The sequence below is a fragment of the Ailuropoda melanoleuca genome, chromosome 3, assembly GCF_002007445.2.
Source record: "Ailuropoda melanoleuca isolate Jingjing chromosome 3, ASM200744v2, whole genome shotgun sequence".
In the NCBI taxonomy this organism is placed as follows: domain Eukaryota; kingdom Metazoa; phylum Chordata; class Mammalia; order Carnivora; family Ursidae; genus Ailuropoda; species Ailuropoda melanoleuca.
In genome coordinates, this window is record NC_048220.1 from 85,641,927 (window position 1) to 85,786,105 (window position 144,179).

General features: G+C 42.1%; 1 protein-coding gene and 1 long non-coding RNA gene across 6 annotated transcripts; one reads left to right on the forward strand and one right to left on the reverse strand.

Moving 5' to 3' along the window:
- Window positions 1–15,523: 15,523 nt before the first annotated feature.
- Window positions 15,524–77,538, reverse strand: CPEB4 (cytoplasmic polyadenylation element binding protein 4). 4 transcript variants are annotated; one of them, XM_002916927.4, is made up of 10 exons: window positions 75,007–77,538; window positions 57,524–57,605; window positions 38,994–39,044; window positions 30,785–30,808; window positions 28,883–29,056; window positions 25,677–25,766; window positions 25,187–25,305; window positions 23,667–23,781; window positions 22,411–22,592; window positions 15,524–19,954 (listed from the first exon to the last, which is right to left on the reverse strand). In XM_002916927.4, the coding sequence occupies exons 1-10, from the start codon at window positions 76,129–76,131 to the stop codon at window positions 19,727–19,729; spliced, it is 2,190 nt and encodes a 729-aa protein (XP_002916973.1). In that variant the 5' UTR covers window positions 76,132–77,538; the 3' UTR covers window positions 15,524–19,726. The 4 variants fall into 4 exon arrangements, with proteins under 4 accessions (XP_002916973.1, XP_019652738.1, XP_011220229.1 ...); XM_019797179.2 differs by lacking the exon at window positions 38,994–39,044; XM_011221926.3 differs by lacking the exon at window positions 30,785–30,808 and having other exon boundaries at window positions 19,727–19,954; window positions 75,007–76,131.
- A 36,776-nt stretch (window positions 77,539–114,314) lies between these two features.
- Window positions 114,315–117,342, forward strand: LOC109489256. Of its 2 annotated transcripts, none has more exons than XR_002142199.2 (3): window positions 114,315–115,010; window positions 116,445–116,583; window positions 116,770–117,342. It is a non-coding gene; the product is annotated as an uncharacterized LOC109489256 (long non-coding RNA). The 2 variants fall into 2 exon arrangements; XR_002142198.2 differs by having other exon boundaries at window positions 116,786–117,342.
- The last annotated feature ends 26,837 nt before the right edge of the window (window positions 117,343–144,179 follow it).

Sequence of the window (144,179 nt, forward strand, 5' to 3'; positions counted from 1 at the left end):
TGCAGTTCAAGTCTGAAGACTGCTGGCAGAGTTCCGCCTTCTTCAAGAGAGGTCATTCTTTCTCTATTAAGTCCTTCAAGTGATTGGATGAGGTCCAACCATACTATGGAGGGTAATCTGCTGTATTCAGAGTCTACTCATCTAAATGTTAATGTCATCAAAAATACCTTCACAGAAACATCTACAGTAATGTTTGACCAAATATCTGGGTACTGTGGCCAAGGCAACTTGGCACATAAAATTAACCGACACAATGTGGTATTGCTTTCCTATAATTTGCATTTCCCTGATGACAGGAAGTTGGGGTCATTGGCTATTTGGATATCATCTTTTTGTTTAAATCTCTTGTCTGGGGCCACCTGGGTGGCTCAGTCCGTTAAGCATCTGCCTTTGGCTCAGGTCATGGTTCCGGGGTCCTGGGATTGAGCCCCCACATCCAGCTCCCTGCTCAGTGGGGAGTCTGCTTCTCCCTCTCCCTCTGCCCCTCTCCACCACTCTGTTCTCTCTCTTGCTTGCTCTGTCTCTCAAGTAAATAAATAAAATCTTTAAAAAATTAAAAAAATAAATCTCTTGTCTATTTCTATATGGGGTTTTCATTCTGTTCTCAATCATTGAGGAGTTTTTTATATATTCTGTGTATTAGCTATTTGTTAGTTGTATGTATTGCAAATTTTTTTCTCATCTGTGACTCACCTTTTCTTCTATGAACTCTTAAAAGTTTTCCAACTTTAAAGTAGTCCAATATATCAATATTTTTCTTTAGAATTATACATTATGCATTTGGTTTAATAAATCTTTTTGTATTCCAAGATATTCTCCTCTGTTATCTTCTAGAAGCCTTATTGTTTTATCTTTCTTTTTTTTTTTTTTAAGATTTTCTTTATTTGAGAGAGAGACAGCCAGTGAGAGAGGGAACACAAGCAGGGGGAGTGGGAGAGGAAGAAGCAGGCTCACAGCAGAGGAGCCTGATGCTGGGCTCCATCCCGTAATGCCGGGATCATGCCCTGAGCCGAAGGCAGACGCTTAATGACTGAGCCACCCAGGCACCCCTATTGTTTTATCTTTACATTTTATTTTTATTTTTTTTTTAAAATTTTATTTATTTTTTTGACGGAGATAGAGACAGCCAGCGAGAGAGGGAATACAAGCAGGGAGAGTGGGAGAGGAAGAAGCAGGCTCATATCAGAGGAGCCTGATGTGGGGCTCGATCCCATAATGCCGGGATCACGCCCTGGCCGAAGGCAGACGCATAACCGCCGTGCCACCCAGGCGCCCCTATCTTTACATTTTAAATATTCAATCCACCTGGAATTGATTTTTATGAATGGTATGATGTAGAGAGTCAAGATTAATTATTTGTTTATATGGATATCCAGTTCACTTTGGCAAAAACCTCCAATATAAGGTGAATACAAATGATGATAGTTAATATCGTTGCCTTATTTCTGATCTCAAAGGAAAATTTCAGTGTTTTATTATTAAGTATAATATTTGCTATAAATTTGGTTTTTTATCATAATATTTATCAGATTAAGGAAGTTCCCTTCTATTTTGAGTTTAGTTTGGTGTTAAAATTTTATCCAATACTTTGGCTATAATCTATTGAGATGATTATATAATTTTACTCCCTTATTCTGTAAATGTGGTGAATTGCATTGATCGAATTCTAATGTTAAACCAACCCTCTGTCTGGGATAAATCCTACTTACTTGTGACATATTATCATACTATATGATTGCTATACCTCTAAATTTGATTTTTTTTAATGTTTTCTTTAGACTTTTCACTTCTACATTCATGAGAAAGAATGGCTTACAACTTCTTATGTATTTGGTAGAATTTATTGATGAAAACATCTAGGCATCGAGTTTTCTTTCTGAGAAGGTCTTTAGTAGTTATAGGATTATTCAGATTTTCTATTTCTTTTTGGGTCAGTTTAGTAAACTGTGTTCTAGGATTTGTCCATTCCTTCTATCATTTAAAACTCAGTGGCAAAAATTGTTCAAATATTCCCTCATTATCTTCTTAATGACTCTAGGAGCACTGGGATATCCCCCTTTTTATTCATGATATTGATAATTTATGTACTCTTTTTATCTGATTTGTTCTCAACGGTGGGTTATCAATTTTATTAATCTGTTCAAAGAATCAACTTTTGACTTTGTCAGTTCCCACTATTGTTCCCTAATTCTTCTTATAGCATATTGAGATGGATATTTAAATCATTGACATTGAGACTTTTTTTCTAATGCAGGCTTGTAAAGCTACACGTTTTCCTCTGAGCATAGTTTTAGCTACATGCCACAAGTTTTGTATGTTACATTTTTCATTATTCAATTCAAGATATTTTAATTAAAATTTTTTAGGCATGTGGATTATGTATAAGTATATTGTTTCATTTCCAAACATTTGGGAGTTTTCAGTTTTGTTATTTGTTTTTAGCTTAATTCCTTAGTGGTCAATGACCATACTCTGAATGATTTCAGTCCTTTGAAATTTTCTGAGACTTGCATTAAAATGCAGCACGGGGTCTACTTTTGGGAACTAACTATGCATTTGAAAAGTATGTGTATTCCATAGTTGTTGGGTCTAGTGTTCTATATATAACAATTTGATCAAACTTGTGAAGTGTCTTATCTAGGTTTCTTAACCAATGTGTCCTGTTGATTTCTTTTAATCTATTTTGTACTATCAGCTGAATTAGGTCAGACTGTTCTATCAGCTACTGACAAAGGTGTGCTGAAAGTCATCCCCTATAGCTCTGAATTTTTTATTTGTTCTTTTAGTTCTATCAATATTTGCTTAGTATGTCTTGAACTGCTGTTAGGTGCCTACACATTTAGAATTGCTATATCTTCTGGTAATTTGACCCGTTTATTTTAATGAAGAGTTTCTCTTTACCTCTAATGATGCTTCTTGGCATATATTCTGGTAGTTAGTGTTTCATGTGTATCTTTTTCATTATTTTACTTTCAGCCTTTCTTCATTCTTGTGTTTATATTACCCGTTGTAAGCAGCATATAGATTATTTTGGTAATTCTACAATGTATTTTAAACATCGTGAGACATTAATATTATCACTGTTTTAAACAGTCAATATTCATTTTGATTTATTGATTTTTGATATATTTACCCTCTCCATTGTGTTTTTATTCGTTGCTACATTTCCATTTTTCCAAATGGGATTATCTTCCCTCTTCCTATAGGAAAACCTTTACATCTTGCATTAGTATGGTTGTATTGGTGATGAATTCACTTAGTATTTGTTTATCTCATATGTCTTTTTGTAATGATTTTTAAAGAATGTTTTTGCTGGGAATCAAATTCAAGGCTGTCAGCTATTTTCTTTCAGCACTTTGAAGAAATTCTATTGTTCTCCAATTTCTATTTCTTTTAAGAAGTCAGCTGTCAGTCATATTACTGCCCGTTTAAAAGTAACGCATCTTTTCCCTCTGCCTGTTTTTCAGGTTTTCCTTTTGTCTTTGCTTCTTAGCGGTTTTATCGGGAAATGACTCATTATTCTGGGCTTTTCATCTATCCTGCTTGGGCTGCATAGTTCTTCTTGAATGTGTGATTTGATACCATTTATCAGTTCTGGTCAGTTCTAGGCTGTTATTTCTTTGGCTCTTGCTTCTGCTTCATTCTTTCCCTTTTTCCCTGAGACCCCACTACACATGTTAAATCTTTTTACCCTGCTCTGTATATCTCTTTTGCTCTTTTCTGTGGTTTCTGTCCTTATTTCTCTGTGCTTCTGTCTGGTTCTTTTCTACTCATCTGTTGACTAGTCCACTAACCCTCTTTAGTACTGTCTAACCTGCTCTCCTCAGGTGTCCCAGCTTAAAGTCTAGGGCACCTACTAGGGCCTCCTTGGGTAGCCCTGAACACCAGGCTGCCACTCGTAAATCCGGTGGGGGAAAGCTCCGCTGTAGAGTCACCTTGGTGCTTTTCTTGTCCCTGGAATCTTGACCCCTTGAGGTCCTCTCACCTCAGCCCAAGCTCTCCAGTCCTTTTGAACAGATTCATTGTTCCTTTTTAATCCAGTGTTTGATGATTTTCTTGGCAGGAGGGACAATGGATCTGACACAAACTAGCGCCCTCTGGCCATAGCAAGAAAGGGGCAGATGCAGGGAACGGAGAAGACCAAGGCTACTCTACCTCGTGAGCGTATTTTGGCCTACCCACGTGGAACAAGCACAGATTTCACTCTCACAGCCCCTGTCCCCTGGGGCCCACCCAGTGCACCACTAGCAGTCAATGGGGACGTCCACTGACAGGACCACCAGTGGGATGTCAGGAGAGCCTGGCAGGGGAAAGGAATTCACAAAGCCAGAACCTGAGAAGGAGCCACCCTGGGTCCCTCTCTCCCTGTCCCCAGTCCCTTCCTCACACATTGTCTTCACCACATTTTTGAAAATATCTGATTTAATGACTTACTTCTTGATTGTCACTCCACAAACCCTACAACTGCTACATGAAAGCAAGGACCTTGACCCTTTTGTTCCCACAACATGTCCCCAAGCACTTAACACAGTACCTGACACACACAGGCATTCCAGACTCACAAGTTGTACCCATAAAGAAATCCGTACCACACACATTAGAAAGGCCAACAGAAAGAAGTTGCTCAGCTAACATCATCCACCAGGTGGCAGTCACAGCTCCCATATAAAAAAGAATCTCCCTTTTTCTCCCCACCCTTTAAAAGAGAAACAACTCAATTTTTATTTTTACCAAGAGTAAGTGGCCTGAATTCAAACCTCGGCTCTTTCATTTGAGCTTTTTTAAAATAACACTTGGAGAAAATGCATTTCCAATCCCTATGCCCCATGGGGTGAGTGGCCAGGGCTGCCGGTGCAGGGGGCCTGCTTGGGTAGTGCCCTGCATAGAGAGACCAGGAGCAATTGTATAAGATGGCATCGCAGCCCACAAAAGAGAGCATTTGCTCCTCCCTTCCTCACCCCTCATCAAACAGCTGCAGGAGCTGAGAGAAAAAACAAGGGCTGCATATTCCTAGTCATGAATTTCATTTGGCCAGCCGTAGGCATGGGGACATATGGTCCCCCCAGGAGACAGCCGCAGAGGACTGTCGGAAAAGGGCCTTCCCACCTCATCTGTGCCTGAAGTGCAGTTCCTTCACTCTCCCCTGGTTCTGACAAGTCCTTCCTGCAGCTTCCACCACGTTCCTGGGAGTAGAAAGGTGGGGGACCTGGCATGGTCCCTGCTGCTCAGCCAGCCCCAACTTTCAAAAAGCTAACCCCAGGACTTCTTGAGGAAGAAAGGGGCCCAGGTCAATTCCATCTCAGGGGGAAGGAAGCAAGAGAGAGGGAAGCTACAATGTTTAACATGAAGAAATTATGATTTATTTAAAACTGCTTACATTAAACAAACAAAGCTTTAACTCCCAAAATAGGACAGAACAGAATTATGTGTTTCTCAAGAAAAAAAAGGCGTTCCTTTTTAAGACTGGATTCTTTATGTGTTCAGGGCAGAGGACGGAGGACGTGATAATGGTACCCAAGCGTAAATATGTAAATACGTATGATGGTTCTATTCTCACACCTGTCAGCGGATCCCTATGGCCATTGTTTACCCTCGAGATAATGTCTACTGACTCCGTTTTATTGGCCCTTTGTGAATGAGAGAACCTTGGGCCCCAGGGCACCTAGCTCAACACCCAGTTTGTTCCAACCGAATGAATGGGAGGACCCTGCCCTGTGGGGAATGCGGAGAAACTTTGCTAGACCCGGTCACAGGGAAATTGAGCATTCCCTCCCTCCCCTGCCGCCTCACCACCACCCACTCAACACACGCTCTCACATGCACACATGCGTGCACACACACCTCAGCCCCTGGTTGTTAAGCCCATCTCTAAGATAAATTAAATTGTCTGTGTCGCCCATCATTTCATCTTCCTTCCACACAACCCCTCTGAATTAAAATAATGCTTAATCAGAATTAGAGCCTGCTCAAGGCGTCTAAGTGCCATTCATTACTTGTTAAAGCGGGATCTCTCCTGCCCTTTCAAACAAGCAAAGAATTTCAATGAGACCTCAGAGGACAGGGAGGGGAATGGGGTAAAAATTTCCCTTTGTAATCGATATCCTCCTTTTGAAGCTTCTGTGTGTCTAGGTAGGATTAGAACGGCCTTGTTTCCTTCTGGTTCCACGAAGGTTTTTCTTTTGCTGAAGTGTTCCAAGGGAGTGGGATTAGTACTGCATGGTAAATTGTGATTTCTCCAAAAATAGCACCGCATGTGGGATTTTGCCAAAACCCAAGCCATTCTCCCATATTTGTCACTGCAGCCTGTAGCCCTAACGTGCCCACCTCTCTCCGTTCTGCCATCAACCTGTCCCACACCACCCACATCTACCAACATCCACCGTCCTCCTCACTCAAGCACACGGCCATCCCTCCTAAGTCGTTCTTCTGCTCCCATTCTTGCTCCCCGACAAACTCTTCTCCACGCCATCACCAGTGTGATCCTAAATCAAGTCCCGTCCTCCCCCTGCAGCTACTCTTCAGCGGCTGTCCATCTAATTTAAAATAAAGCCCAAAGCCTCTACCGTGGCTCACAGGGCTCTGCCTTCTCTGGCCCTTTGTCCTCTCTGAGCTCATATCATGACCTCTTCCTCTTGTCCCTGTGTCCAGCCGCACTGCTCTTCCTTTCCCAAGCTTGGTCCTGCCTCAGGACTCCTGCATGGGCTCTTCCCTCTGCCCAAAGTACTTTTCCCTCACATTTCACTGTGGCTTGTTTTTCTCATTACTCAGGTCTGGGCTTAGATCTCACAGGTCAGAAATGCCTTCTCTAACCTCCCAATGAAAGCAGCCCCACTTCTTGTCTCCTCAAATTATCCAGTTTTATTTTCCTCATAACACTTGGAACATTTTCTTGTTTATTTATGTGTTTTCTTGTTGATTATCTGATTTCCCCTTCTGAATGTAAATGCCAACAGGACAGAGGCTTTGCTGGCTTTGCCCCCACAATATTCCCAGAGCCTGGAACAGTACAAACACTTGGATGAATGATTGAATGAACAAGGAAACCCCTCCATTTAATTCTCCTTTGCAGATTTCCACCTTTGGCTTACAGAGAGCAAGTTCACCATTCAGATGAGTGGTTCTGTGCATAATAATAATGCATTAGCTTTGTCAGGGGCTATCTCCTGAGAATCTCCCGGCAACTCCCTGTGTTGCGAACAGGCATCACATTTCATCAGGGCTCAAAAGCTGAAATGACTCACCCAAATCACACACGCACACACACACACACACACACACACACACACACACACACACACACTTGAGGTCTCAAATCCAGGTCTTTGTTTCCAGGATGTTAATGCCAAGAGGACAGAGACTTTACCTGTCCTGTCCCCACAGTACCGTCATGATAAGTAATGTGCAGGTGTTTGCTGGAGAAATGTGTGGATACATGATGAGCAAACTCCTGGATAGAAGTCTCGCCCTGGGACTAAGGCACATTCCAGCCTCTCACCCCATCTGGCTGGTCTGCTCTGTCCCCTCCTCGCCCCTGGGTCCTGGGTGCCAGCAGCTTCCAGCTAGGACGTGCAGCCAAAACCCAGTCCGGGTCTGCTGTCCCAGCCACTCCGCTCACCCTGTCCTTGGTACTCCAAGGTTTAAAAAAGCAAAGGTTTTCGCAAGGACCGAGTTCTTGCTCTTCCGCGTGGTCTCAGAAGCAGCAGGGTCAGGTTCGCCTGCGAGCTGGTTAGCAAGGCAGAGTCCCAGGCGCCCAGCCGAGCTGAATCAGAATCGGCACTGGAACAATATCCCCAGATGGACTTGGTGCCCATGAGCACTGCAGGGCTCTGAGCTACCTTTCTTTGGCATTCTGATTTCTATTTTACTTGTGAAATACCTGAGCCTTGGGGCCCCATTAGCTGTCAGCGGCCCGCTTCCCCCTTCTGAGGCACAGACCCTCTAGTGGCTGTTTTGAGAGCAGGTCTAGGAAAGAGAACTAATGTCCGGATCCTGTGAGTCACTGGTTCAGTAAACATTTATTAAGCACTTATGATGTACAAAGCACATGACTGGTCCTGAGGACACAAATATGCCGAAGACAATATTTATCTCCCCCACCCAGAAAAGCCAGGTAAACAAATTATATATAATGCTAATTACACACCGTAAGAAGTACTAGTCAGAAGGAGTGCTTCTGATAACAAAATGTGACGGCGGGGGGGTGGGCGGGGGGGGGGGGGCTTTAGAAAAAATGACCCAGGAAGTTCTTCTCAGAGGTGATGTCTAAGCTAAGTCCTGCAGGGCGAAAGGGGAGTTGAGCTGAAGCCCCAAGTTGGGGAGACGGGGCAGCAGGGCAGGCAGATAATTTCTCATTTAGGAAACAATGGGACAGGGGGCAGAGGGTGGGACGGGGAGAAGACCCTGCCGCAGGAGAGGGGCCTTGCTTCAGAGGAACAGAGAGAGGGCCACAGTGTGGCTGGAGTGCACAGTGGAGAGGGGGTGGGGATGGAGGCCGGGGCCAGATGCCACAGGGCCTGCGGGCTTGAGAAAACATGCAGATTTATCTCCAGGGCCGTTGGGATGGTGTTGGAGGGTTTGGCAAAGCCAGATTCATGTGCCAGTCCAGCTAAGGAGTGTTACTGTTCCAGGGCACGGTCCCTGGGAGTTTGTGCTCAGATCAGCAGCCCAGATTCCTGACCCTCTGCTGCAGCGTATGGCTTCCCACGTGGGAGGAATCCCGTTCCCAATCCCGTTCCCAGAGTGCAAAGGAGACAGCAAGAACAGGGTGCATCAACGGCAGGCACTTGGCCTGGAGCCTCCACACTTTCTCCGTCACCATGGCAACTCTGGCAGGCTGGATGGGGCAGAACCCAGAGAAGACGCAGAAGGGAAACGATGTGAGATGGGGCAGCAGAGGGCTCCTGCCTGCCACACGCAGTCACCCTGCCACCCACCCCTGCCTCCCACCCAGCACAGGGACTGGCACTTGGTAAATGTACAGATAATAATAGCAACAAGAATCATGAGGATGCTAATGGTAATAGTTAACATACCCAGGGCACTAACCGCTATCAGGAACAGATTAAGACATGCACAGACCCCACTTGTGAAGGTCACAGAGCTGCGCTCTCCATATCAACTCAAAGGGGAAAGTACTATAAAATAAGTATAATGAAAGCCAAGAAAGATCCCATTTTCTGCCACCGTGGGCGACTACTGCCATCATTGCAAAACGTCCTCATTCTGGGAGAAAGAGGAGATGGTGTGGAAGGCTGCGGCCCCAGATGCTGGCCTTGTGCGTGGAGAAGGTGCTGCTGACCTACGACACAACACTGTGTTTGATAACTGAGTTCCACTCCCCTTCTCCCCGTCCTTCCCATTCCCCTACTGCCCACCTTCACCCACCCTCGTTCCCCCGACCCTGGGACACCCCTCACGGAGGCCTGCTGATTCTGACGTGAGTAGGACACCTTAGGGGACCAAATCTGGGTCCCCATTTGTATCTCTTCCAATTTTAGAATGTTGTGTTTGGTCTTTGTTAGATTTGAATTCTTTGGATGGCAAAGAAAAAGGAAGTTGCTGACGACTGTATTTGGCTGTGGCCTTAATGTCTCCCTCAGAAGGGCCTTCTGCGGCAGACAAGGCTATGTTCAAACATTCTGCGTGGGTTCTTCTAGGCTCTGCGGAATCACGTCTGTTCAGGAAGAGCTGTTCAGGCTGCAGCAGTGATGGAAGCTCTGCAGGGCTCTAACAATGGCAAACACTACTCTTTCTCTTTTTAAACGTATATATAAAAAAATCAAATATATATAAATATATAATCTCTGCAGAAATCTATTTTAATGATTCTGACATCTCAGTCCAAAAGCAAAATATTCAAGTGCTCTTTTAAAATTCACCAGGAAAATTCATTAGTAAGAAAGCCTCTCCCTGCTTTTTTGGATTTCAGGACTATTTTTGCGAGATTACAGAGACTTTGCCGAATCTCAAAGAAAGATGCGTGAGGGAAGGCTTGATTTCTATATATAGAACGTGTTCAATTATAGTTCCACAGGAAGAAATAAAACCCTTTCTCTTGGGTGGGATTTTCCTTGAATCTAAAAAAAAAAAAAGATGTATAGATATATATAATATGTATGTAAATCTGTCCGTCTGCCTGCCTGCCTACCTACTTATCCACCCACCCATTCATCCATCCCTACACCCACCCATCCATCCATCCATCTAGCTAGTTAGATATCCTTTCTTGGCACCCATGTGATTTGGTTGGTTGCGCCACTCCTCAGTTCTCTCAATTTAGGAGATGACATAACTACCACAAAAAAATAGCTATCACAGTATTGTTAAAAACATCCTCGTCAGACAAAATAAAGGGAAATGATTTTTTGATGCATTTGTAAAATGGTAGCCTTTCAGTATAACTTCTTGGTGAAATCTTCACGAAATTCCTCTTTGGCTGGTTGGAAACTCAAAAGGGGCAAGGTGAAACAGGACCTGGAATCTGTGTGCCCAGGTCTGAATCCTGGCTTTGCGGATGAGTTAACCTTTCTGACCGTTAGCCTCCTGAAAGTGACCACACTAACAGTACCTATCGCATGCAGTTACGGGACGTCGAAAAGAGGAAACACCTCTAACGAGCAAGATGCCTGGCACTTGGTAAGCACGGCATCCATGCCATTGGTTGTTGTAATTACTGTTGACCTTCTCACTTCCAGAACTGCTTGTGGTTCTGGAATTTGGAGGTTCATAGTACTAGAGAAAACGGTCGTTTTTCTTTGTTTCCTGTCCCGGACTGATCTGAAAAGATCTGCATGAAGAAGTTCCTCAAAGTGAATAGAAATGACACTTCCACTCTTCCCCTACTCCTGGAATGAACGGTACACCAAGTCTGGCCGCCGAACCACAGACTCACACTTAAGGGAAGCCAGTAGGCAGGCAAGAACCATAGAGGTAGCCAGAGCCACCCAGGCTTGATGACGGAAGAAGGGCTTCCATCTGGCCTCCTCACCTGAGCTCCACTACCCAACTCCATGACCTTGAGTGAATCCCTCAAGCAAGAGTCAGTTCTTCGGGAGCAAGTAGCCTCATGTTAGAACTCACAATCAAAACTCCTGTTCTCTCCTGCAACTTTGGTTTCATCTTCTTGTCTCTATACTTTCAAACCTGATACCTAACACCCAGATTAGTTTTAAGAATGAAGCTTCTGTTTTAAAAGCAAATACCAGGGGCTCCTGGGTGGCTCAGTCAGTTAAGCATCTGCCTTCGGCTGAGGTCATGATCTCAGGATCCGGGGACTGAGCCCCACATCGGGCTCCCTGCTCAGTGGGGGAGTCCACTTCTCCCTCTGCCTCTGCTCCTCCCCCTGCTCGGGCATTTTTTCTGTCTCTCAAATAAATAAACTCTTAAAAAAAAAAAAAGGCATGGGGGCGCCTGGGTAGTGCAGTCGTTAAGCGTCTGCCTTCGGCTCAGGGCGTGATCCCGGCGTTCCGGGATCAAGTCCCACATCGGGCTCCTCGGCTGGGAGCCTTCTTCTTCCTCTCCCACTCTCCCTGTGTTCCCTCTCTCGCTGGCTGTCTCTATCTCTGTCAAATAAATAAATAAAATCTTAAAAAAAAAAAAAGCAAATACCTACTGAAAAAAAGCAAAAACAAAAAAAATTCCGTCCATTCCTATTCCCCTGGCAGAGAGGTTTATAGGGGAAAAGCGTGGGATTTGGTAGATGGGGATTGAATCCAGCCTTTACCACATACACACGGGCTGTGTAACCTTGCAAGTCACCAACTTTTCCTGGAGATAGTTCTGTGTTCTGTTCAGCACCTCACGTGGGTGCCAACTATGCTGAAGTATGTAAGTGCCTGACCTGCCGAGGTGCTCAGCAATTACTGGTCTCCTCTTCCAGAACCAAACCTCTCCACCATTGCTGAGTTAGCAGAGCGAAGAGTCACCTGACAGATGAGGCCATTCCACACCCCAGCCCCCACCCTCACCCCCCACCCCTGTGGCCAGTCTTTGGAATCAAATCCTCAGTGAGCAGTTAAACACACAAGGGGCTGCTTCACTTTTCCCTCCGTTCATTCAAATAAGGAGGCTCGGGTCTGTACTGGACCCTGCCCGAGACCTTGCATGCAGTGTCACAGATTCTTACGACCACCAGTTCTCATCCTGGGTAACTCACTTCAGAACAAATGTTAAATGCCCTGTGTCGCCCTCAGTGGGCTCTGCAGCAGGGCGGGCATGGAAGGGCCGTTCCTGGGGGTATGTTTGGTTCTTTCTCTCTCCTTTGGTGTTGGGGGGTGGTGAGAGAGGAGTTGAAAATAATCTCTTTAGAATGGTGACATTTGCTTCATCACGTTGACATTTTTATGGCATCCAAGCCCGGCTTACTGAAATAGAACTCCAATGAAAAGGATAAAGCAAGCTCAAGCTCGGCTTCTGGCATTTGTACCACTGATTCGCCAGCCTCCGCCCCCACCTACCCACCAGCATCTTCACTGACCCTTCACCACATTCTACCCAGGGGAAAACACTGGTGGCTTGTGCATGCACTCGGTTTGGACGCCACTGTTCATTTTTAACTTCCTTGAGACAAACTGTATTTTTCCACCTCTGGTCACCACACTGAATCACAATACGACACTTTATCCAGCCAGTCAACGATGACACCCAATTTGACTAGAAAAAGATTCGAACTTAAAATATCTCGGCAAGATTCAGCCATGTCAAAACAAAATGTTCTTTAATAAGAGAGACTGAATTGGTACTGCTGAGGAGTTCATAGAAGGGCACGAATGTTCATTTTCTGAATTCTTAGAGTTTATGCAAAGCCTGTGGTCCCTATTCTCAGAGCATCAGCAGGCGTGCAGGGGGACTTTACCAAGGGAAAATTTTCAAAGGAGGGAAATGATATAAATGGTCAGAAAGATAGCATGTCATGAAGGGCAGATGCAAGCAAGCTGCTTGTCTGAAGTAGCGCATGGGGCGGCCCTCATGAGAAATAAGGGCTGATCGGAGCCAGGGAGTGGCATAATCAAAATAGCTTTGCAAGGCAGGATGGTTCATTCTGCAAAGCAGTTTCTCTCTTCTGGAACTGGGAGTAGAGGGAGGGGAATTAAGGAGCTGAACCGGAAATGGTGCAGGGGTTAGAAGCAAGGCAACTGTGTGGAAACCCCATAAAGTCAAATGTGGGCAATGACAACAGCCCTGGGTATGACTAGCGAGGGACAGAGGGACAGGACCAAGAGCCCTTGCAGAACAAAAAAACAAAGTGAGATTCTTTGACTTCCTGATACCAGTAACCATACCAAAATGTAGAGCAATGTATCCCAAGTATGTCCCGTGGGATCCCATGTTATCTGTAATCAGAGACTGTGGGCAGAGAAATTGGGTGGGAGTGGGGGGAGACACTCTAAACAAAGAAAAATAGATTTCTTCACTGTACAACTTCTCAAAGCCTTAATAAGCTAGTTGCATATTTTGATTTTCTATGAAACAGGGTACCCTATTTTCTAAGTTTAATGACAGAACTTTAAATTTTTTTGTCTGTTTCTTGTAGAGAACTACCTGAGTGCTCTGAAGATCACAATTTGTGAAATAAATATTAAGAGTTTCTTATTTATCATCCCATCATTACATACTTCAGAAAAAGAATTACTCTTTCAGTGTTTTTATTTCATTGACATCTTCACAGTTCTTTAATTTTTAACATCAGAAATTTACTTTCCCCATGACTTTTGACCAGACCTTAAGGGACTATTTATCAAACTTAAAAAAAAAAATCCTAAAATAATTATTTTCCTTTTGAACTGAGTGTGGATACAGCCATTACCAAAAGAGGTTATGAAATAACTTAATTGTTAAGAATGGTTAAGAATGGGGTAGAGAACTTTCCTTTTTGGGCAAGTTCGGGTGAACTACCAGTGAGTAAGGAAACAGCCTAGATGGCCTCTCACACCCTTTTCAGATTCACCATTCTGTGACTCAAAACACCAAAGTACTGCACCTACACATTATTTCAAGATTCAGTTGTTACATCAAGATTATTTCAAGATTTAGTTGTTACATCACTTATAGTCAATAGACACTTGCCTAAAATAAATATTTCTAAAATAAAGAAACACAATCTACTCGTGTTTTTTTTTTTTCTCTTCAAGTGCCTAAACCAACCCAGAATGCCAAGGGATGTTGTAGAAGGTGGCAACCACATCTCCAGTGTCCCTGGGACTTCCTTAGGGGCCATTCAATGAACTCTGAACAGAAGTTTTGGCTACTGTCAGCCAAAGCTTCTGTGACCTGGTATCCCTGGGAGATCCCATGCACTGCTGGTTCACCCCCTCAGGTGCCCCCTACAATTCAGAGAGCCGCATATTGGGAAAAGACAAATTTAGATGCAAAAGACCTCTATAGTCCATTTGTCTCAGAACGAGAATCGCTTCTTCTAGGCTTAAGAATACTATACTCGGGGCGCCTGGGTGGCACAGCGGTTAAGCGTCTGCCTTCGGCTCAGGGCATGATCCCGGCGTTATGGGATCGAGCCCCACATCAGGCTCCTCCACTATGAGCCTGCTTCTTCCTCTCCCACTCCCCCTGCTTGTGTTCCCTCTCTCGCTGGCTGTCTCTATCTCTGTCAAATAAATAAATAAAATCTCTTTAAAAAAAAAAAAAGAATACTATACTCAAGGTGAGAAAGAACAGAAATCAAATTTGACAAAACAGAATATCCTCCATGTCATACTTTATGTCATAATAAATCGTTAGGTTAAAAGTCTGAAAACGCAGTTTAAAATGTAAATACTAATACATCACGCGATGCATGGACCAAATCAAAGATAGTACTTTCAATTCACATGCTATAGAAATTATTATCCCAGAGGTCATATCCTATGATGTTAGGATCTCAGGAGGAACTGAAGGTTCAAAGTCAAACCATGATCCTCTCGTACGGTGGCCAAAAATCAAGGCTCTTCGTTAGCAAAGACCACAAACTAAACCTCCTAGATAGTGACCTTCTCCATGAAGACACGTGTTCCCTTACTTTTGTTGGACATTTGGCCTTACGCAGGTCACTTGGCCTTAAGCTCGGATCCTGACTGAGGCCTCGCACACATACAGAAGGAAAAGAAAGACAAGAAAGACAAGAAAGAAGGAAGGAAGGAAGGAAGGAAGGAAGGAAGGAAGGAAGGAAGGAAGGAAGGAAGAAAGAAAAAAAGAAAGAAAGAAAGAAAGAAAGAAAGAAAGAAAGAAAGAAAGAGAGAGAGAAAGAGAGAAAGAAAAAGAAAGAAAGAGAAAGAAAGAAACAAACAAGGACTCTTCAGGGCAGTATGTGAAGGAATAGAGCAGATCAAAGACAGCAGCCCACCGATACTTACAAACTTACATAAGCAATGCACACTTGCCCCTAGTACTTATATGACCGGACATCTTTTCCTATCCAGTTTGTTCTGCCTTGGCCCAAGAGTATATACCTAATATTTTTTAAATGATACATTCCTAATCATGGAAGCATAATCTACTTATGTTGACAATAAATAAATATATTAAAAGAAAGCTGAGTTAAAAGTTTTATTCATTCAACATCTCACATTACAAATATTTAAAAATTATATGCATACTGGTATAAATAGTCATTTGCAAACTATTTAATAACATTAATTTTCCACTAGCACTTCAACAAATGAACTCTTTTAAAAAAGGAACTGTGTTATATAACTTAAGAGTAGAACATACAAAAATAGGAACTTAACGTGAAAATGACTTTAATAAAAAATGAATTACCCTTATTTAAAATGCTATAATAAATACTACAACCTCCCCATACACAGTAAAAACTATATGGAAATTCAGCCAAGTAGTACAATTAACTGACATACTTAAATAACTTTTCCTTCTGATAATATGAGCAATACACTGGAAAAAAAAAAACATTAGGGATTAGTAAAAACTAGACACCCACTTGCTAAAAGTTTCACTTCCAAAAAATATAACAAAAATCTGATGAAAATTATAAAAACTAATTATACTTTAAATTTTAAAAGTATAAAAAATAAAACAGTTGAATACAATATTGTCCCAATTCTTACAATGCTATCAATCACAGTAGCTTTAAAATAAGATAATAAAATAAAGCAAATGACCAAAACCTCTTTTATTCCATTTTTAAAAATAATCTCAAATTTACATTAGTAGAAAGATTGATTTCTGATTCTTTTCTTTAGAAACACCAGCAAGAAAGGATTACTCTTAACAGTAGAAAATGACATTTTTAAATGTCTGCAATTAAAAACAAAGAATTACACTGCAAAGATCTTTCAAAAGTTTGAAATAAGTATTGCACATAACTTGAAGTTAACTTGCCACAATTCATCACATTCAAGTTTTAAATCACCTTTTAACAGAAGATTCAACTCTTCAAAACAAAAGGGGTGAATTATCAAGTCTTTCCAACAGCACTCTCATAAAATGCTAAATTCATTCACTGCAAGTTTTATTTTGCATTCTGCAGAGGTCTGTGTATGGAGAAGTATATATATTATACCAAAGCGTGGGGACCAGAAAGGGAAGGGAGAGGGTTCCTTTACATAGAAAATAATCAGAAACACTTTATTTTACATTGCAAAAATAACCATGTAATTACTCTGTAACTACATTGTAAGTACACGGCTGGTGCCATGCTAGTGCGCTAGAACCACATGCTTGGTAAATTGAAGTGATACCCTAAAATCTGTAAACTAGTTACATGTTAATGATGTTTTGAGTTACATGGTAACTCCCAACTACAATCCCATGTAATCTGAAGGACATGTAATCAATAAAGTTCAGAGTAATAGATAATAATTGTTTATGCCCTGTAAATTGAAGTGTAACCAAATAATCTGTAAACACGCTTGTCACACAATCACAAGTAAATATTAGTAGAATAACAATTTCTTACATTAGTCATGCATACTAACATTACACACCTGTCCCACGGCAGGCTATTTTTTTTCTTTATATATAATTAAAAGAGCAGACATCTCTGAATCAAACACTTAACATCAATTTATTAATATTAAAAATGGCTAAACATTCACCAAGAATGTCTGCGTTATGAATAATTTTAAAAACTTAGTAAGAAGCTGTAGACAATTTTGTTATTTTAAATTTCTACCCTATGCTTATGCATTTAATTTTTTTTTCTTTTTTAGGAACTACAGTGTTATCTGTCATTTTCATGCGAATTTTTTTCATTAATTTGTGACTTTACATAAACTATTTCTTAAATTATAGGTACACCAATAGCTGGTGCTGGGGAAGGATGTTTAAGCAACATGCTTTCTCTTCTCTGCAGACTCTAAAATAGCATTGCCAGTGCACAACATTCATAATTTAAAATGTATGCAGAGCACTGAAATGTATAAAAAGCAGAATATAAGAAAATAAAATTTATTAAAATTATTTATATTAAAAAATGAAGTATATGAAGATCTCTCAGTAATAAAAGTACAAAAAGCTACTCTTTGCAATATGAAAAATTGAGGTATTGCATAAAGAGATATCCCGTCAGTGAAAAGTGTGCCTAAAAATGTTCACTGTTGGAAAAACAAGATATACAAAAGTAGTGCATAACAAATATACATTATGTGCATGACAAAATAAGTTAGCTACAAAAACACTGTACCGAAATTCAGCAGGTCATGTACAAAGGGAAAAATTATTATTCAAAGCTAGTTCTCAAACAGTGTTATTTCTTGTTAACTCATCACACCTGTTTACTGAGTAGGAACAGCACAAAAGCACACCCCAAGCCACCTACAAGCATTTAAAAGAATAAAAAGAGGCAAATGAACATTTCGATTAGAATTATGTAGTTCAGGAGAAAAGAAAAAAAAGTCCCTGACCAGCTGCAAGAGCACCCTCCGTTCGCATGACTGCTTTCAGTATTTGCAGGGAACTCTTTAAAGGCAGCTCCCTTTCTATGTCTGACCACTAGACAGCATATGCCTCCATTTTGACCTTTGGAACTTAACAGGTATATAGTTCATTAAAGCCTGTACTCAAAATAAAGGACTGCTTTTCCTAACGATAATCAGTAGGGGTCATCAGCCAGGTGGTTCCACCGTAGTGCTGGGGCAAGTCTTTGGTTTTGCAGGATCCAAGATGGTACTGTTAGGTAGCACAACTAGCAAGATTGCCATTAGATTTTTTTTTTTTTTTTTACGTTTTGCTCACTGGTAATAATCCTTTTAATGGTGGGTAGGGCATTTGATAAGAGAATGTCAATTAAAATAAAAGTTACTTCCATGACCAGGGCTTCAAGAGACTATTTTAAATTTACCCCTGAAGCATACTGTTCAACACATAATAGCGCCTTTCAAAACTAGAATTTTATTTATAATAAAGCATGCATTACTTGATGAAGTTGGCACTTCAAACACTGACTATGTCCCATGCTAAGTTCTGAAACGGTAATGTTATTTTATTTTATAGGAACAGTAAGATAAACATACGTACCTTTGCACAGATTTACACAGTTACTTAGTTCAACAGTGCAAAACACTTTGCAACTACTTAACTTTTTTTTTAACTTTTTTTTTCATTTTCTATGTTACAACTAAATTACAGGATACCCAAAGTAACTTTAAATCTAAAAGTAAGCCAATCAGCAGCCAATTTGTATATTGGTTTTGTCTTCCAGTTTTGGCTACAACTGTACTGTAACACAAGATCAAAATGACATCCTTGAGGTATCTCTAGATCCGGTCCGTTCTGTCTGGTTTTTAACGTCAAAATGGAGAGCAAAGGCTGACACCTGATGAGTGTTAGTAAATTAGGAAATAGAGTTTCTATATAACATCAAAAATAAAATGTATACATTTGTTCTTCAGGAGAGGAAATGCTAGTTTTCCCACCAGTTGTCGTTAATTCTAGCTTTGGTAGGTTTCCTGGGGCTGTGACCAGATAAGGAAGTTCAAAAATAAATAAGTGCACTCCCCTCAGTAGTAAATTTACCCAATTTTTACATTCTGAAGTTTTAACAATGGTTGAAAAGAAAGTAAACCTAGCTCTGCCGACTTTAGTATTTTTTTTTTTTTCTGATGTGGTAGTAACTCTGAGGCGTCATGAAATTCTATTCGGCCTCTAAACCCTTACGACTTGTTCTAATGCTGCTTCAATCTTGCTCATGCATTTGTGTTTGCTTTAGCATGCTCTTTCCTGTTAATAATTGTTAACTTCCTCCACTGCTGTTAAATGAACAAAAAAGGGGGGATGGAAAAAAGAGAGGCAAAAAAGAATGAAAGAAAGGAAAAGGCAAAAGCACTTCTCTGGGGGAAAAACTGTGTCAGGACAGACTGATAGTGTTATTGATGCATGGTTAATTTTAATAAAAGTATTCTTATATGTTATATTATTAACAATAATTTAATTAAAAACCCAAAATACTCTATTGTTTCATTTCTCTTTTAATATTTCTCTTTCTCCTCTAAGAAAATGTTGCAGGAAGTTGGGATCCTCTTGGTCTCCAGCAAAACAAGAGAACAAAACTTCCGTGCAACACGATGGTAATATGAAAAAGGAGTTCTTACATATTGTTTTCAGTGACACAAGAATCTACAAAACACCTATATTATAGGTCACTCTTTTCATTATACTATTGTTAAGTTACGGGCTGCTACAAAAGGACATGCCAGCGTGAAGAGGTTGAGGAAGGGGTCAGAATTAACAGAAGAGTGCACTTATTCTGAGGCCTGAAAATGAGCACTGTAGTTACCCTTTAGTTCCAGCGGAATGAAATATGTCGCGGACGGTCACCGCCTTCCTTCACCAGGGGCTTGTGGAATTCCCTGCCAGCACGAGAATGAATAGCAGCCCAGCAATATTCACAGTAATACTGCAGACAGGTAACATTAGCACAGAAAAATGGAGCAAATTTTCCCCCACAGCGGGCCCCCTGACATTCATCACACAGCTGATCATCCAAGACATATGGCTTAACTTCCACCTGCAATCAAAAATAAAAGAAACAAGTTTACATTTTTCAGTGAATGGCCCAGGCAACTCGGACTATGGTGTGTACATTCCTGTCCACTGTCTGAGTGAATCTATGCCAGGCTGCCCAGAAACAAGGGTCAATAATTCTTCTATTGAAATTAAGATAATCCATCTTCTAAGAACCTGGTAAGGCTTTTATATCCATCATTTTACATTTCTGTCTTATTAAATAGCCACTTTTCAAAAGAAAATGGGATTCTACCAGAAATAAAAAAGGGAAGCCAACTGTTTAGAATGTTATGAGATTAAACCCACAGGAGGGTATTTATAGACACAAACCATCACTTTAATTAGTGGACCTGGATTTTTGTCATATGTGGAGTTATAATTTAAACAAACCAACTAAGAGCTTCCCAGTTCCACAAAACAGCACTTCAATATTCACATCAGAGGGAAGATGCCTGGCTTCTGCGTCATAAGCTTCTAAGTTGTAATAAAGCCTGGGTCAGGGTTTCTATTTACAGTGTACACATCTGGGGTTATAATCACAAACTCAGAACTCTGAGAAAACAAGATGCGGCCATGGTACTCACAATCCAAAACCTTGCTTTGTTCTTTGTCAGTAAGAATGGTTGACTTCAGTCTAGAAGTCAGAGGTGAATTTATAAAACTGGGTCTGTTCCAGTGTTCAATAGGCCAACCTGTCATTTGAGTCTCTCAAGCATTAAAAATAACCTGGCTATTAATTCACCAGTGAGAAAAGAGTTGGTTATTTTTAGTCTTGGAGAGACTCACGGTTCAATTCCCTTATACCAAACTATCACTACCACTCGTGCCATCCAGTTCTGACAAGGAATTCTGACAAAGGTAGCAGTGAACAGAAGAAGACGAGTGACATGAAGACAGGAAGAGCAGACGAAACTACAGCATTAGGCTTCTGGCCCTGAGGCCATTCTACAACATCTACGGAGTGGCAAGAACACTGGTCAAAGATCTGATTGCAGAGAAATACAAATGAAGTCTGCATTCCCAATGACTAACCTTACACCTCCGACACCTTTGGTGGGATGACGCAGCAAGGCAGAAGACACTGCTTGCGGGGATGTAGATATTTTTTAGTGTGCATAAAATACAAGTGGGCTTATTAATGTATGCTCCAACTTGTCTTGCCCTCTTCCCCTGTGTTGATAATAGAATCTATATCTTTCTTTTTATAGATTCACAATATAGTATTGTGAATCTTGTATTTTATACTGACACTGAAGGAGCATACACATGGAATGAAACATAAGCAATAAGTATAAACCACTATTGACTTGATAGTTTCTACATAATGAATTGGGAACAGCACAATACAATCAATCAAGAAGGACCTTTCTGAGCACAATGCTCAGAGTGTTAATATCTAAGTCAGTCCTAATGAAAGTGCCAGTCTCCCATGAAATAAGGAGCTGACACCAGAATATAAATCAACGCACTGCTTCTCTCATCAAGAGGGTCTTTCTACAGGGAGGAAAAAACAAAAAACAAAAAAGTCAGCTGAACTAAACATATTGTTTACTAATGTAGCTAATTCACATTCTGGTGTAAATTCCTATCTCACCACAAGCTAGTAACCATCGACTGCCGGCAGTCGATACCCAGGCCACACTTTGAGTAGTTTCGGTATAAAATACAATTATATTTATCAGAACACAAACTCCTGAGGACAGGGACTTCTTGTCCTAGGGGCTAAAACATTTGTTGAATGCATGAAACATAAAGATAAGAAACAAATCTGTGAATGCAAAGAAGTAAGATGGATAACGGAACACAGACTTTCAAATACAGGATCTTAGAAAACAGAGGAGAACACTATCTCTGAGGTTTTCTCCAGCTTTTTAATTCAGAAGCTAAACCAACAAAGAGGAATTTAGAGTGCTGAAAATAATGCTAATTACTACACCTAATTTCAGGTGGTAGAATACACTACAAATAAAAAGATTATGATTTCTTCTACTTAATCTGTTATAATGAAATATTTCTAAGATACGCAGTCCTACAAGTGACTTTATTCAGTCATTTGTTACATAGTGCACTGGAAAAATAGGGCTTACTGAGGTATTCATGATTTAAAAAAAAAGGTCAGGGGATCTCAAGGGCATTGGTGTTTGTACTTGATAATAATGATATTTACTGAATGATTGACTAACTGAATAAATGAATGAATGGAGGCGATAGCTTAGGAGATTAAATTGCCCCAAGTAAATTGATACGGCATTCTGGTTAGGCTACTCAAAACACTAAGGGATAGGAAAACTCATAGGAATCCTTAGATGTATTACAAAGCATACACCTAATTGGTCCTAGAGGCATAACTGTCAGCTGCCAATTTTACTGTCATATAAAATCCCCCATTCCAATCTTGGTAATGACACACTGAGAGGGCCATTTCTAGAACTTTCCAGAATATAATCTAGGACTTACCCGTTTATCTATCTCTCCATGCTGCAGCTGAACAAAGCGGGCACTGATAGCAGCTATGTAACTCTGTTGATTAGAGAATGCAACTCGCCCAGCTCCTTTTGGGTACTTCAGCTCAGGGTCGGTATCAATCCCAGCATAGCATACACCTCCATAAAGACGATCCATTATCATGGCAAGCTCCACTAAATGAGAAAGAAACAAAGAGGGTATTTGAAATCAGGAAAAGCCATCTAGTTCACCAAAGATTCCATCTAAAGCAATTCATCTGTATTCTGAGCTCACGTCCTTATAATAATTACTAAATCAATCATTAATCTTTAATCTTTTAAGTAAGGGCAGGGGCTCTGCTGGGTGCTTCGCATATGTTCTCTCTTAATCTTCACAACGACCCTAGGAAGTGGGTAGTAATTTCCTGGGGAAATCAAGGCACAGACAGTTAAGTGATAGTGCTGGGCTTGGCACCCTGGTCTGTTGCTTTATACCATGTTGCCACCATATATTCATAGTTAATAATGTATTGCTTAATATAAACAATCATGTGAACACTAGAAAATTGATTGGCAGACTTTGTGTGGAGGTCCTTCTAGATTATCTCCATCAAATCCTTGTTACCGTTCCCTACAGTTTAGCTATTCACCGATTTTTTATAAAATAACCTGAAATAATGAATGTATCATGTTCTTCATGAAATATTACAATTTTAAAACTGCATTCTTATTCATTTTATGTTCTTTTTCTCACTTATATCAATAAACCTCCTTCTACTTGGAGTTGGGGATGAAATTTCTCCTGTAAATACTATTAAAAACATGATGCACTGTTGAGAACCCTACTATATTTCGGAGCTCAGTAAATAGCTGGTAAGCAAATGAAGGCATGGGAAACAAACCCCGAAATTCTTGACATATAATCTACTCTTGAAGGGTTTTTCCAGATGATGATGAGAGCGATGCTAACACCACACAAAGCACCTGGCACCACTTGTTCCCGTTTAATCCTCAGAACAACTCTACATGAAGCACATACACTCCATTTGACTGCTGCGGAAACTGAAAATTAGGGACAATAATTTGTCCAACATCACTCAACTATTAACTGAGAGCAGAGCACATGAATTCGAACCCCGATACTTTGATCCTAGAACTCTCGCTCTTGGACATTAATTCAAATGCTTGTGGAGAATTTTTCCTAAAAATCTTTATAAGGTATTTCTTATGCTAAAGCGTAAAGGGGTATTTCTGTTTGTTTCATCATACCAGCTCGTAATGGTCGAGGAACACCACCAACAAATATAGTTTTTCGTGGGTCAAGAGGCTGTGAACCATCCATCACAAAGTCACTGTCACTGAGATTCCAAGGCCGAATCTGTACCTAGGGAGCAGACAAACCAAAATGTTTCATTCTTAATGCAGACAATTTATGAGGAAATAAGTTTAAAATTATTGGAGTATTTTATTTTGAGAGCAACAATAATCCACATCATTATAAATCAATAAAACTGTAAAATAAGACTTACACAGCATAGCCCAACCCTTCATTTCATTTTTAAGAGAAACCAAGTGATTTTTTAAGTGAACCATTTTTAAGTGAATCAAAGTCAAAAGTTCAATTTTTATTGTCTTATAAGCTAAATCACTAACATGTCCTTCACTACTGGTAAGTTAATTAGCTGTTTTTCAAATTATTTGGGCTTCTATCCTACCCAGTCCCCCATATCCACATAACAGTAAATTAGCACAGTATTTGATGTTGATCAGAATATAGCGCTAAGTAAACAAGGATTATGTGCTCAATCCTACAAATGCAAACGACTCCTGATACTAACAAATCTGTTGCATTATTTCAAAAAGCATTTCAAAGAAAAAATACTGATATCTGCAGTAAACTTATGATAAAACACTTCAATGTATCCACTGCTTTAGTTAACCAAGAATCATGTACCTTATTTTAATTGTTTGCATTTATTAATTGTTACAAATGCCCATACCAAAGGCTATGGATGGGTTCATAGTAGGACATTCCCAAAATGCACATCAACAAAGTCCTAAGCCAGAGGTCCCAAATTCAAATACCTATGGGGACTGCAAGGGAACATAAACAAATCAAGTATAAAGAATCTATGCTATGGAAACTCTGGGAAAAGTGCTCTGACTTAGACAATCCCAAGACACCAAGAGGAGCTCCATTAATTATTGCTTGAGCTGAACCCATAGGCACCTCCATTCTGAACTAACTAGATCTGGCTGTGTGATAATAAATTGTTGATTTGCCAGATTTGTCGAAACAGGTCAGTTGCTACCATTCCTAAGGACTAAATTTTATGATAAAGAAAAACTTTTTCAAAAAGAAAAAACAGTATGCCCTATACATTTCTGTATATGCATAATTCATTTTACTTTGGGAGAATACCTTGTGCAAAAAGTTAAGGATTAGTATTGGGTAAAGTTTTGATCAAAGAGAGGAAGGAGACAGACAAATCTATTTGTGATTTTTGAGTTCTATTATTCAGAGGAAGTTCAGCTACTTTATCAAATGCATTATCAAGTTAAATCTTTTCATTAAAGACTTAACAATATTTTAATTGACCAAAAAATTCAATGTAAAAATAATATGTGTAAATAATATAGAATGTCAACATTAGGAGGTTGACAACAACAGCAGTTTATAAGTAGATTACAAACACGTCAATTAACAGATACATCAAGATGTCTGTGGATTTTCAAACAAAGCAGAGATAAAGGCAAAAACAAGAAGTTATTTTCATGTTAGCACTCACTGGCTTATCTTTGATAGTGGGACTTGACACACACAGGTAGAGTTTTCCATCTTCTTCAATACATGCATCAATCAGAGCCTGAACAGAGCTTTCATCTTGAAAGAGCAGGAATGCATAGCCTGATAAAAAGGAGAAAAAAGGCTTATTTGTTCCCTAATTTTTTTTTTTAATTCTTCAACAGAAAGGAAGTATAAGCTGAAACTAAGGAAGGGAAAAAGACTAAAAAAAAAAATTAAAAAAACTTGTATCTTCCTACCAGAAGTCTTGATAGTATCAACATTAAGTTCAGTTTGATATCCTGAAACATCTTTTAAAGTAAAACTAAATTTGAACTGAAAGTATGTATTAGGTATAAATTTTAAAGATGCATTTGGGAAAATGGAAGTTTAACAATGGAAAATCTTACAGCAAAGGTAAACATTTATGAAAAGTCTAAACATTAAACAATATATGGATACACTGTACATGTATAGTGAATCTTGAGAATTACCTTTAGGAGGAAAATAGGATTTGCTCTCTGCTTTGTGAGGCCAATCCACAATCAAAGGGCCAAAGCGACGAAAACTAGCTGTGATCTCATCTAATGAACAACAAAGTAAATAAAAAAAAAAAAAGTAAATTTAAATATTTTTATAATCATTTTGGGAAAGTAGTTTAGAAAAAAGTTTCACATCTACTATTTACAAGAACAATACAAAGAACTCCTGCATCCCCTTCACCTAGACTCCCCCAACTGTTACTATTTTACACATTTGCCTTCCCCTCTTCCTTCTTCCTTGCCCTTCTTTCTATCTCCATGTATGCATGATTCAACCTATCTACCTACCTACCTATCATTTTTTTTCTAATGTGATGCTCTATAATCCAGAAATATAACCACTGGCACCTGCTCAAAGCAAGGTGACTTCCTCATATACTACCATGGAACCCTCCCAATCAGGAACTCAATATTCACACATTACTCCCCAATTCACAGACTCTACCCAAATTTCAAACTAACCCAATAGTATCTCTTTTCCCCTTTCTGATCCAGAATCCTATCCAGGACACACGATACACTTAGATGTCCTGTCCCTAGGGTATCCATATTCTTCAGTTTTGGAACAGCGTACTAAAAGTATACAGGCCAATTCATTCTGTAGGATGACTCCCAGCCTGTACCATTTCCTCATGACCAGACTCATGAGTAGACTACAGGAAGATAAATTTCCAAAGAACTTCTGGAAAGAGTAGGTAAACATGTATAGATGAGACCTGGGAGGAGGGCAGGACAGAGGAAAAGAAGAGATGGGAGATGTGTTCAAACTCCAAGCTGGTAGAACTATTTTCCTCTCCTCCAGATTGTGAAACAGTACAGTTTGCTCTCCTCTGCTGCCCATTTCTGCAGTACCATTTAGCTCATGTAAGAGAGACTGGTAAACAGAGGAATAAAATCACTATAACCTGGCAGTTGTACTGGTTCATAAATGATTATTCCTGGGCAAAGTGAGCTAGCATAGTGGGAGTAGAATTATAACCTTCATCAGGAAAAGAAAGAGCCCCTAGCTTGTCTGATATGCAGGCAGGAGCCCTCCTACTCTCTTATAAGGAAATGAAAAAGGAGCACAGCAACCAGGGCTCTCTTGCTAGAGAGGCACACTCCCAAGCTTGCAGGGCTCTCATCTCCTGGGAGTGTGCACCTTCTCAGGTGCTCAGAGGTCCGATTACATCCGTACTGCCTCAAAGCCTGCAAGACCGCATTTCTGCTCTGTTGGTTTTGTGCATTTTCAGTATTCCTTGAGGTAGCCTCTAACCACACTGAGCTACTTGCCTAAATTGTCCAAGTTACTTCCAAGGTATTAATTCTGTTTTTGTTAGTGCTTCCAGTACAAAGCTCATTGGGTTCTGAATTATTTGGTACTATTTCCCCAGAAACCTTACCATCTCCTTTGCCAGACTAGTCATACTTACCTGTGCTCCTAAGGATTTTAGAAATTGCACATTTAAGATTGCTCAGTAATTTTCCAAAAAGATATAGATTATCTGGGCCAGAGAAGGAGTTTATTCCAGGCTAGGTCAGATAAAAGTCAGTCTTTTTTCTCTTTTTGTATGTAAGCATATAATTCATTCATTAAACACCATGTGGACTAAAGACTTGACTTTCAAGGGTCAAAAAACCAAAATCCACAGTACTAAGGAAAATGAGGATTCCAGGCAAAGAAAAGAGCAGGCCAGACCCAGGAGCTTATTAGAGAGGCCAATATTGTGACCACACGGTCAGCCCAGGATGAACACTTTGGAGAGCTAGGTCCTCTGAGAACAGGATGAAGACTGATTCAGTCTAGCCTGAAATCCCAACACAGACTCCACCCGAGATAATTTTTCATAGATTAAACAAAACAAAACTGTGTTTATTTCAATCTTTGGCTTTTTGAAAACTTTTTTGGTCTCAACCTTCCAAAAGTTTGACCATCTTAAGGAAAATGAAGTGACTCAATACATTTAATCTCAGTCTAAATTGGAAGTTATTAAACCTTATTATTAGACCTTATAGATTTTTAGAGAAAACTATTCTATTCTCCATAACATTAACTGGTTTATTGCCATTTCCATTTAGGAAACCAAGACAAAAGAGGTTAAGAAAATAACCACCACGACCACCACTAAGGATATATGGTTGCTCTATGGTCTCCTACTTGAATTTATTCTGAACTTGAACCAGGGTCACTTAGACCCACAGATGAAGAAAATATTACTGAACAACTAATCCTCTAAACCTTTGGCTGGCTCCTAATGCAGGTCTCAGCTCAAATATCACTTCCTAAAAGAGGATTTCCTTGGGGCGCCTGGGTGGCTCAGTCAGTTAGCCGTCCAAATCTTGATATCAGCTCAGGTCTTGATCTCAGGGTTATAAGTTCAAGCCCCACATTGGGCTCCACACTTGGCATGGAGCCTACTTAAAAATAAGAAGAAAGAAAGGAAGAAAAAAGGAAAAGAAAAAGAAAAAATGAGGCTTTCCTTAACCACCTAATCTAAGAAGATATCCTGTTATATCACAAACTAGTGCAATATCATGCTATTTTCTTTTCAATACTTACTCTCGGATATTTTCTTGCATGATTACACGCTTTGTATCTGCTTCCCCTACTAGAATTGAAATTCTATGCACACAAAGACTTTCTACCTTGGTTATACTGTAAACAAGTCTAAGAACAGTGCGTGACTTTTAAAAAGCCTGTAAATATTTGTTAAGTGAAAAAATATTCAGAAAATAAAACTCTTGAGATTTTCTTTCTTGTGGTACAACTTTAGGGTTTATTTTTCAAAAGTTCATCCTTAATCTAAGATTTCAAATTTTCAATTAACTACATTTCTGGAGCCGGTAGGAAAACATACTGCATTTGGCTAAGGCAGCACACACAGACAAAAACGCAGTAAGCACTATGTTTGCCCACAAGAGACCCCTTGAGACGGTTTCCCAATGACAGTTACTCTTTTCATTTAGTCCAATCACTTGCTTCAACTGGCTACCAAAGTCCTGTGCCCCTTCCTCTGTAAACTAATCTTATATGCCATGATTGAAAGAGGACAAGAGAACAATGCAATCAAAACTGAATACTTGAAGCCAGATAAGATTGTTATTTTAATAACAGCAACCACTATCTATGAGTTACCTACTATGTGCACTGTGCAATTAACGGTTCTTTGTAAATATACCTTCATCGATGTCAGGAGGTAATCCGCCCACAAACACCTTACGAGAATATCGTTCCACTCTTTCTCCATTCTGGTGAGTGAAGCAGTGAGGTGAACCCAGGCCACTATGAAGAGGTTGATCCCCACGGCCATCATCCAAGAATCCATCTTCCATTGGAAACAGTGAAGACTGACCTGGAATAGATAGCAGGAAAAAAAGCTAAGAGCAAAGGTTCCTTGCCAATGCTGATCTTACACAAGAAACAAGGAAAACGGCAGATTTAATAAAACGGCTTTTATTTTTCTCACTGAATAACAAATCACTTAGATATGCTTGAATTCCCATCACTTTAAAGTCTCACTGGAGTCAGAGAGAAAGTACATGGTTAAATAGAAGGCTGCTCAACTATCCCTCTGGGATCCAGAAACTTCAGTGAGGTGAAATGGAAGTACAGGATGAGGGAGCACTCTTTTGAAAGCAGCTGGCAGTAGACTGCATTACCTTGGCAGGGCCCCATGGCCACAGGCAGCCTAGACATGTACACTAAGTATTAAATTTGACTATCAGATGCTAGATCACTTAAATTTTTTTTAAAACACCAGATAATACAGCCTACACAATTTCCTCTAAGACTGTCCTTAAAATGAACAAGTCGATTTTTAAAGTGAGCACTCATCTTGGTTTACCTTAATGGGATATAACCAAAACCCATTTAACGCTGTTATCCAACTTCACTGTCTAGTCTTATAGAATTTAAGATTTTTAGGCAAGCTAAAGATGTATTTTCTTTTAGCTGACTAATTACCAGCTGCCACTGGTGCTATCTAATTCTAAAAACTAGTCATTAAGTTTGCTGTTTGAAAATCCTATCATACAGGATATATAAGCAAAAAAGACCAGAGATGCCAATGTGGTTAATATTATTCCCGTGTTTACCTGACAACAAAATATGAACTTTGGAAATCACAAGCAAAACACAGAGCTACAAATAACTAGAATCTCTCAAGCACTGTTTTGTCACTTTTCAGGCTGCCGATTTACTCTAGGTACTACAGGAGAGGTTTGTTAACGGATCCTGTAGAAGTGTAGCTTCCGGCTCTTCCGTTACTGAAACATTCCAATGCCCTTTGTTGCCACACTTGTCTTCCTTTCAACCTTCCTAACTAAACACAAGTAATAACAGTATATTTTTGTTATGAATTTACCCTACAAAACTACAGCTCAAGAGTTATATAATGAAGATAAAAATGACTATAAAATTGGAGGTAATTATTTCCTAAATAATGTTTAGAAGTCACTTATATTTGAAAGTTGAGCTATTTGACTATCTAATTTACTTGCTTTTAAAAAGGCAAAGCTATCACAGGAGGCAAAAATAAGGTTCCTTCAAGCACCTCTAGGAAATGATTCTTTAAAATTCTCTAAAATTTCTAGAGCTTTTTCCCCCCAATGTTTGAAATTTATAGGAATAGTCATTTATTTAGCTAATCTCATTTTAAATCATAAATGTATTTTGACTTAGCAAAAAAAAGTAGACATAAGGTTTTCAAGTATAATTGAGCTTCCAATATAATCAAGTCCTTTGAGACTAGTCACACATTATATTTTCCTTTTCAAAGATCTTTAATTTTTCTTCTCTCAAGAAATTCCTTTCAGAAAAGAAAAAGGAGAAATAAATCTTCAGATATAAATAAGTTCAATATAATTCAGGGACATTATTGATTCAAATCCAAATCCTACCATTCTGACTCCTTCAAATTAGAAAGTCTATAATCTTAACTATGACATATAAAGTATGTACGGATCAAAGCTACGTTGCATTTCCCCCTCCCCTCCTTTCCCACAAGGGTAAGAAATTGAACAAACTTGGGTCCTCTCCAAATACAACTGGTACAGTCAAAAGTTAGAAACAATAATGTTACCTCTCCTTCGCCCATATGTCCTTGCTGCATGTCAAATGAGAAAAAAAAAAACAAAAACAACCTTTCAAACATTGTCAAAAGAATCAACTGTGATTTCATCTACCAGCTTTTGAAACTGAAAAAAAATTGGCTATGTCCCTCATTTTCTAGTAAATGTCTCAAAAACAAGGAATTTGGATGGTGAGAGGTCAATTTAATGCACGCTTTTTTTTTTTTCCAAGTTCTTCAAGGACACTGTAAAGCCATACTGAATTTTACTTGTGGTAAGAGAAGTAGTTGGCTATAACTGTCACCCAGGATCCAGACTAGTAAGACACTAAGGTAATATGTAACATGATCTAAACCAATTCCTACCATACTGATCTTAAATGCTCTCAGGATTCCCTGCTAACTAGCAATTCAGTAAATATTTCAATATTTAATTCATGACTTTTTCACCACTACAGGATAAACAGCAATTTTATACCATGATTTTATGATTAATCCCTAATAAAGAAAATCATAACAAATGAAATCTTTAGGCAATTTATAAATTTCCTTTTAGGCAAAGGAAGTTTCTTGTCCCTTGTCAAATTTTCCACCATGTCCCAAATGCTGAAAAGTAAAAGGTTTGGCATTTTATTGCCAAGTAGGTTACAGCTAAGAAGAGAAGGATATAATATAATATATTTATATGTATTTCCCTGAATACTTGGGAAATGGCAGTACAAACTTCCAATCAAGAAACTTTTGAGAAAATGTCTTCCCTGAAACAAACTGGCACTTACAAGCCCAGCTTGTCCAATTACCTCAATCCTATTCAACAAACACTGCTGAAATGCCTGATCTTGCTAGGGACTATGGAGAAACAGCACAGGTCCTTGACTACACGGAACTAGCAACCTTAAATGCCAGACAGCCACATAAGCAAATAATGACAATGCAGCACACCTACTGCTACTGAAGTTACCTGTTAGGGGCAACAACAGAGGAGGAGAAGCAACTGGCTCTCATTAAAGAACAGAGCGGGGGGTGTGGCATTTGAGGAGGAGACAGGATGGCATTTGAGACCTTAAGGATGACTGGATTAAGAAGATGTGGTCCATATATACAATGGAATATTACTCAGCCATCGGAAGGAACAATTACACAACATTTGCAGCAACATGGACGGGACTGGAGGAGATTATGCTAATTGAAATAACTCAAGCAGAGAAAGACAATTATCATATGGTTTCACTCATTTATGGAACATAAGAAATAGGAAGATCAGTAGGAGAAGGAAAGGAAAAATGAAGGGGGGGTAAACAGAAGGGGGAATGACCCATGAGAGACTATGGACTCTGAGAAACAAACTGAGGGCTCCGGGGGTGGGGGGGGGAGATTGGGATAGGCTGGTGATGGGTATTAAGGAGGGCACATATTGCATGGTGCACTGGGTGTTATACACAAATTATGAATCAGGGAACATTACATCAAAAATGAAGGATGTACTGTATGGTGACTAACATAACATAATAAAAAATTATTATTAAAAAAAAGGAAAAAACAGAGAAAAAGCATTGCAGGCCTGGCAATGCAGCAAAGAAGGGTGTTGTAATGTTCAGGGAAAGATGCCTAGAACAGAAGCATATGGAACTAGTGAGGGTTTGGCTAGAGGGGAGTGTTCAAACAGGAAGCTGGGACAGATTGCGGAGTTAGAAAGTGTAGCACCTTTAAGAAGTCATTATACAGACTGGTCAGGGTTTTAATTCTTAGCCTGCTAGAGAAATGCTCAATATGTATACGTCAGTTATAACTGAGTTATAACTTAGAAGAACCATGTGCGTATCTTCCAAAATAGTCTCATACTAAAATATATTTTCTCCCATTACTAGATACATTGAATTTCACCAAAGTACTTGAACAAATGGATTAAAACCACATAAAATTTCCCTCAGCTAAGATTTCACTTTGCTAGAGGTCTTAAATTTGGGGTGGGGGGGGGAGGTATTTTCTCAGTCAACCTGACACAGGCTAAAAAGACAAAAGATACCGTAAAAAACAGATGCTTAAGAACGTTCTATTCCTATGACTGCTTCAATGATAAGGGAGTTTGGGAAAATGAATGATTTGAAAATCTTGGTTCTGTCAATTAAAAAGTTGGTTGATGCTGCTTAGATTTCCAAGAAAACAAGTATTTGAAAAGAATAGACTTTTAAAAGCTACAAAATTAACATAAAACTCTCACAGCTTCCATTTATCAAAAATAAATATAGTTTCAGGAATAGTAAGTGCTACAGATTAAAGGCAAAAATCAAATAAATCTCAAAATCTTTAAATGCGTACTTTCAAACTTTGATCTTGTACCACAAAATTAAGCTGGTTAATATAAAAGAATTCATGGTTAAATTCTGAAAACTACCTAGAAATGTGTTCCCACATTAAAAGAAAATAAGTTATAGGTGTAAAATGCTTACAACCATAAAGTCTGCCAAATCAGAAAGGGAAATTAATATAAATTAGCACCAAAAAAATAAAAACAATGATACTCTGGAACACACAAAATGAGAGTGTTTAATTTTTTAAAATTCTAATTATAATGCTGTTAATAACTATACATTATTTTTAATGTAAATTTTGACATGACATGTATACAGAAAAGTACACAGAGCGTTAAGTACAGAATTCAATGAATTTCTGATAACATAAACATACCTATGTAACCAGAACCCAGACAGTAACAAAATGGTAAATGGTGCCCCTTTATCCTACATGTGAAAGATATACTAAGCACCTTTTTCCCCAACTATTTCAGATTATACTTGGCTTAAGATTATTATGATGCCACACTTGTAACACAGATCTTTACCACTTTACTGAAGAAAGTAATCCTTTCCTACATGAGAAGACCTAATCATCTTTGTAAAGAAGATGAGGGATAAAATATTACTAGATTTTAGTAGGCAACAAAAGACTGATCATACTCAAGCTACTCTGGCCCACCTCAGGCCCTCCATCTACCTCTCATCGCCCCCAAATTGAGAAAGCAGATAGCAATTCTATTTGGAAAAAACAAGGGGAGAGGGCCCAGATTAAAAGATGTTATCAAATAACTGATTTTTTCCAGTAGGACTAAAAAAAAAAAAGTATATAGGGGAATTAGTCAAATTATACTTAAAAATATATACCTCAAATGCTGGAGGCTAAAAGAAATTAATCTGTTAACAAAAGAATAAAGATGATAAGAACCAAAAAGCAGACAATCATCATAAAGACCAGGGCATACAATCCAACAAAGATGCAAAGAATTATTTTAAATGATCTTACAAATCAATCCCTAATGTAATGGACTGACTCACTGTCACAAAATTATTTTAAATATATGCCTAGTGGTTGGAATTTCATATGTCACATTGGCTTGTGTTTATACTAACTTGTTGGTACAATATTCAAAGAATGTTGATAAGATACAATAAAGATGAGACAAAGATATTCTTTGTAAAGAGCTATCTTAGAAAAGGGCAGAGAATGGGACTCTAGTTTCTCTACATCCCTAATCCTCAGTTTTTTACAAAAATGGAGAGCTGATGAGAGAATAACAAAAGATACCCTATGTATACATGATGACCACACAGTCAGATGTTCAGTAAGTAGTAATTTTTTCCTTTCCGCAAAAGTAAACTCCTGTGTCTATATTCTGAGGTTGGTCTTCAGCAATTACTCTCAGCTTTTCATTACTATTCTAAGACTAACAATTGCAGAGCACTTTAGAATTTACAATATGTTTTCATATTTTCTTTTTCATGAAGGCATCTTTCAACATCCTCCTCATTGTAGCAACTAGAACCACATTATATACATTTTCAGTAAGTGACTATAATCTACATTTCTCGTGGGTACATTATACCCTCCCCCCTTTCATAGATTTCTGTGTACCACCCCCCCCAACCCTTAAGCAAACAATCAACCTCCTTTCATTCCAAAGAACTATAATTAAGAGTTGTTCTATGCTAACCTTTTTCTAAAGCATCTCTTAACTAATTTCCTCCTCTGGGACAAGCAAATATTTTAGTGGATGTTTCCAAGTGAAAGACATCCACAGAAAAAAGGAAACACATACATGATTCTGTTAAAACCTAATATATTTTGCTGTTATTCCATAACTTTCCCTGCCAGAAGTTTCATTTTTGAAGCAGTTAATCCTATGGGCTAACGCAATGGAATGGAAGGTTGGGGAAAAAAGCACTATGCATGAGCACTTTTATACAGAGGTGGTTGCAACTGCATGTTAGTTTTCTAAGGCAAAGTAAGTTTTCAAGATGGGTAAAGGGAAAATTAACCTTTCAATCTGATGTCTATCTCAAAGCTACACCAAGACATACCAAAGGAATCTGAGGTAAGTCTGGCCCAGGCTTAGCACTCCTTTCTGACTTGGCTGAGAAACTGAATCAGTTTCAGGCTTGCTTTTCATAATCATAAAATGGATGTTCTAACTATATTCCCATTACATAAAATTTACTAGGAAAAGGTATCTGTTCTGGGATGAATTGTTTTCCCTTCTCAAAACTCATATGCTGAAGTCCTAACCTCCAGAACCTCACAGTAGGACTGCATTTGGCAACAGGGTCTTTGAAAAGGTAATTAAGGTCAAATGAGGTCATTGAGGTAGGCCCTAATCCAATATGGCTGATGTCTTTAAAAGAAGAGTTCATGCAAAAAGGGAAAATCATGTGAACACAGGGAGAAGACAGCCATCTACAAACCAAGGAGAGAGGCCTCAGAAGAAATCAACCTTGCTGGCACTTTGATCTTAAACTTCTAACCTCCAGGACCAGAAGCTGAAATTTCTTTTTAAGCCATCAGTCTGTGGTACTTGCTAAGCCAGCTCTAGCAAACTAATACAGCATCCAAAAAGCAGCTATGAAGTTTGGGGTTTTTATATACTTAAAATCCAAGGATTTCCCCCAAGAATGTCCTCTAAAAATCTCTACAACTAATAACGGCAATGAATTGAATAATTTCCCCAGAATGTGCACCACAACATTCTTAACACAGTTATCAATTATTATTTGTTGAATTATACTGGCAGTGTCTTTCAAAAGTCAAGAGTGGTATATGAAGGTCACTGCATAGTATAAAAACTGATGACTGAGCATGGCCAAAGGGAAAAAAGTAATCTGATCCACTAGATGAGTAAGCTCTTCTTATCTTTGCACAGCAAATCCCAACATTACTCCAATATAAACTGCTGAAGCTGGTAGACTACTCTGAATCCTTCTTTCTTTTTATTTATTCAGGATTTAAACCCCACTTCTTTTCCAAAAAGCTTTGAGATTGCTCGAAATTTTCAAAACAAGTTATACAATGAAAATCATAGTCAAAATTCAGATGTTCATCTGAAGAAAGTAAACAGTTCTCACATATTTTTATCTAAACAAAAAAGAAATAGCTTTCAGCTAAACAGCAGCTTGGAAGAAAAAGCTCTGAAACTTACAGTAGAGACAAAGTAAAGTAGCTATATAAATAATCACCTTTCTAAAGCTTTTTAAGCCTGAATAGATTATTTATGGTGGACAAGGAAGAACAGCTCCTTATAGTTCCTTAAAGTTTTAAAACTGAATAATGAATGTAAAGCAACACAATGTACTACACTTTTATTTTCAGTTTTAAGAAAAGACCGCATGGATATGATATGAAGGGACCGCATTTAAAAATGAATATAGTAATTTTTATGTTATCTATTTTAATAATCAGCCAAAGACAGCATGTTCAACTATAGATGATTTTTACACTCATCTTAATTCCGTTTTGTTTTTCCTCATAAATTTTTACCACTAATATTCCTAACCAAAACATATGTGTGTGTATTAGCACTAATATCCCTAGCCACAAATATTCCTAACCATTCTAATTATTTTAACTATGTAGCAGCTCTACTGTAAGTGATTTACATGCATTTCATCTTCATCACAATTCTTTGAAATGGGTAGTATTTGTGAGTCCAAAGTTTACCTTCATTAAACACAAACAGTGCTTTACACTAGATTTATAAGATGGGTATCCCCAAAGCATGAACTAAATTGCCAGCAAAGTTACTAAAAAATTAATACACAAATGAGATTAATTTATCTATAGAAGCAGTCCACCATAAAAGAGGTTTCGTAAATTTGACTGAAGAGAATGGGCAATGCCTACACCCACACCAACATGACTAAAAATTGCCTCAACATCCCTCCACCCCCACCTTGCTTTAATTTCATGATTTTAAAGTAACCTGCTATAATCTGGACTTTGCTATTGGAGAAAGAATGATTCTGTCAGTCACCGCCAGCATCTGGTCTACCTAGGTTTATTCCTAATTAAAATTGTATGAATTGGCATCTGGTCCTAGTTGGTTGGTTATTAAGAACTAACATTTGATCAAATCTGGTAAAATCAAGTTCTAGGATCCTCTGAGATGAACACTGGATCTGAGACCATGGCAGTCATAACCCATCTGGGATTATGCTTAAGGAACCAGCAAGTTCTCCCTCTTTGACAACTCTTCGTTCTTTACCTTGTATTTCCATGTACGTGACAGCAAAAACCATCCAGTTCCTTTCTAGAGTCTATGGACTAGTAAAATCTCGAAACATAATTATTTGGTGGAAAAATTATCTTTATTTTACTTTGCCAAGTAAGGGTCACAAAAAATAATCCGATCATAAAAGAAAGGATATTAATGGCAGAGCAGAGAATGCAATCTCACAATAATAGACTCTAAAAAAAAATGAACTGCATTAGCTTTAAGGAAAACTCATTAGAAAGTCTCACCTCAACAAAGATGGACTCCAGGGGCAACTGATCTAATTTAGCAACTGCGTGAGGAAACTGAGACAAAGAGTGACCACTTTGCCTAAGAGCGCACATCAGCATCTCAAATCTTGGGTCCATTGCCATTTCCAGCACACAAACTTGGGAACTCGTTCCACAGGAAAAGCTAAAATCTTGCTATAATGGCAACCTTTATAGTATTTCCCCTTATCTTGATGCCATTATCACCACTGGGTTTGGTTTTCTGTCTACACACATTTATACTGAAATATTATATTTTGGCATTATTTCTGGTAGCTGTAGCATGAAAAGACCAAAGTCTGATGAATAAGTGAGGCTTTTATAAACTATATAGTCTTCAGAGGACCTGATGCACCCATGGCAACTCTCATAAATCAAATTTCCTTTTAACTTTTCCTGGCTCAACAATCCTATGTTCTACAGAACACTGATGTCAAATACTAACCAGAAGTAGATCCAGTCATAAAAATAATTTTTAATCCTCCATTTACAATATACCATCGACAAGGAGTACAAGGTTTGTTTTTCTGTTTTGTTTTTGGGGGTTATTTTGTTTTGTTTTGTTTTGTTTTCGGAATCATGAGAATATAGCTATTTAGCCAAAAACACTTCTTAGAGGTGGTGGGACTTACAATAAGCTTTGACAGATGGAAGGCATTGTGAACACACAAATTTAAAATCCATATTCAATAGTGAATGAGTAGAAGTAAATAGACTTCTGTATTTTACCCAATTGAACTATAGTAGTACAAAACAGATACTTTTTGATTCTTTAATTCCTTCTATGAGGAAATGCCCCTTCCTTGTGAAATTTAGTCTGCTGCAGCATACGCACATAAAAGAGAACTCAACAGCACATTGGTAATATTTAGAACCAGAAAGGAGAATTTACCAAAGGAACCGTAAAAGCCAATAAAACTTCATTTTTCTTGTTCTCATTAGACAGCAAATAGTGAATGACCTTGTCCTTTACAATGTCAAGCCCTGTGGTCTCAGACTGCTTTTTCTGGTTTCAGATCTCTGATTACCCTCCCTTTCTCCTGGAACATTTTTCTAACTACATGGAAATGGTTTTCATGTTGACATTTCAAAGGTCACTCTACAGAACCTAATGGTAGATTAAACCATTCTTCATGTATCATTATGGGATTCTAATTTATTCTGTCATCAATTTCAAGACAGAGACTAAGTTATAAGTTAGTTCTCAAAGTTCAAAGAAGTTACTGCTGCAATTTGGAGGAAAAATAATTATTCATTATACAGCTAATAAATTAAGAGCAACTTGCAATTATCATTACAGAACAAACTAATGTCATTTTTCTACTTGTCAAAGCATACCTACTATATTTTCTCATCTAGGACTAACTTGTTTCAGTTCTGTGAACTTCACTAGCGTAAATCAATTATCACTTACCATTAATAAGCAGAGAGCTATCGGATCCTGGATATGAATAGTTTAGACGACCTGAAGGTAAAAGAAGGCCGTTACTAAATTTATTTTTTCATAGATGGTTTAAATGTATTCAGTAACAAAGCTGAATTAATAGCTTTAATAGGTAAGGTATTTTTTAAAAAGCTTTATTATGGGATAAAACTTTGCTGTGCTAATGAACACAATGAGTCAGAGGACATAGCAATCAGCATGTTCACAAACATCCACAAAGGGCAAATTTGAAAGTGGGAAAATAAAATATCCCTTATATTTAAGTATTGGTCTCTAATTTCCAAATTCTCATACAAAGTAACTTTCTTTATAACATTATATTCTAATAGAAACTCATAATAATAGTTTTTTTTGTCCCATAAATGTGAAAATCTTTTCACGTGTGTAATTTTTTTGTTTTTTAAAAGTACATAATTAGCAGGAAGATTTCTCTATATAATTCATAACAAAAGTGCCAGACTTATGCCTACATGTACAGACACACTAATGGGTTTAAATTCTCACTTTGGAGGACAAGTGTAGAAAGTAAAGAAAAACACATCAGTGTACTTACATGCGACAGAAAATATCAAAGCACATGGCACAATGCCCAGAGCACAGCAGGTACTCAAAAAATGCTGGGTTAGTTTCCTTCTAATTTTGAAGTGGTTCAAAATCTAGTTCTGAACCTGAAATGGACACCCAAGATGTCCCATCAAAAGAATTTGTGACGGTACTAAAATTTTTGGAGGATGCAACATCTTTCCAAATTGGTAGCCACAAATAAAGAGGGGAAACAGCACTGGGATTTCTTGCTTTATCAGGAATTACATTTCTGTTTTGGGAGAGTTTCTACATACTGAGCTGAGGTATCCAGGCCATATACTGTATACCTACTTCTGAGTACCATACCATATGCCTAGTTCTATGCTGTGAGTTATAAAAATCATTAGGGCAACATTTTTAAGTCTCCATGTTCTACATCTATACCCACATTCATAAAAATGATGGAAAACCCTCTACAAGTCTTGCTCATCTAGAGAATGAATAGGAGAATGTGACTGTTAATTATCTACCACAGTCAGCACTCTGTAAATTGGGTAGTGTGAGAATTTAAAATTGATTCGTAATTACAGGCATTCCATTAGGAAACAGCAGCCTAAACTCTAATCCCACAGAATCACAGCAGACTCCCAAAGCTGTGGAAAAGGTAGGGAAGCAGAGGTTCTCCCATGCCTTAAGGCTGAGGCTAGCCTTCCAAAATGTCAGGAAGGCTCTATCTGGTTCCACTGAACACTATGGGAACCAGAGCTAATAAGTGGTCCTACCGATCCACCAGCCATATATTTACAATTCTTTAGAAAGGAATGTTAGGCCTCAACTATCCTTCAACTTCTCAAAATTCTCTTCTTTGAAATAGTCTCTAAAGAAATATAACTCACACCATCAAAAAAGAAAACCGTTTGCTATTGCTAATAGCTTTAATTAACCCATATCCAAAGCTTGGGGGTCTAGTATGAAACAAAATCTGAACTTAACAATTTTCCTACAATTTAAAACCAAATACAAGGGTTATTAAGTCATTAATTAGTTCATTTCAATTTCAGCTTGTTCCTATTTAGAGTGAAGGTAGGGATGGAGATGGGGAAGGAGATGGCAAAAAATAATTTTGATATTTCAATTTCTTCCTAAAAACCGGCTCAATTATTTAAGGCTAATACACAGAGCCAGATATCCAAATCTAGTGAATTCCGTCTGAACTGTTTTCAACTATAAACCTGGATCGTATGACCTGTCACAAGCACATTTTATTTTTTAAAAAGCACAGACTGGAGCTACTCAAAAAAGAACATGACCTTAACTGTTACAAAAGTTAGGAGGGGGTGAGTAGTGTTTCCAAATCAGTTAACTCAAAAGTAGCAGCTGATTTTCTGGAATGGAACACATGCATAAATTTTATAGTTGTAAAAACCCTCTAGTAAATAAACTAACAGAAGTATCACACATACCATTTTTATTTACCATAAAACATTTTTTTAAGTTGATGTAGGTCAATACACAAAAGTATTTAACTATATTAAACAAAGTTTAAAAGGACACTTTTTATTTCAAAGAAGATATTCTAATTTTTTTAATGCTAACATTTCAACTGAAACCAGAACTGTTCCATATGAACTAAAAGCTTCTCATCTGATGCCAAGAAGGGATAATCAACAATGAGAATCCAAAAGACAAATTACCAAACTGGCTCGCCCAGTTTAAAACAAATCAAGTTCCACCTTATCAAAAACTCACCTTTTGGGTACCTCTTTTAAGGAGAGAGAGATAAGAAGACTATTTCAACTTGACAGGCACAAAAATGTCCCTTAACTCAGTTCTCAGAGTTTGCCTCAATGCACAGCTCCTGAAGAAATCCACCCTCTACCGCCAAGCAGGTGACCTTTGATACTTTTTCTGCACTTCAGATTTCTGAATGCAGTAATTCCACCCTTCAGCGAAGACAATAGAGCGCTGAAGAATCATTGGCAAAGTTCATAGTTTAACTCTGAAAGTGATACTTGTTTTTAATTTTCTAACCTGGTCTTGTGATATGAGTCCTGTCAGGCTGGAATCAATTCTGGCCTCTGAGTAACAAATAAATACACCTGTGACATTTTGTTAACTGATCAGTAATGCTTTCTATTTCAGTTTTAAAAATAGAAGCAATGACATTTTTTTTAAATTCTTTTTTAACTTCATAATGCTTTTTTAACCTGCCTGTCCTATCTCCCTGTAAATTTTTCCTACAATTAAAATATCTAGAGTCATCCATTCACGACATCTATTATGGATAACCCATATCACTTCCTTTCTGGTAATCCGTAAACTCTCATTATAACCGCCGTGGGACTTTCAAGTCTTCCTTTCATTCTCCTTGTACACCTGTTCATTCTCCTTGTACACCCTTCATTTCTGCTCTAAGATCCTCTCTGTTCTATAGATACCAATTTATACAGGCATTTCTGCATTTTCTATCCCACAGCTAGATCACTGACAGTCCCCTCTCTTGTCTGAGACAGTGCCCTCCTTCCTTTGTTCTCAGCAGAGGGTCTCTGCTTTTTTCCCCTTAAGATTTACCTCTTTCAGGGCAACTTTCCCAAAAAGGCAATCCCCTTTTTAGATTAATTCACCAAATTTTCTTTCTAGCTATGTTGCAAAAGTCAACCTTCTTAGGTAATCATTTTAGCTACTAACTTTTTTCTCTCTTAACCATAATAGTCCCCTTTAAGAATAACAGCTTTTTTTTTTTTACCTAGGTACCTTGAGTTTCCTGTTTGAGTACCAGGTAAGCATTCAATGAGTTCATTCCACTGAACTTAAAACACCAGCATTTCACAAATGAATAAAGTGAAATAAAATAAAAATAAACAAGCTATCTGAAGCTGAATATAATCCAGTGTTGGTGGGTTTTGTTTGTTTTTGATAACTCATCTAACTATAAATATAACCCAGGTTTTAGCACATCTAGAATTGAATTTCTCAAGGAGAAGGAGGGCTTTGGGATTTCAGGCAAGTGAACCCTATCTGGTGGATAAAATTCAATCTTTGAAGGCTCTTGGTATTGATTGTGTTACAAATATAAAAAATACTGCCTGATTGGCAATCCTAATCTTATTACAGGACATTATGACAGGAAAGTAGTAGTCTCTGGAGGCCAGCTGTGGCATTTGGAGCCAGAAGCCTGGCATACATCATGCAGAAGGCATAGACTATATTTGGTGATATGACTCAACCTAGCCAAATATAGGCAACTGATACAGTGTGACTCTGGGGAACTATGCTACCAAATTCTACAGCCCAGAAAAGATCCGTACTTCAACTAGGCAATTCTATGCCAGGCATTTGCAAGTTGGAGAACCAATATTTACCAACCAGACTAAGAACTGCTTGGGTGAGTAAGTGCCCAAAAGAACACTATGTACTATCATATTCTTTTAAGACTAAAACTAAAGTAACCTGGTCAATGAGATGAAAGGAGGAAGGACTAGAAGGAAATATTCTAATACATCAGAGTATATAAATGCATGTATTCTTTTTAAAATTACAGAAAAAGTTATTTTCCAAAATGTAACCCAGATATTATTGCTACTGATGATTCAGCAGGAATTGATATAATAAATGCTATTTCAAATATACAAACACCGAAAAATATCAAATGTTCTACAGAACTATTAGATCTCATGCTGTGACCTTCTCTTTTTCAGTCATACTAGCATTGTTGGTGATTTGTGTCGGCTAAGGAATGGTAACATGGAATAACTGCAAGGTTATCCAAAATACAGCATACAGTCCTATAAAATAACAAGTAATGTGAAATTCTAAGTTAATTTTTTAATTGACTTACACTATAAAAACTTGGATACTCCAAAGAAAACGGAAGGGCTTTCAGTGGACACCATTAAAAACTTCTAACAGGAAAAGGTAAGTATGGGCTTAGGCCCATTTTTAAGGCAGAGCAAAGATTTACATGCACCACACACGCATACATACATAAACATACACATACATTTGTTGTTGTTTAGCTAGAAGAGTTCCTCCTGTTTCTGCTCCTGCTAGTTTTCCTTAGTTCACATTTAAGTAAGTCAAAGCTACACTGCCACAAATAACTGTTTAAAGGAGGTGCTGCTCCACCTGTCTTTCTGCATCTGTTTTTACCAACACTGCCTGAGACCTGCAGCAAGATGGCGCTGTGAGGACCTGGACAACGCAGAGCAAGGCTCAGGAAATGTGAATAAATTCAGTTTCTGAATAGCAAGCTTATACTTCTACAGATGCAGAACACATACCAATCAACTAATAAAATGTGTTCAATATATTCTATCACTTAATGATATAAAGATAATTATTTTTAATAATTTATTCTATTGACCTTAAAATAGCTCCCCAAATCAAAATCAGTACCTTATTCTACCTATCTGTGATATAACCAACTTCCAGTAAAGATGTTTCCATGCAAAATCACAAAGGAGGAGCTGGCTGGGACTGACATCAGCTGGAGAATCTTGTCCCTAACCCACTCAAAGAGCCATTTAAATCACACACACATATACATTTTAGGCTAAACAAAACCCCTCTCCGGTAAAGATGTGGCTTTCAGGTTTTTAAAAGCCAGGGCTTACTAAAAATTCTTGACTCCTCTTGCCTACCTCTCCAGGTTCATCTCTCCACACCACCATTTCCCTTCCCACATTAGGTACTCCAGACATTCAGAACTACCGGCCCATTACTTTTTACTTCTGGGTTCCTCCTTCTGTCTGGAATGGCCTCCTCTCTTTGTTCCCAATGTTTCACCACTCAAGCCACCACCCTTTTGCCCAGGTACCTTCTATCTCGGGCCTCACATCCTACGGAAAGTCCTCCCTGCCCCAAACCATCTGTTCTCTGGTTCAGATGACCCCATGTGCTCCATACAATATCCTTTACACTTACTACACTATATTTAAGTTACCTATTTCTAAACTCTCTCTAAGGCAACGAAATCTTTAAGGATAAATTTTGGTTTTTGCAACCCAAGGCTTGGAGCAAAAATGCTTAATAAAAAGCTGTTGAATGAATGAATGAAGCAAAGCCAGCAATTGGTGGTCTCTCTGCCATTGAACATGCAGTGGAAAGAGTAGAGTCAGACCAATCCCATCTTGTGAGCTAGGTCAAATTACTTAGCTTGTATGAACCTCAGTAAAATAAATATTTCCATTTACTTCACAAGACTGTTGAGAAATTCATGAGACCATTTTTGCAGAATGCTCAGGAAATTCCCCCAGTATAGAATAGGTGCTTTATTAATATTAAAGCTTTTCCCCTCTCAGAATATAAGCCAGAGATAACTAATGATTTTCCACTTGTGAAAGAAAGAGGAAGGATTCATTTTAGCCAAATAAAATCCAAACTGAGAACTTGGGAGAAAGGAGTGGCCATCTGGGGGATTTTTCAGCTTCAGAAAAATCAGAGTTTGCTAGTGTTCTTAGTTACAAATGGATGTAATTCTTTAGGGGAAGAAAGAGGGAAAAAAATCAAACTCCTTACTTTTATAATAGCCAAACTGGCAAAGTAGCCAAAGTATTTTAGGAAATGAAAACTGAAAATTCAACTGGAAAATGTTCCTTTTAAAAAAAACTAAGGAGGTCTTCCTTTTGTACCAATGGCTCAAATTTACTTTTTCAATTGTGATATGAGACTGTAATAATGGGGAAAAAATTATTCATAAGGTAAGGAAAGTCAGTGGGTAAGTGTCTATAGATTACAGAAGGTTTCATATAAAAGAAGGATGGCTTTGACTATAAGTCAGGGCAGGTACAAAGTTGCGAGATCTAAAAGCATCTAAGAATTTCAGGCAGAAGGGAATGTCTAGAGAGAAACTAGCGAAGAGCTGACCCAATTAAGGAATTCAAAAGATTTCCTACTGCCAGTAAACCAACAACAAGCCAGCAAGCAGGAAGGCTATTTTTATCCCTGCCAGAGGCCTTCTGACTCTGGATGCTACATTTAGAGGACAGAGCAACAAGATAACTTGCCTTAAGAGGATGTTATGATAACAATGATTAATGGCAATTTTTTAAGCTTAAAACACTAGGCATAGTTTTTGTCCAAATTTAAACTAACAAAAGCCAGTTTAAAAAAAAAAAGGATAATATAATGGAAAGGAAAGTGGAAAAACAGACAAACGGGTAGTAGAAAAGTTTTAAGTTATCTAGAAAAAAGTCAAGGCGGTAAGCTAAAATTCTCCTACCTTGCAAAAAAAGGTTGATTAAAACAGGCATGTGTTACAAGAGACACATTTGAAAAGAACCAGTGAATAAACATAAAGAGTTGCAGATCTGGCCCCAAGGTAAAAATGATTTTTGAGAAATGGCTCTCTGTACTGACATGAACATAAAAGATCAAGCCAAACTTACGAAATCTCTAGGGACCATGAGCCAAATGCTTGCAAAATATTGAGATCAACTTTAGAAAGAAGAGTGATAAACTGCTCTTAAAACTGGTTACTGAAGTCCAACCTCAAAAAGCAATCAGTAAAGTCATTAGTTGGCTTTCTGCATACATACCTATCATCAACTCTAATCACTTATTTAATACAAATTCTGATGACTTATTGAATCTTAATGAAGAATGTGCTTGAATTTCATACCTGTTACAATTTCACCTTTTGTTATTTCTCAGAAGGCCTAGTTTAGATTTTCTCCTATCTATATTCAAGGCACAGAGTCTTCCTCTTACTTATTAGCCTTCAAAACTAAATAATAAACAAGCCATTCAAAGATAATCTGCTAATTATTTGAAGGTTAAGGCGCACAAGGCCAGGAGTCTTTGTTTTTATTCCCTAATATATTCCAATAGCCTAAAATAGTGCCTGGCACGTGGTTGATTCTTGGTATGTATTTGCTGTATGAATGGCCTCCCATGGCTTTATATTAAAGTGGTTCACAAAGGGAGTGAAGATGGGGGTGGGGCAGGAGAGCAGTGTATTTGGATGACTTGGAGAACACACATGCTTAAGTCTCATGACAGACCTGGTGAATCAGAATCAGGGAAAAGAATAAGCCAGTTTGGAAAAGTTCCCTCAGTGATTCTATTTTGACTCCACCCCCAATATTGTACCCTTCAATAAGATATCAACAGATGTGAGTGAGATCTGAATCTTTTACAGACTATGATAAAGTACAGATCTTAAATTCTATACCGAGTCTCCTAAGTAGAAATTAAGAAACTTTAATGCCTATTCTGTCTAAAGCATACTTAAAAAAAAATTTAAGTTTTTTTTTTATGTTGTTTCCTTCTTAAATGCTACACAATAAATATCCAAGTGACTGAACCAGGAGTCAGAAGCTGTGTGTTCCTATCTTGATCCTCTAGGTACCAGTTAGTTGAGTGACTACAGAAGCTGTTGTGTCTCTCTGAACTTCAATTTCACCAGCTGTAAAATGGAGATCACAAAACTCACATAAAAGGTTATTGTAAGGATTTAAGTTATATAAATCTCAGAAAGGGTACAGAGTGAAAGTCAGAGAAATAGTATCAGAAGTAAATGCTCTTTCACTTGGAACTGGTTGTTAACACTGCTTCCTGTACAGAATGTCCAGGTCTAGCTCAAAAAAGAAAAATATAGACTGGCACCAAATGTGTCCTTTGATCTACTACTACCTGGTACCTAGAGTGTGCTCAAATATTTGTGGAACTGGAATACAAGCAGGAGCGAAAATACAAGATACTTCCAAACCATGTGACTTCAAGAAAGCTGTCTCCCCCTAACGCCCAACTCCAGGGTGCATTCCTCTTGTCATATGGCTCCCCCCTGCACCCCAGCATCGTGCCAGATGCAGCCTCAACAGCCCACACTCCTAGCCCTGCCTCATAGGGCAAAGAGATGGTTTTAGATGCCAGAGACAAAGTTCCAAAATGCTATTTGATGGAGATAATAATCTAGGATAGGGCAAGTGACCTCCTCCCTCTTCTGTCTTCAACCTCACCATTTCCTCTACTAAACTCCTTCTTACGCTATGTTCTTGTTGGTAATGGTGTACACTGTAATGGCGGTTTAAAGCAGAACAATTAGATAAGTTCTCTAGGGCAGTGTTTCATAAACTTCTGTAATTATTAAGACCTACTTTAATCAAAATACTTCAAAGAGCCTCCCCACCATGCTAAAACTGAGGTCCCCAACCCCCACTCCAGTGAATACTACAAGTAGAACAACAAACAACCTTAATACAAGGCCTGTGAATTTAGCAATACCTTTAAATGTATTTTAATTGCATTACATCAGCATTCACATGGTTTTGAAAGATAATCCTGCATATGTAAATGACATATCTATCACCTAACTGAATGCTTAGTCCTACCAGATTCACAGGCGCCATCAAATAATTCCCATGGATGAAGAGGCCCGTGGTCCACAGATAGAGAACAAGAACACTCCATGAGGCCAAGTTTAAACAACTGCTTCTTAAACATATTTTTAGGCCTATCTAAAAAGAAAAGATGCTCTCTAAAATCAAAGCCTTCATTCAACTGACTACATTTGACCGATTTCTGGTATACCCTTTCTGTAACTACTCAGTATTAAAAACTGCCACACCCAAACTCACATGAAATTCATACACTACTTTTAGTCATTAAACTACAAAAACCTTCAATTTTGTCACTCAGGAATACCATGTCAGAGAGACTGTATGGAATTGCTACTAGTAATTTAAAAGTCATTATGTTCAAACCTTCCATTCCCAGGTGAGGAAACCAAGATCTAGGGAGAAGTGATGGACGTAAGGCCATATAACTGCTAATGGCAGGGCCAGGTTCAAACACAATCCTAAATGCTTCTCTTTTTACCTCCTACAATTTGGGAAAGTCTCTTATAAGCTAACACCTACTGATCATTTACAACAAAGAGACTGAGTGGCTAATTTAAATATCTGTATTTAATTAACCATACCAGGCACTTCTTATTTGGAATATTAGAGCTAGTAGAAGTTAGATTTTTTTTTAAGTTCTTTATACTTCAATTAATCATGGCTGCTCTTCAGAATTAAGATTTGCACTTATTGTTGGTTTCTTGAGAATTAAAAAAGGGTCCTCTAATTGGTTGATTCCTCCTTCTCTTTCCCAATGTATAGCAACTGGCACCAGCCCAATTGGATTCCAAAGAGATTGTAGAACTGCTTTCCCTTCAGAGTTCCACTAATGTTCTTAATTGACTGGTTACCAGGTAATCCCCGGAATAAAACAAAGCCGTGCTTTTAGAACTGAGTGCACTGGCGTGGGACTGAATTCAGAATCAGTCAATTAGACAAAATAATGAAGCCCAAAGGCAGCCTGGCCATCTTAATACCTGACTGAAAAAAGTAGTAACTAGTTCAAAATTAGTTAAAAAGTATTCCTTTTGCATATTTTTACTGCTGAACAACAACAAATTCATGGAGTTTTTGCTCTTTTCCATCTTTTAATTTTAGTAGTGAGGACAGTGGCAACTGTGAGGAGAAAATTTTTCTGGGGTAGAGAAACTCACTGTATGAGGCATACATAGGTGATAAATGAATCAACTGCATACAATATTCAGGTAGAAATTCCATGCATATCAAGGAAGAAATAATTTTGTGGCACAATTGTGCAATGGTTCCGTCTTTCCTGTTACTAAACTGAATGCAAACAGAATCTTGGGTATTTTTATGACAGCTATGAATCAGGTGGCATTGCTTCCCTCCCTCAAAGTCAGCAAATAACATTCAACGATTATATAACAGGATCAAGGAAAGTCTTAAATCCTTCCCAGATAGCTCGTTATTGTATTACTCCACTATCAAGAGAGCGTTCTTTCATTATGCAGATATTAGTATACAGGGCTGGTTTAGTACCTGTCACAAAATGAGAGAGCAAGTCACTTCTCCATAGAATTTTATAATACAGAAGGGGAAAACAGAAAAATAATAAGTGACAGTACCAAAAGGTGCACATATACTATTATTAAATTGGATGCAGAGCAGAAACAAAATGGATCTCTATAAATATTCTGGACCTCCTTCTACGATTTTTATAGTATAGGGAGCTCCCTAATATTTAACACTGACAAACTGCTGACAAAGTCTGAAAACCTTACTATTGAAATGCCATTCTGATTTCATTTCTGAATGGAAAATAACATTAATTTCTGTCCATATTGAATACCTATACTTATTAAGTTGTACACAACACTGTGAAAGGGTGAAACATTACGGAAAAGCACCTATTAATTTGCTACCTGACTGCTGCTTGTTTTCTAAGTTATTATTTTCTTCTTAACACTTTCTAAGTGTTAACTATCATGTGTAGTTTATTCCTTCACCAGTGCCCATTCTGAATGTGTGTCCAACAAAATCAAGTCACAACAGCCCTAAAATATGTGAGCCTTAACAAAATTTGTAAAGGAAAAAAACAAGTTAATAAGTTAAAAGCCTCTTTTAAAGAAATGTTTAGGATCTTGAACCTTCTAGTATCATATAAAGTTCAGTCTCACTTACCCCCACCCCCAACTCCCTTTACCCTCACCTCTCACCCAAGTAAAATCAGAGTTTAACAATGTTTTAAGAGGACCACTCAATTTTCATGGATTCAAAATAAGATTCTTTGTGCTCCTTATTCAGGATTAAGAGGACTGCTTTAGTAATTATGGACCCACATCATGGATGACATAAGACAAACTCCCCCTTTGTGACAACTGCTTACATGGCTTTCAGAACAAATAAAAACAAGGGTCAATATTCTATCACAAATGTATGGAGGATAGAGGGCAAAGGATCACTACTTTCTACTTACCAGTACATGTAAAGTCAGTAACTTGGGCAGAGGAGGATCTGGACACCACACAAGGAGTGTTTAGTGTGAACGGAGCTGGTTTCAGTTCAGAGATTAGAGTGAAGAGGACTTCAATCCAATGCTATGAGCACATCAGTGTTCACAAACATCACATTTTATTCTCCTAGGCATTCCCTCCCCCACTTCAAACAAAACAAAACAAAACAACAAAACCAAAAACTACAGCAATCCCCAATCTGAAAAAGTGTAGTCACACTGTTCAAAATCCACACGTTTGTAAGCTCTCCCTATACAGTGCTGTGAGGAATCCAACAAATTCTGACCAGTAGGAAACCAGAAAGGAGACGGTGATTCAAAATTAAGAACACACCCTGCATCTGTAATACAAAGAAAATCATGCCCCACTACTTTGTCCTCTCCTTGCTCACAAAAGAATTACCTCAACACAGAAGCCCAGGTCCCATCCTGCGGCACAGCTAAGCCAAGCAGAAGAGAAAGACTGCTTAGGATGTTCCATTTCAGCAGTCATAAAAGGGAGAGCGCAAAAGGAGAAGGAACCACTTCACTTCTAAACAGCCACACACGAACTTCGTTGCAGCCGAGTTTAAGTTTGTCTTCTTTGCTATGTACCTTACTCCATTACTCATGAAGCTTCTAGAAGTAAGGCAAGATTCGGCTCTCCAGAGGCCTCGCCCACTCCCCTGCTATGCTGGTTTGAGTTACTTGGTATCATCCAAACAGAGCTAGAAGGAACCAGCCGAGTTCAGGAAGGCTCCAGCAGGGCTTTCAAAGCAGCTGCCTGGTGGACTCTTAATCTTCAAGAAGGGTAATATTTAAAGATCCCGGAATTCACCAGAAGACATCTGACATCAAGTAATGATAATTTACTTGGAAGGTGAAATTTAATTAAGAATCACAAGTAAAATTAGCTGGTTTGCATTATCCATTTCTTCTTTATGGTACTTTATATCCTGCTCCGTTATATCTCCCTTCAAGGAAAACGTCCATCTAGTCCTTTACAAAAGTGATGGAGGAGAAACTGGGGTGCAGAGTAGTGCATAGCAGTCTTTTCTCAAATTGCCAAAGGCAAACTGATTCAACTAGAAAAAGATTAAGTACTGTAAGAAATGATACCTCTCACCACCATTTGAAATAAATCATTTTAATATTACAGCAACAGAACTTAGTAAGAGCTCCTTTTGTTTTTATATTTTTATTTACTCCTCAAAATTCAAATCTATAACAATGATATTACATTTAGTCCTATTTTCAGCAACTCTCATAGAAAGTTTTTGGAGCTATCTCAGTCTACATAAAATCGGTATGCGATATATGTTCTAAAACATCTATATCAGTCTGCAACAACTGCTCTTTAAAATAGAGAACTATGTGGCTGCAATTTGGAATATAGAAATAGTTAAAAAAAATTGTTCCTCAAAGGAAAATTTAAGGTTTCCTGGTTGTTTTTTACGGTATCTTTTTTTAAGTAGCACTAACTTTTTCTTCCTCCTACTGTAAAGATAAAGAATTTAAATTATCCCAACGGTCATTCTCTTACAGTGACATAAAAAAATCTTACACAAAATAAATGAAACAGGCTTTGTGTACTAAACTTTCAACAGTTTCATGATTTTCTTCTAGAGAGATCATTATAAATTCTTTTGCTTAGCAACAAAGAAAAGAGGCACAGATGGAATCATGGCTTGCCTACTCATTTAAGCATTTGTTTCAAACAAATCCACAGCAATGAAAACTAGTGGGGGAAGGGTCCCCAAATTTAATGTGTAATAAAAAAGGAAAAACATATATCAAAAATATTTTGAAACACAAGGTCACAATACCTTTGGCAGTCAGGAATTAAATACATAGCATCTTTGGAGCAGATCCAGCTTTTAAAATAAATTCTGATTAAATGAATGCATGAAACAAATGTGGCAGTAATGTCTAACTGTGTAACATACTCCCACTACTTACTCTCCATATGCAATAGGTTTCTTGGGCACCATGGGATATGTAAAAGACTGGCACTTGAAACAACTTGCATTTCTGAATGCAATCATTATTGCTTACATTCAAATCAAGTATTTAAAATGCCTGAAACTCCAGGGGATTGGGTGGATATGTTGAGTTCCCTCTTCCAAAAAATGAAAGCAAGATACATTCTATAACAATATGAAGAGAAACCAATTTCACAATATTCTGAGAAAAATAAGATGTTATTCTGACTCATAATTTAGTTAATTAATATCTAAAGAACAATTACAATGTTTTGACAATTTATAAACTGCCTTCTTTCTCTCAGTAATTTTGCTGTCTCGTTTGACTTTCTAGTGAAATGAAGCAAAGTGGATACTAAATTATTTTCATATATAGGATTTAAAATACTCAGCCACTATTATGAAACTCTGGATTGTTCTACTCCATCTGACATCTGATAATTTTCAAGTACTTTTTTTTTTCCCTCTTTATTCCAGTGTGGTCTCCCTCTGCTTCCACTCCATAACTGCTACTTCTTGGTTTCTATCTATAGTCTTTTATTTCCTTCCCGCACAGAAAAGAAAAAAAAAAAAGGCTCCTTAATTTTCCAAGGTCTTTCCTACTATACACCGAATATAATACCATTTCATGAATCTTTATTTCACTGTGTCCAACCTATGCTTCAGAAGGCTGAAAACAGATGTAACTCGCATGTGGTTTTAATGTATTTCATGCTGCTCCATTTCTAAACAGTAAGTACCAATTTCACAGGCAAGCAAAGGCACAAATAAGATACAATATTCCCCAAATGATCAGCTGACTACCTATAATACTAAAAGATTATTCTGTCCAGGTGAAGAAAATACTTGATAAGCCTAATTAATAATTTTGCAGCAATGGGCAAGCTGCCACCTGGGATATCAAAATTCAAAATCTGTCTGTAGCTTAGGCTCTTAGCTTATGAGACTGGGTGTGCAGTAAAGAAAATGAAATCAGTCTCAGGGGAAGAGCTTCTGCAGACTGCTACCGGCATTGGTTATGGAGAAGGCAATATACAATTTCGTGGATAAAAATAACATACAGACATGCCAGCTGATCAGAGAAAGGACACGGAGATAAGGTAGGGAGAGGACACGTTTCCTCCCAAAGAGCTAATCCCCTGTATGGAGAAAATTATAGTAGCCTTACAATTCTTAGAGAAACTATTTAAACAGTAAGGAGCACTAATATAAATCATGAAATGAAACCCAGGTACTCCGTTTGCACATTTGTTAAAATGTTAAAAAAAAAAAAAAAAAAGAAAGGTTTTCAAGCAAGCCAGTTGGAATCAATAACACATTCATAAAGAAACTCAAAAGCTATATTTGAAGGTTCCTCGACATATTAAGCATTTTGTCATTGCAAAAATAAAATTTTAAACTGCACTACATTGAGGGAGATTTTTTTTTTGTCCAAAAGGAAAAGCAAAATTCTGTTTTCTGTTTGTATTTTAAATTTAAATGAATAATATAGCCATATTAATCCATTTGACTTGTAGCTCTTGTATCAACTCTAGGCTTTATTATTTGAACACATACAACAAATCATATTTCGATGAGGAACTGCAAATGTAGGATAAAAATAAATGAGGTCATTCGTAATATACTTTATGAAATTATTTTTAAGATAAAATAAACCCAAATATAAAATTTGCCTCCCTATGATGGGCTCGCTTTTAAAACAGTTTTCAAATTAATTCTTTTAATTGAAGTCTTATAATTTTTTTCTGAGAGGCATATTATATTCTACTAGTCTCACAGAATCAATGTCCACTTTCTGTTTTCTTCATTTCTAAGGTAGCAGAGCACATGGAAGGGTTTTATTTTCAAAATGGGTCGGCAGGTTTTATAGACTTATTTCAAAAGGACAACATGTTGTTTTTAAGACATTCAACTTTTGTTATCACCTTTAAACAAAATCTCACAATAGAATCACTGTTAAAATCAAGCATAGCTTTCTTAATAGCTATCTAAATCAAAGGAGAGTTTGAACAGAAATGAAGTGTTCCCTTGAGCCAAACTACATTTTGGTAGTGACAGATTACAGCGATATAAAGTTCATCATCTTGGTTTACAAAGAAATCAAGCATAACTATAATCTGGCATTTTAGGACCATGAACTACCTATGAATTCTTTACTTCTCTTTGAAGGAAAAAAAGGCACAAAGTTCATTTAATGTACTTAAGTCACTTTGGCACTTAAGCTTATGTCAAAACTGACTTTCTCATTTGATAAGCATGAAAACAGACTTACTATTTAGTAATAATCTATACCAGTTACTGAGTGTTTTCTATAAACTATGCAGTATGCTGCATTTCATAGATACATCATACCATGTGACCCTAAACAACCACCACAAACTATAGTGGCAGAATGGCAATGTAAATCCAGATCTACCTGACTCCGAAACCCATGGCCTTTCCACTCTGCTACACTTCCTTTTATAAATAACTATTTTACAAAACCTTTATGTTCCCAGACTAGGCCAATCAGATTTAATGTTTTCTGTCATTAGACTTAACTTTTCATTATCCCTACAGAGTCAGCTTAAAGAAACTTAATTTAAGTAAAATTTGATAGAAGAAATTAAAAAGGGAATATAGAATAAAAGCAGAACTTCACACAATGACTTAGCACAGTAGGAGAAGAAATAGAAATAAACCTGAGAGATGTCCTGGCTATATCTGATAAATCAAGGACATGCTACTGTTAATCTTATTAGAATAATGTGTGAAACTCTTATATCTAATCTAAGTACTAGTTAGAGGCTTGCTTCTTAGAAGCAATACATAATAAATGATTTATATCTGCTACTGTTTGTAAACTGTGTTTTCTCTGAAAGGCCCTTATCATGAAATAAAATAAATAAAATATCCTGAAATAAAAAGAAATGGGCACTTTTCATGAAAATGAGTTCTAATTAATTATCCCTAGTATCAGGTACATAAGAGGTTCAGGAAAGGAAAGGAAAGGAAAGGGAAAGGGAAAGGGAAAGGGAAAGAAAGGAAAGGAAAGGAAAGGAAAGGAAAGGAAAGGAAAGGAAAGGAAAGGAAAGGAAAGGAAAGAAGGAAAGGAAAGGAGGAAGGAAGGAAGGAAGGAAGGAAGGAAGGAAGGAAGGAAGGAAGGAAAAAGAAAGGAAAAGAAAAGAAGAGTTGCTGAAGGCATCTAATACATTAAGAATAAACAAATGTCCTTTACCTTTAACTACTTTTTCTATACTTAGCTTTTAATTTTGAAATAATTGCAGATTCACAGCAAGTTGCAAAAAACAGTACAGAGAAATCCTATATACCCCTTACCCAGTGTCTTCAAGTGGTGACATCTTACATAACTATAGTACAAACCAGGAAACTGACATTGGTACAATCAATCCACAGACCATATTCAAATTTCTCCTTTAGCTACTTTTTAAGAGTATGCAGTTTTTCTGGTGCTAGAAAGGGGCTTAGACTCTCCTCACTTTACTGATGAGAAAATAAAAAGAAGGGTCAAAGAGGCTGAAATACTACCCAAAGTCAGAGCACTAAGAAATGGCAAAAATAAAGCCGACTCTGAATGAGAGATCATCTTTCCTCAGAAACAGAGTGTGTATTCCAATTAGAGTAACCCATCAGAATTCCAGGAGGAATTCAGTAAAGATCTTCAAAATATTTTTATTTCCAAGTTATCTCAACAGCTGGATGCATACTTTTATCACATATTATTTTTCATCTCTCCAGACCTCAAACAGCTCCCCTCATTAAAAAATTTACCATTGTTGGTCTGTTGAAAAATACTTAAAAGTTCCACTACATTAGTAATGTAATAAACCAAACTCAAAGGAAAACCAGACCAGGCTGGTCACCACTTGAAGTACAGGCTGTTTTGCCACCTTTGACCCGAATGCAAAGCTATGTCTGGCACAAAGTAGGATCATAAACACCGAATGAATGAATGAATGAATGAATGAACAAATAAACAAGTGGGATAACCAAATATACCAAACATTCCAAATTTCTAAAAAAAACAAGCAAAGAAAAAAAAATCCCCCTTTTTAATTAAAAGATTTTTGTGCAGAGAAATATTTTATTTTGTGGGATAGTTTTCACAAAATCAGAGCCGGAAGGGCCCTTAGAGAATACCTCCTCTGGTAATTCTCAATCCTGGTTACCCATGAGCATCACATGAGACATTAAATACTAACATGCCAAGCCTTACCCCACACCTGGGATGGGGTCCAGGCATCTATATTTTATTTTTAAAGCTCTCCATTATAAGTCCTTTACTGCAACAGTGATTCTAAGTCCCTTATTATAAAGATTAGAAATTGAGGCCTTGGGGTCCTGGTTGGCTCAGTAGGTTAAGCGTCTGCCTTTGGCTCAGGTCCTGATCTCAGGGTCCTGGAATCTCAAGGTAGAGCCTGCTTCTCCCTCTCCCTCTGCCCCTCCCCACACTCGTGCTCATGCACACTCACTCTCACAAAATAAATAAGTAAAATCTTTTAAAAAGAAAGAAAGAAAGAAAGAAAGAAAGAAAGAAAGAAAGAGAGAGAGAGAGAAAGGAAGGAGAAAAGAAATTGAGGCTAGTCAAAATGAANAAGAAAGAAAGAGAGAAAGGAAGGAGAAAAGAAATTGAGGCTAGTCAAAATGAAATGTCTTATTCAAGATAACACAGCCAGTTAGTATTAGAATTGAGACCAGAATCCAAGTAGAAATAGCATTATTTTTTCTTAACATGATCCATAGAAAATATTTCATCAACACAACTTCATCTCAACTTTGAAACTATTGGCCATTCTTTAAAATGTGAAACTAGACCAAAAACTCTATCAACATTTGAACTCTTACTAGTGTATAGTCAGTTACTGTCATGGGTGGAGAGACATACAGGTTTGAGGCACTGAACTTTTTTTTGCCTCAGATATAAAAAAAGGAGGTATATGGTTCATGTCTTTCCAGTTAACTGGCCACCCTTAGGAATGAGTACTCTTGTAGTTCTCTTAATTGGTATTGTGATGGGCGTACAGTGGATGCCCATCAAATATGTCTGAGTTTTTAATAAGAGACGTACATGTCTAAAATTGATGGAACTGACTACATATAAAATATAAATCCATAATATTTGTCATACTGCTCATGAGATTATATACAAAATACAAAATTTTAACTATTCATTAAATCAAATAGTTAGATTTTTAAAATTACCTTTAATGGAATCATTTTCAGCTCTCATAATGTCAATGAGTGAACTCTCCAGTGAGTGCATATCAAATGTTCTGGGGCGATCCTGTAAACACAAACAGCCAGAAACCACTTTTAAAATAGCTTTTAATTATAAAAGGAGACAATAAGCTGCATTCAATGGGACATAGATCAAAAACTCCCTCTGTGTATAAGGTATGTTATTACTGCATTTTATTTTTAACACTTACAAAACATCAAAACTACAAAAGTAGCCAGGGTTCAGCAAAGAGTGATTTGATTTCTAATTATTTCAATAAAAGCATTATTTTTACTAATAAAGCAGAGGCAACTAAAACCAATTTCCATATAGTCAACAACATGAAACAAATGTAAAATAAAATTCACAATCCTTGTCTGCCATTTAAGATTGAAGTATCATGGGGGCGCCTGGGTGGCACAGCGGTTAAGCGTCTGCCTTCGGCTCAGGGCGTGATCCCGGCGTTATGGGATCGAGCCCCACATCAGGCTCCTCCACTATGAGCCTGCTTCTTCCTCTCCCACTCTCCCTGCTTGTGTTCCCTCTCTCACTGGCTGTCTCTATCTCTGTCGAATAAATAAATAAAATCTTTAAAAAAAGAATAGCTTTTAATTATAAAAGGAGACAATAAGCTGCATTCAATGGGACATAGATCAAAAACTCCCTCTGTGTATAAGGTATGTTATTACTGCATTTTATTTTTAACACTTACAAAACATCAAAACTACAAAAGTAGCCAGGGTTCAGCAAAGAGTGATTTGATTTCTAATTATTTCAATAAAAGCATTATTTTTACTAATAAAGCAGAGGCAACTAAAACCAATTTCCATATAGTCAACAACATGAAACAAATGTAAAATAAAATTCACAATCCTTGTCTGCCATTTAAGATTGAAGTATCATGGGGGCGCCTGGGTGGCACAGCGGTTAAGCGTCTGCCTTCGGCTCAGGGCGTGATCCCGGCGTTATGGGATGGAGCCCCACATCAGGCTCCTCTGCTGTGAGCCTGCTTCTTCCTCTCCCACTCCCCCTGCTTGTGTTCCCTCTCTCGCTGGCTGTCTCTATCTCTGTTAAATAAATAAAATCTTAAAAAAAAAAAAAAAGATTGAAGTATCATGGCAAAACTTTCCAAACTTGTTCCAGCAGTTATGTACTACGCTGGCATTCAGCAGATACTGCTACTGAATAGCAATATTCAGAAGAGTTATTCAGAATAGCTATATTTTCTTAAAAACCAAAGTGCGAAAATAGTTAACCAAGGTCGGTAAGACCACTAAGTGGCAAAGTAGTCTTGATTTTGTTGCCATTAAAATTAAAGGGAAGACAGGGTGTCAACACTGTTGGTCTAAACCCTGGCTTAACAAAATGCATTTCAAGAGTGGGTGAGGAATCTTAAAATATACAACGACCCAACTGCTCTGGCATTCTTCCGGAGGAAAAGTACTAGAAATAACTACAATTAAAGTGTAGCTTGATAAGTGAAAAGCAGGAGATGAAAACATTTTAACATTAAACTCTGAAAGGAAGCAGTAATACAGATTTCTGACCCACCTGAAGAATAAAACTGGTACACACGTGGACACAACTGCAAGAATATTAAAGAAAAAGGGGCTTCCACAAGAATTTGACAAGCAGAATTCTATAACCTTCTTTTCAGCTTTATTTTCTCTTATATTACTTTTTAACTCAAAGCTCTGGCTTTTTAAAAAAAAAAGTTCACCTGATTTTATCTCCCACCTCTTTTTTTAAACTTGTTGAATCTCACTTTCCCTCTTTCCTAGCTAACTTCTAGCATCTTAAGGCTGATAGAGCACATTCTCCACTGGAGAGCATTTTTTGATCAACCTGACATTTCTCCTCTGTCCTTCCATAACACTACTTATCTTACTTCCCTGAAATAGGAATCACTTCTCCTGACCCCACCCCACCATGCAGATAATCAGAATGTACATTGAATGAATTGTTTTACCATACCATTTTTTTTTCCACCCCTGCAAACTCAGGAGTCCAAAGACAGTTATATTTGGATATAAACCAATATTTAAAACAGAGAATATTACAGGATTTTTCCGGGGGTGGGGGGTGTGGAGAGGATGAAGATGGGGGTGGGGAGCAGGTGTCTTAACGTGCTATTCTTCTCTGAACTGGTATGACACCCTCCAGAACATCTTCCCCACTTTTCTTCTTGATTCTTTCCTCATCATCTTCATCTACTCAACATGATCAATAGAGAAGCAGGAGGACATATGGTCAGAATCAGAATTTCTAAAGGTTAGTGTTCACAAAAAAGAAAACACTGTTCTGTTTTGTTTTGTTTTTCCTTCTTCATCTTAAGCACTAAATTAAATCAAAACTTGTACTGCATATTCTTTTGGAAGCAAACTGGATTTGAGGCAAAATTTGTGAAAGAAATTAATATAAAATTCCACTATCTCATTCTACAGTTACTAGATTTGTCCTCTGTTCTGAAATCTATGAACCACACCACACCCATAACCAGGCCAGCCACTCTCTCTATTATCTCCAATACAAAACCAATCTTAGAGGCAATAATTCTCGGTGTCTAGTAACTTGCCTATGTCTTCAGTCAGCTTCCCAAGGGTAGGAAGTTATGTCTTACATCAAATGTTCCCAATGTATACAACTCCAAAGGGTGACAGCATGCCAAGATAATCATCTCCTGAGCCCACGGGACTGACAGATGTGGCGGGAACTCCCTAGCAGATGATTCCTGCTGCAATATTATGTTTTCTAGGTGTGCCATTAGGTGACACAGGTTGAGAAGCCTTGTCCTACATTTCTGTATCACTGTGCCTCACACAGGACCTGACAGGTAGAAGACACACTTGTTTGCTAAAGCAATGAATAAATGAATTCCTTCAAGTAATTTTTAAATGTTTAAAATACTTCTTTTCTTCTACTTCCTTAAGATTTGTCTTTACATTTTCCCTTTCCTGCTGTAGAGTTGTAGGTTTTCTTTTGCAAAATAACTGTAATGGGTAGTGGGGTGGGGGGTACTCAGTTATTGTTTTGTTTTTTTTAATGCAACTAAAGCAGTAAGCAACCTTGTGAATTTCCAGAACTTGCATTTTGCCAATCACTGAATCACAAGATCACTGAAGAGAAGCAGTTGATAAAGAATATTACATAGTGTGTTTTGGTTTATGACAGCTGTGTCCATTAAATAAAGAAGCTTCCTTTTTTCCTCTAAGTTTCTAAATGTGGTACTGGAATTTAAGCAAAGCCACTTCTCATTGCCCCCCTTCCCCCACATATTGCCTGAAACATAAGATTTTTGCTAAGAGAACCCCTGACTTCTAATTGGTGAAATACATTAAAATTAAAATCCTAAATGACATTTTTAAATTTTCAAGTAATGCTTTATGGGATTAAAAACAAACCCTCTATCCTTTTTACACTTTGTCATGATTTAATACAAGAGTGACGAATAAATACCAATATACAAACTCTGACCAACTGGTATCAACCCTCAGATGCAATGTGTCGGGAAGGATTTTCAGGTTCTGTATGGATTCAGAAGGGAACAGTGACTGGACAGATTGCTGATGATTTAAGTGCAAGGTAAGGGATCCTATGGCACAGTTACCACATTCTTGCCAACCCTTGCCTAATATGTATTCTTCCCCACAGTCCAACCTTATTATAATTATTATAAATGACTACATCTGTATAACATTTTATTTCTTACGATGCTTTGGCAATTGAAAGAGTTCAAAAGCCACATATTTTGTCAAGTAAACATTCTGTTCTCAGGGAGGGTCTAAAGTTTATCCCTTTTGATTTACTCCCTCTCACTGATCTTTTCCATCCATTTTCAACCTCGAACTAAAAACAAAAACAAAACAAATCAAATGTAAGTGTGCCACTAGGAAGTAGGTAGGTGAGTAGACACAAATAGTTAAACCCAAGGAATAAGAACAGCAGCACAAATAATGCTGGTTTTCATACCCGATAAACAGTGCCAAATCAAGAGGGCTTTGATTTCCGTATTTCATTCTCTGATTTTACCCTTTTTGATTGCTAATTGGGCCAAATATCATAATCACTTATCTGTTTTCTTGGATCCATTTCCCAGAAAGTAAACTAACTACAAAATAGAAACCTTGCTAAGTGACAACTCTCTGGCTGAATGTGAGCTGATAACCAAAATATGAACATCAGCATAAATTGGAAAAATGAGCATTAGACACTAGGAAGCCCCAACTCCAGCACTGTCATGTGAGCTTGGGCCCTTTCACAGTCTAGACCTCTTTGCTGATCTGAAAAAGAGTTTGATTAGATCTCTAATGTCCTTTTCCTAACTCCAAAATATATTTGTATTCTAGCTTTCCGATATCCTTAGCTTGTGCTCTCCCAAGGCTTAGTTTAAATTATAGTGATGAGTATGGCAGGAAGCAAAGCATAAAGGAGAACAACTAATGAGAACTCATCACTTTGTGCCCACAAAAAGGTGAGAGCCAATCACAGGTTAATAAGAAAATGAACCCTTAGCGTCTTATGACAATCACTACATCTTCTTAAGCTATTCATAATGCAAAAGACAAGCTTTTTAGATAAAAAAATTTCCTTAAAACAATTGCTTGAAGTGGGATGTCCTGATTTCAGATAATAGGGCAAAAAATCTATCATGAAACAAAAAAACACCAGCAACCAAATTTGCTTCAACCCACCATCGCCAGTTTCTCTTGGAAGCCTAAAGGGAGAAAAGATAGAAAAACAGAACTGCCTTTTATTGAGCATCTACTAAGTACCCACATTATTTTAGGTACTTTATTAATACTGTTTTAATTAATATGTCCGTATAAGTTAGATGGCATTATTCTTGTTTTAATGATTAAAACTAAGACCAAGGAAAATTCCATAATTACTGCACAGACAAGTTACTGCATAGTTCAGCAGCTTAGCTGGGATTCAAGCCTAAGTCTCCCTCCAAAGCAGGCGATAATTCCTTGGGTAATGTAATGGTCATGGAAGTCAAAGGACCACACTAATTAAGACATACATATGAATGAATGAGACACTCTGCTGTAAAGGTCCTGGGAGCAGGAACATGCTGGCAAGTGCCCAGCAAACAGCAGGCACTCAAATATTTCTCAATAAATCAAAAAAAGAACAAAATGTATATGTAAGAATAATATAGGAATGATATCAGAGGTACTAAAAAGATAAGAAGCCTTATCTTCCTTCTTCCTATCGAGGTGCACAACTTAGAAAGCTACCACAAATACCTCTCTAGGTTATCTACTGCCAATCACAGAAGTAGAAGTGGTAGTAACAGTAATAATAATAATCATAATATCAGAGCTAACACTTACCAAGCCCTAACGCTTTACATGCGTGATCTTACTTATTCCTCACAAAAATCCTACACAATTAGGTATGTTCAGTAATTATCCCATTTCACAGATGAAGAAATGGAGGTTGAGAGTGATTAGATAACTCTATCAGTGCAAAGTAAGTGGAGGGGTAGAATTTGAACCTAGGCCTTCTGACTCTACAGCATGTGAGCTTAATAATCATGAATGAAAATAGAAGAGCACCAACTATCTTCCTTCAAGACTCAGCAAAGCAAACATGATTACCATACTTAGACCTCATTTTACTTTGTAATCTTAATTGTTGTGTTTAATATATTGAATTGCATGTCAGTAACTGGTTGGCTTCGGTTTCTGTCATCTCTACTTTACAGGACAATTTCCAAAGGAAAAACCATACAAGTCAATATGAAAATCAAAGTTGGTAAAAATAATAATAATAATAATAGTGTTCCGATAAAACAAATTAGTATTTCAAAAATCAGAACCCATCCTTTTAATTTACACCTGAGTAATCCTGACTGCCATGGCAAAATAGGAAGTTACATCAGCAAATAACTGATGACATGACTTTTCATAACATTCCAGAAGTAGCCCAAAGAAATACGTGAACCTGTTGATCTATTGCCAACAGGAAGAACAACTATACTGCAATTACACCACAAACCAAAACCATCATTCGTGGCTTTTTTTTTTTTTTTTTTTTACCATCCAGATGGATACTCTAAGACAGTGTTTCTCATACTTGACAGCATGTAAGAATCATCTGGAGGTCTTGTCAAATCATAGATTACCCATAAAGAGTCTCATTCAGTAGGTATGGGTAGGGTCCAAGAATTCACATTTCTAAGAAGTTTCTAAGTGATGCCACGGACCACACTTTGAGAAGCACTGAGTTGAGCACTTACATTCAACAGGTTAATTTTCCTTAGATACGTGGCATTGTGACTTGTAGCTGACTGGCCATGATACAGTCCAGCTTAAACATTCTACATCCACCATTTTAAGGTTTCTGCATGAAGAGGTAGCCTTTACTCTCAGAACCCAAAACAAAGCCCTCTCCAAGCTCTGAGATGCCTAACTTGGAAAAAGGTTACAATCAAGTTCAATTTCAACAAATCAACCACCACAACCACTCTATTATTGGTCTTGTCTTTTTGTATTTGAGTTAGTATGTTTTCGCATCACTAGACTGGGTCTAAAACACAAAAAGTACTTAATTGAATATAACCACATTATTAAGAACCAAAGCCAAAGGTGAGCTACTCCCTTTACTCACTCTGTCTCTATAAAGACAGATATTACTGTGACCGTCATTTCCCAGACAGCTATTTATCTGTATCAGCCGATGAGGTTTCTCTTTTTGGCTTAAACTTTCCCTAGTGAAGAAGGGAAAAGAAAATATTTTGGTTTGAAAGGAAAGTATATGCCAGTATGTCAGCTGCCAAAATAAATAGGAAGTTTGAAATGCCAGTGAACCCATAATTAATCAAAGGTACTACAGGAGTTTTAATCTGAGATTTGCCAAAATATAAATGCTCTTCTTGGATTAAATATTTAAGCCCACAGGCCATCAAAAATTGACTACATAGTCAACTTTCAAGATTCCACTTCCAGATGACCCTTACATCCCTGTGCAGGCACAAGTCTCTTTTTCCCCCACCCCCCTAGTGTGATGCCATCCCATATGATGTTGACAAGTTCCCTTACAGCTATTCCCCGAGTGGACTGTGAGCACCACTCGTCTCTCCACAGCCACAGACTGTAGCATATGTGTAGCATACTGTCAGCCCATCATCACCACCACCACCTCTATTGAAGTGGCTAACATGTTCCTCCTGGTTCAGTGTTGTGCATCTCATATGAATTATGTATGATTTACATAAAAATTAGTTCCTCACAATCATCACAAGTATCATCCCCATTTTAGGCAAATAATGCTATGAGAAGTTAACTAATTGCTCTCAAAATCATACATACAGTAAGCAGAGGCATCTGACTTCATAGCAGAAGCTCAGAAAAACGGTTCATTTAAATAAGTTTCACCATGACCTAGAAATTTCAATTTATAAACACCTGGCAGGTATGATGTACTTCACTATATAGGGGGCCTGAATGTTGAGAACGAGGGTCAGAGGTTAAAGTCAAAGAGGTAATTATCTAAAGTAGAAGAAACCACATTCAGTAGCATCTTGTATTTCTTAACATGTTCCCTCTTCAGTCAGTACTTTCTCATTACGATGGCTAAATAATGAAGGCAGAATCTTATAGATCGTAGGCTACCAAGTGCTCCCTATAAAAAATTATAACTAAATAAATGAATGTCTTTGGCATATTACCCTGATTGGAGCAAGAGGTCCATTTGCTTCCATGTGAACTGATGAATCAGATCTCTTCACAAAGCCTTTGAGAAAACTTTCTTTAATTCCACCTTCATTAAATAAACCATACCCATTTTGAGGATTAGAAATCCTTGAAATGGTAAACATTTCTTGTCACCACTTAACTGAATTTAAAAAACAAACTGCCATTCCAGAATTGATTAGTCAGTTCCTGGATCAACAGACCGCTTCTTCTCTTGACTATGTTTACATTCTCACCTTGCCTGGCAGAGAGAAATAATTAAAATCTATTCTATTCCAAGGGACACCTGGGTGGCTCAGCTGGTTAAGCATTCGACTCTTGATATCAGCTCAAGTTATGATCTCAGGGTCATGAGATCAAGCCCTACGTCAGGCTCCGCACTGGGTGTGGAGCCTCCTTAAGATTCTCTCCCTCTTCCTCTCCCTCCTTCCCCGCAACATGAACTCTCATGCTCTCTCTCTAAAAAGCAACAACAACAACAACAACAACAACAACAACAAACTATTCTATTCCAAGACCTGAATTTAAATTACCATTTACTAGACAAATGGTCTTGATGTCGCAGCATCTCTGAACCTTGGTTTCATCAACAAAATGAGGATGATACCCCTCCCTTATAAAACTGGGGAGGAGAAATGAGATAAGGTATCTGAGAGGTTGTACAAAATGTGCAGCAGTTAGTAGACCCATTCAAGAAACATTCCGTCTGCCCCTTCTCTCTCTGGTGAAATGGCAAAAGAGCCTGAAATTAACATGTTAAATTAGATATTGTTATATCTGAATAATTCAGCTGTTCTGTGCTATTTCCTATAGCCCATTTTCATAGGAAAATGAAATAGAAAAAAACATTCCTCCTACTTAATAAGCTACTCAGGGCAAGAAGTCACTAGTTTCAGGAAAATAGGTAAATACTACTAAAACTCAACTCTAAGGAATGAAGTCATTTAGACCCTTCTGGCCCTTCCTCTGTCTTTGGCTGCTTACTGGCCGTCAGAGTTCCTCTGTTCCATGTCTGCTGGGCCTGATCAGGGTCCAGAGTCAGCAAAGAAAATGGTCACTGAAATGCACAATCTTTATTCCTAAACTGAGGCTTTCTTGTGTCCTATAATGCATGAAATCTCTCTTGTGAACCTTGAGAGCAATGTCAAAAAGCAGCCTATACCCCATGTCAGCCTTTCTGGGCCCTCACAATTCCCACCCTCATATCCTTAGCTCTCCAGAGTTTCCTGAGCAGAGGGCACTTCTAAACACTCAGGTACAAAGGAGTCACCAGACTGTATACATCATGAGGAAAAAGGGGCATGCTTGCCTTGGTCACTTATTCTCAGCATATGGGCCACTGAAAGTACCAAACATTTGTAGGTTGAAAGAGAGCAAGAGATGAAAAAGTTTGTTGTAGTCAAAAGGCCAGCAATCCCTTTCTTCCCCTACTGATCATCCTAGTTCTTATGTTCCACAGATGAGAGAAATCATATGATAATTGAAAGGGAGGGTAATCAGAAGGGGGAATGAAACATGAGAGACTATGGACTATGAGAAACAAACTGAGGGCCTCAGAGGGGAGGGGGGTGGGGGAATGGGATAGACTGGTGATGGGTAGTAAGGAGGGCACGCATTGCATGGTGCACTGGGTGTTATACGCAACTAATGAATCATCGAACTTGACATCGGAAACCGGGGATGTACTGTATGGTGACTAACATAATAAAAAATCATTTAAAAAAAAAAAAGGCCAGCAAAAGGCCCCAAACCTCTAAATTCGTCTTTTAAAAACAAAAGCAGACAAACAAAAATACAACCAAGGAGCTCCCAGTCCTGTCCTATTCACTCTCCTTTCAGAGATCCTTCCCACAAGTCCATGGAAGCCCTAACTTGGGCTAAGAAGGTAAGGATAAGCTGGAGAAAGGAAAACTAGAGAATCTCCTCCCAAATTTTCAGTCACCAATTACTGTTTTGGCACTTTTGTTGGATCTCTCACCCCTCCCTTATTTATTATTATTTTTTTTATGGCCATGTGACCACCAGCACACTTCTCTGCCCATTAGGGAGATGAGGCCACCAGTGATCTCCTTAGAGATTAGTACCAGCTTGAGCAGCGAAACAAGCTGAGCAGGTGCAACAGAAATGTGGGCCTTGCTTCGGTTTCTCACTATCTTTTCTTAAAAACCACTAGGAAATTTCTTTGTTGTTGTTTTTGTGGGGGAAAAATCTAATCTTTAGAGACACATACTAAAGCACTTACAATTGGGATGATACAATATCTGGGAACTGCTAAAATAACATGAAAGGGGAGAGAGGAAGAAGATACAGGAGTTTGTCCAGAAGTCGATCATTGTTGAAGCCAGATGACATGCACATGGGCGTTTGTTATACTATTTTGTCTATTATTGAATATACTTAAATTTTTCCCTAATAAAAAATTTAAAGACATGAGGGAAAACACTTTACCAAAATAGAGACAGGGAAAAAAAAGAAATAAAAAAAAAAAAACAACGGTTGGTCACTAAATTTTTTAGCAGTGTTCAAGAAAATGAGGACATGATCTAGCCTGATGCCCACTATTATTTAAGTATAGTCACTTTATTTTAAAAAATTATAGTTTGGTTTATGAAATTCTTTAAAATAAAGCTCAAATTACCACACACAAGCTATAACATATTTCATATTTTAAGAATATGTACTATTTTCAAGATTTTGAATTAATATTTCTATTTGACGACCAGTCAAAAAAAAATGAGAAAATGAAGGATCAGGAAGGTTAAGTAGCTTGCCCTAGGTCATATATTTAGTAAGTGGCGACCCATATTTGGAACCCAGATCTGACTTCCATACTATAATTTGGAGATTTTTCCGAATAGCAACATTCTTATGCTGACTTTTTTTTAAGGTTCTTACAGATGTAAGATCACAATAGCTATTTTACTGATTAGCACTAGATGCATTCCTCAAAAACACCTGGAAGGACTACTATTAAAAGTATGTTACATAATATTTAAATATAAATACGGCTTTAGAATGTATAGTACTGAGGGATCAACTATATCTTAGTTTAGATGTATAAAAAAATAATTATTGGGATATTTCTGGGAAATATTCAGCAAACAAAAACTGCCCAAACTAAATACTCTATAAAATGAAAAGCACTTGTACATCTTAAGACTTTGAACTTTAATAATTCAGTTTGCAAACATGAGAGAGGACCTATAAGTGGCTGATGGAGTTTCTTCCTTGACATGCAATGAGACTTGAACTCTGCTACCCATAGGGTAAAGTTTGCCTTTTGTGGTACCATTTTGCCACAAAATTTTTGCAAGCACATGCCACATACAAGTAATATATTTATAAATGTGACCATTAATAAAATATTTGAAAATACCACATTGTTTTTGTTATACCTAAAGCTGGATCTGTTAATTTGCCTTAAAGTTTAAACAACTCATGGATTAAAATGACAGGAAACTATCAGTTGTTAATTTGTTTATAATGAGGGGAAAAAGCATGTTTAATATCATTCAGGGATTAGCACGGATCAGAAATACATTATAAACCAGGGGCGCCTGGGTGGCACAGCAGTTAAGCGTCTGCCTTCGGCTCAGGGCATGATCCTGGCGTTATGGGATCGAGCCCCACGTCAGGCTCCTCCACTATGAGCCTGCTTCTTCCTCTCCCACTCCCCCTGCTTGTGTTCCCTCTCTCGCTGGCTGTCTCTATCTCTGTCGAATAAATAAATAAAATCTTAAAAAAAAAAAAAAAGAAATACATTATAAATCAAACCAAAACAACTTTTATGAGATATCTAGCCTTGTCCCTAGTCCATAACATAGGCAGTAGTCAATAAATATGTACCAAATAAGTTAATTAAAATATAAAAACAAAACTGAATTCCAGGATAAAAGCTATAATACATATATATATATTACATAATATAATCCAATTCAAATATATATATAATTCAAATATATGGTACCTTTTCCTATCTCTTACCCAAAAAAATCACAAATTCTCCTTTGAAATAGTCTCCTTTAATGTATACAAAAGCAATCAAATGTTCTAAATTTCTTAAAATAACCATAGGCAAAATCTTTCAAAATACTGAAAGATGTAGTCTGCCAACACTAATGAAAGTTTAGATATATACAATTATGAAACTTCTCAAGAAAACTGATAATTCTGCTAAATGTTTTATCTGTCCTAGGTTGCATCTAGCTTATTCAAAAGGAGTACTCTAAGAAGTGAAGTATATATAATAGATAAGCACTACAAAGGACTGTTCAAAATCTTTCATAGATACTATATTTGTAATTAATTTCATTATTTTACAAATTTTAGAGAGCCATACTTTAAATTTAAAAAAAAAATTAAACTACCTACTATGGCCACATACTTAAGGTACCTCACAAAAACCCTTCCCTATTGGGTATTATTACCTTGATGAGGCTTTCTTCTTGAATTTAAGCGGTTTGCTCAAGGTCACACAGCTAATTAGAGTGCAGAGTCAAACTCAAGTCTGCTTGGATCCAGAGCTTATGCTTCACCTACTACATGTTTGGCCTCATAAAATAGACTATCTCAGTAATTCAAGTTTCACCTTCGGAAACTGATTAGAGATAGGACTACGCCTTTATTATTCTATCTACTAAGAATATTCTCAAAACCTGAAAGTGGAATTCCTTCTGTTCCAATAATATAAAATGTGATGAGAATCTATACTAAATTGGAAGTTAAAAAAAAATCACATATTGCTATAAATTTATCATGGTAAAAATAAACCTTAATTTCTGCAAGAGTAATTTTCTTTGAACAATTAAATATAAAATGAGTTTGCCAGGAAATATTAAAACAAATGCTCATGTTATGGGCTCCCTGCCTTAAAGAGAAACACATTATCTTATCTGGGACGGGACCAAAAACTGAGGTACAATGTAGTGCTGAAAAAAATGTGATAATGGATCTTCAAGCTAATTTTCCTTATAGTAAGATAGAGTCATTAAAAAATAAATATAGGCTGTAAAATTTAAACTAGCCATATGTTAACTCTAAAACTACTTTTCCATTTCTTGCTCATGAACACCAACAAGGATTATTCTTAAAAGCATAAACCCATGAACTAAGCATCTTTCTAGTTGAAACTAGCAACAACCACATTCACTAAGCTTGCTATTAATAGGTTTTTCCTGAAAGATGTGGAACAAGGTGTTGATCATATTCCATGGCTTCTGTGAAGACAACAAAAAGTAATCAAAAACTCTACCCCGCCTAAGTTTTTATTCCATCAGAGAAGCAATTAAACGTAGTTCAAAGGCTTTCTACAAAAAGGCTTAAAATTGTATTTGGTATGCTTTCCCAAAGTTTTTCCAATATCTCAATCCTGCTGGAGCCCAAACCATCCAACCCATACTCTATAATGAAGAAATTAATCTCCCTTCTTCTAATATAAATAAATACAAAGTCAAAGAAAATGTTTCCCATACAAAGATCCCTCCTGGGACTATATTAAAAAACAAAAAGTGTAATGAGGTTATACTTGGACAATTGTAATAATTCACCATGACTTTCAGAACTGAAGCAATGCAGTAGCTTTCTATTTTCAGATATAAGATGCCATATATAATTTTAAGTATCAATAAACTGATAACACAAGCAGAGTTATTAAAGTGACATGAATTATTTGCCTGGTTAAGACAACTTAACAAATCCATGGTGACTTTGTCAAGAGCAAATGTGCTCTAAATCCTAAAATGTCTCCCTATCAAGTTTTAGGATGGTGTTTGTGAAAGATTTTGTCCACCATCCTCTTTTTTATTTTTATTATTTTTTGTTGTTGTTTCCTATTTTCTGTTTTTTCGCAAATGGAGGTGTGCGTGTAACTGAGTTTAAGATAAGAGACTATCAGAATATAAGCTACATAATTCTCCTTTACTTTCCAGTAAGGACAGAAGATCTAGGCACCCCTCCAAAAGAAGGGCTGTATTTAAATAAAATTATTGGCAAACGCCCCAATATATTATTTGGTTTGGACATTGGAATTCTAGGATGTGTTTGGCAGGAAATGGAGAATTTTTTTTCTCCTTAATGTAAGGGTCAAATCATGCCTTTAGTCACATGAATACGGACCTTGTTTCTTCATTTTGAAATTGAGACAATAAAACCAAACCTCATAGGAAGTAAGATAACATGTAAAAGTACCTAGCTCAGTGCCTGGTATATAGTATGTACTAAAAGTAAAAAAAAGAATTGTTTTTGACTTGAATATTTTCCAAGTTCAACATTTTAAAGTTGATACGTATATTCTATTATTTTCTATTATTTTTCCACTTTCAAAACTTTATCTATAGTCATCTTTTGATTATCATGCATCAATCATTCAAACTATAAAATGTTTCCTCTCATCTTACTTGCTTCTGGGAGGCATTCCCTCCCCCACCCCCACACACCTGTACTATGTTTATGTGCAGTATATCGGTTAAAAGACAAATCTTGTATGTGAATAGTAATAAGAATTTCTACCTCACAGGATTGTTGAATAAAATAAATGAGTTAATAAATGTAAAACATTTAGAAACCATAAGCATGTTAGCTATTATTCAATGCATATTAATTTAGTTGTATCTGAAAACAGGAGTTGAGGCATGTCATTTGAGTTCATATAATGAAAGCTTTAAACTTAAAAAAAAAAAGAAAAAAAACTAGAAAAAGACCTCATTTTTTTGTAATATAAAAAAATTCCCAAAATACATTGCTTTGCCATATCAATTATTTAGAGGATTATTCACATATTTGAAATCTCTGGTCTTGCTCCACAAACATAGATAAAAGAGAATGCTAAGACTGGACAAAAAAAATGAACTAAAAATGTGATCATTAATTTTAATTCACTATATGTACCCAAATCTGCATTAAACAAATGTAAAAACCATTCTGATTAATTTCAAAATAAAACAAACATTGCCCAGTATTAGTTACATATCAGGTAAATTCTTTCCTTTCAATAATACTAATATTATAATGTAGCCACGTAAACTGGATCCTGTCATTTCTGTGGTATATGTCCAGATCTCTCTATAACACCTAAGGAATTCTTGACAATAGCCATTAAAACTGAATTACTAATACCTGTAAAATTTCTTTCCTAAAATTAATAGTGCTTAGGGTAATAAATTTAAGTAAGATGGCAGCGGTTCGGAAAGAGTGTGGTTGTGGTTGCAGCAATTTCAATTTCACAGTAGCTCACCTCAGGACCATAAGGAACTTAGACATCACCTCTGTCACCCCACACATTTTACGGAGAAACTGAGGCCCCCCAAATCCTATACTGATAGGGCCAAGAGCACACGTAGGTCTCCAGGCTCCTAGTCAAATAAATGTGCCTTCAAGTTTTTCACATCAAACTTAACCAAGTAATTCATACCAACCCCAAATTGTATTTTTTTCTTTTTTGCCAAAAACCAATTCAACAGAGTAACTGTTAAAACATGCACACGCACAAACACAGAACTACATTCACTTAAGTAGTCAGTTTACTAACTTCTTGTGTTTTTTTCTTTCAAAACCCAAACCCTATTGTGACTTTCAAATCACCCCCACACTTGCTCCTGGCTCCCTGGACCCTCCCTCCTGTTCCTAAAAATGGTAGGGGATGATGAGCAGAAATCAGCAATTTACTTTCTAATCCTACCATATTTGAGCCAGGTATATTGACTCATCTTTTTTCTATCCTCAGCATAATAGACAACAATTCTAAGGGAAGAGTTAGTGTCTAACAGTATTTTTTAGTATTAATATTAGTTAATTTTATTATTATTTCATAAACCAGCTTAATCTCCAACTGATCCAAAAGATTTCACATGTAAACACATTCCATTAACCCCCCAAAATACTGATAGTATGCATGTATAGAGTTTATTCATTTTCTGAAATTTTTATTTTTCCCAAAGCAAACCTTCATCAAAAGTCAATAAACTGAGAACAGAAAATAAACCATGAAGTCATATAAGTTCAGTCATGTAAGTTCGTTCTTTCAGTGAACTGTAGCAAAATAAAAAAAGTGTATTCAATTCTGAGTGAATCTTCACCCAGTTAAAATGTACAGAATGCCACCTTAGATTTAAAAATTAGCAACATGAGTAATTCAAAAAGTCACCTTTGCACTAAATTTTCTTTATGTTCAAAATATTAAAAGCAACTTTTTAAAAATAGACTTCATGAAATTGCCAATGTCTAAAAACCTTTTACCTAGCCACTAACACAAGATAATTGCTCTTCAGTTTGAGTAAAAACCCTTTTCAAAAGCAAAAGCCAACAGCTTTTTGATACTTAGGCAAAAAATTATTTTTAAAAATCAAAAACTAAACTTAATCAAATGTTTTAAGATACATCCTAACTATTCTACCTGAATCCTTCAGGGAAGGGACATTTAATTCCTTGGAATGACATAGGATTCTCTTAGCAAACTTGCCCTCCCACTAAGCAAATTATTAATCAAAACAGATAGTTCTGCTTGTGCTGACATCATATTTGGGGACATTGCAACTGTTTTGTAATCTGTTTTAGCCCTCGCAAAAAGATCTCTAAAATAACCCTCTATCTGTGGTGCACATGTATACAGATATGTATTTTAATCCTTTTTTTTTTTAACCTGGAGTTTGTACTCTTAGCTGTGTGCTTTTGGGCAAGTTATATCTTTCTGATACTCAATTTTCTCATCTGCAAAATGGGGGTAATAATAGAACTTACCTTGTGGGGTCACTGTGAGGACTGATTCGATGTTAGCTTATTATCCCATATAAATTTCCTAAACACATATAATCATACCCTCAAATATACAAACTCAGTGGGGCATCTGATGTTCAATTGACTATGAAATTCCCTTTATCTCGAATCTATCAACTAGACTGGCTGCTCATTAATTCAAAAACATCAAACCATGTGACTCTTGCAGAATAAGGATACACTGGCGGCAAAAAAGACAAGTTGATCTTTGCCTGGATCTATTTTTAGGAATGGTTTATCTACACCCCTAGTGTTAACACTGGAAAGTAAACAAATGGATGAAAGGCATCATAAAAGAGTCACTCTGAGATCAACAGTTTCATGGTATTTGAAAATAAATGGGGATGAAGAAAACATTTAGATCATTTCTGTACCAGTCCTTACTGACACAGGGCAGGCCAGAATTTGCAAAGAGGTTTAAGAGGAATTGCTGAATTGATGAATTCAGACTGTTCAGACTGCAAGGTTCAGAAAGGTTCCAGGTTTATAGTGCAACCAGTGAGAAAACTGTATTTCAATAGTTGGTTTTCAGTGAATCACTATCCTACAGTGGAGGAAAAAAATGAATTTTTTTGTTATACAGTTACTTCATCTGGACAGAAAATGATCATCAGTTTCCACAATGAAGTATACTTATATCTATATATTACTTATTCTCACCTAAAAAGTAGGGGAAAACCAACCCTGATGATCCTGTCAGGCTAGAAAGATATTATAGTTAATAATTACGACATTACTAGCTACCTGATATTCATGATTATACCAACTCATACTATCATCTATGGGGAAGATTACAATTAGAAATTTATCAAAGAAACAGCTAAATATTTTGTTCCAAATTATACTCCTGTCCTGCCAAAATAACGTCTGGTAATTAACTCATTTTTTAAGAAGAGTTCTGATATGTACATGGACCATTCAAACTCTCTTAGTTAAACAGACATTACACCATGCAATTTCCTTATTCATCTTAATCTATTAATGGAACATAATCTTACCGGAAAAGGAAAAATGTTGTCAGCCCTGTTCAAGCTATCTTCCATCCAGGATTTAGGAGCAAAGGCAGAGCTGGGGCGAGCGTACTTCTGCAGCTGAATATGATTGCTTGCAAAATTTTTCTTCAAAGGCGAGATGGAATTCAGGGGCGTTATTCCTCCATTCAGCCCTCTGCGGTGATCTCGGCCTTGGGAACCTCCCCAGCCCCCATATCCACCACCTCCCGGGCTCCATGAAGAAGATGGTGTCGGAGAGGGACTCTGGTAGCTGCTCCATGGAGAGGGGGGTTTGTTAAGATTATTCGCCAAATGAGGCAGCTGGTTAAAAGCAGCATTTCTATGTGTGAAAGGTGGGGGATGGGGACTGGCAGGAGACCTCCTCTGCTGCTGATGCTGGCTGTGATGATGCTGGAAATGAGGGTGATGAGGGTGGTGCTGTGAGAGAGGCCCGATCTGAGGGGAAAAGCTGCCTCCAAAGCCAGGGCTGACATGGTGGGGAAAATTTTGAAACAACAGAGCACCGTTATTAGCCGAAGCAGCCGGGACCCCTCCCTGGTGAAAGAAACTTGCATCTTCATTGATGATTGTGGAGGAAGAAGGTGCTATCGCTGCTGACCAGTTACTGAAACCAGTAAGAGACGATGCACTAGACGTCAAGGGTTGGGTCGAAGTACCTAGCCCCGTGGCTTCTTGATAATCAAACCCTGTCAACACTGGTGACTCGATTCTCATTTTCTCCTTCCCATTGCCATTTTCTGAAGAATTGTCCCCTTGATTTTCTTCTGATTTTGCCTTCTCGGGTTCAGGCAGTATTCCAGCTTCCTGACCTGGACTGGGGGAGAGCTGCTGCTTTTCTAAAGGGTCTTGCTGTTCCTGTTGCTGACTTTTTGCTTTTTCCGACCCCAAGATCTCATCCTGAATGTTATGCGTAGCTGGAGCAGGAAAGAGCCAAGCTGACCCGGCACTGCTGCCATTGGCAGCTGTGTTATTATTTATAAAAGCAGCAGGGCTGGGGGTGGCATTTTGGTGATGGTGTGGAGGCTGCAGATGTGGATGGAATCTGACTGGAAAAGCAGATTTATTCCCAGTATTGCTTTGCACTAGCACTCCAAACCCGTAATCCCCCATTTATTATTTTTAGGATCAGATGCTTACGATAAAAAATGACAACCTGATGTCTCACGTCTTTGTATCCTCTACCCAAAATTTAAGTTGTTTGTTTGAAATGTCTTATTTATAGCTAGCTCAAAGATCGCAGCTTATCACTTGAAACAGCTCTGATTTGGAATTCTGGTCTCTGAAAGGAAAAAAAAACTAAAAAAAAAATCTCTTAAAACATTGACACGAATCCAACTGGGCTTATTTCTAGGAGGGAATAAAAATGAAGAGGGTAAAAATCAAGTCTTTGGTTAGTAAAATAGGCGCTTTCTTTTTCCAAAGGAAAATGTACATGAATGACAAAAACACAGCTTCTCAAGCATCTATGGATGTAGAAGAATAAGCATTGAGCGAGTAAAAATATATATATATATATAATTTAACAATCACATATGGTCTTCCTCAGCAGTTTAGATTCACTCACATAAAAATTAGAATAGGGCTAAGAGGAGAATACGTTCTTTTCTTGGCAGCTTGGTTAAAAAAAATCAGGAATAATTTAAGAACATTATATATTATATATTTATATATAGATTATATTAGTTATCTGGGGTGGGAGGTGAATTCCTGGTTGCGGGAGAGGAAATCAGCATTGACTAATGGAAAGATGATTGCAGGGAGGTTTCTGCTGTTCCTGGTCCTGTTTCTGCGCTTTCACGGGGTGCAGTTTTGGCCTCTGGGGCTGTTTCTGAGGCTTTGGGTGCAGATCTTGTTGCGGTCGCTGTTCCTGGGCTCCCCCCGGCCTCCTCTCCCCCATGAAATGGGTTGGAAACACCCGTTTCTCTCTCTTGGGGGGATCGCGATCAGGAAGGATTAGCGAGACTCGACGAGGGCGAGCTGGCGGCCCGGGGGTGCGGGGACCAACGGGGCGACCTGGAAGGTCCTGCGGTTTCGGCCTCTTCCCCTCTCTGCGGCTCCGGGGTTTTTTTCCCTCATGGGACCCAGGGGCGGTTTGTTCAGTTTTCTCAGTTCGATTCTCCGCAGGGGGAAAAAAAGAGGAAAAAAAGGGAAAACCCGCTAGTGTAGTTATTCTAAAAGAGAAGGGCCTCCCCCCTTTGTGCTCTCTCTCTTTTTTCCCCCAGATTTTAGAAAAATCTATAATTTAGAAGGCTTTTGTTTCTCCTCACGGTTGCTGGGCCGTCGTCGTCGCCGCCGCCGTCGCTTTACCCCGGTCCCGCAGTCCCCGCTGTCGTTGTTGAGGACTCCGCCTGGCTCTTCGTTTTCTCTCCTTCTTCCTCCTCTTCCTCCTCTGCTGTCGCCGATGCCGCCGCCGCCGCCGCCGCCGCCACCGCCTCCCGGTGCCCGGGTCCCGCAGCCGCGGCTGAGTCCTTCTCCTCAGGACCGAGCCGAGTGAAATGACAACCAGCTGGAAAGACCGAGAGACACTTCCGGTTCGAAGAGGGAGGGGTGGGGTACAGAGGGCACTCCGCCCGCCTGTCGAAGAACCAATCAACTGTTAGAATTTAGACGAGGCCACGCCCCCGGCTCAGGTCCCCTCCTAGGAAGGTCGAAAACCTACCCCCCCGAGAGACGCCTCTTCCGTCTGCGCCTCGCCCAGTGAGGCCTGGCGCCTGGAACCCGCTTCCCCACCCAGAGTGAGCGCAGCAGGTTGCCATCTTTAGTGTGGGCAAAGGACTCCTTCGCCATTTCTCTCCCCTCAGCACGCTTTGGAGGAGTTGCATATAGGGATGCACGGAAGAGAACGGATCCCTCGAACACTAAAAAAACAGTCAGTCTTGGAAATCCAAAGGGCGACCGGTGAAACCGCGGATGAAGGGGAGGCCTGCCCACAGTAAAGGTGGGTCCGCAGGCGTCACGTGCTTTGGCCCGAGCTCCTCCCCAGAGGGATCTGGCAGGGGGGGCGGGTCTCCCTAGCCGCTGTGCGGAGCCTAGAACTGCGTACGTCCTTGTCCTGCCTGGAGTCCTCACGCGGGACTCTCCCTTCACCTTCCATTGCCCCACCCCCACTCCCCAGCTTGGCTTAGTTACCCGTCTGATGCAGTCTCTCAGACGCAATGATATAGCAGCTGTAGGCGTACGGCGTTGAGTCCTCTTCTCCAACCTATTCTAGCCCACGGTACAGGCTGTACCAGAGGGACATTTCCAACGAAAATCTTATCGTGATTCTCATCTGTTCAGATCTCTTTCTATGAAAGAGGCCAAACCCCTTGGTCTGGTATTCAAGGCCTTTCCGCTCTGTGGGCAGTGCATCCTAACACCTCGTCTCGGAACAAATGCCCCACACCAAGCTGCTCCAAAGATACTCTCAGTGCCTTTTAACATGCCCTTTCCTTTCTTCTCCACTTGGTAGACTCCTGTTTCATTTTACGAATCTGTTCAAAAGCTACCAGCTCTGCCTCCTGAATTCTCTCTTAGGAGCATACACGTCTCATAAGTCCTGTGTAGGTCTCTCCTGCTTGTTTGTCACACTGTTGTAATGGCTGCTTATGTCCGCCAGACCTGGGCTCCACTGTGGGCTCGTTGAGGAGAGGACCTTGTGGATAGGAGGCATTGCTGAGTGAATGCTGAAAAAAACGAATCAACAAACGAACTACAGTGGAGTTACCTTGAATGACAGTCCCTTTTCCAAGTCTGAATTATTTCATTACTTCTGCTGTTTGATTTGGAGTTCACAACTCTGAAACTTTTATCGTTTAGGTTTTCATTAGCTGCTCCAGTGTGCGTCTTGTTCATCTTTGTATGTTCCCACTTAAGACCACCATCAGGGACCGGGGTAATGCCTTGCTCTCAGCACACACTCTAAAGACGTTGAATAAGTGCTTTCCTTTAGAAGGAAATGAAAAATGAAGAGAAGAAATCACGGTAGAGCCAGAGCAGGAAAACAAAGAGAGATCAAAGACTTTAAAGAAGAATCTTATGAACAAAGGTGGCTTCCATTTCGTTTCTATAGCCCTCCCTGAATGGCCCTAACTTCTACTGCGTCAGTTTCTCAATCTGCCAACACTTCCATGTAGAATACCTGTTTAGAGACTTAAGAAGTGATTTTTATTCTCTTTTCTTATATTATGACCATGAGTCTTACCTCCGCAACTCTACTTCAAGTTCTTTGAGCTTTGGGACTGGGTCTTTCTGTTGTTTATTCCCCACGACTGGACATACCTTGAGACTTGCTGGTTCAGTTAGGTGTCATTTCCTCCAGAATGGTTTCCCTGACTGCCCCCTCTCTAAAATCTTGCAGATTCCCCTCTTTAAATTACTAATAGTTGTCAGTGGGTTAGTTTCTTAAGAGCAGCTTTACCTGCCTTGTCTTTGTGTCCCTTGTGGCCGGCATAGGAGCTGGCACAAAGCAGACCAGAACATCATTGAGTGAATGAATGAATGAATGAATGTTCAGTATCCAGGAGATGGTTGAGTCTTTTGCAGCTGCCGGTTCTCAGTGGCTAAAATGGCAGCCATGACTTGAAAGAAAAAGGACTACCTTTGGAACCCAACGTTGTAATTGGAATCTTACCTCTGGTACTTCCTAGTTGTCCTGCCCTGGGCTTTACATCTACCAGCCCCTAGTTCCTCATGGATAAAATGTGAACGATATTTCCTCTCTCACTAGGATGGTAAATTACATGAGCTACACGTAAAGTGCTGGGCTGAGGTCTTAAAAAAATATTAGTTCCTTATTAACATATGAAGCGTAGAGAACTTGTACTTTATAAGTGCCTTTTGCCTTGAAGCAGCTGTGTGCATGACTGAATCCAGGAACCTGCGTTGGTTTGTAGAGGAGGACGCACACCCAAGCCACAGTCAGGATGCTGCTAGGTCAGCCTGATCTTTTAAGACTAGATCAAATATGGGCAGTAGGTTTGGGCTGGACTGAAGCTAAGATGATCACTGTAGACATCAGGCATCCGGTTAGGGAGTAGGAGCATGAGAGAGCAAAGGGGGAGACAATTCTTTTGGGTCAGTTGTCTGCTCAGAAACCCAGGATACCCAGCTCAGGGCTGCCTTCCTTAAAAACATTCTGGCCTCAGAAACTGGCCCAGGTAACCATGACAACAATTCAGCAGCTCCATTTAGGAACTGCAAAGGGATCTACAGTTGCAGATGAGTGCTGGCTTGAACTCTCTGCTAGCAGAAGAGAGCCCCTCCACGAAGCATACTCCCTGGGAACCTTTCAGGTTGCAGAGAAAGCAAGCTCTGTCTAAACATTAAGGTGCTACCAGATAAAACAACAACAACAACAACAAAACGAAACAAAAAACCTCCCTCCCTGTCCAGCAAGGGGTTGACACATCTTCAGAGAACTCGTTGACTAGTGAATGCATGTACCCTGTTGGCTACTGCCCAGCCCCCTCTGGGGTTTGAGGTCAACCACACCCCAAACCCAAGCCTCCCAGGAAGCACGGCCCTAATATCTCTTTCACCAGCCTCTTTTAAAGCTTGGCAGGTGATATAAATCTCACCTCATAACCACACAGACTGCCCCATTCTAATTCTGATGTCCTCCACCACTGCCCTTGAAGCATTTGTCAGCCTTCTCCCAACAGCACATACTCAACTCCCCAGGGCGTGCCCGGTGACTTTAGTAACTAGGGCTGCCACCCAAGGCTGCTCATGTTGTGCACTATACAACTCCACACGGCACGACAGACTATTATGTGAATGCCACCCCCTGCAGTTGTACAATGTGGCAGCCCTGCTTCAGGTAATCTAAGTAAAACAGAGGCACCTTATGGAAATATGACACCCATACAAAAAAGTGACTAAGTACCATTATAAATTACATGAGCACATGGTCGTTGCATGCAGAAATATTTAAAGCAGTTGGTCTGTTTATAGTTTAGAGTTGGTGGCCCTGGAGCTTTCTGTGATGGAATTGAAGGACACGGTGTCCTTGGTGTTGTTGAGTAGTGAGCTGTAGCAAGAAGACAAGTCTGGGCAGGTCCACGGTCCCGTCCCCTAAGAGATTAATACCCAGCCGTTACTTTGCCTAGCTTTGTTAATAAGCCTTCTCGTGTAGTGGTGGAATATATATTCTGCTGAAATTTAAAAAATATATAAAGGCAGGTCCTATGAAGGTAGAGGAAGAGAGAAGAGTGGAATTACTTTTGGAATATCTTCTTTTCCAAAAGTCTCTGGACACTCACTCCCAGAAAGCAAGCTGGACAGAAAGAAACAAAGCCAAGGCCTGAAAGCAGGCATTATTAAACCTCACCTCTCTGCTCTTCACCCTGTTTTAATATTGAAAAGCGCGCATGTTTACTTCGAAAACACCACTGTGTTTTGCGTTTTTTTTACAGTTAATTGCTGGGTTATATTTTCCCTTCTTGTATGTTGTTTTATAATCTGCACAAACCCTCTGCACTTTAAACACTGTTTTCCTCCGGCTTTCCCATTTAAGGTATTATCATTCACATAGAGTCCATAGTTAACAAGCCATTTTGGTGGGGGTGGTGAAGCCAGTTCCTCCAATGCATTGTTACTGAATAAATGGCTTGGAAAGGTCCAAGACACAGACATGCTTCACTTGAAATTGCCTTACCCTGGCAAAGATTTAGGTGAGCGGGAACAGGGGGTTGACCTTCCAAACTGTGACATGCATCACATGGGATGACTTGGATTCTTTCGTGGCCTCGGCTACCTATGTGGATGGGCTGCTGACCTAGATTACCCCTTACTGTTTTGATTGGACACACTTCACTTCCCTGCACCCAACCCCGGCCGTACCGCCGAACAGCTGCCATCTCACACGCTGTGGATAGGCTGGAGGATTTTCACCTGTGATACTGGAAAAAGAATAGCTTTTTACAGCTTGCAGGGAAGTTTCAGGGTCCAGAGGTCAGAGACTAGGAGTCAGAGACCAAAATTCTAGCCCCAACATATCCATAAATTCATAGATACTGGTTCAGTTTGCCTGATGCTTTCCTTTCCGCCAGAATTTTACTACCTAAGCAGTTTCACTTTGGAAACTTGAAGGAATAAAGGTTCAAAGAAAGGCATCTATAAAAAAAACTACTAAAGATGCTCCTTTTCTTTTATGTCCAAATTTCCTGGTCCTCTATTCTCGGAGTATATATATTCCTGAAGAACAGTTATAAGAGTTGATCCGCGAGCATCCAACCTTACACTTGACTGTGCATCGGTCCCCAATAGGAGCCCATCAATTGCAGATTTCCAAACCCTGCCCCCCCCAAGATATTCTGATTAAGTTTTCTCATACTATTTTCTCATAAAATTTTAAACTTTAAGAGATTTTCTCAAAATAGTATAAGAATACCGGAAAACCAAACTAAGAATGGCTAAAACAGAAAAGTTCTTTTCTTATATAAAAGAGGTTTGGGAGAGTCAATACAAGGCTGGTGGGGTGGTTTCAAGACATCATCAGAAGCCAGTTTCCGTCTATCCCGTTGCTTCCCTCCTCAAAATGTAACCTCTGCCTGTGATCCAAGATAGTTGATCAAGCCCCAGCCATCATGCCTGTGTTTTAGATTGAACTAAGAAGGAGAAAGATGAAGAAGGAACATGACCCTTCTCTTTGAGGAAGCTTTTCAGAAGACATACACATCACTTCCATTCTCTTCCCACTGGCAGGAATTTGGCCCTATGGGCACAACTCGGGCAAAAGAGGTTGGGAAGTATGGTCTTTATTCCACACTCACGTACCTAGTTAAAAAGTGACATTCTATTACCAGTGAAGAAAAGGGGAGGTGGATACTGATGGGTAAGGCACTTGGGCCTAGAGAAGTTTAGTGACTGACCTGAGTCTTATAGCCAAGTCAATGCCTTCATTTTGCAGTTGAGGAAACAGGTCCAGGGAAGGGCCTTGTCTAAAATAATTCAGTTATTTTGCCCAGGTATCTTGATTCAGAACTCTTCCTCTACCCAGTGGTCCTCAAATTTTAGCATGCTTCAGAATTACCTGGAGGACGAGTTAAAACAAACTAGAGTTTCTGATTGAATAGGTATGGGGTAGAGCCAAGAATCTGTGTTTCTAACAAGTTTTCAGGTGCTGATGCCACTAGTTTGATGGACATGCTTTGAGAGCCAGTGATCCACAGAACATGCCCACCTGGGATGAAGAAGGGCCTTCAGTTCTGTGTGGCCAGCCTTCGTCCTCCTTCCCTTTCCTCTGGTTTACTCAATGGTGCCATGATTCATTCTCTCAGTTTGCTAAGCCAAATGTAAGAGTCATCCTAAACTTCTCCTCCTCCTCCTCCATCCTCTTTAGTTGGTGCCCAGGTTTTCTTCATTTCTCCCTTCAGCATCTCCTCCTTCTCTCCATCTCCTGCTTTGGTTCAAGTCTGATCATTTCTCACCTGGATTTTTTTTGCAGGTGCTATCTTCGGGCTTAGTATCTGGCCTGGCTCATTGAATCTTTCCAAATGGGGAGTCTACTTACCTTACTCCATTGTTCAAACACTTTCAGTGCTTCCTGATGTATTCAACTATATTTGTATTTTTCTTTTTTAAAGATTTATTTATTTATTTGAGAGAGAAAGAGAGAGACTGGAGGGTGGAGGGGCAGAGGGAGAAGGAGAGAGAAACCCAAGCAGACACTGCACTGGGCCCAACAGGGTGCTTGATCTCAGGACCCTGAGATCACTACTTGAGTCAAAACCAAGAGTCAGATGCTTAACCTACTGCACCACCCTGGCACCCCCTCAACTATATTTTTCAAACTTAAGTGGTTTTCATTCCAGCATCACAATTTTTGCCATATTGGTATAGTGCCTGCACTGTCACACATTTAGTGTGTCCATAAGTTGGCTTACCTTCTAAAAAACTTAAAAACTTGTTTAAGGCAACGTGATTTACCACTCAAAATGAAAAACGGTGATCACTTACAACTAAAAAGTAGTTGTCATGTTTAAATATTGAAAACAAAATAATGGTATGAATTCCTCCTAGATCCTGTATGCATTTCAAAGGCTCTAATGTTTTTGTTAAAAAGGAAGACTAATAAGGTTAGAAAGGTGCTAAAGTCTTACTAGCCCAATCTTGAAAGGTCTTCTTTACATCATTAGAGGGACTGACAGAGAATGGAAAGGGAACTAAATTTCTCATTGTGCAATTTAAGAGTATGCACTGCCTTGTCTGGGTGCCACCTGCAATCATCTTGTGTACCCCCACTGGAAAAGGACCTACTGTCTGAAAAACACTGCCAGTGTCCTTAACATGTCAGCCCATGCACCTGACAAAATGGATGACATTTCAGCATCATTTTGTGCAGCTCTCCCAGAACATTGTTCCAGGCATCCTGAAAAACTTGAGGTTCCATGAACTTGCCATCAGTCATGAATCCTATTTGCTGCAAGTAACAGAATGCATGAGTAAGAATGACCTAACCAACAAGAGGTTATTTTTTTCACACATCAAGGTGTCTAGAGATGTATGCTCTACTGGCTGGTCAATCATGTCAGGACTCTGGGTTGGAATCTCTAGATGTTCTTGGCCTTGCCTTCAGGATCTTAAGATGTCTGCCACAGACCAGGTCATCACACTGTGGCTTTCAGAGGCAAGAAACCAAGGGCTTCAAAAAGTTGAGTTTCTTTCTAGTCATGAGTTTTCCTCTGATCAAGGAGAGTAGGTCTTTCCCAAGGACCCTTCAGCACACTTCCTGTTACATCTTTTGGGTCAGAACTGGGTCACATACCACAATCTAGACCAGACCTGGGCCCACCTTCCCTGAGACTAAAGAATCTCCAATATGAAACATAACCCCAAATGAGGATTATGCCAGCAAATGTAAAGGGAGAGTCTTTGGAGAAGTCAAAAAGTGTCTCCTGTGCTCACCACACAACTTCCTTAGGTCTTTCAATGTGTGTCTCTTTGCCAAGAACACCTACTTTGTTTGCCAGGGGGGCTCCTACTCAAGCACCCTCATTGGCCTTCTTTGACCTCCCTGCAAAGGTGGGTGTCTTCTCCTGAGTTGGCAGAGACACTTAGCCATATAATTGACTATTATGTAAATTATTATTTAGATCCCACTCACTAGACTTGCTGCTGTGGGTCAGGTACTCTTTTCTCTTTTGTATCCTCTGGGCCTGGTATTATGCCAGCACATAGTAGGCCTTTACTGAGTGTATGTTGAAATAAGGTTGAATTAATCAATTTTTTTCCCTTCACATATACAATTCACAAGTATATCCAAAGTAATACATGTTAAGTTGAATTTAACAATAAGCATACTTTGGAAAATCTTACAAATTACAGATTTTATTGTGGCTATTTTGTGTTGTTCTATGAAAAATACAGCAATCCCCTATTAGCATACATCAAGTTACTATTGGCATAACACTTCTACCACACTGCTGACCTTCTGGCAAATCAGTCACTGTAAATCCTGGAGAGTGGCTTATAAACTTAGTAAACCACTTCAGTCTTGTGTAAAACACATTATACATGGTAATAGCTTCATTTGGCCAAGTCAGTTTCGGTACAGTTCCACGATTGCATTAAGCAAGTCTGTATTGATATACCCTCAATGTTAAACAGCTTCTTAATGAAGTGGATTGCCTCGAAGCCATTGGATAGTGCACACACACACACATGCATACACGTAAAGTTATCACCACCCAAAAACAACTGCGGAGGCAGTAATTATATAATATTAACCAACAGTATCACATACACTTGGATGTGCCAGTTTCTAATGTAGTTGAGTTGATTCTCAGTAATGGGTTTCTTGAAATGACCTGGCCCCCACAGAAGTAACTTCAGGTTCAACAGCCCATGTAAAATAAAATAAATGCATAAATAATTTAGCAAGGGAAATAGGTAGCATTATGGCCACACTTCTGTGTGGCTGTTATTTAAAAGACTGGCAGCTTGGCAGTTAGAAACCCCTATGTCCAGGGGTGTTGTAATTCACCATTTGCTCGGAGTTGAAATGAGGCAGAGGAGAGCTCCAGGCCCCTAGCTCATTTTTTATTTAGAGGCAATTTTTTAAATCCATTCGGCCATTGAAGTTCCAAAAATAGAAAAAGGAAAAAGAAATAAACATGCTTCAAATTTAGAAGTTTAAAGGCTGGTTGGAGCCCTCGTTAGGCAAGGTCTGGGATGCATTTTCTAAGCAACGTTTTACAAACTTGTAAGTGCATGGTGAGAGTTTAAACATTCGTTTCATTGTGTGTGTGTGTGTGTGTGTGTTTCTGTTGAATCCCTATGTGGTGGTTTATGAGGCAGAGTTTTTCAAATTCTAGTCTTTTTTTTATATATTCAAGCACATGCTTTTTGCTGTATTATTATATTACCTATCTTATTATTCGCCCGTTATTTGTAAATGGACTCCATTTTTTAGAACTTAACTAAATAAGTTTAAAAGGAAAATTTTATATCACTAATGTAAGCAGAAAAATCAATGTCATGTCATAAACAGACGCTGCCATTTATTTTTTCCTAACAACACACTGAAATAAATACATACAGAGTTGAACAAATGCCTAGTGATTCAGTGTTCCCCTGTGCACCACCTGAAAGTGTCTCAAGGACTGTCAGTGGCACTTTTAGGGAAATACTTGCTTACTGGTTAAGAACACACACCTTTTGAATCAGACAAGATTGGTTAAACCCCATCTCTGCCATTTACCAGAGTGCCATTTGCCGAATGACTCCTGAGCAGGTCTGTTCATCTCTCTGAGCCTCAGTTTCTGCATCTGGAAAATGGGGATAAAAATTGTTAAGCAATTAGTTGAGAGGATAATATGAGGCAGACCATATAAAGCTCTTGGCACAGTGCCTAACCTATAACAAACGTCCAAGAAATGTCAGCTATGATTATTATTAATTTGTGATCGGGGAGACATGGGTGATTACAGAGCACCAACCACCAACAAATTCAGTTCGGAATAAACAAAATAGATTAGGTGTCTACCCTGTGACAGGCTCTGTGGTTGGCCTTGCAGATATGGAGATAATTCTCGAAGTGACAGACATAACGAGCTAATGACAGCAGTATAGGGGAAGTGCAGTGAGAGGTGTATGTGCTCAGGTTACGATGGCAGGCCAGAGCAGAACATGAGGACAGCCAGCATCACGAAAGCAAGAGGTGCAAATCCATACATCAGGCCTTTCCTGCTAGGTTACGGGGGCATTCATCAGTCCTGAAAGGTACCAGGTAAATTGGATTTCTGCTGAAGAACAGAAGATGCATGCCATTCAAACATATATACAGCAATGGAGACATATCATCATTTACTTATGGGTTTCAGTGACACTAATGAATTGGTGAATATCATTTTCAAAGACAAATAGTGGTCAAGCAACGTGTAAATGGAATTTTAATTTTCTTTCCTTCCATTGAGGTCACAGGCAGGTGGTTCACAGATATTTTAGATTGGGCCCTCAGAGTAATTGACTTTTTTAAAGTTATTACTTGCTAACTTGTAGAAATTATGCAATGTTATAAGAAAACCCAGATTTGTATCTTTAAAAAAAAAAAAAGGAAGATGTGGCCATCTAGATTCCCATGTATGGCAATTTGGGGCTGGAGTTAAGTAGTTGCTGCTCTTGTAAGATGGGGAGTTCATCATCCAGTTCACCATAGTCTCTACCCATCCAGCTGATAGTGCTGCCTTAGGAACCAGACAGGTGGGGCCCTTCCTTTGGCCCCATGCCCTAGAGGCACCACTCTGCCCCTCTCCAAAGGTGCCCTTCCCCAGGAGTTCATGGAGCCAAGGGATGCCTGTGCTGCCTCTTTTAGATCACACTGCTGGTGCCAAGGGACCCTGGATTCCCTGCCCATGTGACCTGTGCCTGCTTCCAGAGCCTGCAGAGACCTCTTTCTCGGTTAGTTCTTCCCAAGGTGAATAGCACTGCTAGACTACATACCCTGAGCCTGAGGGGTGGCTGAGAGAAAGCTGGGTGTTTTGGTGGGGAGGGAAGGGAATGAAGTTTGAATGTGCAGGCCAAGGTGCCCATCCACTTGTGCAAAGTCCTTTGCTGTATGAGTTGGAGTCAGGCAAGGGAGGAGCAGAAGAGTGGATGGTGTGTTGCCAGGGTGCACCTTGGGCTAGGGACCCTGTTATCATCTTCAGGTGAGGAAGTCTGAGGAGTCTGAGAATTCTAACGTTGAACTTGGCCTTCCAGGTCATTATAAAAATCTATTTGTCAAGGTTGGAGACTAGACCATACTTCAGTCTGTTAATTCTATTTATAACGTAAGTATTTAGACATATGGTAGATGGACTTCCATTTATACTCTTTCCCTGGGCTTGTAAATGTTAGCAAATATTAGGAGCAGGCCACTGGGTGGATTTCACTTCTTTCTTTTTGCTGCCTGACCCCCATTAGTACTCGAGTGTATGGCTCCCGCTAGGTGTGAGCATCGTGAGTGTGGACTCTGCCCCTAGCACAGTCCTCCCCAGGTGTCCAGTGAATATTGAGTGAGTGACTAAGTAATCTGAGAGCTGATATCTCAGGCTAGTCCTGTTGGAATTATTTCTTCTCTCAGACATGTACACACATCACAATTATTTTAAATTTTCTCCTTAAATGCCATTAATTGGGGGCACCTGGGTGGCTCAGTCGGTTAAGCCTCTGCCTCTAACTCAGGTCATGATCTTAGGGTCCTGGGATTGAGCCCCACATTGGACTCCCTGCTCAGTGGGAGCCTGCTTCTCCATCTGCTGCTCCCCCTGCTTATGCTCTCTCTCTCTGTCAAATAAATAAATAAAATCTTAAAAAAATAAAAGAAAATGCCATCAATCACTAGACTTTTTTTGGTGATTTCTAGTTTTCTGGTTTAAAATGAATTTATATACACAGCAAAATAATCCGAAAGGTTTAAAAAGGCAAAAAGAACCTCACACGTTGCCCTAACTCCACTGATGCCACCATTATTCACATTTCGATATCTTTATTTCCAGTCTTTTTTCATCCATTTCTTTTCAGAGTTGAGACCCTACCCAGAGATTGATGACAAGGAAGCTGCCACACTCCCACCATTTGAGCAGGTTTTCTGCTGCCGTTTGTCATCCCTGCGATGCATTTTAAAAGATAAATTGCCTAAGAAACTTCTCGATTTCATGGAGAAGTATTGAAGTGAGGAGTGTTATGAACACTTTCCAGAGAGGTGAATGACATGGTTCTAAATTTGTGTGTGTGAGGGGGTCCGTGATGTACTCTACTTACCAATCGTTCATCATTTTTATCCACACGATGACCACCATCAAAGGTCAACTATTAGCCATCTAATTGTTTACAGCCCTTTCCTGTGAAGGTCTGTATGAAGAATGCTGCATACACTTGGCCCATTCCCTTTCGAAGCTGACACACTGCCACGGATACATGCTTGTGGTTCAGTCAGCAGTCCGCACACGTGTATCTGGTGATGCCCCAAAGCCGTGTGCCAACAAGATCCCGAGACTATCCAGTGCAACAGGGGAGAGATGACTGAATTCCAAATTGCAGTAAGCATGACAAGCCCGTAAATAAGGGTGCCGTGGGGACACGGGAGAGAGGCTGCCTTACTCAGCCTGGGCTCCAGGGAGGGCTTCCAAGAAGAGGGGAAATTTGAGCACTGTCTGGAAAGCTGAGCTAGAGGTTGGCAGGTGTGGAAAGGAATCGGGTGTCAGGTTGGGGCCCCTCGAGGGTGTGGCTGGTGAAGAGGAGAGCACCTAACCCACATTCATTGATGACTGTGTACTCTGTATTGAAGGGCCGTGCTGGGTCCTCAGAAGCTAGAGATGGACGGGCTAATGAATGAATACATCAATAGACCTTTGGGTGACATGCCACCTAATAGAACATTTCAGATCTACATCCTGATAATGAAGCCTAAGTCCGAGGCATTCTAGAATATCCCTAATAAAAGTAATTGAAAATGCCCTCTATCATTTGGCGGTATCTATCAAAAATGTGTACAGCCCATGACCCAGAAATTCTAGTTCTTGGTTTCCGTTGTATAAAAAAAAAACTTGTTCAAATAACTTACTTGTGTAAAAGGGTACACATCACAGCACTATTTGTAAAAATGAAAAAAAATTAGGATCACCCAAAATATTTATGCATAGATTAATGGTTGTCAAAACAAGGCTATATCTATTCCACGGAACTGTATGAAAAGTTAGAATGAGGTAGATTTATATATACCCAGTAAAGACTCCAAGACAGACAGCTGAAGGGGAAAAAAAAAGTCAAGTAACACACATACAATATGATATCATTCGTGTAAAAAAGTGATTTTTACATTTTGTAGACACAAAAAATATCATGTTTTCTATAGTTACAGAGATATACAAGTTTTTATTTGTTCAGAGGTACTCATTTCATAGAAGCACTCAGATAACAAATTAAATGCGTTACCAGAGGACGTTTGCCAAACTGCAAACCGTGGCTACCTCTGAGGGATTCAGAGATTGGAGGAGGTGGTTGAAAGAGATTCTGGCCTTACCTTTTAAATTCCTTTACAAGGAGCCTGTATTCTGTGAATTACTTCTGCTATTGAAGACTAATTAAAACAATGAAAATGTCCTGGGGCGCCTGGGTGGCACAGCGGTTAAGCCTCTGCCTTCGGCTCAGGGCGTGATCCCATCGGTATGGGATGGAGCCCCACATCAGGCTTCTCCTCTATGAGCCTGCTTCTTCCTCTCCCACTCCCCCTGCTTGTGTTCCCTCTCTCGCTGGCTGTCTCTATCTCTGTCAAATAAATAAATAAAATCTTTAAAAAAAAAAAAGAAAGAAAGAAAAGAAAATGTTCTAACTTACGTGGTAAATCACTACCACTGATTTGGGAACAAATTGAGCAACATGAAACAAGACACTGCAATGTTCCTACCCTGTGACTCAGTCATTTTCCTTTCAGAAATCCATCCAAAGGAAGTCACCCCAGGGAGTCGCAAAGGCTTTCCTATAAAGATGTTCAATGCAGTATTATTTATCATAGTGGGGCAAAAAGGAATCCTCTGAACTGTTCAATAATGGGTAAAACCTTAGGTGGTAAGTTTGCATATGGAATATTGGGAAGCCATCAAAACTTGGTTGCAGATGAATTTTTTTTGACTTGTAAAAATGTTAACAAAGTACAATTAAGTCAGAATAGAAAAATGTGAAGATAGTATGATCTCTAATATAATAAAAGCACAAACACACATATACAAAACCCAGGGGGGTGGGGTGGGCGACCCAGGAGAGCAATTTGACCAGGTCTCATGTTTCCTTAAGGTCTCAAATTTAGCCTTTTGACATGATCTCTAAATGCAGTTTTATAAATAATCACAGGGATACTCTGAATAGTTACGCATAGTCACAGGTATCCTCTTGCCATTTAACAATCATGTGACTCTGATTGTGGCATGTAAACATTTAAAATACAGCACAGTTTTTTCCCATCCTGCTTTACAGCATTGTTTCACAAATAGAGGAAGCCCAGACTGCTGTCACTCACCGAGAGGGTCTGTTCTGCCACAGCCACAAAGGGGTACAAGGAAACACCCCAAATGGGAGTGTATGTGCCAGTTGTCTCTTGGTAGTGGGATTATAGACTTTTTTTAATAGTCCATTTTCTGCTTTTCCTGAATTTTCTACAATGAGCGTGTGTATTTCTTTCATAACTTAAAAATAGCTCCTAGAGTAAAAATTAAAAAAAAAAAAAAACGGAAGAGGAAATGTCCTTCTTTAAAACACAAAAGCAGCGCCTGGCTTTAGAATGTGCCACATCAGGATGTCCCCGGGCGGAGACCGAGGTAGACTGGCTCCAGGGCTGGACAGAAAGAATGCAGCTGGACCCTGCTCCAATATGTCACAGAAAGGCCAGCGATGACTTCTGCCCTCATCCCTCCCCACGCCGCACTTCTGTGTGAGGCCAGAGCAATTCTGCGGGCCAGAGGGGCAAGAGGATTCTGGTTCAAAGCAGGACCTGACAGTTGGAGGGGGTGGGGAGATAATCCAGGCTCCTGATAAACTGGGTGAACCTGCAGCCCTGGTTCCAGGGCTCTAAATCAGGGTGCGTGGGAGCAAGGAGGAGCCGCTCATTTGCAGGAACAAATGGGATACTCAGGTCGGGCTGATAAATAAATCCCTTTATCAGGGGACTTCAGAACAGGATTTATTTGCATGACAGACAAACAGCACATGGGATGGCAGGCACAATAGGGTGAGAGGAGACAAGAATCCCTAGATCACAGCGGAATCTCTTATTAATGGATTTGGGCCCTATTCCTGATGGGTTCAGGGTGTGTGTGCACGAGTGTGCATGTGTGTGCATATGCGTGTGTGTGTGTGTGTGTGTGTGTGTTTTATAGCCAACAAAAGTGAACACTCCTTCCCACCACACTCCACCCTCGTGCTCCAGGCTTTTTCTTCCCACTAACAAAGCGGGTGTAACTGGTTCTATCAGCAGAACAAACAGTGGCATTCAGTTTTTCCCCCGTGCGAGGAACTCGCTCCTGCCTCCTTGCAGGAGACACACAAATGCTGACGGTCAGGGAGCAAACAGAGTGTCTAGTGGCGAACAGCTGGGGCCCAGAGCCAGCACCCTCATTAGAGGAAGCCGCCACTGTTTCCAGGCTGCTTCTATTCAGTGAAAGCAGGTCATTACAAACACGGCGCGTTTTTGCATATTAACCAAATTAAAATAATAATATGTTCTCTCCTTTCATGTGCTATACTGATAAATCCCAATTTATGAATGAAACATGCTGATTAGTTAGTTAAAAAATAATTAGTCCCAGAATGTGTTTCTGAGTTGGAGACTTAATGAATGCACACAAATACATTTTCCCAAGTCCTCAGCACATTAGTCTTTTAAAGCAAAATATTCATAAGAGGCGTTCATGAGAGAAAAATGATGAAGGAGTCCGATTTTATTTTTCTTTCTTTCTCACTGTGTAAGGTATAATTTGGATGTTATTTGGTACCTGTCAGGCTGGGTCACTTTAGAATTATGGATCCAAGCGATGGCTGTTATACTCGATTGAGTTTTGACATTCGGATGGTAAACAGAAAAGGTCTCAGCTCTGACGCTCCTTCTTGTCCTGGAGAGGGCCTTCCAATTCTGTTATGGAGCCTTCATTTCTGGGGTCAAGAAGTTAATTACACAAAGACTGGGGCAGTTGAGAATCAGAGGCTAGCATCCCAAGACCAGAGTGGGGTCAATTAGATTTTCATTGTGTTCCTGCATCTGGGAAAACCAGTACTGGGTTTTGGACAAAATCTAGGTATTTGGGCCACTGAGAATCAGAAGGTTCCAGATACTCCAAGGACAAAGGGGCATAAGGATGACCACCAAGCTAAGGGCCTCTAACCTGAAGACCAGCTGACCCATTTCTAGCCTGGAAGGCTGTACACAGCACAACTGCACCTTACTGGGGCACTAAATTCCACAGCTTATACTGCATTGCGTATTGTAAATACCACCCTCGAAAATTCCTCGACTTGCCCATCAGATGTGCGTCATACAGTAAGATTGTTTAGTTTCCATTGTTGGACCGGATCACTATTTCTTTGATTGAGCCTCCAATGAAGTACTGGCTTGCGTTTAGGAACTTTGTTGTGTTGAAATCACACCAGACTCTCTCTCTTCCTGCCTCTCTGCCTTGACTGTTGCTTCGGCCTGTAGTTTCCCCTCTTGCAGTCTGTCTGTCTAATGAACGTGCTGTCACAATTCAGCTCAAGCATCTCCTCCTCCAAGATGCTCTCTCTCAGTCCAGTACGGGCCGACGTTAGCTCAATTCTGTGTAAAGGCTGGGATCCGTTCTGACGCATTAGGCAACCACTCAGCGTCGTCTGTCTGTACCAGTCATAAAATACCTCGAGAATCTCCTCGACCCCTCCCCTTCCTCCCCACTCCACAGTCCCATAGTGCACTGCATGTATCTCTATCTTTATTATCCTGGATTTTCACTGTTGGTTTTTCGTTTCCTGCCTCCCTACCTGACTTCGAGGCCCTAGAGGGCAGGATGGACTATCACTCATTTCTGTAGCTAGCCCAGGGCTGGCCACTAGGAAGGTATCAATCAAGGAGAGAGAGGGTCTAGGAGAAAGGAAGATGGGTAGAAGACGAGCAACATGGGGGAAAAGGGAGCTGGTGTATTTTGGGCCCATGTGCTGATCACCATGAGGAAGTGGCCACAGGCTATAAAGCTGTCTTTATAGACACCTCCCCCAACCATCTGCCCCCAAAACTCTGGCACAAGAAATCTCTGCCTTTCCTATAAAAATTTCAGCTCATATGCAAATTGTATATAAGTGTTGAGTATTATCTGGGTTTTGCATTTGGAAAGAAAAAAAAAATCTCTTGCTCTTGCCTGTGTCTGTTTTATTGTCCGGCCCTTTGAGGCTCTGGTCTGTGAGTGTCTGTGCCAGTGTGTGTGGCTGAGAATGGGCGCTTTATGTGCAAAGGAAGCAAGGCTTTTCTTTGGCTGGTTCTCTGAACCCAGCTGCCAGTCACAGGGCTGGCTGCCTCGATCCACATCAAGGAAGTCTCGGTCTGTGTTTGAGTTTTGTACCGAGGAAGCTGCTGCCTTGCGGAGCTGGCCTCTAGGACATCCCTTGGATCAGCAGTGCTCTGGGCCACGGAAGGCTCACAGCCCAAGTGCCAGGCAGCACAGAGCAAGGGCACAGAGCCCTCCCATGCCTTCCTCATTCAGGAAGCTGTGTGCTGCTATGGAAAGGAGTCAGGCAGTCAGTGCAAATGTGCCTCCAAATCTTCAGCTGTGTGATCTCTGATAGGCTCTTTGACCTCTCTGTGCCTCACATTTCCTCATCCGTAAAATGGGGAGAGCGGAATTGCCACCTTGATAGAGTTGCTGTGAGGAATTGAGCAATGCACCTGATCACATTTTGTGAACGGAAAGGTTAAACATACACGTCAGTTTATTATTAACAGGAGATCAAAATGGGAGTTTTAGCAGAGGCATCAAGGTACAACAGCGGCTGCATTCCACAGGCAGGGCAGGGACCTTCAAGTAAGGAATTTACAAAAGAAAAATCCCAAAACCAGTCCCATCCCTCTTAAATCTCTTCACCGCTTCAGAGGATAGAACGGGGTTGGGTGATTGAGATTTAGGGAAGATTTTGTGAAAATGTCTTTGGAAAAAGAGTTTGTGCTTCACCCTTAGCCCTTTGTCATTCAGGGACTCTCAGAGAGCTTGTTTTGAGGGCCTTGCAGTGGGATGTGGTGCCCCTGGGTCTGACGCGTGCTCGAGGAGACTACAGTGGCTGATGGCAGCAGAACAGGGAAGGTAAGGACTTGACCCTACCATGGCAGGTGAGAGGTTGTCATCACAGGTGGTCCGGCAGGGAGACGTCTCCAGAAAATCTTGAGTGCGAATCTGTCAACCTAAAACATCTGTCACACTCAGAGAGTGCAAAGCCAGCCTTTAACAGTATACAAACAATTGAGAACTTTCCTATCCCCATTACCTTCCTTCTCTAGTCCCACATGATCCTTGGAGGATCCAGAAAATAGGATAGCAAATAATGGGGGAGCAGAAATGCTGGCAGCAAGCCCTATGGGGAAGAGGGGGAGAAGACATGAGTACTGAATTGAGGCAGTGTCCCCAGTTAAAGTGATCACAGGACCTTCTATTACCTAACAGTGGTTAGGAAACTTATGCGATTGATCGTATGCTCATTCTGGAGCAAGGATAGATTGCGCACAATGAGTAGGTGTGAAGGGAAATGATAGACACAAATAAAATTGCTTTTATAGGAATCCTGCTTGTTCAATGTATTGGATGCATTATTATTACTTATCCAGCACTAACCCTGTGCTAAGTAAGCACTGTGCAAAGCGCTTTAGATTTTCAAATAACCTGTGGAGGTAAATGCTACTAACATGTCCACTTTGCAAAGAGGGAATTGAGGTTCAGCAGAGTTAGAGAGCCTGCCCTAGGTTGCAGGATGGTGGGAGGGAGCCAGTACTGGGAGCCGGGCAGCGGGGCTCTAGGGTTGCCCTACCGCCTTCCCACCTCAGTGTCTCAGTAGGCACATCAGACAAGGTATTTGGTGAAGGATTAAAGTTGTCCTTCATGCCTCCAAGTGCACTCGGCTAAAAATACTTCGAGTGCATAGGAATTCTCAGCAATCCCTTTAGGGAGGGACTCCAAGGAGACATGCTGTTTTGGTTAGAATGATTTGGTTTTAAATATCAAGACCCACTCAAGCCAGTTTAGGGTGAAAAGGAAACATTATCAAGAAGATACAGGCATATGTTCCTGTTGCCTGTCCGGACTCTCTCTGCCTCCATCCCTCTGGTTTCCGTTTCTTACTCCTCCTTTTCCCTCTGCACATTCCTCAATCCATTTTGCAGAATGTGACTGCCTCAGATCCCAAGTTAGGGCAGGCACCTCAGTGCCAGCTCTGCAGAGACCAGTCGGCCGAATCCCGATTCGAAGTAAGGAGAGTTTCAGTTAAATATACACGCAGTACCTACTACACTGCCAGGCATTATCTTAGACATTTGGGATACAGCAGTGCACAAAATAGGGGGAAAAAAGAAACAAGATACATCAAAACAAACCCGGGGGGGGGGGCAGGAAGGGTCCCCTTCCAGTGACATTCTGATTGGTCTACCTGGGGTCAGCTGACCTCTTCCCTCGGCCCAATCAAACATGCCCGGGGGCGGGGTCACAGAGTACTGGATGGTGGCTGGGGAGACTGAGCTAGGTGTGGAATCCAGGGCTGCCTGTCCCTGAAGCCATCTGAGACAGATTTCAACCTATAGTGGAGCTAGTTCTAGCAAGGTTTCAGCCCTACAAAGTGGCAGCTGCCTCCTGTTAGGTCCCACTGACCATCTCTCTCGGGAGGGTCCCCACCTCATCAGCCTCGTCCCCAACCTCTTTCATGGCAGGTTTGACACACATTGCCCTTTTGTGGTGGACGAAGCCAGATCTTATTTTCCCCTTGCTTTTTGTTCTTCTCTCTCCTCCCTGAGTGAATGCCTTTCATGGGGATATTGGACAGTCCCCGTCCCCCCCACCGCCCACCGCGTTTGTGCGGGCAGCAAGCGGAGGCAGAGCTGGAGAAGACAGCACACCCCGAGGAGGAACTATATACGGGGGTTCTCATCCTCCCGCCCCCATGGTCTCCTCTAAGGCAGTGACACTGCTTTGTACAATCCAGCCTGGCTGTGGGAGCCTGTCTGAACGGGGCCTTGTCAAAGTGGCCTCATCTTCCATTGTCCTGCAGGAGGGAATTCGGATGACCAGGACGGTTAGGGTCCTCCCCTGCTTCCTGTTTGATGGCCACTGTGATCGGCTTCCGTACAGCCAGCTGCTGCTTCTTAGTTGGCCGGCTTCTACGCCTCCCCCCTTCCGACCATTTCTACAGCCATTTTCCTTCTTTCTTTCCTTTTCCTTTTTTTTTTTTTTTTTTTTTAAACATGAGCTACTGCACACTCAGTAATGGAATAGATTACATCAGATCCTGCGTTTGCCAGCCTCGGCGCTAAGCTAGCTTCTCACTGCTGCAGCCGAGGACACCCGTCTGGTTTATAGTGGGATGGAGCTCCCAGTACAGAACCCCTTCCCCAGGCAGGTTTCTGCGGGATCCCCAAGTTTTGTCAGTTGAAAAGTGTGGCATTTTCTTCTCCTCATGGTTAAGGACACGAATGTCTGGGTGGGGGACACCAGGATTCCATCTACCCCCCCCCCAAGCCAGGCAGTTCGCATGACCCCTAGGCGTGTAACTTAACCCCTGATGCCCCAGTTTCCTGGTGTAAAATAAGGTTGATAATAGTTTCCTCGTTGCATAATTTTAAAGATTTTATTTATTCATTTGACAGAGACAGCCAGCGAGAGAGGGAACACAAGCAGAGGGAGTGGGAGAGGAAGAAGCAGGCTCACAGCGGAGGAGCCTGATGTGGGGCTCGATCCCATAACGCCGGGATCACGCCCCTGAGCCGAAGGCAGACGCTTAACGACTGCGCCACCCAGGCGCCCCCTCGTTGCATAATTTTAAGTTTGAATTGGAATAATGTATGTAAGGAGCTTTAGCATGGTTCCGGGCACACAGTAACGGCCTGACACTGGCGGCCATTGTTAATATATTCTTACACCCCCTCCCGAACTCCTTTCCCCCACATCATCTCCACAGACACAGTGCACTGGAACCAGGCTCTGAGATCAGACAGACCTGCGAAGTTGGGACAGTCACATACACTCAAGGATTGTGATGAAGACTGTGACGAAGATTAGATGAGATCACGTCCATAATCATCATAAACATGTGTAAGTGCTTTATACACCTTACTGCTTTAATCCTCCCAGCAACTCTAAGAGGACGATTATTATATGGATTTTATATATGGGGAAGCTGAGGCATTAACGGGGGGCCTTAAGTGGCTGGCTTAAGGTTAGAAACTAGTCAATGGATAAGGCAGCAAGTGGGTAGAGAAAGTATGTCCGTTCACTGTGTCAATTCCACTCTCTACCACATGGCCCGAAGTACCTGGCACCCAGTAGAGTCCAAAGAAATGTGAACTATGTTTCTTCACGTTGCAGCTCTATAAATGACACAACTACAGAGCAGAGATTGTTTGGGACACTATCTTTGTGAAGGGAATAAAGTCAGGCGGATGACATAACCAAGTAAGGTTAAGAGTACCTACTGTGTGTGTCAGGGTGCTCCCGGGGGCTTGGTGTGTGTGATTGCAAATTAGTCTTGAGAAGCACCATATACGGTAGGTCAACATGCCCCAGGGGCTCATGTGAATTCTGTCCCCATATACATCTGAGATTCTTGATCTCAGATTAGGCCTGAAAACCACTTTGTCTCAGAACTGGGAGGAAAAATGACTCTTACAACTGGCCCAAACTGAACAGCAAACAGGATGGGCAAAGATTTGGAAGGACAACCTTGTCATGGCCAAATTTCCAGCCTTATTTTCCACTGGTCCAGAAAAATATATGCACAGAGTAAAGCAGTATCCAGGCTGAGAACCTGGAGGTGTCAGTCAGGGGCTGGCAGGAAACAGATGGCACACTTAAATTAGTGATTCGAGAAGAGTTGAATAAAGGAGCTATTTACAAAGATGTGGGGAAACCACAGGGCTAGTGCAGTTCCCTGGGGCTGGTAATAGCTGAGTGCTGTCACCTCCCCTTGGCCTGAAGAGAGAGGGGACAGAGTGGTGACCTGAACCCTGAGACAGTACTGTGTGGAGAGGCCCACCTGGCAGGAGCTGCGGCTTTTGGTAGAGGGACCCAGCCAACCCACAGTGGCCCAGCAAGGCGGAGGCAGGGGAGTAAATAAATAAAAACCTTGCTCTCCTCCCTCCTTCCCATTGCCTGCTCAGGCTCCCCATTGTTTGAGCCCAACCAGGAACCAGAGGGCAAGTGGGCTCCATTGATTCAATCCACCTACATCAACCTCCTGAGCACAGCACAGGGTGGAAGAGGGTGGAGTATGGGACTGGAGCCAGGAGCCTGACGTCACCCTGAGTCCCTTACCTTGGATGGGGTCTCTTCGCCAATTCGAACTGAATGGAGTACTGAATTTCATTTTTCTTTATGGCTATGATCCTCAAAGTCAGACATAACCAAAGAGGACCTTGCAAGCTCAGGAGTATCCCTGCCTGCAAACCCATTCATGTCCTTTAAAACTGGCATAAAGTTGACTTCTTCTGTGACTTCTTTTCTGATGTTTGTGTATGTCCCTCCCGTTGCCTAAAATAAAAACCCCACGATGGCATGTTTTATTCATCTCCGTATGTCCAGAACCTGACACAAGGCTGATATTCCTTAGGATCCCCCAAAATATTCATTCGATCTTTATCTCCCTGTAGTCCTCTACAGATTCCAATTTAACCAGCATTTAGTAAGCCCCTACTACTTTCCAAGTGCTGTGTCAGATCACTTTCATCTCAGTTCTCTAACATAATATTCCCAACAGCCCTAGCTATTATCCCCATCTTTACAAATGAGGAAACTGAGGCTCAGAGAGATGAAAGAGGTCGAGCCTGGATTTGAACAGAGGTCTGCTTCCCTGGTGGAATGGCCTTTCCTTTCCTGCTCAGATGTCCCTTGATTAGTCATTGGACAGGTACTTGAAGCATACGCATGAACTGACTGTGTGAATGAGCCCAGTGGAGCCTGTGTGTGTGTGCGCTCTGTACGTCATGGATGGTGCTGCCCTCACACAGGGCTTGCCCCAGTTTGATGGCTGCAGCCAAAAAAGTGCTCCTGAATATCCCCCCCATCAAGTCGATCTTAAAACCACCCTGCAAGGTGGCCACGAGAGCAAGTCAGATGGGTGCTGCTCCTATTGGCTTTTGGGCGTTGCTCCTATTGGCTTTTGGGCGTGGGAGCCTGGCTCTCCAAGTAACTTGCTCCCGTTGATTCAACATGCACCTGTTTCTGAGAGTGTCCTCTGTTCAACATCGAAAACAAGATTGTCAAGCGCTTACCCTTTAGTTGTTCGGGAGCTGCCAAAATTCTAATAAGCCAATAAAATCCACCTGTCTCAGAAGAGCACCCCAACAGGCCCCCACTTACCAGGAAGAGAAAGAAAGTTAAAAGCTGGTCCTTCTACGTATTCCATATGCCCTGAATTTGTGTATAGTTCTGTCTACATAACGGCCCTAAAGATGGGAACTGTTGTTGGTCATGTTTTTTAGGTGATGGCCTGTAGGATGGTGGGCCACTTGTCCAAAGTCACACGGTTAGGAAGTGGCAGAGCCAGGCTCAGGGCAGACTTGGACTTGTGGCTCTTGCCAGTGGAAGGGAGCAGCCCGAGGGAGCTTTCGCAGGCGTCTAAGCCCGCTGGCCTCAATCACAGGTAGGATCACCTCGATTCCTTCTCATTACCTTCTGCCCTATTTTACTGAGGATTCAGGGCAGATTCGGATCTGGCCTAGAAAAACATCATTCTGACCCCTCAGAGAAAGACAGAGAGAGGTAGAGAAAGAGAAAGAGGAATGTTTCTAGGCTGTTCTGTAGAACGTAAGGCATTGTCATGACAAGCCTTCCTCCTTCTGCTAATCCTCAGGACATTCATCTTCCCCTTCCTACGGCCCTGTCACAGCCTGCCTTGTTTCTGCCCTATCTCCCTCTCTAGGCAGGGGGCTCTCCAGGGGTGGGGTCTGTGGCCTGTCCTCAGCCTCCTCTCACACCCAAAGTCTCAGTGTTCATCAACATGTACCGAGCACCATCGCATGCCAAGTTCCCTATCAGACACGTTCGCCACTGTGACTATGCTGCTTTTTTGTGACCACCCGTGGGGAGTACATGGCAGGATTAGCCCATTTTACAGATGGGGATGCTGAGGCTGGAGGGGCGAAAGAACTGCCCGAAGGCACAGAGCTAGGTAGACAAAGGCAGTGAGCACTGGCCAGTTCTGCCCCTGATTCTCCGCAACATTGTGGCCCGCTGAGCACGTGTGCGATAGATGTTGGCTGAATGACAAAGGAAGGAAGGCAGGGAGAAGAAAGAGGGATATTGAAAAAATTCAAAGACAGCAAAATATAAAAGAAACAATAGACTATTTGAAAGCAGTAAATTGATGGAAGATTAAAGAAACGGGCCTAGGATCTAACTTCCTTTCTTCTAAGGTCATGAAAAAAAAACAACCCAAGATCAGAGAAAGAAACATGGAAGCAGCTGGAATTTTGGCTTCGGATGAATCTTTCACCAGGCTTCCTAGGGTTGTGGCTAGCCCAGTCGCATCAGGATGCTGTGTGCAGCACGTGCGCTCTATCTTGAAACAGTAATATTCTTCTCAACGAACTGGAGCAATGTATACGTACGGTTTCCATGAATGACTAGGCACAGTGCAGTTAGAGAAGTCACTGCCCCTGGAGTTAAATGACCAAGGTTCAAATTCTAGGTCTGCCCTTCCCTAGCTGCCCAGCCTTAGATAAAACCTCTTCCCTCCCTGAACCTCTGTTTTCTCATCTGTAAAATAGGCTGACGAGAGGCCCCATTTCCTAGGGGGTTGGTAGATCTAAGTGAAGCAGTAACTAGAACCCCCTAACAGGGATTTAGTTAAATGCTTCCCACATTGTTCTATCTAATTCACTCATTTTAAATGAGGAAAAGCAAAGTAGCCTCTTCTGCTACCAGTTCCAACACCCTACCTGGGAGAGCACATGGAGACAATTCAGAGTACTAGGTGTTTCCATGGAGTCTGGAGCCAGGCTAGTGGCATTTAAACCTGGATTTGCCGTTGTTAAGCTGGATGACCTGGGGCAATTTACTTAACCTCCTTTTGCCTCAGTGTTCTCACCTGTAAAGTGAGCATAATTATAGGACTTCCCTCTTAGAGTTCTCAAGAAGAGTGTGGTCCCTGGGAGCCCTGCCTGGCACCTCCAAGTGTTCAGGAAATGTTTATTATTACAGTATTAGCATCTTCATTATTCCATGCTGAGTGTTTTCCTTATGTCTGCCTTTCAACATCCTCTTCTTCACCTCCCCCGCATCCCCACTGCCGAGCTGGAGGGTTACTTAAGCTGGAGGCATTACTTGAGCGAGGAGCAAGCCTCACCATCTTTCAGTGGTGTCAGGAGGGCTCCTTATCAATAATTGAGCAGTTTTTCTAGGAACCCAATCTAGAGAGTGCAGTGCCCTGGCTACAGCAGGGCCTGGCTGGCTGGGGCCCCCGGAAGGCTCTGGGCACAGTGGGGATTGTTATCTGCCTGCTTCGCGGGTGGAGAGATCTGTTTGGGGCTGGAAGGGCTCCTGCTACAGGGTGGGACTGGAGACTCGGGCCTTGTCACACGGCCCTCCATCTGCCCCCAGGTCTTGCCCTCGAAGTCCTGGTCCAGCAGCCCCAAAGAGATGGTCCTATTCTTCACCTGGTATGCTCGAGGGAGCTTGGGTCCTGCAAGTCGTTCTGAACACCGACCCCCACCACTGCTCACTTTCAAGCCATCCACAGGCCCTGATGACTTTGTTTTTAAACATGACCCAAATCTCCTCCCTTCCTCCATTCTCATCACTACTACCCTAGTTCAGGCCTGCTGGAGACCCCACAGCAGCATCTTGCGGGCTTCCTTGACCCCCACTTGCAACCCCACCCCCATCCTCAGGGTGCGTGCATGCGTGAGCACGTGCACGCGCACACACACACATGTGTGCACACAGCAGCTAAGAGTAATCTTTCTAAACTGCAAATTGAGGTCCTGTCACCTCCATGCCAAAACCTTTCAGTGCTTCTGTGATGCTCTTAGGAAAATATCAACCCTCCACCTGTCCTCAAGGCCTACAGTGAACCACTGTCCAGCTTGACCCAAAGCTCTTGGTTTCTTCATCCATGACCTTCCCGCCACACCACCCTTCTATCAGTCCCTGTCACAGAGGCTTCACAGCTCCAGGCCCTCACCGTCTTGTTCCCTCATCTGTGTCTGCCTCCTACTTATCATGCAGCTCTCAGATAACGTCACCTCCTCAGAGAAGCCTCTCCTGACCCTCCTTGTCTAAATCAGTGGCCCCACACCCCAACCCTTCTTCCCTCTTCAGCCCTTGAATATTTCTACCATGAAACGCATCTCAACCAGAATGATTTTGCTAACCTATTGGCTTCCTTATTAGTAGTCTGTCTCCCCTACTAGAAGGTGAGCCCATGTGGACACAGATCCTGTCTGTCCTACTCACAGCTGTATCCTTAGGACTCCCAGTAGCTCCTGGTGCCTGGGAGGTGGGTAGTAAATATTTATTAAATGGATGGCTGGAAGCTGGGATGCTGTGGAGTGTTGTGGAGTGAGCACTGGACTTGGAGTCTAGAGTCCTGAGTCTGAGTCCCAGCTCTGTGACCTGCTCACCGTGTGAGATCAAGCACATCATTACACTTCTGAAGGTGCGGCTGGAGTCAGGAGCCCTGGGGTCTGGCCGGGGCTCTGCCCTTGGGGACTGTGCGAGCTCGGCAGCATACCTTATCCCTCTGAGCGTCCTTCTCCTCTGCTGTCAAGTGGTATTGTACTGTCTACCTCACGGCAAGGTTGTCAGTGGAACGTGTGAGCGGAGTGTGTGGAATCCATGCATGTAGACACTGTCTGGCACGTTCTGGGGGGGAGGCGGGAGGGAACCTAGGGCCTGCCAGATCCTACGAGCAGTCTGCACTGAGCAGGAAAGACAGACCCTGCATTTACCCTACAGAAGCCACAGCCAGAGAAGCAAGAAGCAACCTCACAACCTATTAGATGACATCCCACTTCTAAGGAACCAAGCCAAAGCAACGATCCCCCCAAATGTGGGCTTCCCTCCTTTAGGGAGGGAGAGCACCCTTCAGACTTCATTGAGTTTCCCTTTGGGAAGGGGCTGCCAGGGAGCTCAGAGACACTTTGGACCCTCAGCCGCAGGCTATTCTCTTGCAGTGTGAGTGTCCATGATACAAACTGGATATAACCCAGTGGATTATTTACCGGATACAGCTGGCTTCACGGGGTCCCCTGGGGAGCCAAAGGGGCCATAGGTGAAAGGCTTTGAAGTTGTGACATTTGCTTTGAGACTTTATCATTGGCTGGAAAAGAGGATCAACAAGGTAAAAAATATATATATATATATATATGTATGTAAGATGCTTTGCACTGAAGTGAGAGCTGGTGGCCATAAGGGGGGTGGCACTTATTCTGACGGTCCTAGAGCTACTGACATTTAGATTTTACAGCTATGAACTCCCAGCTACAGAAACCGCTTGACTGCTGGGACTCCTGTAGGAGAAATTATTTTTATTATTGTGACTCTAAAGAGCTCTAGTGCAAAACCCCCTTTTTTGTTCTTGCTCCCACTGAAACCATTTCTTTTATAACTATGACCCGGGACTCATGGTTGTGCTGGTGTTAAAGCCAGAAAGGGCCATCAAGGCTTAGCAGATATGTTCCCACCTGCTTGCCAGGATGTTGCTTTTTTTTTTCCCCTTTATCTTTGAAAAAACATGAATGCGGGTAAGTCACTTAACTCAGCACTTGGTATACAGCACGCATTCTGTAAACATTAGCTGTTATCATTCCTACTTCTGCTTTATTAACGGTAGTATATATAAACACACTTCACAGTAAACAACCTCAGAGCCTTCTTGGGGAGAATGAGGTGAATGGTGAAGAAATTCTAGGAATGGAGGTACGTCCTAAGTGCCTGGATAGAGTGAATTTTGTTCCAGTGTCATATGACCCTTAATGCGGTCACCCTATATCCATCACATGATGCCTGGCTCTCTCTCACTCCTAAAGTTGACCTACATAAAAAGAAGCCCCTGATTAGAAAAGAGGAGGAAACTTGCATAATGTATATATCTACCAAGTCCCTCCAAATACTTTATCGTATTCAAGGAAGGTAGGACTTATTTTCCCCCAGTTCAGTAGAGAAAAACCGAGTCGAAGTGAAATTCACTAACTTACCAAAAGAATATAGCTAGGAAGCAGCCACACTGGATTCGAACCCAGATCCTTATGACTCAAGCCTGTAATCCTCCACTGCCTGGAATCGGTTCTCGGGCCTCAGCTCCTTCTTTAGGAGCCTGTAGCAAGTTCTAGCTCGCCAAGTTGCATCTGTTTAAAGAGCGGCATCCTGAGTTCTGATTTACTTTTGAGTGTTCATTCCTCATTTTGCAAGTAGCCCTGCTCCAGACCTCTGACTTCTCTTAGTTGGTCAGACTTCTCATCTGTAACCCAACCTACGACCCTAGCAGAATCTAGTCAAAGTAAGTTATCCGCTGTCAGGGATGCTTGAATATTTCATGGTGGCCTGGATGGTGGCGGAGGACAGATCACTCTGCTCTGGGGTCAGGCAAGGCAGCTAATGGATTGGCCGCAGGCACCAAATGTCCAGGGGCTGGGATAGATGGCCCGTCAGACAAGGCAAGCAGATGACGATGCTTCGAGTTAAGCGTATTGCTAAGGACAGGGCTGCAAGTTTGTAAGAGGTCAAATTTTTAAATGCCTGATTTAGGTGGCCCCTCGAACCTGGACTCAGAGGACAAGCTGCTTTAACATTTTTTAACCCTTGTATCAGCACTGAAACACACACACACACCAGAGCAGACTGGTTGAGCACCCCAGTCTGCAGATGGGTAAACTGCAGCTCACAGAATTTACACGACATGCTCTAGGTTACCCTGGAGGTAATGGCAGCTCTGGGATCTGATCCCAGTTCTCTCAGTCTCCATCTAAGAGAAGGGACCAATTATTGAAAAGGTCTTGGGACATGGAAAAAGAAAGGAAACAGGTTCTGTTGCCGTGTCTTCCACTCACTGCCTATGACCCGATCACTTTCCCTGTTGGAGCTGTAATTTCCATCTTCTGAGGAATTCTTGGGCTCCATGATGTTATCGCCAACATGACTTTTTCATCCAGCAGCAGGTTAGGTGGGGGCTATGGCAGAGAAGGTGGGGAGGTGGACCAGGGGGCTGGGAAGGCCATTCTAATTCCGTGCCCCAGATCTTCACCTAGAGAGTGTGGTCATCAGTCCTGGGCGGAGAAATGAACTGCCCACCAGGAAGGAGCCTGTGTGTTGGCTGTTTTCTAAGAGTTCAAATGCAAAGAGAGAATGCTGATGGTGAGGGGGAGATGCCTGGGAGGCACGTCGGCTGGATGGTGCCTCTGTGAGCCACGCAGTCTGTGCTGCTAAGGAAACAAGGCAACCGAATCCAAAAGGAGGGAGGGAAGGGTTCTGAGAGGTGGTGTCTAGCAAGGTGGGAGGTGCTTCAGTTTAGAATGCCAGCTCTCCACGTCTCACTCATCCAGAAATGATTTAGTGAGTGACTACTATGTGTCAGGCACTGAGTGAGGTACTGGGAACACGAGATGAATAAGACAGACACGTCCGTGCCCTCTCGGGGCCTATATTCTAGTGGGGGAGGAGCGTGCTTTCCCTAAAAAAGAGCAATTTAAGGGTTCTGCAGGGACTAGAACAGGGTGGAATGGAGGGACTGGCAGGAGGCAAGTCCAGCAGGGCGGTGACTGGGAGTGGCCTCAGAGCTGGACTGGAGGATGAGATGGAACCAGCTGGGAGGAGAAGGCCAGCCAGAACAAAAGGCTGTATGCATAAGGTGGGATGACTTCAGCTCAAAGTAGCAGAAAACCCAAATGCAAGGTGGCTAAGATGATAAGAACATTTCAGACCTCCCCAAGCCGGGAGTTCTCAAATAGAAAGGACGCTCATGTGCAGGAAGACAGAGCATTGCTCAACGGTGTCATCAGGGCCCAGGGTCCTTTCATGTGTCACTGCTCTGTCAGTCCTTAAAGCAGAGCAGATGTGTTTGACACACACGGCGTAGAGTGAAAACAACCTAAGTTTGCATTTGTTTTGGGCCACTCAGCAGCGCTGGGACCTTAGACAAGACCCCGTTCTCCATGCACCTGTCTCTTCTTGTTCCTCTCCTGGGCTCTGTGAGCATCCGCAGAGGCCGTGTGCAGGAGCCTTCTAGCCTAGCACTCAGCACATCAGGAGGGGCCCAGTGGTGCCCTTCTTTCTCTCTTGCAACTGGGGAAAGACTCGAACTTAGCGCCCCAGAGAAAGAGCCTTCGGTTTCAAATCCCCCCCTTCCAAACCCACTGGCCCTAAGGAAACCCCATCTTGCCTTTTGCCTTTGAGTCAACAGTCCCTAGAAGAGGACTGCTCTGGATAGTGGCCGAGTCAGCTCGGTCCACCCTGCCATGTGGCCCAAGCACTTGCTACTTCAGTCACGGTCACTAAGTGCTCCCGTCTAAACCTCTTGAGGCTACAAGGTACCAAATGTTTTGAATTAATTGGCTTCTATTTTCCTTCCTGTGTGTGTGCCTCGGTGCCTTTTTAGGGCAAGATTGACTAGAGGAATCCTTCCTGAATTCTGGCAGCCCTGATGCAACTTGGAGTTAATTATCTCTAATATGCTGTACAATTCCCTCTGTACCTTTTATGACATGGAGTAGAGGCATAATTTATCCAAGTCTATCATTTGAGGCTTTTTTTTTTGCTAAAAGAAAATTATTGTGTGTGCTTTATAAAAGTATTCATTCCATCCATCATTGTTTATTCACAAGATGTTTATTGAGGACACATCTCTGTGCCAAGCATCGCACTGGTTAACTTCTCACAAGCCTGTCGGGTCAGTGGTCTTATCGCCATTTGGTAGAGAAAAAACAAAAACAAAAAACTAAGTTCAGAATGAAGAGAAGGTTGGAAAAGAAAAAAAAAGAATGAAGAGAAGGTTGACGTCTTTCGTCCTCACCCCTACCTGCTTGAACACATGTCTACAAGGAGCTACGGACCTCCATGACTACAGTTCCCAATAACACGGTTTCCTCCCTTTGTCCCCTGGGCCTGATGGCTAGTCCAGCTTCCTTCTGTTGCCTCACCATCCCTGGTTTGTCTCCTCGCCCTCTCTGTGGTCCTTTCCCGTGGATCTCCTCATCAGAACCACGTGCAGGGCATGGCCTTCCCCCCAGGATGCTAACTGCTCTGCCTGGGGAGGAGTGGCCCCTCTGAGATTCCACGTTCTCCCTCTGTCCACTCTTTGTCATTCTGCCCTCCCACCCCCTGTTATCCTGAGAACTTGTTGTTTGTCTGTTTGTTTAGGAAAAGAAAAAGGGAGCCACATTGTATCTTCGAATGTCTCTGCGTTTTTAAGAGAACGGAGCAGGCCTTTTTTAGAATCCAGTGAGAGTGTGTGTGTTTCACTTCCAAAATTCTATTCCAGTTGACCCAATTGAAATCAGTCACCTGGTTCCTTTTGAGCCTCTTGTCCTACTGAAGATCCAAAGACAGCTGTGGGGAGCCCTGTTAACTAAGTTTCCTCGGGCTGCCATAACGTAATATGTACCCTGGGCGCTTAAAACGACAGGTCTGTGTTCTCCCCCAGTTCTGGCGGCCACAAGTCCAAAGTCACAGTGTCAGCAGGGCTGTGCTCCCTCTGACAGTCTGCATAGGATCCTTCCTTGCCTCTCCCCGACTTGGGGTGCAGGCAGTAATCTCTGGCCTTCCTTGACTTGCCGCTGCCTCGCTCCAGCCTCCGCCTCTGTACTCACCTGGCCTTCACCCTGTGTGTCTGTGTGTCTCCCTCCTCTCCTGGTAAGGTACTTAGTCCTTTTGGAGTAAGGGCCGCCCACCTCCAGTTTGACCTCAACTAATTACACTGTCAACAGCCCTATTTCCAAATAAGATCACTTTTCAAGGTACTGGGGGTCAGGACTTCAACATAGCTTTTTGAGGGACACAATTTGACCAACAGCAGAGCTCTCACTGAAGTCTGCGGATCGACTTGGGGGGATCCCACTTGGAGACTGGCTAAGGAAAAATGATTTAAGAAAAGAAAAGGATCAAGAGCTACAGCAAACATCCCCCCTCCCTCCCTCTCTTTCTTCCTTTCTTTTCTCTTCCTTTCCTTCTTTCCTTCTTTCTTTTTTAAATGACCTCAGGTGATGTTTTCACACATCAGCTCACATCAGCTCATGGTCCCGTTTAGACTGACAAGGCTGACCGTGGTGGGGACTTAGAGAAGTGGGTGGTGTGGCTAATCGCCATCCTAACAGACCTAACAGCACCTGCAGGTGCAGTGACTGGGGGATGTGGAAGCCTTAAAAAAAAAAAAAAAAAGAACCCTTCTTCTTGTCTTTCAGAGTAATATTTATTGATCTGTGCTAGTCTGTGCAATATGCAAGAGCAAGAGATGGCCAAGGTGGAGGGACAAGAGAAGCTTGGGGCAAATGGGGAGGGGTCTGGAGGAAGAGAGGCTTTGGAGAGGCATTCTACACAACTGCAAGAATCAGCACTTCTCCCTCTCTCCTTTCCTTCCTCCCTCTTCCTTCCTTCCTTCTTCCCTTTCTTCTGTCTCTTCCTCTTTCAGGCTTCCTCTCTCCTCCTTGACTGGCTCCCATATCATGATCTTGCTTACAGAAGCAGCACAGACGTTAGGCTGCCTGGAACTCACAAATCAAACAATCAAGCCCAGCAGCAGCAGGGGTGGCTGAGGCGTGTGTGTGGCGAGGAGGCCGTGACCGTGTAGTCAGCATCGTGTGCGGCAAAGACAGGGCATCACCTGAGCCGTCTCCAGCCTGAGCAAGCATGTAATGAACAAGTCCCAAAGTGTTCCAAGAGTAGAGCATCCAGAGGGAAACTGAGTCAGGGTAGAGAGAGAAGACAGACCCTGGGGGCTCTACCCTATTCTTTTCAAGACTTCCCATTATAGGAAAAATGGAATTCATGTTTCCTTAAGCTGTGAATTATATTAATGACCAACTCTGGGCTTATCAAAGTCCTTGTGATGGGAAGACATCATTTCAATGGTGTTTGAATTTCTCATATTTGAATTATTTTACTAGAAAAAGAATACATATCCTGGAGAAAAATATTCAGATGATGTCAAAAAGTAAACAGTAAAACATGTATTTCCTTTCCAGTTCTAATTCTTGGTCCCCGAGAGGCAACCTCTGTTTTGGGTTTTCTTCCATTAACTATCTTTGTAAATCAAAAGATCAATGTCTTCCTTGCTGGTAATGTTCCAACTATTTATTCCAAATGAAAGTGCTCTAAAGTAATTCAAGAACTTTTTTTCCTCCTCAAAATAAAACGTGTTTCTCTGGGGACCAACTACTCTTTTCTTCCTCTCAGTCCTACCACCTTAAGGCTGACCAGGAAGGCTAGGATGCATGACCAGTGAAACCCAGACATACCGTGTGAGGTGGGTGTTGCGACACTCAACTGTAGGTGTGGTTATCCTCATTTCACAGATGAGCCAAGTGAGTTCCAGAAAGACGGAGTGACTTTCTCTAGGGTCATAAGACAGACAAGGTCTGACCACAGGTCTCTCTGGCTCTCCTCAGTACATGGAGCTGCCCTCTCCCTTATTCCAAGAAGACTACTGATCTATTTCATGGTCAGTAATTCCTACATAAATTAATAAGTAAATGATTTAACCAATTGATCAATCAATCAATCAATCCCTAACAAATATTTCTTAAGCACCTATCATGCATCCTATTCTGTAGCAGATGATTTCAGAAGATAGGCGAGTAACGGATGGTGCGTAAAGATGGCTGCTAATTTTTGCTTCTTCTTGCATGAAGAGGTGGAGTCTATTTAGAACCTGGATTGGCCTGTGGTTTGCTTTGATGAATAGAATCCAGTAGAAGTGAATTGTGGAACCCCCAAGGCTGGGCCTCAGGACATCTGTAACTTCCATTTTCACACCTTGGGAATACAGAGATGGAGAACCTTGGAGACAGAGGTCAAATATCAACTCCCTCTTTCCTTAGCAGGAAATAGTACTCAGCAGTTGCTGGGTTCAAATCCACTGCCTTCTGTCTTCTACTCTCAGAACATCTGAAGCCTGGGTGATCGTTCCAACGAGCGCAATTAGTCGCATCTCTACTTAAGACCCTTCATGGCATCTCCATTCTCCCAGGAGAAATCCACAGACCTCATGACTTGCCCCTTACTCCTCCAGCCTCCTCCCCCACCTCCCTCCATACCTTCCCCTGTGAGTTCCAAGAGCATGCAGGGGCCACCATGCACCACATTCTTACCTATTTCAGGCTTTGCTCCCAAGCCTCCCTTTGCTTGATCATCCTTCTCCTCTTCTTCCCTTGGCTGATTCTTCTGTTAAGATCCCATTGTCGCCTCCTCCAGAGGCTTTCCCATCTCAGGTTAGGTGCTGATCCTTCCAGATCTGAGAACACCCTCTGCTTACTTCTGGAGCCGCCCTGATCAGATTCCATTGTAATGGCCTGTTTATGTGTCTGGGTCTCCCACCGGACTGATGGAGAATTCCCTGAGTATTTGTGTCCTCATAGCTGGCACAGAGCTGAACTAGGACTTTTCCCGTGCATTATCTCATTTCTTAGCTACACCAGTATCATCAGCATTTTTATTATTGCTGTGGCTTCTCCTTTCATAACAGAGTGCTCCTGGGGCAACACTGTCCATAAAAAGCCCTAAGTGTCCTAAAGAAAAAACAAACCAACAGTATTTCAGAATTGAAAAAGAAAATAAAGAAATAGGCCCAAAGTTTATATACAATTTCCTCTGGTAGTGGTTTAAGTGAGAGGACAATTAGTCCCCAGGTAGTGTTTGCAACTAAAACAAGTCCTAGAGGACACATCAGTGACCCTGAGGAACAGGACATTGCACAAGAACATTGGGGAGTTTTCAGCGGAAACCGGCTTCTGGGAGGTAAAGTAGCCCAGCTGGTCCTACCACTTTGATTTCAGATCCCTTGCCCAAACCACTTGCAGCCTTGGGGTCCACTCCCATGCCATACACCTGGGGGTGGGGGTGGGGTCTCCCACACCTACCTCCTGGGGCCATGTTTCAGCCAGAAGCACTGGGACCACAGAGAATTCCTATGGAGTTCCAGCGCTGCTGGTCCCAGGGGGATACTCAGATGTCCCTTCAAAAGCTCCCACCACCCCATCCTTGCCCTTCCCCAAGGATTCTTGGCTGCAGATTTGGGGGGTTGGGGTGAAGAAGAGATCCCACCATCAGTGTTGCAGGCATTGGCCCCACGGGGGCAGGCCTGAGTGGGGGAGCATGCAAAATGCCAAGTGGACCAAGTCCAGTGATACAAATAGGTGAACTGGCTCAAGGGTAAGGTGGTGGAGAATGGTGGGGGATGAGAAAAATTAGGCCACCCAGCTCCTGCCGATTCTTGCCATGAGGGGATGTTGGGTCTGTGGCAAGAGCTTCTCATGTTTCTTCAGAAACACCTACAAGTTGGATTTTCAATGTGAAATTTCCCAGTATTAAATATTGAACATGAATTTATAAAATTTAAAAAATCTCTTGCCAGATAAAGCACAGGCCCTCAGGTGTCCAGCTGGTGACCTCTCTTCTACCGACATCATGTGTTCCAAATGATAATCCATACCGAATGTTTGCTACTGCAGGAAGTCACAGAATCAATCTTTTCTGCCTTACCAGTTCTGGGCAATTGTAAATCCATAGATGGAGTGAGGCAATGGAAACATTTGAGGAGTCAGAAAGAAGTGAGTTTGGATCTCAGCTCCACTATTTCCTAGGTATGTGGTGTTCCCTGAGCTGTTACTTTCCATGTCTGTAAAATGGGGACAATAATTGTAACAGACACTGTTGGTTACCTGCATGCAACTGTCCCCTATCCCCACCCCTGATCTGTTCTTGCTAATAGAGAAAGATTTTGTTCAGGCACTAGAGGAACAGCAGTGAACTCAAGGGGTTGAGCTGTGCTAGTTTAAGTCTTTGTCAGACTCTATCCCACTTTGCCAATGATTTGCCTGGGGACCGGTATGAGACCCAGGCTTAGGCAATGAATTGAGAAGGGAAGTCTGCTGAGGAGGTTCCTGAGATGTTTTTCCTCCCTGATAAAAGAGAAGGTGTTAAGGAAGAGGAGCCCCCTTTCTGCCATCACCTTGTCCTTCCCAGTTGGGACACTGCAAGGTGAATACAGTACATGATGCTTCAAGCTAAGGCAGCCATTTTGTGACAATGAGGGAAAGGTCAAGAGAATCCCAGAAATGCTGCTCCACAGTCCTGGCAGTGTGGAGTCTGCTTCTAGACATTTCAAGAAGAAACAGTAAATGTCCTGATGGTTTAAGCCATTCTTTCTCAAACTTGAGCATGCATCAGAATCACCTGGAGGGCGTATTAAAACACAGATTGTTGGCCCTATCCCCGAGTTTCTGATTCGGTAGGTCTGCAGTGGACCCAAGAACGTGCATTTCTGACAAGTTCCTGTGACGCTGATGATGCTGGTAAACACATCCTGAGAACCACTCTTTAAGCCACTGTTAGCTGCATATCCTATTACTTGCTGATGAAAACCCCAGCAGATAAAATGACACTTACTTGAGAGAAGCATTTGGCCATTCATGGACATCCCGTATGTGACCAGCAAAGCCATAGTACTGGTAGACCTTTGTTTCTTTCATTGTCTTTCATTTTCATTCCAGGTGTTCTCCTCCCATGCCAACCTGATACAGGTCCAGCTTGAACTAACAGTCTGCAATACACCCAGGATGCATTTCTCAAAAAAATATCCATTATGCTAAGAGCAAAGACAATGAAATTTCCACCACGTAACTTCTAATGGAACCTCTCACCTCCAGCATGTTTGAGAAATCTCCATGAAAAGTACATCATGGGACCGGCTTCTAGCTTCAGGACAAAATGTCAATTCAACCATTGGCAAATTTAATCTGTTGAGACATAGCTCTGATTTTGCAGCATAAGGGCCAGTGATCAAGAATTCCCCTGCACGGGGCACCTGGATGGCTCAGTCGATTAAGCATCTGACTCTCGATTTCAGCTCAGGTCATGATCTCAGGTTCATGAGATCAAGCCCCCTGTCTGGCTCCCTGCTCATCGGGGTGTCTGCTTGAGATTCTCTCTGTCTCTCTCTCTCTCTCCCTCCTCTGCCCCTCCCACCATGTACACTCCCTCCCTCCCTCTCTCTCTCTCTCAAAAAAAAAAAAAAAAATTTCCTGTACAGGTCTTTTCAGAAGACTCCCCTGTCCCACCTTGGACCTCTCTCATTTACTAGACACCCATATAGTCAGGCTCAGAGACCGGTACAAACTATTTATCTCCCATTTTCTCCCAGCAGAAACAGGCTCCTCAGAGCGTCCTTCCCAGACTTGCCTGCTGTCCTCCTGCGGCCATGTGCTTCCTCCTCTTCTTCCCTTTACACAGATGCCTCCACTCCTACTTCCTATGTGCCCTTTTCTTACTCTCCAAGCCCCCCCACATTTTCCTTGTCTACACCGTGCTGCCTTTCTGCCCAGCTGGAAGGGCCTCCGGGGAGGCGGCGTAGATCAACAGGAACGGTCTGGCCAAACCGGCGTTAGGAAGCACACCTGCCCTGCTCCAGTCCGGCTCTGGCCCTCTCTGGCTGGAGTCAGCGGGTCAGGGAGCCTTCTAGAAGCCAGCCTGTTAAGCTTTCGTGCCCATCTCCATCACTTGGGGATCTTGCTAAAATGCTGGTTCTGCAGGTTGAAAGATGCAGCTGGTCCTCGGAGCACACCCGGAGCGGCAGAGACGCACATCGGAACCACGGGGTGAGGCAGCCACTAGCTGGTAAGTAGCTGCCGAGCTCCTGAAATGCGGCGAGACCCGACGCGGATGTGCAGTCAAAGCGGAATCCTACCGCGATGTCCGATTCCTCAGAAATAATTGTTTATAATTGATTACATGTTCAAATGACGGTAGTTTGGAAATATTAGGTGAATCCATCGCTAAAATTCATGCTGCCTGCTTCTTTTTATTTCTTTGTTTTCTAATGTGAGCTAAGAGCAAAATTTAAATTCCGCACTGGCTCGCACGTGCGGCTCACGCTGTATTTCAGTCAGATAACGCTGTTCTGGACCATGCTCTGTGCATACATAGCGGGGACCACGGATGCCATGCTCAAAAGGCTAAAAGCCTATTTCTGGAAACTGCATAGAGTTCTCTCTCAGGTCCATCCTCCCGAAGGCTGAGCACCAGCCACCCATGCAAACCCCGAAGCCCAGCGGAGGCCAAAGGGCAGCTGTCGGCGGAGGGGGGGGGGAGGGATTGGACGATGCAGTCTGGATGTGAGGCTGAAGTCGCCTCAGGTGTCTGCCTGTCCAAGGCTCACCTCGGGATAGGACAGAGACCAAGGCTGGGGGCAGGGGCCAGGCCCGGGGCTGGAAGCAGCCTTCCTATGTCACCAGATTCAGTTTCAAAATCCTGAGGCATCTGAGAGTCCTTGTTCCATCTGGGCCTTCCGGATTGTTAGGCATATATATTTATCAAGGTATGCGGATGGAACATATTTCATTTAACAGTTTGTTAGCTTGATTTATAACTTTGAATATTTAGACATATGATATGTGGGCCTCTATTTCTGCTCTTGCCCTGGGCAAGTAAGGTAATTACCGTATGGTTTTATAAGGGCTGTGCTATGGGATGGACACAGTGCCGTGGGAGCCCAGAGGAGGGACATGCTCTGCCTGGGACCCAGTGCCCTTGGAATAATATTGTCACCCAGAGGAAAATGTCAGTGCTGAGGGACTGCTAGGTGAGTGGGAAGAAGCCAAACCCATTTACTTTCCCACGGCAGAAGGGCAGGAGGGCTAACCCGGGCATCTAGCTGCTGGGTCAGGAAGCTGGTGAGCAACACGGCCGACCAGCTTTGCCCCCCTCCACTGCCTCCCTTTTGCAACTATTGATCATCTGGTTGTGACACTATCCATCTGCTTCCTCGCGGTAAACAGAAGATTGATTAAATGCTGCGAGCCTGGGCTCTGGTTCCTTTAAGATTCCCGACCACAGCATCGCACGTAAGACTCGGGAATGCTTGAATTTGAATGCCAGGTCATCCTCTCTGGGTCTCAGTTTCCCCATCAGTCTAATGGGCTTGATGAGAATAGTGCAAGAAGAGGGTTCAAAGGAAGATGAATTGAGATTCTATTTATAAAGGACCCAGAACAATGCCTGCCTCAGCCTAAGCGTTACACAAACGCTGGTTCTTACTAATGCTATTTACAGGTGGGACCCCGAGGTGCAGAGAAGTGAGGTAATCTTGCTGAAGGACAGCACCTTCCTTACTGACAGAGCTGAGGTTCAAACCCAGCTTCCCTTCCTTCCAAAGCCCGTGCTCTTTCCTGCCATCACGTGCCTCTCACATGTGAGTATTTCTCAACCACAGAGATAAATTTGTCTCCTCTTTCATGTGGGGTGCATTCACTGAGCTCGAGAGAGAAGGCTAAAAATACCACCGGGTGTAAATCTGATCCAGTGAGAAGGGGTGAGCGGTGGTTGGGTTGGGTAGGGAAGGAAAGCCCCTCTCCTGCTCCTCTGCGATTTTTCAAAGGCCTTTGTTCTGAAAGTGCACCTGAGCCTGTGAGGAGCTTCTGAGACCCGTGCTGTGATGGCAGAGCAGGCCTTCCCAGCGCCCTGCATCCTCTTCGACCTCTTCTCCAGCCTCCAGCCGCCTTTTTCGGGCCCTCTCCCTGTGCTCCGTCCAGCCGTGCTGAGCATTTTTCCCATCCGGCCAAGCCAGCGCCTTCTCCAGAACCTCACGCACGTGCCCAGAGCCAGATTTTCCCAGGGCTGGCTGCTGGCTCGAATGTTCCTGCCAAAGTGGCCCTCACCGACCACTCTAGCTGACGGGGCCTCGGCCACCTCCCCACACCGGCCCACTCACTCTCTCGCACGGTGCGCCTTTGTGGTCTGTATGACACTTAGCACAACCTGTCCATTTCTGCATGAATCCGCCCTTCTCTCCCGTGAGCCCAAGACAGCAGGCACTGCGTCAGTCTCACCCATGCTGTATCTCTGGAGCCTACAAAATGCCTGATGCCTCTTTGTCTGCAGAAATGTTTTTTGAATAAATAGATTATGCATGTAGGAATGAATGAACAAAGGAATGAAACCTCAGTTCTTGTCCCCACGCTGCTACTCACTGTGCGACCTTAGGAAAGTCCTTTTGCCTCTCTGGCTCTCGTTCTTCTCAATTATAAAATGAAGGGATTGCCTGAATTAGGAAATTTTAAGGTTTACTTTGTGGGTAACACTGAAAGGCTCAAGCAGGAGAGTCACATGCCCATATTTGCATTAAAGACAAAAAGAAAACTACTCAGGAATCCAGTAGAATGTGGATTAAAGGTGCCCATTCTTGAGTCCAGGGAGTGGCGGGAGGGTTGGGACAAATGCACAGACCAGCAAGAAATGTGTCACCCAGGTTTATCAGAAGATAGCAGATAAAACTCACCAACTGTCCTAGGTGACAAACTCACCAGGGACTCAAGCCCACTGTAGAGTCATATATGCTGTGGCTGAAGCTTCTCTCTGTCTCTCAAACACACACACATATATACACACACATACACACCTTCCCCTCCTACAACCTGTCTCATGATCACCTGGGTTTGCCAGATTATGTGATTATGGCAGATTAAAAAATATTTAATATTTTGATAAATTATCTTCCCAATGACTGTGTATAATTGACCCCGTTCTATGGAAAGCTTATAAGAACACATTACATATTATGTATGTGCAATAATATAATGCAATAAAATAATACAGTAAAGAGTAGAAAACTACAAGTAGAGACGAAATCAAGGTTGGGTAAAGGTAGGTTTAAAGATCAAGACCAGGAAGGCAATTATAACATAAACAAGCAAACAGAGGATTCTAGGCTTTTATCAAAGTTGAGCCACAAATTTGGCTTTGAGTTTCCTCATGGTCAGACCAAAAAAGAAACATGACCAGCTACATTATTTACATTCTATAAGAAATAAGCATACTAATATCTCAGGAGAAAAACTTGCCTTGGCATCCAACTTGGAGAGAAGTGTCTCACGTGGGTTTTCTACAGAGAGACAACTAAGTGATGTCATGTGCATGTTTCCAATTAAAAATATAGAAATCAGTTGTATTAGCAATTATTTTATGAGAGAAAAACTTACTCTTATTTATTTTTATTTTTGATTTTTTTTTAGAGAGGAGGGCAAGGGGTGGAGGGAAAGGGAGAAAGATCTAAGCAGGCTTCACACCCAGCCCAGAGTCCAACGCAGGGCTCAGTCTCACAACCCTGAGATCATGACCTGAGCCGAAACCAAGAGTTGGATGCTTAACTGACTGAGCCACCCAGGCGCCTGAGAACTATGTTTTGATTGAGAAAGAGAGGCATGAGGAAGAAGGATGGGGCTGCTTATGCTTCAGCAATGTGTGTTTGGACTTGAGGTTATAAATTAATCAAGTAATCCTAAGTTTAAAAAACCAGCTCTTCCTCTCAGTAGAAAAATGAATAGAAAGAGCTACAGTTTACTGAATCTTTATTATAATGCCAGGCACGATGCAGCAGGTGACCTAAGTGAGCTCGGTTCTCCACCAGACCTGAGAGGTAGGATTATCATTCCATCGACCGATGGGCTTAGCTAGTTTCTGTACCTTGCTGGAGATCAGAGAGCTCTTAACACTCGTCCTCCCGACCTCAGATTCCTGCTCTGAAGCATGAGACTCTTCCTCTCTCAGGGGAGTCTGTTCAATGCATTGAGGGTGTAAGTAATGGTCACAAGGCCAATTTTGTTTCATATTGAATCAAAAAGGAAGAATCTTGCAGGAGATTTCATCCCAGGATGAATGCACAAAAATGTCCACATCGGTTCCAGAGGGAGAAACTGATCAATCCACCAAGATGGACCCAAATCCAGCAGATTGCTATAACGGGGTGGCATTTTATCCAGAAAAAAGCAAAATACCCATATCATCAGACAGAAAACATGTTGCCCTCACATTGCTGGTAGGAGGAGGAGAGGGGCAGACCCCGGGCAGCCAGGCTGTGCTGCAGGACCCTGTTCTCCTTCATTTTGCTCATATTGTTCCACAATGCTGGCCTCACTAGAAGACAAAGTCTCAAAACCACAGATTCTATTGTTTGGAGAAAATATCCACATGGTGCTCTGTGTCCATGCTTACACTTGAGTGCAAGGGTGGGTTCTGGAGTTGGGAAGAATTGAGTTCAATTCTTTGGCCGTGCCCTCATTGGGTTCCTTTGGCAAATTCCTCACTCACTCTAATAATAACAGCTCTGACACCACAAGATTATTGTGAGGCTGAAGAAGTGAGATGCTGCTGGTTAAGGGTTTTGTCCCGCATCAGGCACATGGCAGGTGCTTAACAGATGAGTGCTTTAACTACTCACTGGCTTGGATTACAGCCCATCCCTGAAATAGGCACGTTGGCCACGGGCATGGTGTACTCCACTTGGCCAGAGCTGGATCAGAATTCTGTTCTGAGGGTTGATACTGACTGCTGTGTGGACTAGGGGTTGTGGGAAGGCAAGGGTGAACGCGTGGGAAGCGGTGATTAGGAGACCATTGCAGGTGTCTGAGCAACGGATGACAGTGGTTGACCAGAAGGTGGTGACGGTGGTGGTAGAGCTGAAGTTTAGACACTGCGCTTCTGGTAAGCTGTGGGCCGTGAGTACTGAGGGCTCTCAACTGTACAGTAGCTCTCCTGCTTCTCCTCCCTGTGGATAGGGAAGGAGAACACCAGAGGAGCAAAGGTGAAGTAACGTGCCACGGGTTCACATAGAAACCCAATTAACAGGCTATCTTTCCCACCCCAGGTCAAACAACGCCCTTCTTGGATCTTGGATTTCTAAGAAAATGCATGCCATAGAGGAAGGGTGTGTGGTGAAGCCAGAAGCGGGCTCAAGAGCATACCACCAGTCACGCCAGCCCCGGGCGACAGGCAGCCCTTTATGTCTGGGGTACTGGTACTGTCTGTCCCCAGCCGCTACTACTCATCCTTGATTGCAAGCAGGTCCTTGCATTTCAAAACAGGAAGTAGCCCAATGTGGGTTGCTCTTCTTCCTGGCAGCTTCCCTTCCTGGCAACCCCTCCTTCAGAAAAACAGGCGAGGCAGCTCTTCCACAGAGTGAGACAACACCCTTTGTGGAGCTCTGGGGTGGGAGACGGAGTGTGCAATGGCACTGATTAGGGGACCGGGGAAGGGTCCAGCATGGCAGGGCTTCCGCATGGCCCATCACCTTGAACAAGGCCCACTTGGGGCTGATGAAGCAAGTCTGGCACAAGAGGGGAAGGGACAGGACAGGCATTGAAAGCCAGCCACCTACCACGGGTTGGGTTAAGATATTTTATCTTGGGGGGCGCCTGGGTGGCACAGCGGTTAAGCGTCTGCCTTCGGCTCAGGGCGTGATCCCGGCGTTATGGGAGAGCCCCACATCAGGCTCCTCTGCTATGAGCCTGCTTTCTTCCTCTCCCTCTACCCCTGCTTGTGTTCCCTCTCTAGCTGGCTGTCTCTATCTCTGTCGAATAAATAAATAAATCTTTAAAAAAAAAAAAAAGATATTTTATCTTGGAGATGCCTCTCAACAACCCTGAGAGGTGGGCATTGTGTCTCTTATTTGACAAGCTCAGAGCTGGTGAGTTGCACGGCCAGGACTCACATCTCTGTTGGACTCCAAAGGTCCTTACTCTCTTACCCATCACCTAGTCATTTTCACCTCTAGAGTGACCGTGTGGCTCTGGCTGATTTTTTCCCCACTGATTTGGATGAACCAGTGGGAGAGCAGATAAAGAGCCTTGTCGCTGGGTGCGCACGTACACGTATTACAGAGGGTTATGAAAATGTTACGGCTTATCAATGAGCAGCTCTACCATTTATCATCCCAATTCTCCTCTTACATTTGCACAGTCTGATTTCCGGGAAGTGAGGAAACATCTCTATCAGTTTCATCCCGTTCACCCAAAGGATAGTCCCCCTCAGCATCTCACACACGGCAGGTGTTCGCTGTATGTTGCCTAACCGGAAATGAATTGAATTACACGTTTTATCTGTGCTTCACAGCTCTTTGGAATTTAAAGGGACCTGATACTTCACAAATTTTAGTGCCTTGTCAATGTTAAAGAGCTTTTCAAAGGGGAATATTTTCTTTAAACTCCAAAGGGATGGGCAAACATTAGTTTGAAAGAGTATAAGGGCATGATATTCGGGCTCATCTCTCAGAAGAAGGTTTCATATCTAACACGTACACAACTGTGTTGCATCCAAGACACTTATTGTGGTTTTCAGTTTGACCCTGACAAGAGCCTGACCGACACCCAAAGGCCTCTCCAGCTGAAACTGAGGCTCATCTTGCCAGAAACCAAAGTTCCCAGCCATTAATCAATGTCTAGCCCCTACCAGGCTGAGAATAGACCACTTGCCTGTAAAGATGTTCAAGGAAACTGCCAGTGGCTTCTGGTAATAACTGGTGTGAGTGGGAAAGACATAAATTATCAGGGGGGTGGTATTGAATGGACAGGAAATGAGGGACCATTGTCAATAGTTTCATCCAAAGCACGGTGTGATTTTTAAGAGTAGAATAGCATAGTATAGCCTAGCATAGAAAACTAAATATAACATAATATAAAATATAAAAAATAAAATGAATGCAGTAAGGTCAATGTCACTTTCCAGTTCATCCTGAATTGGACTTCAAACAGTGATTCTTTGTTTTGGTCTTCTCTGTGAGGCAAGACGTGATTGCAACTGAAGTACATTGATTAACCCCAAATAACTTTCCCTCAATTTGCTGAATGCTCAAGAAGGCTCTGGAGACCCTGCTTTTGTTTCGAGTTAGCCATTTGGGAGCTTGGCGCCGATCCTTGTGCAACCATTCAAACTGAGTGAACCAGAAAAATGTCAGGAACTACACAAGGACATATAGTACAGTTTAATTAGTTTAGAGAGAGGGTGGGTTCCCCCCCTTCCTAAACATCACTCAAGCAAATTGTTTTTTTTATGGCCTTGTTAAAATAATTTCATGGTTGCAGTTTTGTTCTCATGCTAACTGGGCAGGAGCGCGTGGGTTATTAAAGAGGGTGGTCAGTCTGGCAAAGGTGGGTGCATTCTCTTTGCTTTTAAAAAACATAGGGGTTTAATCACCTGGTTTGTGGAATGACATATTAAAGAGCCCAATCTGGAATGTCAGAGCAAGGCTGAAGCTCCTATTAATAATAGTCGCTAGCTCGGAAACTCGTCTGCTGACTTTAATCAGGAATTTTCCATAGTAACCGAGGCTGCCCACGGGTAGCCGGGCAATGGGGATTTTCATTCCATCAGGCACATTCTTCTGTTCATTGTGGCAAGGAGAACATTACTTATCGGAACATGTGAGCAGAGCTGTGCTCTCTGCAAGTGGAAACCTTGCTGTTCCTCACCCTTCAGACAATTCCTCAAACTGATTGGAGAAGTGTTCTCTTTAAACGCAGGCAAGCCACCACAATTTCAAAAGATTGGTCTGTTGCATTTGACATCAAGCCCTCAAGTCTTTCTGGGGCTGCCGGGTCTCATTATACAAATCTTGCGGGTGTGATGGCAATCAGGGCGGCCCTTCGGCCTTCTGTGGGAACCAGGTTGCAATTGCATAGATATCACGTCCCTGATAAAGAAACTTCCATGGCTCCCCACGGCCCATGGGATAAAATTCGGATTTTTTAGCCTAATGTTCAAGGTCGTTCGTAATCTAGCCACGAACCCTTTCTGGCTTTATCTCCCTGTCCCCATGCTGTCTGGCTACCCTGAGGGGCTCTTCCGAGCTTCCTTAACAAGGCTCTTCCCATGGCCTTAGAATGCCCTTCCCCAGCCTCACGCCCATTAGGATGGCCACTATCAAAAAAACCAGAAAAATAACAAGTGTTGGTGGGGACGTGAAGAAATTGGAACCCTTGCGCACCGTTGGTGGGAATGTAACATGGGACAGCTGCTGTGGAAAACGGTATGGCAGTTCCTCCAAAAATTAAAAATAGAATTACCATATGATCCCGCAATTGCACTTCTGGGTACTTACCCAAAAGAATTCAAAGCAGGGTCTCGACAAGATATTTGTACACCGTGTTCACAGCAGCATCATTTATAATGGCGAAAACATGGAAGCACCCCCAAGTGTCCGACGGACAGAGGAGTGGATGGATAGAATATGGCGTGTACATACAGTGGCGTATTCTACAACCAGAAGGACACCCCGACGCATGCTACAACGGGGGTGAAACTTGAGGATATTCTGGTAAGTGAGATAAGCCAGTCACCCAAGGACACAGGCTGGACTTCTCTGAGGCACGCCGAGGCGTTAATAGCATAGACACAGCGAGTGGAACAGAGGTTGCCAGGGGCTGGCGGTGGGGGGAGAGGAATGGAGATTGGTGTGTCACGGGTATAGAGCCTCGGCGTTGGAAAAATGAAAGAATTACGGAGATGGATGGTGGTGATGGTTGCACAACCCCAAGAATGTACCTACTAACCCGGAGCTGTACACTTAAACATGGTTCAGAGGGTACATTTTTTTTTATACGTATTTATCACAATAAAAAAGAATCGGGGGGAAAAAAAGAAGAATGTTCCTCGTCTCCAGGTTGGACAAAGTTCTTTTCATCTGTCATCTTTCAGGGAAGCTCAGACGGCATCTCCCGCAGGGGCTCAGGGTCTGTGCAGTAGAGCGCCCCCCTCCCCACGGCAGTGGGGTAGCTACCTCAGATTGGAGCTTTCTAGAAGGGCATGCGTGGTTTCTGCGTGTGGCTGTGTAACATAAACTGCCTTTTAAGCCATTTACCCTTCGGAGGAGATGGCGACAGTGACTCCCTTGAGCTTTGCTGCTCTAGGTGGGGTTTGCGGCATCCGTGGCAGCTGGGAATGGATGAGGAGAAGCCACGTCTCAGACCCAACCCCACATCTACCGAATCAGGATCTGCCTTTTTACCAAAGCTTCAGGTAAATCATTTGTACCTTTATGCATTAAGCCCTGGTCTACAGCGTCCCACTTCGTGAGGGATGTTTTTAATTCCTGCACGGGACATGGTGGGCCAGAGTCAGCACGAAACTCTGTATGTGTCACACAAGTCTGAGCCTCGCCTCACTCATGACTTCCGGGGCATTCTCTGAAGCCAGTGTATGTTGAGTTCCCAGGAGATTAAGATGCACAGTTAGGGTAGAGAACCACTGGCTTAGCCCAGTGGTGCTGTAATTTGAGGGTTGTGTCAGAATAACTCAAAGGGCCTGCTAATCCAGGTTGCTGGGTCCCACCTCAGCATTCCTGAGGCCGCAGATCTGAGGTGGGGCTCAGAATCCGCATTTCTAACAAGTTTCTGAGCGATGGCGACACTGCTGGCAGAGGGACTTTGCCAAGGGCTACTGGCTTCACACATGGGAAATACTTAAAGGAATAAATTGAAGGAAAATTAAAAAAAATAGATTCAAGAAATGTCTAGTGTTTTAGTAATGAATTGTGTAACTTGCCATCCCCAAATGTAGGGGTTTAAAACAGCAATAATATGGGGCACCTGGGTGGCTCAGTCGGCTAAGCAGCTAACCTTTTTTTTTTAAGATTTTATTTATTTATTTGACAGAGAGGCAGCGAGGGAGGGAACACAAGCACGGGGAGTGTGAGAGGGAGAAGCAGGCTTCCCACCGAGCAGGGAGACCAATGCGGGGCTTGATCCCAGGACCCCGGGATCATGACCTGAGCCAAAGGCAGACATTTAATGGCTGAGCCACCCAGGCGCCCCAGCGGCCAACTTTTGATTTTGATTCAGGTCATGATGTCAGGATCACGAGAGCCCCGCGTAGGACTCCAGAGCTGAGGGCTGGAACCTTCACGACACCCAAGATGGTCTCTCACCCTCAAGGCCTCTTCCCATGCCATGGCTTCTCACACCTCAGTATTCTGGCCTAAGCTTCTTGGAAGCAGCTGGCTTCTGAGAGGGAGAACTCAGAAGCTGTCAGTTTTCCTTTTAAGGCCTGGCTTTGGAAGGCCTAGAATATCACTTTGCCACATCCTATTGGTATAAACCAAGTCTCGAGCCCAGACTAGATGCCAGGACACAGGAGCTAGGTTTCACCTCTTAATAGGGGGAGTAACAAAAAATTTGTAGCTATCATTAACCCACCACCTCTAGTTTATTACAGAGGACAAATTAAGGGACCTAATGAGAAATACCGAAAATCCTGCTGATCTGTCGGTTGGTCACGTTAACGACGCCTATGGCAGCCATCTTTGCTCTCCATGCTGGACCTCCATGGCTGGGAATTCAGTGGTGGGCGTCAGCTTTGCTCCATGTTCCTACTCAGTCATGCCCTTCTTGTGATCTCATTTTTGGACCAAGGCTTTCTTCCTGTTTCAGCCACAATGCCAAAGATGGAAGGGGCTCGGGGGAATCAGTTTGTGGGTATAAAACACTTCATAGGAAGTTCTGTAAGGCTCACATGCTGAGGTAGTGAAAGCTCCTAACTGGTGCAATAAAACACTGATGAATCCCTTCTCCCTTGATGGTCAGATGGCAAAAAACAAACAAACAAACAAACAAACAAAAAACAGAGAGTTTGGGGAATGAGTGACAACTTGAATGACCATGACATAGGACTCTATGATGGTCTATTCAGCTGGGAATTATAATTAATAATACTATTATTTTGGGTTTTAGTACTTTAATAGCAAATTACTTTAACACCCATTCTCTCTGTAGCGTCTACAGAGAGCACGTTTCAGGGGCGTGGTCCCATCTGATCCTTCATAATCATCCATCGAGTGGTACTCAGCCTCATGCTACAGATGAGGAAACAGGGTTTCTGAGTGGAAGTTGCCCAAGGTCATGATAACTAAGTCATTGCTGGAATTCACACCCAGGACTCTTAGCCACGAGCCTTTTTCATGACTTATTTCAGGAAATTCCTTCCAGAAAAAAGTTAAGTGAATATCCTATAGCAGGAAGAAATATAATTTAGTTTAGATCTTCGTTACTTAAAGTTTGTCCTATCAGCCATGTCATCACGTGAGAGCTTCTTAGAAATACTGAATCTGAAGTCCTAACCCAGATCTGCATTTTAACAAGGTCTGCAAGTGATCTGTACGTCCCAAAAAGTTTGAGAAGCACAGATTTAGGACACAGTTTTGGACTCAGGAAGGCAGGCTGGTGTCAGATCCTACCTTCGTCACTTACTAGTTGCCTGATGTGGGCAAGTAATTCTCGGAGCTGCAGTGTGTTTATCTGGAAAATAGTGATTAAAAAAAAACCCATCTGCCCTCCCAAGGTTATTACAAACATTCTCCAAGTTAATTCACATAAAGTGCTTTTTAGACTGCCTGGCTTATAATAAGTGCTCAGTAAATGTGAGCCGTTATTATTATTGTTAAAACAAATAACCTTCCTGATCAGCCAGCCAGATGGCCCACGACTCCCCTCTGTGAAAAACAAAATTCTCCGTACATACAAACTGCGAAAGAAGACACAGAGCCCGTGCCCTTGAGATGCTCTGGGAGCAGTGAGAACGGGAGGACAGACGCATAGAAAACCAGACAAGCAGAGTTCTTCCACAGAACTATCCCCATGGAGCCCGCACTCTCACAGGCGAGACGGGCTGTTTGTTGAGGTGCCACAGGGAAGAGGAATGGTTCTGGAGCTTGTTAACTAACTGATGAGTCAGGGGCCACAGCGACTGAAGCGTGAAGGTGGGAATACACAGACAAGGCTGAGTGTGGCAGGGCCACCGGGGCACACTTCCCCTCCCCCACCCGTGAGAGTGCAGAGCAGGTGGAAGGGGCGAGCCTGGGGTGGGTGGCGCGGGGGGCGGTGTGTGTGTGCAGGGAATGGGGTCAGGGCAGGTCCTACCTGGGGCGACAGGGGACACTGGGCCTGAGGGACTGGATAAACCAGGATCCAGAGGGGAATGCTGGTCTCCAAGCCCTGGGGCAAGAACATTGATTCCAAATCCAAAGCAGTAATGGCAGGATGTGTGCCAGAAGTAGGAGTACCCTGGCCAAGACTCGATTTGTGTACCATAAACTGGAGCGGAGTCTAAGTAAGGGTCAGGGTCCTGAGGGCTGCCTTGAAGCATGACACTACCAGTAGCAACTGATAAAATCATAATACAACAATAATGACATCATGTGTCAAGTGCTTAGCACATGTCAGCATTTCCTAGCATTAATTCGCTCCGTCCTCACAAATATATAAAATCAATCCTTTCTTAATACAGATGAGAGAACTGAGACCTAGAGGTAGTAAATTATTTGTCCACAGTCACGCTTATAAGTGGCAGAAACAGGCCATTTGGGTCTTGTAACTGGCCTTCTTAACTCTTAAACTAGATTGTCAGCTGGGTTTTGGTGCTGGATTTGGGGGGGGCAGGGAGAGGGATCTGGTATGTGAGTTGGGTCCACCTGGCTCAAGGAGACTGGGGGAGAAAAATCTTTTGAAGAGGTAGCCACTCTAGAGATGAGGATACCCCTAATTTCACCTTATCTTAAGTTGTATTTACATGGGGCAGATTCTGGTAAATGCCTACTCTGGGTCACACAGGAAGCCAAGCTCTGAGAAACACAGATGCATCGGGCACCGTCCTGGCCCTGAGGAGCTCAGGGTCTCCTAGATGCCTGTCAGAGCAATGTGTGTCGGAGAGATGCAAACCGTGGAGAGTCAGGAGAGAATGCTGTGGCTGTAACTTACTTCTCAGCCAATGAAACCAAGATGGTGGAAGGTTTGGCACCATTCTTCCTGTTTCCAGTTCCCCCATGTCCTGTCTTTGTGAGTCTTTCCCCCAAGCCAATTTGGCCCTAAGTTGCTTCACCTTCTCACTTTCTGCAATTTCTTCCCCACCTCCTCAAGTCTCCTTATTTACGAAATTCACAGATCTAGTCTCAAATTAGGAAGAAGCTTTGGCAAAATCTCAATTCATCCAGCACGCAGTTAGAAATAACCCATGGGCCGAAACAAGCCATGAGCAAGTTGGAGAGGAAAATGCCCTACACAGCAGGGGGAAGAGGCTTGGTCTATGGCTTGGCAGATCTTTGTGCAAATCCCAGCTCTGACACCTATTAGCAGCTGGATCCTGAGTAGTGACTTACCCTCTGTAAACCTGAATTTCCTTTCCCTATGCAAAGTCCTTCATGTGCCCCAATTGTCTTTAGGAATCCCGCCTAATCTAGGCCCTGCTAACTTCTCCATCCTTATTTCCCACAATTCCCTTTGGACTTCAAATAACAGATGAGCAGTCCCTTAAATCACAAAGACATATATTGTTTACTTGTCGGGATGTCTGGGGGTATATGCTTCCGGGGTTGCTTTAGCAGCACTTCAAGGTCCAGATATTGGGTCCATCTCTCTCCAGTTCTCCTGTTTTTCCTCTTGTCACAAGATAGCTGCCACAGCTGCAGACATTACACTCATGCATAACAGTGAGGAGATCTCTCCAATTGGCTTCTTTGCTTTAATCTGAAGCTCCCCCAGGAATCTTCTCTTGACATCTTTTTGGATGAGACGGTGTCACACGGTCATCTCTAGCAAGGTGAATTCTGATAAAGGATATATCTTGCTTTTCTCTGTGTGGTATAGTTCGTGAGGGGGAAGTGGATTGCAAATGTCTGTTGAGTGGCCAGGCAACATTGTCTGCTATATTCCTAATCAAAATTTTGTCTCACACACCAAATCCACTCAATGTTCCCCCAAAAGAGCATATAATTTCAGCTTCTATGTCATTGCATATGCTGGTTCCCTCTGCCTGGCATGCCTTTCCTTCCCTTCCCCATCTGGTAAAACCCCACTTACCTTCCAAGATTCAGCTCTGCGATGCCTTCCTATAATATCACTTCCACTCCAAAGTCTGAGTTAGACAGATCGCCCCTCTATGAGCCAAAAGCTTCTCTGATTTATTTCTAGACCCTAGAGTCCAGCGTATTACCTACCATGAAACAGGTGCCCATTAGATGCTTACTGAACAGATGAATGAAGAGAATAGTCACTACCTCATAGTCAGTGTGAGCTTGAAAATGAGGTAATTTATGAAAAATAGTATACATTTTTATTAATAGCAATTGACATCATGATATTAGTAATTTCGGCTAACATGGAGTAGTTGCTATACGCCAGCCACTATTCTAAAGATCTTACACACCTAATTCACCTAATTTGAACAAAAAAACCGTGAAGTGGGTCAGTTACCATAAGCTAGGTTTTGTTGAAGCAACAATGCTCAAATCTCATCAAAGATTTATTTCTCACTCAAACATCCTTTGGGAGTTGGCATGGGGGGGGGCTCTCTAACCATTTTAATCATTCAAGAGACCAGCTGACCATCCTGTAATTGGCAACCCAGGCCTCGCGGTCACCTTGGTCAATGTGGCAGGGAAGCCCGCACCAGTTCTAAATGTTTCTGTCCGGAAGTGATGCATAGGAATTTCACTTACATTTCCTGGCTCAAGGTAAGTCCCCCGCTCATGCCCAAGTTTAAGGGACTGGGTGCTACTGAAGGAGTCAGTGAGGGCTGGTAGCCTCTACCACACAGATACTGTTATTACCTTTAATTAACAGGTGAGGAAACTGAAGCAGAGAATGGAGATAAAGCAGTGTACCCAAGATCACACAGCTGGTGAATGCTCGATCCAAGATTCAAACTTGGCTTTTGTGAATTAGAGCAGAGGTCAGCAAACTCTTTCTGTCAAGGGTCAAACAGTGAATATTTTAGGCTTTGAGGCCATATAGTCTCTGAGGCAAAAGCAGCCACAGACAATGCAAACGAATGGGCACAGAGGTATTCCAATAACACTTTATCTGCAAAAATCTGAGGTAGGCCGGATTGGCCAGTGGGCCATGGTTTGCTGACCCCTTGGTGAGAATTCTTGCTCATGACCCCAAGGTTACCCCGAGCTCTGAAGATTGTGAAATGATGAACAAATGGGAGTTATTATAACCATTTTCTATCAAATATCTGCTACATTATCTCCCTAGCCAGCCAGAGTCAAATGACTTCACAGACTTTAATGGGTCACTGAGCCTTCATCCAGCCAAGGTTAAGGGTAACCAGCTTCTCTTTGGGGCCTGGCTAATTATTACTGTGCGAGTTTAAAGGGAATGACAGACAGGTAATTTTCTTACTAAGACTGAGAACAGGAACCATACCAAGGACCAAGCAAGCCAGTATTAAACCCCCATTAGCTGTGTAGGGTCATTTCTAATGGCACGTTCACCGATGGGACAATTATTCTGCCGGTCTGTGCTAACCAGCAATTGAAATCAATGGGAGGCTCTGGGCACCGAGGCAGGTTTTTTTCTGGGCCACCTAACCCAGACCTTGTTTTTCCAGCTGACGCTCTGCCTGTGTCAGCTAATTCCTGCTTTGGAAAATGCATTCCAGGGCTAATAAAGACTTTAAAGTCACACCATTTTCTCACCATGTTATTAAAACCCAAATGGCTTTGCTTATTCCTAATAGGACCAGGAGATTTCCCGGCTAGCTCAGAAAGGGCTGGAATGTCACAGAATCTGGGTTTCCCGATGGGAAGACAAGGCCCGGGGTTTATTTGTGGATTGTTTCTAAATAGTTCAAGTAATGGAAAGGCAAGGCAGAGCGTTAGGCACAATAAGAGAAGCGCACGGCAACCTCTGTCGTGCTGATATGCGCGTGCGTTTGGCCATCTGGAAGGCGGCATGCACCTTCACCGTTCACTTACTGCCGGCGGGAACCTAGGCAAGTCCCTCTGCTTCACTGAGCCTCAGTTTCCACTTTTGTAAAATGGTGACAATGTGACCAGTTTCACAAGGGCTGTCGTGAGGGCGGCAACGGGGTGTAAGTGCCCAGAGGGCCCTCCCCGAGTGGCAGCTAGCATGGAAGCAGGAAGGCTTTGGGTCTGGCCAAGCCAGAAATAGCTGAGAACTGGCTCCGGGAAGCTGGCAGAATCAAACCCAAGCTGGGCTCCCTAGTGCTAATTGGAAATAAATCAGGAGAAACAATAAGCAGCCAGAACAATTAGAAGAATGAGCTAATGGAAGCTGCCCACCCCGAGTTTTGCTCCTTCTGGAATGGCAACCAGTCCTCCCCCAGGCCAGTCTGCAGCTGCCTTGAGGGAGGAAGGCTGCGTGGGGCAGAGAGAGAGAGAGAGTGTGTGTGCCTCATTTCAGCATGTCTATCTTTATCTCCACCATCAGTTCTCACGAATGCTGTGCTGAGCTCACCAGAGAGGGCAGCTGGGGCCGTCCTTGGAGGCCCGGGGAGACTTGCACATGTCCCCAGCAGGACAGGGCACCAACGAGCAGGGAAGGGCCAGACGTGGCCCTGGGCAGTGGCTCTTCTGTGGCAGAGTGGCAGGCAAGGGGCCACGAAGCTTTAGAAGCACGGGTGGGCTTCCGGAGCTCATCTAGACTCTACATACCCCTTTTTCAGATGAGAAAACTGAGGTCCAGAGAAAGGGAGTGATTTGCCCGAGGTCAGGCAGCAGGAACTGAACCCGGATCTCTCCCTTTGGCCTGTGTACCGTGCAAACCCTTTAGAAATGGGTCAGGCACCAGAGCTGGGTTGGAGAGACGGGGGCTTCATTTGAGCAGAGAGGAACAGTGTGAGGTCAAGAAAACAGATTTCTAAAATTCTGATCTAGGAAAAAAGAAAAAGCTTTCCCCATCATAATGATACCCACATTAGACCATCCAGTTCCCCTCACTCTCAGATTTCATTCCATTCAAGTGTCCCTAGCCAGAGGGAAGCGTTAGCTTTGGATCCAGAAGATTCAGCACAAACACTATTTTTGCCTCATTTGGTTTGTGGAAAATTTTAGAATCCTGGCCTGCTATTTCCTGACTGTGTGTCCTTGTGCAAGTTACTTCCCCTCTCTGAGCTCCAATTTCCCCACCTGCAAAACTGGAGTGGTGGTAGAATTGAGTAAGCTACAAAATGTTCGACAAATGTAAGGCTTCGATCGAGAGGCGTTTACTTCTTTGTACATGAGTTTGAGGCAGAGAACTCCCAGTTGGTAGCAGGTGTCTCCATTTCTTAAAAAAAGGGTAGAGAAAAATGCCAAGCAGCCATCCTGCAGAGCCAGAGCGGGGACCCTGCTTCCTGTTTTAACAACCTCCCTCTAAACTGTCCAGGGGGTGGCCAACTCCCCTCCATTGCAAACTGCGGTAAATTGCATTCCAGGCCAACTCACCAATCATTAGCCATGCAATCTTGTTTATCCTGCCCCAGCCTGGAATTTGGCCTCTTACAAAACCCCAGCTACCAAAGGAGAACAGGTTGGACCAAAACTGCGTAGCAAGTGAAAGAAGCGTTCCAGGAGGCTAGGGGATGTTTATTAAACAGACACGGGCCAGGACCCACCCAGCAGGTCTCAGTCCAAAAGTCCCAGCTGACCTTTCTGTTGACACTGAGTTGAGAGTCTGAGGTGTGATCTGATCCACAGAAAGGACAGCTCCCAAGTTTGGGTCATTGTCTAGCCCAAACTGAAAGTCAGCTCTTTACTGCCAGTGACGGCAACATCACCTGAAGTTATTTGCTAGTCACCTTTGGTGGGGCCGAGATTCTGTCATCCTCCTAATTTCTCTAGGAAGCTTTTACAACGTGGAAGTTGGGCTTCTGATTCATTGAGCCACTTGCCCAAGGTCACAGAGCCAAGAGGGTGGAGTGGATGGGGCAGCTCCTGGCACTCTTCCCTGCCTCTCCCCTTTCTTGGGGTGACAGACCCAGCCGCCTGCCTGTCACCTGAGCTGGGCACCAGACTCAGGCTATTCTAATTATAAGACTCTCCAGGCAAAGCTAGGCCAAGCAGGACCCCAGAGACACTGCTTGAAGCACTTCGCAGCTACGGACACACTCGGGCCTCATGACCCAATGGCATAGTTACAAATGATAAATAAAAGCCCTCTTTACAGCCGAATACACTGAGACCCAGCAATGTTAAGTAACTTACTCCAGGTCACACGGGTAGTGAGCAGAGAAGTCAGGATTTGAACTGAGCCATCTGGCTCCAAAGCCCATCTTTAACCACGAGGCTAGTCTGTGCCCGAAAATCGGTGGTGTGAACGTGGGCCACGCAACTGTCGGCCGTCTGCCCTTTCAGTTCCACTGCACTGCTTCTCGGGGCTCTGGGGACTCGCGAGAGCCCTAGTGTCGCCTTCACTCTGCTTTTCGGCGCCGTGCCAAACCGTCTCATTGGGCCAGGCGGCCTCGCACAGCTGCTGAACCGCCTGCCCCGGGCCTCCTCTGCGTCCCTGCAGTGGCTCAGACACACTCACACTCACACACACCCACAGATACGCTCGCACACATCCACAGACACACGTGTGCACGCACAGGCACTTGCTTTCTCAGACACAGACACACACACATACACACCTATACACTCACTCTCACACACACGGAGACACACACTCTCACACATCAGTATGCACACACACACACATCTACGCTCACCCTCGCACATACACATAAACACACACTCACCAAAACACACACACACACACACACCTTGCAGACAGACAAAACCATTTACTCTTTCTGCAGAATGTTAACTTTCTTCCTAGGGCAGCACTGTCTCTACATATAATGGAAGCCACATAGGTCATTTTAAATTTTCCAGTAGACGTATTGAGAAAGTAAAAAGAAAGTAATGCCAATAATTTCAGCAGCACATTTAATATATTCAAAATATATTTTTAAAGATTTTATTTATTTATTTGAGAGAGAGAGAGTGAGCGATAGACAGAGAAAGGGGTGGGGCAGAGGGGGAGGGAGAAGCAGACTTCCCGCTGAGCAAGGAGCCCAACATGGGGCTCCATCCTAAGACTCTGGGATCATGACCTGAGCCTAAGGCAGACGCTTAACTGACTGAGCCACCCAGGCGCCCCAATATATTCAAAATATTAACATCGCAGTATGTAATCAATATAAAGCCACTTAGTAGTGAGTTTCTTATTTTTGTTTTAAGTTTTTGAAATCTGGGATGTATTTTACACTTACAGCACATCTCAATTTATACTAGACACACATTTCTATGAAGTGGACAGGGCAGCTTTAGTGTAGGACTTCCCAAACATTTTCGAGTCACAGCGCACAGAGGAAATGATCATGTGTATATGGTATCCTGGGGGTAAATAGTTGCGCCTCATTGAGGCCAGAGGCAACAGGCCAGATACTCCAGTTTCCCCCACCCCGCCCAACTCTGTGAAGGTCTGGACCATAAGCATATTAGGAAAAGGCAGCTTGTCTGGGGATTTCAGCCCCATTTGCTCTTGCAGCCAAAGTCCGACGCCCCTTGTTCTGTGCACAGCCTGTGCATTGGGGCTGGAGCAACCCAATGTCACAGACTTGAAAACCACAGCCCGCCTCCATTCAATTTGGACATTTCTGTGGGCCTGCGCCTTCCTGGCCCTCAGGGGCTCCCGCTGCTGCATGCCAGCCTCCCGCCTACTTCGCATCCACCTGGACTGGAAACTGAGCCACATCACTGGTTTTCACGAAACTTCAACTTACAACAAGCAATTGAGTTAGCTGAGTAGATTTGGGGACATTTGAAGGTCAAAGGGCGGAAGATCCCTTCAAAGCACACGACCCTCTGACATCTTGCTGGCTCTTAAGCTGGCTCTTCTCTTCTGTTATGGCTCGAGTGCTTGTGCACCGCCCCCCCCAAATTCATGGGTGGAAACCCTTACTCCCAAGGGAATGGTAGCAGCAGGTGGGGTTGGACAGTGATTGGATCATGAGGGTGGAGCCCCATGATCAGTGTCCTTACAAGAAGAGGAAGAGAGCTTGTTCCTTCTCTCTCTCTGTTCTCCACCATAGGACACACCAAGAAGACAACCAAGCAGGGGAAGAACGTTTGTCAGACACTGGCATCCTGACCTTGGATGTGTCAGCCTCCAGAAATGTGGGAAACAAACGTTTGCTGTTTAAGCCACCCGGTCAGTGGTGTTCCCTTGTACCAGCCTGAGCTGCCTGGTGGTTTGGTCTGGTCCGCGGGCGGCTGCCTGCTGTGGCCGATCACTTCGACTGGCCTTTGGGGCATTGTGGGCCCACCCACCGCTGAAGTCCATGGTCCTGGCCACTCACCTCTGATTCCAAAGTCCACCCACACTAGCCCTTCTCAGTGTCTCTGCACTCCTTGCTGGGGCCTCTGGGAACTCACAGAAACCTTGCATGTCTCCTGCTGCCTCAGGCTCATTTTTCCGGCCACTCATTCCTGCGCGGGCTGCACAGCTGTCCCCGCACAACCAGATGCAGCCTTGGGCAGTGCCCCCTCCTACAGCATTGCCTGCTCCCCGTGTCCGCCACAAGCACCCCTTCTCCGCCCCCCGCTGCCCATATTCTCAGGATCCTCTGTCCTACCTGGGTGTTTCCCCCATACCCTCTTTTAGGGATCCCCTCTGATCTGGGGAAAATGGACACATGGTCCTTCTGGCCTCATGCTCCCACCACCATCCATCTTCCCGGCAGAACAATCACAAGGGAGCAGGGGGCACTGGCCTCCCCTTCCTCACCTCTTCATGAAAGTCTAATTCTCTCCTCTGTCATGGGGTGGCCTTCCCCCTGCGCTTCCTGGAGACCAGGATAGACAGGTGCAGGCGACAACAGCAGCAACCCCAACACCTTGCCCATCAGTAATGGAAGATCCACACGGATTATCCCGGTTTCGATTGCTTTTCCAAACCTTTCAAAGTGCTCCAAAGAATAAGGGGTCCCCCTTTAATAGTTACCACCTGCCTGAAAAGGCAGTCAGGATTAGAAGTGACACTTTTTTTCCCTGTTGCATACATTCAGTGGTGATTATTATGATGTTAATTATTCATTTAGTCAGCCAAGGAAGAGAGGGGAGATACAAACAACGCAATTAAGAAACACAACTTCGTCAGCGTCAGCGGGAAGCCTCGCTCTCCTCCTGCACCTCCCCAAGCCTGGGCTTCCCAGAAATCCCAGAAATCCCGGTCCCCAAATCCGAGTCCCAAGCCCGAACCCACAGCCACAATTTCCCGCACTCCCCTTCCCTTATACCTGCCTGAAGTACTCATTCTAATTCAATTGCCTCCACTCAACAACTCAGCAAAGAAATGAAACTTGAAACAACACTGAAGTCCCAATTTTGTCTATTCTGACAAAATGCATAAAATTATGCTGATATCCATCCAGTATGTGAACTTTCCGACAACAACTTTGCAGTGAGTTGCGAGAGCTAGTAAAAAATGCCCATCCCCTTCGACCTAGAATTTATCCTACGGGAGTAATTCCTGAAAGGAAAAACTGTCACAGGCATGTTCATTGTGGTGATGTCACTAATAGCTCCACACTGGTGACCTTAAACCCAAGTGATGGGAGAGGTGAGGGCAAGTACGGTACCCCCCCGTAGCAGTGTAATATTATGCAGTCGTTACAAATGACGGGAAGATTTTGTCGAAACATCTCAAGTGCTCGTGATTTGGTGTTCGGTATAAAAAGGCAGAACCCCGGCCCGTCTCTTTGCATGTTCTCCCAGGCCTCCCCGCCAAGTCTGCATTAACCAAATCCTGACCAGCCTGGTATCTCCTTCCGTGTCCTGGTCCGGCGGTCCGGCTCCGTTCAGGCCTCCTCGCCGCTAGCACGCGTGTTGTCACAGAGACGCTCCCTGTCCGTCTGTGTGTTCGTGTCTAGCTCTGGGGGATACATTTTTGAAGGTCAGGGTCTCTGTTTTCTCTCTCCCTGCTGCCTGGCACTTAGTAAATGCTTAATAAATGCTTGTAGTATTAAAGAATTAATGGCAATAATGTTGGCTTCTGTTTATTGAGCACCTACTGTGTGGCACGCATTGTGACTGGCCTTTCCCACGTAGTATTTCACATGATTTTATACTGATAATCTTATGATGTTGGTCCTATTGTTATCCCATTCGTACAGATGAGGAATGAGCTCAGGGCAGTGGTCACACACCCAAGGCCATGCATTTGGTAAAGAGAAGGAGACAGCGTTTGAATCCAGCTCTGCCGGACTTTCAGACCAGTGTTGTCTGTTTCAAGATACGTGCACATGCGTGGGTGGCACATCGACCGATGACTGGGGAGATAAATAGGAAGAAAACACGGAAAAATGGAAATGGACAATCTGCCTGGCTGGTGAAGAGTAAGATGGTGGGTAATTTTTCTCTTGTTCTGTATACAATTTCTTTAACTGCTAGGGCGGGCTGAGAAGAGAAGAATTCACCTAGGTTCCAAGTCATTCTAGAGCGGAGTCCTGGTAGCCTGAATATCTTAAAGGGAGACAAGCCATGTTGATCACTTACCTCCTTTTCTAGTTATCTACGAAGGCCCAAGGAGCATTCAGTTCCAGAGGGACCATCGTGTGCAAGTCCCAGGCTTGTGCTCAACACCCGGAGCAAAGTGTCTGCTGCAATGTGGCCTTGCTGCCCATGCCTGGCCCACCTGGCCCGTTGTACGGAGACAACCCCTGCCTCTCTGCTCACTGCCTTCCGTGGAAGCTGCACCGCTGCTGTTCCAGGGTGCATCTCATCATGGGGGGCTGTGCTCTGGGTGGAAGCAGGGGCACAGGGAAGGTAGAAGCGTCGCGCGGCCACCACATCCATGGGGGTCCTCAGACTCGGTAGGCAGATGTTATCTCTCCCCGAGTTGAGGTAGAATGCAAGGAAGATAGTCATCACACTGTTTTAAGCTTACATTTCCGTACTGTACCACTCTGCCTCTGTGTTATGAATTAATATTTTTAATAAACCCCGTAATTATCTTGTGAATGGCATAGTTATATTGCTTTGTCATTTTTTTTCAGTGTGGAAACCATGAATTTGATAAATGCAATTGTTTAAAAAATATCTCCATTTTCTTAACTTTTGTTCCAGCATGTCTTCATTTTTAAAAATGTACTCAGAAATACAAAAAAAAAAAATTGAAGTGGTTCAGGTCCCTTTTATTCCCTGAGAAATCCGGGCCCCTGGTGTCTGAGCTTATGTAGGATAGAGATAAGCTCATAGCTCTTAGCTATTTTGGAGTGTTCCATGTGCTTTCAATTCTTCATGTGGAAAATAAAAAAAAAATGGGGAAAAAGCAGAAAATAAGATGAAAAAAAGCAAAATCTAGGTTTTTAAAGGGCAATGGAGATCAAATCCATCCACTTATATCTGCTTCTTTCTCAAACACCACTAACATGACAAAGGCGTATACAAAATATAAATTTACAAAAACAAAAAGAATAGAAGCTTAGATACGTCAATTAATTTTATGAAAGCAGATGGGTGAAGAGTCACCAGCTTTGCCAACTAGAGAAAGCTATAACCTAACCCTACAAGAGAAAAGCCAGAGGCCCCCAGAACATCTCAGGAATTGGAGACACTGGGTAGCTTGGAGGCTGGATGAGGAGTAGAGCTGAAAATAGTAGGGATGGTTGAAAAAGCAGGAGACAGCAAGAATGTCAATACCACCAGCACCATTATCTCCCATCATCACCACCACCATCACTGTCATCACCAATACCACCGTCACACCACCACTCCCTCCATCAACTGCTAAATCCAGACAAATGTCTCTCCTCTAACACAACAAAGCCTGGATGTTTTTTTGAAGTGGAGCCGGAGAGACACTATCACAGCTAAGAATAGGGCAAAAGACTTTATTTTATAGGGATAGCAAATCAAAGTCTCCATACTGAATCCAGAGATCTGTACTGGGTGCCAGGGTAATAATCCCCAGGCAGGAGATTGAAGGACTCCATTCTGGGGAAGCCTATAAGCCTAAGAACAAAACCAATTCGCTATTTCTTTACATAACAGTGAAACTCACCAATAACAAACCCCATTGACGAGCTCCCAAACAGCTTTCCAGCTATTAGATATGAACACCAGCCAAAGCTATAGACAACCAAACAAAGCTTCTGGAACAAGCCAAATAGAAAAGAGGGGACCCAAGGGTGACAGAGACGATACAGAAGCATTGTCTGCCATGGAATACTGCCAAGGAACAACAAGAAAAACAAAAGCAATGATTTTCTCAGGAAGAGAGGAGTTACACCGCAAAGACTGAGGCTATAAAAATGAAAGTTCAAAGAATGAGAAAGAACCCTTGTGAAAAATGAGACTGGGATCATGGGGCTCAAAAGGCTGTGGCCTCCCCAGAGTCTAGGGAGGACAGCACACCGGAAACCAAGCAACAAGCTCTAGGCAGCAGGGTACCGTATTCCTGTTAATCTGTGGCCAAGATACATCCGGAAACCGGTGGATTTGGCTACCAGGTTAGGTCCTGGTATTTGTCCTTCATTTAATCCCCGCAACGGTCCTGTGGGGTACGAGTTGTCACCCTCATTTTATATACAGAAACTCAAAAAGATATGTTATTAAGTCAAAACCTGTGGGATAGTTTTGTAGGTCATTGCAATTTCCATGGTTCAATCCAGCATACGGTCTAAGGTCACACTGCAACTTTTTTTGGCCAAAGATAAAAAATGCTGAAAAATAAGACATTATCATCTGGGGTCCCAAACATGCCATTTTTTTCACATGTTATCCATGAGTCTAAAAGGAAAAAGAATATGTATTTTTGTAGTGGTTTCTGAAAACCTCTTTCCTAGTTTGGCTATGGTCGATTTGCAGCAAATCCATAGCATTAATGGTTTGTGTGTGTGTGTGTGTGTGTGTGTGTGTGTGTGTGTGTGTATGTGTGTGGTTTAGGTGAAGAAATCAAATAAGTGTATTGCCCAGAGTCACAAAGAGACAGGGGATGCTTGTTAATGGGAGTGTGGGTTGGGACAGAAGGCCCTGGGTCTTCTCATCAGGCTGACTCTGTAACAAGCATAACCCCGGGTAGAAAAGCACAATTCCTCAGGTTCCAGACATCAGCCAAGGAACCTCAATTTTTCTGATGCCTGCCCTTGGAAACTGGCTCAGCTCCTTTCTCCCTGCCACTTTGGTTGAAAGCTTTGAGGGGTGGAAACTCAGCCATAATTTCTTTGGTCACTCATCTTACATAATAACAGATCCTCCCCAGACACTTAGAGTCCCAAGAATACTCTCATTTCCATAATTAAAATTTCCAGTCTGGGTAATTGAAGAAACTCCAAATTTTATTTAAAGTGATGGCATGTCTCCTCACCCAATCAGGGCCTCCTGAGGGATGGGGAGGCCACTGCCTAGGTTTCCTCTTGCTCCTTCAGGTGAAATGGAGGGTGGGGCGGGGGAGAGCTGATCTCCCTGGCACCCATGCACCTTGGCTGTGGTTTCCTCTGGCTTTGGCTGAGGTTTCCTCTGGCTTTGGCTGAGGTTTACACCTGACTCTTTCTCTCCTGGGTACTCTGTAGGTTCTTGTCCCTGGGGTGTCTCCCAACTGCAATTTCTGTGAGGCAGGGACTCTCCCTGCTGACTGGTGTACCAGCCCCCCTCATCCACTCATCATTCGGGTCGTGTCACCTGGGCAGCCTTTTTGGGTAAAGCTGTCCTGCGTGGTCCACATAACCACAAAAAATACCCATGTATTCTCTGCCTTGGCCGACACTGGAGTGTGGGCCATTCCCAGCTTCCTCTCCTTCCTCTCCTCTCCTCTCCTCTCCTCTCCTCTCCTCTCCTCTCAGTCCAGCCTCCTCTTGCCTGTAGGCCACTCAGATGAAGGGCAAACACCAGCCCCATGTGTTCCCTCAAACTCCAGGGACAGGCCAAGCTCTCCTCTGGTCCTTCTTACAGCTGCATAACCCACAGGCTTGCGATGACAAGGAAGAACATCCATCTCCTGTCTGGAGGGGAGGCCAAGAGAAAATGCCAGAGCATTCCAGCAATTTTTCCTAGGAGTGCCTTTCCCCCAAATCTCTTCAACCTCAACACCCTTACACCCTCAAGTGTAAAGGGCTCAGGGTTGAAAAGCTAGCCCCCCCCATCATCTTAGTAAGACCTGCATAGGTGGAATGGCTCCTCACTTCGCAGTGGGTGGGGAATGTGTCACCTGTTGTTTCTTTTCAGTGCCTTGGGATCTCTGTCAAATGATCACAGAAAGGGTCCCATTTTGCTCTGTTGTTAGATAAACGTGCTACATATGCAGGTGTGTGCTTGGTAAGTATCACAGAAGAAGGTACGCGTATACGGGTCCATTCGTGCCTGCAGAGTGTATGTGGGGCTGGGATATGCACGTAGGCATATACACGTATATATGGACACATGTACACATACACCTATATATGTGTGTGGTGTGGGGATATGATCACTGGAGATACACGCATTGTGTGCATATTGGCGCTCGTGCGCCTATACGTGAAGCACGTACGTGGGCTGTGCGTGCATGTACAGATCTCATCTGTAAATGCCAAACCATCCGTGCTTCCCATGGCTCCACTTGCTCCAGTACACGAGACTCCTTGCAGCACTTTGAAGGCCCCTCTGGTAAGTCAAGGGAAGCAAAAAAAGCCTGAGTCCCTAGTGGCCCTCAGCAGCTCGGGAAGCATGACACCCCCTTCTTACAGCTGCATGACGGGAGCAGCAGGCGCTCTGCGAGGGGAAAGTGATCACGGCCGCCCTTAAGTGGAGCGAGGTGTTGGTCTGCCTTCTCCCCACTGAGGAGCCTTAGAACAATGATTTGATTTGATTTACAGCAAAAGGCCTCTCCCCTGGTTGTGCCTCTTAGCTGAAGGCCAGGGGGTGAGGGCGAGAGATTCTTGCAAAGATTATCGCATTTGTGAATCGAGGTTATATCCCCTTCATCTTGGCGCATGAGCCACACGAGCAGCCCACGTGAGGCTTAATACCTGCCATGTGACATTCTCATGCCTGTGGTGTCACGGGGCCGTTGAGCGATTGCACGGAGGTCAGTGTATGTGTGCGTGTGCATGCATGTGTGTGAGTGTGTATACTCAGCCCTCCGCGAGGGCAATTGGACGTGTGAGTGAGCGCCCCTGGAATATGTCTTTCTGAAGTGCCCGGGGCCCATTTCCGTGGCAACGGAGAGAGAAAGCCAGGGAATCGGGGAAACGCTGCCAGCTGCCGTGGCCGGGACAGCCTTGCCACAGTGCCCAGAAAGGAAGAATCGCAGCCTAAGTGGGGAAGGGGTAGGGAGGTGTGTGCTCTGCTTGTAAAGAATTCGCTGTTTATTCTGCTGCAGGCGACCAGCAAAGCCAGCCTCCTGGGGATGAGTGTTCACGTTTCTACTGCCCTTTTCCATGGGATCCAGGAGTCCACCCTGGTACCATGAGCAAACGGCACCCTGTTAGTAAAGGCACCAGCTGGAGTGGCTGGCTATGAGACAGGGACTTGAGTCAGTCAAGGCAGAAACGGGAAAAAGATCCAGTAAGTCTTATTCTCCAGTTTGGTCTGGGGCCATGGGATTACCCAGTAAGCTCACCCGAAGCAGTTGGCTCTGAGGTGATTAAGACAGTGATGACCTTCCTCTAAGAAAGACCCAGCACAGCGAATCTCAACCATTCATAGACTCTTACAGCTCAAGAGCCCCTGCAGATCGCCGCCTCTTTACAGAGGAGGGCACTGAACCCATTTATTCATTCATGGGCCACATATTTACTACAGACCTATGTACGCTTGAGATGGGCTCTGGGAAGACAGCAGGGCAAGAGTCAGGCAGCATCCCTGCCTTTATAGAGCTGACATTTCAGGGGGAGTATTAACAATGAACAAGATTAATAAGTGACATACAGAGCTTGGCAAACAGTGGTAGATGCTATGCAGAAAAATAGAGCGAGGTAAGGGCATAGAGGGAGGTGGGCAATTGGTGGAGCGGTGTTACTCCTTATAAGAGGCAGGAAGTCCTCGTGGATAAGATGATCCATGAGTAGAGATCTGAGAAAATGGTGGGAGCACACCATAGAGATCTCAGCAGGAAGAGGGTTCCGGGCAGAGGGAGTGTAAGTGCAAAGGCCCTGGAGGAGAAGCCCACTGAGCGTGTTCAAAGAACTACAGCAAGGCCAGAGAGGCTGGAGCAGAGTGGACCAGTGGGATGGTGGTAGGAGTTAAGGTCACCGAGATCGCAGTGCCAAATTTTGGGGACCCTGAAGGCCTCTGTAAGGCCTTTGCTTTCACCCTGAGTGAAGGGAGAGGTCGTTGGGGGTTTTGCTCACAGAAGAGGCATGATCTCACTTGTATCTTTTTTTGAAAATTTTTATCGTGGCAAAATACACATGATATTAAATTTAAATTAAAAATAGAATTTATTGGGGCCCCTGGGTGGCTCAGTCAGTGAGGTGTCTGCCTTTGGCTCAGGTCGTGATCCTGGGGTCCCGGGATCGAGCCCCAAATTGGGCTCGCTGCTCAGCGGGGACCCTGCTTCTCCCCTTCCCTCCTGCTTATGCTCTCTCTTGCTATCTCTCTCTCTCTCTCAAATAAATAAATAAGATCTTTAAAAAAAAGAATTTATTAAATTTAAATTAAAAATGGAATTTAATTTAGATTTACCATCTTAGCCATTTTAAGTATGTTAAATACATTGCTAATGTTTTACAACTCCCACTGCCATCCAGCTCCACAATTCTTTTCATTTATAAAAGCTGAAACCCTATACACATTCAACAACTCCCTATTCCTCCCACCCCCTGGCAATCACCATTCTGCTTTCTGTCACTAGGATTTTGACAACTTTAAGTACCTCATATAAGAGAGATCATATAGTGTTTGTCTTTCTGTGACTGGCTTATTTCACTTAGCATAATGTCCTCAAGTTTCAACCATGTTATAGCACATTACAGAATTTCCTTCCTTTCCGGAATTGAATAATATTCCATTGTATGTATATACCACATTTTGCTTATCTATTCATCTGCCAATGAACTCTTGGATTGCTTCCACATTTTAGCTATTGTAAATAATGCTGCTATGAACATGGGTCTACAAATATCTCTTTAAGACCGTTCTCAATTCTTTTGGGTATGTACCCAGAAGTGGAATTGTCAGATCATATGGTAATTCTATTTTTAACTTTTTGAGGAACCGCCATACTGTTCTCCACAGCGGCTATCCCACTTTACATTTCCTCCAACAGTGCGCAAGACTTCCAATGT

Bases quoted from the DNA above. Each gene is read 5' to 3' on its own strand.
- CPEB4 (XM_002916927.4), bottom strand. From the start codon at position 76,131: ATGGGGGATTACGGGTTTGGAGTGCTAGTGCAAAGCAATACTGGGAAT. The intron at 30,809-38,993 runs GTAAGTGATAAT...TTTGACATGCAG, and splicing joins TAGCTCTCTGCTTATTAATG to CAAGGACATATGGGCGAAGG. The intron at 19,955-22,410 runs GTAAGTCCTAGA...TTTTGATTGCAG, and splicing joins ATGGAGAGATAGATAAACGG to GTGGAAGTTAAGCCATATGT.